Here is a 144179-nt window from a genome sequence, read left to right as displayed (position 1 = left end):
CTTGAGAAGGGCCGGGTGTTCCTTCAGATAAGTCCACTCGCAGGAACCCATAGGTTAGATCCTTCTCACCAGGTGCTCACGGGGCAATATCCTCAGCAATTTCCTGAAGAAGTCGAAGCCCAACAGGTTGCAAAGGCAGGAATAGCAAAATGACAACTCCACTAGTCTTAGGAATCGCCAGGCTACTGGGCACACTCCAGACTCTGTGCAAGTGAAGTGCATTGCACACTCCAGCACTTTCAATGTCAACCTCACCGTCATAGGAAAAATAAGAGATGAGGACCAAAGAGAGATGCCTTTGGCCTGGAATTCCCTCATTCAGTTTTCCTTGGCATTGTGTTGCAAATGACTGGATGTCAAATTGTAGGACTTGGGGAGGAACACGTGTTAGCGCCTGCTGATAGCATTCAGGAGCAACAAGGGGATTTTGCAACCTAGTCTCCCGGTATCACTGGAGGTCCAGTGCCAAGAGGAACCAACCCCTTTAGAGACCGTTGTTAATATTGATGGAGGTTCTCAGGAGATTCGGGGTAGAAATGGGTAAAGTCTATGGTTTTCTCATGTGTACCATGGTTCAGGGATTCAGTGGATTGTGATTTGCAGGATCAGGAAAGACACAAGAAGCCCGATTTCAAAAGAGACACACTGAAAGAAGGAAAGCAGAGACAGTAGGCACTTGGCATGTTGGTTCAGGATATTAGGCAGTTCAAGAACTAAAAGGATGGTAACATTCGAAAAAGCTTGAGGATACACTCTCCCTGCTCACTAAGGCCAATCACAGGTTTGGATGTTCTTTAAGGTATCCTCTTTGGATATTTGGGTTTTTCCCACATTGTTTCTCCACTTATGCTATTGAGCAGGAGGGTGTGTACTAATTTCTAATATCGAGCTGCATTCTTGATTTTGAGAGCCTTCCTTCATTACTGCATATCCCAATGTGAAGTGGTTTACACTGAAGGTCAATGGAGTAGAGGGTGTGTTGTAAGGAAAGCCTTTCCTCAGAGGTCTTGTGCTGAAAAAAATGAAAAATCAGCATATATATAACCTGCTGTCCCTTGCAAGCACTAGGAAAGAGTCAGGAATGGGCAAGGGTATTGAAGTCCTTGAAGGGGAATTCGGTTGTCGTGATGGGTGCTCACAGAATGATCTGGCACTGACTGCCTGCCATATCTGTACAGTATGCTGAAGCTGAAGAAGTCTCCTGGAATTTGGACATAAACCTTAAACAATGCCAATCATGTTAGTGTTGCTTCACTGATGTTGATTTTCAGCTCCGACCCCTTTTTGCTTTTCTGGCCACCCAAGTGTCCTTACTCATCCCTTTTGGAGGATTCAGCCTTGTAGCTTTGTGCCATTCCTCCTTCTGCACAAGGCATGTCACCTTTGGGATTCTCCCCTGTGAAAAGGTATTCATTGTGTTCAGAGCAGTCCCTTCTTTATCCACTGGCTTGTGCTGTGCATACTAGAGGGGCTGGAAATAGGATTCGTGGCCAACTCAGAGTACCCTGTGCCACAGAGGCATTAGTCTGGTCAAGGGAATGAACCCCTGGGTGAACAGATATTGGCTCGGTATTTCTGCACCTGAAGGTGTGTTGAAGGACCTCTGGAAAAATCACAGCAGGACAAATCGTGAGTGCAGCCCAGCTGTAAGGCAGCAGCCAAGGTGGTTGGCCCTGGCAGCTGGAGTGAGCACAGCACATCTCTCCTTGCCTGGCAGTTCCCTCCTGTCTTCCTTCCAAAGGCTGAGTGAATGACCTCCTGGTCTCCTCAGGAGCCATGACAGCAACCACCCAGGTCCACTTGGAAGAAAAACTAGCGAGGTTCTAGCTGTCTATCTCTTGTCAGGGCTATCTCAGAATGGAGGGGCAAGCGACCAGACTGTAGTGTTGTTTCCGAAATCACAGAGCACCTCAGCCAGGGAGCTGAGCTGCAAGCTCCCCTGCTGCAACCTGTCAGCAGCCCTCAAGCCGCGTGGCTGCTGGGAGCCTAGGGAGTTGCCGGACTCGGGCAAATCCTGGGTATGCACAGACCTGGTGGAATGGTTTCAGAGGGTAATGCCGGTGGGGCCGGTGCTAAGCTGGGTGACCCATCGTGCCGTCATGGAGCCCTCCGTCCTTTCCTGGTCCCCTAGACCTCATGGGGGCTCACTGCCCACGATGGGATCCAGGCAACAGGGCTGTCAGGAAGTCCCTTGCTGCGAAACCAGCACAGCGCCACCTAGCATGCCTGGAGTGTAGTGGAAACTGTCAGGCTTCAGTGGGGTCCCATGTCCTTCCTGGACCCAGAACTATCCACGGTCCGGTAGCCTGAGCCCCGCACACCCCATTGCTCCATTTCAACCGGACAAGAGGTTAGGATCCCATTTCTTGAAAGATCAGGTCCCTGGCCCTCGCTCCCTTCCACTTTCCTCTTACCGTCACCACTGAGAGGTCTCTTCAATCTCCCTCTGAAGCAGCCAGAGCAAGGTGCTTCTCTCGTTTCCATGGCAACCGTGATGCCACCATGCTCTCAGGCTGCCCCTCTCTGACATCAGGCGCTGTCTGAGGTGCAGGCAAGAGGTCACAGAGACCAGTCCTCAACATCCAGATGGCCCAAGGCCAGGTTAAATCCCCTGGGAGGAGAAAGAGCTTGCTTATACTGGAGCCTGGCACCACCGAGCTCTCATCTCCACCATGCCCGAAGTCTGACCCTTCCACGGAGAATAGAGTTGATATCCCATTTTTGGCTCTCTTGGCACTGAACCACTGGAAACCAGAAGTGAGGCCACTTTCAGAGTAGAAAGAATGGCAGTTGAAAGATTGGGACATCCCGGATATGACTTGCAGCCACTTATCTCACTCCCCTGAAACTCGAGAGAAAGATCTGCAAAGCTCTCTAGTGACAGGTGGACTTTGGATGACTCATTTTATTTTCCTGCCAGTAATTATCACACCTGGGACCCCAGAACGCCTCAGCTATACCACTTCACTTTGCCTCTTTAGATTTACCGACAGGGTCTGGCTGTGTTCCTGAGGCGTTCCCTCATTGAGGAAAAAAGGCTTTGCCCAGCAGAAACACCTTCCTCTATCCCACCCAGAAATTAGATGATAGTCCAGATCCAGCAACTCCACTGCGTTGTGCATTTGGCACAGATAAATCCTCATTAGAAATTGTGCAAAGAAAATGCCAGGAGGAAAAAGAGGGGACAGGAAGGAATCAGTGCATTGTGACTGGAAGGGTTTGGTATCCAGATGTGAATAATCCCAGAAGTCTCCCTTCATACTAACAACCTGAGAATATTCTGATAGTCTTGTTGGCCTGCCTCTCCTCCTGTCCCCCAGCCTCCATGCTCACTGATATCATTTTCTGCTCACTGATCAGCTACAAGCCTTGTCCACATTGAATAGACCGGGATAAACCTTTCCCCACACCACCGGCTACTAGATTGTGGGTCTTGGGAGCACAGAAGATCCTTGCTGGACTGCTGTGAAAAGGGAGACGAAGGGTTCCTTAGAAATTTCTTGGCTTTGTCTGGAACTGGGTTTTCTGCATAGAAATTGACAGACTCAGACATTAGAGGATCTAGAGAGTGCCTAACAGCAGTTGCTTCACAGCTGATGAGATAACTCCTGTTGGAATGTGCTTGTATAAGATGCACAAAGGCCCTGGTTCAAATCCCCAGGTCCCCAGTTGATGACGTGGGTCCAAAAAACTCTTTGAAAGATGCAAACCCTCCTTCGTTTCATGTTTTTTGCCTCTGCTCATCAACTCAATGGGCACAACGGAAAAACCAACAGTTGGACACACAAACCTTTTCCAATCAGACGTTCAGCATGGGGCTGCGGTGACAATCAGCACTGCTTCTGCCATCACCCACCTTTCTCGAGAAGGGCTGGGTGTTCCTTCAGATGAGTCCACTCCCAGGAACCCATACGTTAGATCCTTCTCACCAGTGTGCTCACGGGGCTATAACCTCAGCGAGTTCCTGAAGAAGTCGAGACCTAACAGGTTGCAAAGGCAGGAACATCAAAATGACAACAGCACTAGTCTTGGGAATCGCCAGGCTTCCTGGGCACACTCCAGACTCTGTGCAACTGAAGTGCATTGCACACCCCAGCACTTTCCATGTCAACCTCACCGTTATCAGGAAAAACAAGAGATGAGGACCAAACAGAGATGCCTTTGGCCTGGAATTCCCTCACTCAGTTTTCCTTGGCATTGGGTTGCAAATGACTGGATGTCAAATTGTACGACTTGGGGATGAACACGTGTTAGCTCCCGCTGATAGCATTCAGGAGCAACAAAGTGATTTCGCAACCTAGTGTCCCGGTATCATTGGAGGTCCAGTGCCAAGAGGAATGAAGCCGTTTTAGAGACCTGAGCACATTCTGATTTCACATTGGTCTGCCTCTCCTCCTACCCCCCCATCCTCCATGCTCACTGACATCACTTTCTGCTCACTGATCAGCTACAAACTTTTCCTCCTTCAATAGGCACGGATAATCCTTTCCCCCTCATGACCCATCCCTTGAATGTTGGTCTTGACCTGCACAAAATGTTCTTTCCTGGACTGTTGTGAAAAAGATGATGAATAGTTCTTTAGAAATTTGTTGGCTTTATCTGGGGCTGGGTATTCTGCAGAGAATTTGACAGAATCCGACCAGTAGAGGATTTGGAAGGCATATAAAATTGGCTCTTTGGGACATGAGTAGATAGCCCCTCTTGGAGAACATTTGCCTAGCATGCACAAAGTCCATGGTTTGAATCCTTGGACCCTCTGACAGTTGGGGGAAACTAACAATTCTTTTGAATATGCCAATCCTCTTTCAAGTTTTTCCTCCTCTTTTCATCAACTTATTTGGCACAATTGCAAAAGTACCAGTTGGACATGCAGCCTACTCCATTCAGACTTTCACCATGGAGCTGCAGTCCACAGGTTTAATGCATAAGAACAACTCAAAGAATTATCCATCCAGAAAAATTTTAAAGTTCCCAGAAATAAATTTTTTTAAATACTCATAAAATATCTAAATTCATAGCTTGCTATTCTCTTTAATAACTTTTCAATATGGTCTATTCATCTTTATTGTTTTCCTAATATCTGATACTTCTTAATCATTTGTCAGTGAATACCTTCATATCAAAAATGTTTTTTTTCACTATTCTGATGAATTGATTTTTTCTTTTAGAAGGCAAACTATTCAGTCTTTCTGGACTATGGCTATCATTCCTGATATAGTGATTTCCCCCTGTGGGGCTACCTTAGTAACCCAGCAACTATTCTACTTAGGACCTAACAAATTGACCTGCAAAAATTTTCTGTACAAATCTAACCCATTTGCTCCCAGATTGGAGATGTTTTTTATGTCACCTCAATGTCAACAATTCTAATTATTTGAACCAATAACTGAATAATTTTTTGTAAGAGGTCATTGCAAAAAATGGTGACTTTTCTGGCAGTTTGTATGAAGAGAGTTTTAAAGAGTGAGATTATTAGCCAGAGGTAAGAAATGGGAAGAACATGGAAGGCTGTAGCACCAAATGGACCCATATTTGTATAACTACACAGGGATGTGTGAGGAGTAATGACAGAGAACAGCAGAGGCAGGAAAAGTGATAGAGGTTGATAGCTGCATATGCAGTATAGCTAGACCAATATCAATGCTGTGGGTGGTAGACATGAAGGGCCTTTGTGTCAATACAGATGAATAATGAGAAGGCAACAGTGCAGTGTGACCTTCATGCAGGCCTGAATGGAGGGAGTGTTTCCAGAAATAGAGAGAATAGACAATTTTCACTGACCTGTATAGAATTAAGTTCAATTAAATGACCAAAGTTTAAGAAGCAGGGCCAGCTGAAATGCTTCCTCTGTTTCCTTTGCATTTCTTTCCAGAGTTACCTAGCTCATTTCCCCTTCCTGTTAACTATTCAAAAGCAATTTCTAGAGATTTGGTCTGGATTCATCTTATTTCATGTTCTTTGTTTGGATTATTCCTACTACAATTTCTTCCCTATTCAGTAGTTGTATTTTAAAATACATATATTTGGTACCAGATATATAACCCAGGAGACCTATATGACTGAGCCTCATCCACAGCATTATTTACTTACTAACTGACTGACTTATTTATTTTGAGATAACTTCTTGCTAAATTGCTTATGGCTTCACTCTTTGCTGAGGCTGGCCTAGAACCTGAGATCCTCCTATACCAGTCTCTGGGTTCACTGTGATTTCAGGTGTGTCATTTTACTTGGCTAGGAATATAATTTTTGTATCTCCCTTGTTTTTGTCCTTTTCCTTTCCACAGAGATATGCTCAAAAACAAATATATTTGTGCTTTCAGTGGATCAGGTTATGAGTGAATTAACATGCAATGGCTCTTCATTTAGACTTCCTCAAGGCAGTTCCCTCCCTTGCAAATCAAAATGTGGTCCACGGATCAGGAGCATTGGAAACATCTTTAAATGTTTTAGAAAATTGGATGCAAAAACCTGTTGAATACAATGTGCATTTTGAACATGGTCCCCAATACTTGATTCACAAAATTTGAGCATTTTTGGGTATAGCTACTCTTCCACCAGTTCCTCTAACATAACTTGCCAATTTGAAATTCTCATATTTAGTTCCCCAAATTGTAGGTGTATTAGTATTCATAATCTTTCAGTGAACATTTTATCAGGTTATACTTTGCTGATCCTTTCATAATAGTCCTACCTTTTTTAATTTTCAGATTATATTATTCTGTATCATATTTACTTTTCTAGGGAGTCAGAACTTTTCACATAGCAATAAATTATATACATCTATGGTGGATCGTATGTGTTTATATTTATTTATGGCAAACCTAATATAGCCCTGCATGATGTGGCATGCATTTCTTAATTACTTTCCAATGTTGATAAATAAAAGAACTCTTGGAAAATTATACTCTGTCTCTCAGAGTTCCAGTGTTGTTACTGGAAACTCAGTTTTTTCTAATGCTGTGCTCTTCCATTTTCTAATGTTTAACTTGAGTTTACCTCCCTAAAAAATGTGTGCCCACTTCTTTTGCTTTATTTTGTTGTCTGTGGTATTTAACTTCTTATTCTTTGTTCTCTCTTCTCCTCTCCCCTTTTATATTTACCAACTTTCCTCTGATATAAGCTATGGGAAGCCATCCTTATTTAGCAGAATCAAACTGGGGTGATCCATGGGATGCAGAGGCCTAATTTCCAGGAACTAACAGGCACAAAAATCTGTCCCAGATTACCAGGAAGCATGTGGTGCTGCATTCCAGTGGTTCCCTGTGTGCTGGAGTATCTCCCCAAAGAGAACGGCTTCCCTGACTCTATCCTGTCAATCACAGAAGAAGTTCCTCCAGGTCTTAAACCCTTTTACCTGTGTATTCAAAATGAGAGAGAGTTGGGTGTGTAGTAGATGCCAGAGATAATATGGTCAGAGCCATCATGCCCCCTCTCATTTAAAAAGAGTATTGGTTTTTGTGTGTTTCTTGAGTACTTACATTTTTGGAAAATAGACTGAAAAACAGCCAACATCTTCCTCCAGCAATTAACCCTTTCCTCATCCACGTGGGACATGGCAGAGAGGACCTCCACACTAGGCAGATCCTGAAATGGAATTCAACTCCTTTACTGACATTCTCAATTTAATCTGTTACTGAAAACTTAATAAGATATGTCACTTATTACCATTTCACTCTTTTTCCTTTCCATATATTTATTATGTTTAATTCTTCAACTATTAGAATCTACTAATACCGATGTCTTAAATAAACATTATAGCCAATGTTGTTTTATAATATATGGTTTTTACATTCTATAGGTCCTGTTATGCCATGTTTTTCTCTTTGATACGCACCACCAGATAAATAACCAATGCATTTCTGAGGAAGACTCAGAGAGATGCCCTGGAAAATTACTATCAATAATGAGGTGCATAAATAAAACCAAGAATCAGGAGTTGGGATGGCATCAAATTCAAAAAACCTTCTACATACCCATGGAAAGAATTAATAACATAGAAAGTAAGCCTACAGAATGGGGGAATATTTTTGCCACCTTATTCTCAAATATGGGATTAACATCCAGAATATGTAAAAATCTTACAACACTTATCTCCAAATAACAAATGACCCAAGAAATAAATGGACAAAAGAACTATGGAGATACTTCTTTAAAAAAGAAATGCAAATGAGAATAAGTATATGAAAAAAATGTTCAACATGTTTAGCAGTAAGGGAAATACAAATCAAAGTACATTGAAACTTTATTCCAGTTAGAATGTCAAGTGTTAATAAATGTTAACAGGGATGCAAGGAAAAGGTTCACTCATCTATTGTTGATGGAACTGCAAATTAGCACCATCACCCTGGAAAGCATTACAGAGAAACTTCAAAACAATAGTAATAGGACCACTGTAGGATCCAGCTATCTGAGTTACTGATACATATTCAAAAGATCTAAAATAAGCATATTATACACTGGTAGAAACATAATGTATATAGCAGCACAATTCAACATAGCTAGGCAATGTAATCGATCTAGGTACCAATCAGCAGATTAATAAACAAACAATATATATATATACACACACATATACATATATACATATATATTTATATATTTATATATATAAAGGAATATATATGTGGTTGTGTATACATGATGTTTTAAAAAATATTTTTATTTGTAGATGAACACAGTATCTTTATTTTGGTTTTATTTAATGTGGTGCTGAGGACCAAACCCAGTTCCTCACATGTGCCAGGCAAGCGCTCTATAACCAATCTACCATCCCAGCCCCTAAAATGAAGTTTTACTAAGTCATAAATGAGAATAAAATCATGGCATTTTCTGGTAAATGAATAAAACAGGAAAATATATCATGCTAAGTAAAATAGACAAGAGACTTAGAAAGTAAAAGGTTTCCATCATTTGAAGTATGTTTTCTGTCATTTGAAGAAGCTAGACAAAAATAAAGGGTAAAAATGGAAAATTTTACGAAAAATAAAAGAGAGAACAGATGAGTAGAGGAAATGAATTAAGGCTGGAGAGAGGAGGGAAAGCAAAGAGAGCAATGGTGGAATGAATCTGAACAAACTTTCCTGTGTACACCTGTGAGAATACCACTGTGACTTTGACCTTTATATATATACATAAAGCACAAATTAAGACAACTATAAACAAACAGAAGAATGATCCATGGAATAGAGGAAGGTAATATCAGGAGAGAGGATGGAAGGGAATGGGAAAGTATTGGGTACTTAATTGGAAAAAGTTTTATTCCTTGCTTTATAATTATGTCAAAATTAACCCTGATTTTATGTACAATAATGAACTAAGAAAAATAATTAAACCACAATAAAAATCTACAAAAAACTGTATGAACACTTGGAGAATGAACAATACATTTCCATGTTCAATGGATCACTGATGAAGTTGGGGTAAATTTTTAAAAACCTCAGAACGAAATGAGAATAGAGATACAGCATCCCAGAATCTATGGGATACAATAAAAACAGTTCTTTTTTCCCAGTGTTTTATTTTCTTTTATTGACTTTCCTAAATATATTTAATGAAGTTGGTATAACCCTGATACCAAAACACAAAGACATATCAAGGAAAGAAAATGACAGAGAAATAGCCCTGATAAATATAGATGCAAATATCCTTAAAACATTAGCAAACCATATTCAAAAGGATGATGCACCAAGAACAAGTGGGTTTCATCCCATGTATGCAAGGTCAGTTCAACATACCAAAATCAATAAATGCAAGTCAAAATCTGATGTAATCCCATGTATTCTATTAGAATGTGATTCATCCCTTAAACAGTATTAGGGGAAAAAGGCATGCAATCATCTCCATAAATGCAGAAAAGATCTCGGATATAATCTACCACCCATTCATTTTAAAAACACTGAAGAAGCTAGGGATCAAAGTTACTTACCTCAACATTTTGAAGGCCATGTATGACAAGCCCAAAGCCAATAAACTAAATGAAGAAAACCTAAAAGCATGTCCACTAAATTCAGGAACAAGACAAGGCTACACACTCACCATTCATACTTAATATAGTCCTCAAAACACTTACCAGAGAGACCAGGCAAGAAAAGAAAAAGAATACAAATAGGAGATGTCAAACTCTGTTTGTTGAAAGAATGATCCTATATCTATAAGATTAAAAAAAAAAAGCTTCACCTTAAGATTTTAGAGCTTATAAAGGAATTTAGCAAAGTAGTAGGATACAAAATCATCTCATTCATAATAACCTCAAAAAATTAAATACTTAGGGATTAATTTATCCAAGGAGGCAAAAGAGCTCTACAACATGAATAACAGAACACTGAAGAAAAAGAACATTTAAGAACTGAGAAGATGAAAAGACATCACATGTTCTTGAACAGGCTGAAACAATATGGTCAGAATGGCAAAACCACCAAAAGCAATATACAGATCCAATACAATATCAATTAAAATACAAATTATCTTCTGGACAGAGTTAGGAAAAATCAACTCTTAGATTTACTTGGAAGAATAAGAAATACAGAATAGCTACATAATAGTAAGCAAGATAATTGAAGCAGGAGATATGAAATTACCTTATCTAAAATTATACAACAGATCATAGCAGCAAAAACATTATGATATTGGCATCAAAATAGATACAAAGAGAAATCAAATAGAATAGAAGCCACAGAGCAAAATCCACAAATGTCTAACCATATGATATTTGACAAAGTTGCCAAAAATGTATCTTAGGGAAATGACACCCTTTATAATAAATGGTGCTGGGGCAAATGGAGAGGAGTTTTTTGAAAAACAAAATTAGGCCCTGGTCTTTCACTTTGCACAACCATCAAATTGAAATGGATCAAAGATTAAAAATTAGACCTGATAATTTCAGCTGCTAGAAGAAAACAGACTGTCAACACTCCAACATAAAAGTGCTGGCATCAGCTTTCTTATGAAGCCCTATAAAGTGCAAAAACTAAAACCAAGGACCAATATTTGGGAGGACACCAAACTGAAGTTTCTGCACAGCAAAGCAAATGATTAAAACTGTGAAAAGAGAGCATACAGAATTAGAGAAAATCTGGGCAATTTCTTTTATAACTTTTAATTATATTAATTACCTATTAATTCCTTCAATGGGGAACTTATATCCAGAATACACAAGAACTAAAACCAACCAAAAACAAATACCCAATCAATAGAAGGGCAATCAACTGTGCAGAAACAACTTCTCAAAAGAAGAAACACAATTGGACAACAAAAATAGGAAAAAATGTTCAACATCTCTACAAATCAAGAAAATTCTACCTAAGATTCTATCTCACTCTGGTCAGAATGATAATGTTTAAGAACAGGGAAATGAGTAAAACCCAGTAAGGTTGTGGGAAGAAAGAAGCACCTGTGCATGGCGGGTGAATTGCAAACATACCACTCTGGAGAGCAGTGTGGAGAGTCCTCAAAAATCTAGGGATGCCTGGGAGGTTTCAAGGTGGTGGAATAGAGCAGGTCACTTTCCTGGCTTCTCCATAGTGTGAAACCAAGAAAGAAGACAGGCAGCTTCTTCTCAGCGAGGTTGGAGAACAAAAAAAGAGTGGGGCTTTATGGAACTTAATACTGGACAATCAAAGCAGATAAAATGAGGAAGAAACCTCCAGGGCCATAGCTGCTGCTGCAGCTGGAGACACCAGTCAGAGTGCCCCCTCTCTGGGCACAGTAGAGGGATAAGAGAATCAAGGAAACCCACACTTTTAGGAGGAGTGAGGCATGTCTGTATACAGAGTTTGCAGATCAAAGCCACTGCCTAACTAAATGGAAAGGTTCATTTCACAGCAGTCTTGTGTGGAAAACCAACCACATTTCTTTGTGTGGCATATGGAGGACAGAGGAAGGAACTGTATTGAAGCCACACACTGGGAAACTAATATCTTTGGGAACCAAGTCCTAGCAAATCTGAGTCTGGCCCAAAATACAGGCCAGACAAAAGCAAAATGCATGAGAAAGAGTGAACCCAAGTTGCAAAGAGAAAATTAAACATGTGAGGTTTACGCAGAGGACAACTGGTCATGGAATCCCACCTGGCACTCCCCCTCCCCCTCTAACCCAGCTGCTTTCAAGGCTGACTGGGAGACACACGTCTGGCCAGGAATTAAAAGTGCAGGTGTGGGAGAGACGGAGTTTGGACACTGAACGTGACACCATGAAATATGCAGTCATCAGGTGACATAGTGGACTAAGAATTGGCTACTACACCACACAAGTGGACCCCAGGGGAGATCGTGGGCAGCAGACATCCAGAATGGACTGGCAATTGCTGAGCTCTGGAGGTGCACTTACTGAGAATCTCCAGGCCAATTGGCATTCAGTGAAAGAGCCTAGACCCTATCTATCTATGCCCAAACCCTGCAACCAGCAGTTCCACCTACAGGATTGTCTCTCACAATTGCAACTCCACCCTGAGGGTACAGCACACATCACAATCCAGACAACACCACCTAACTGCTGAGTAGGGAAGCTGAGAATATTTTGAATTCCAATGGAAACAATTCTTTAACTTTTCATCAAGGTCTTTTTTTCCCCTTATGTCTTTTCTCTGCTTAATTGCAACCTTAATATTTCACAGATATATATACATATTCATATTTGGATTTTTCTTTTCTCATTTCCAGTTTATTTGAAATTACTTATTTTTCATGGATCAGTTTTTTGGAGACTAGGAAGTTTGATAAATACATTTCAGTTTTGATTTTTATTCTTTAACTTTTGTATTTATTTTTAATTTTTAAACTTTTACTTTATATGTTTTCTGTCATCTGTTTATCTTGAGCCACTTTCTCCCTTTTCTTTTGCTAACAGCCAGTTTCTTTTGTTCTTTTAGTCTTCCTTTAAATTTTTGCTGCTATCTTTTCTCCTCCTCCCTCAAAATCATCACATCCTACATCACTTCTGTTCTCTCCCTGATCAACATTCAAAATTATAAGTCATTTTGCAAAGTCAGTGTTTTCCTTGTTCACAAGAACTCATTGTATCATTTCTATTTATTGTGACAACACTGTAAATGTCACAGAAGCAATTATTGGGTTTAATGCTGTGTGTAGTTTGCATTGGTTGTTGTTACCCTTAAATGATAAGTATTGGAAACATTCAGGGACACTATAGTCTACAGAGTAGAAAAACTACTGTTTTACATCCATAATTTTACATGAGTAAACACAAAAACAACATGATAAAGCAAGGGAACAAATCACCCCAAACAAACCAAGACACTTTAATAAGAGAATCCATCACCACCATAGGAGATGAAATGACAAAGAAGGAGTTTAGATGTATATAAATTAATCTGTGAGGATAATGATGTTGAAGGAGTGATATTAGAGAAAAAATGCAGGAATGAAAGATCACTTCAATAAAGAGATTCTAAACAAAAGTCAAGCAGAAATACTTGAAAAGAAGGTATCAATGAACCAAATTAAGTATGGAACTCAAAGGATGACCAACAGACTAGATCACTTAGAGGCCAGAATTTTAGATAATGAAGGCAAAATATATAATCTTGAAAATAAAGTTGACTATGTAAAAAAGATGTTAGGAGTCCATAAACTGAATTTCCAAAAAATCTGAGATAACCTGAAAAAATCAAATTGAAGATGTATTGAGATAGATGAAGGTTTGAAGAGAGAAACCAAAGGAATACACAGTATTTTCAATGAAATAATATCAGAGTGATAGAGTAAAACAGACATTATTACCTCATGTACATAAATGACTGAAATGACTGATGTGATCCTACAATATGTATAATCAGAAAAATGAGAGATTACACTCCATTTATGTATAATCTATCAAAATGTATAAAAGCATTCTACTGTTATGTACAACTAAATAGAACACATTTTTAAAAATTTAAAAAGAAATATCAGAAAATTTCCCAAGTCTAAAGAACAAAATGGAAAATCAGATTCAAGAGGCTTATAAAACTCCGAATATAAAAAAATTAGAACACACCCACACAGAGGTATATTATTATGAAAATGCCCAACATACGGAATAAGGAGAGAATTTTAAAGACTGCCATAGAAAATCAACAAGTCACATTTGGAGGAAAAGCAATCTGTATCTCAGCTGATTTCTCAGCCCAGACCCTCAGAGCTAGGAATTTTGGAACATTATATATCAAGTTCTGAAAGAATATGGATGCAAGTCAAAAAATCTATACCCAGGAAATTAAGCTTCATAATTGATGATAAAATAAAAATCTTCCATGATAATTACAAGTTAAAAGAATTCAAAGGAGAAAGCCTACTCTACAAAACATACTTAATAAAATATTTCATGAAGAAATAAGAAACTAAAAGTGAAGGCCAGCAAAGAAAGGAACCACACTAGAATAATTGTCAAAGGAGAAACTGATTCAAATTAAAAATCAAAAATAAATCAAAATGACAGTAAATAAAAATCATCTCAATAACAGCATTAATGTTAATGACCTAAACAAATCAATAAAAATACATAGATTGATATAGTGGATTTAAAAAGAAAACCCAAAAATACACTGTCATCAGGACACTTACCTCATCAGCAAAGATATACACAGACTGAAGGTAAAAGAATGGGAAAAAACATAACTCCGGTTGATCTCATAAAGAAGCAGAAGATTTTATCCTTATATCAGACAAAGTGGAGTTCAAACCAAAGTTAATCAGAAGGGACAAAGAAGGACATTTCATACTGCTTCAGGGAATTACATATCAACAAGTCATAACAATCATAAATATTTATGCCCCAAACAATGTAGTCTCTCCATGCATCAAACAAAGCCTTCTCAATTTCTAGAATCAAATAGACCACAACACAATAATACTGGGTAACTTTAAGACACCTTTCTCACCACTGGAGTGATTCTCCAAGTGAAAACTTAACAAAGAAACTGGAGAACTAAAAAATGTAATAAATAATTTAGACAACATACATAGGATATTTCATTCATCAAACACTGAATGTACCTTTTTCACAGCAGCACATGGATCCTTCTCTGAAATACACTAAATGTTATGGCTGCAAAGCATCTCTTAACAAACATGCAATATTGAGATAAAAGTTTTCATTCTGTGAGATCCTAATAGAATGAAATTAGAAATCAAAACTAAAATACAAAACAATCTTCTCTAAAACCTACAAACTAAACAATACTCTACTGAATGACCAAAGTAGCAGAAAAATCAAGGATGAAATTTAAAAAACTAACACAGGTAAATAAGAATAGAAATACAACATATCAAAATCTCTGGGACAATATGAAGGAAGTGCTATAAGAGGAGAGCCCATTGCATTCAGCTCATTCATTTAAAGAACAGAAAGTCCCTAACAAGTAACCTAACGTTTCATCACAAGGCACCAGAAAAAGAAAGAAGACAGGGAATAATTAAAATCAGAGCTGAAATAAACAGAATTGAAACAAAAAAAAATACTCAAACTAGCAACACGACAAAAAGTTGGTTCTTTCAAAAAGTAAATAAAATTGTTAAACTTTAAACAAATGAATCAAGAAAAAGAGAAAATGCAAATTCCTAAAATTCACAATGAAAAAGGCAATATCACCATAGACACTACTTACAGATGATATTCAGAAACTATTCTGAAAATTTATTCTAATAAAATATAAAATGTTGAAGACATCAGAAATTTCTACAGACATATGAATTACCCAAATTCAATCAGAAAGACATAAGAAATTTAAACAGATAAAATTCAAGCATTAATTTGAAGATGCCATCAAAAGTCTACCGAGAAAGAAAAGCAGAGGACCAAATGGATTTTTAACTCAGTTCTATCAGACCTTCAAAGAAAACAGCAATACTACTCAATTTATTCCATGAAGTAAGGAAGGGAGTAATCTTTCCAAAGTAAATGAAGCTAGTATCTTCCTGATAACAAAAGCAACAAAAAAAGGTACATCAGAGAAAGAAATTTTCAGATCAATATTCCTGATGAATATAGGTAAAAAATTTCTCAATATAATACTGGCAAGTTGCATATGAAGACATATTTAAAAGGTAGTGCACAGCGCTCAAGTGGGGTTCTTCCCAGGGAGCAAGTGTGTTTCAACATATGGAAATCAGTACATATAATTCACCACATCAACTGATTTAAAGGCACAAATCACATGATTCAGTCAATAGATGCCAAAAAGGCATTTGACAAAATAGAGCTTTCATTCATGTTCAAACACACAAAAAAACTAGGGATAGTAGGAATATACTCAACATTGTAAGGGCTGTATATGCTAAACCCAAGGCCAACATCATTCTAAATGGAGAATAATTGAAAGTGTTCCCTCTAAAAATCAGAACAAGACAGGAATGCCCTCTTTCACTTTTTGATTCAACATAGTTCTGGAAACTCTGGTCAGAGCAATTAGAGAGAAGAAAGAAATTAAAGGGACATGAAAGAAAAAAAAATCAAACTTCCCTATTTGCTGAGAATGTGATTCTATATTTAAAACACACAGAAATTCCACTAGAAATTTTCTAGAACTAATAAATGAATTCAACAATGTAGCAGGATATAAAATTAACACCCATAAATCAATTGCATTCCTGTATACTGGTGATGAATCAAAGAGAAAATAGGAAAACTCTCCCATTCAAAAGAGCCTTAAAAATAAAACAAAATATTTGTGAGTCAATCTAACAAAATAGGTGGACAACCTCTATAATGAAAACTACAGAACCCTAAAGAAAGAAGATGGAGAAGACCTGGGAAGATGGAAAGATCTTGCATATTTTTGAGTGGGTATTTTAAAAATGACCAGACTACCAAAAAGTGCAATAGTTGTGTTCTTCATAGAAATAGATACATCAGACATGACATTTCATTTGGAAAATGAAGAAGCTGGGAATAACCAAATCTTTCCTCCATGAGAAATGTGAACCAGGAGGCATTCCAATGCCAGAACTTAAATTATACTCTAGAGCTATAGTAACAAAAAAGACATGGTATTGGCACCAAAACAGATAGGAAGACAAATGGTACAGAAGAGAAGATATATAGACAAACCAACATAAATACAATTATCTCATACTAAACAAAGTCCCCAGAAATACACATTGAAGAAAAGATAGCATTTTCAACAAATGGTGCTAGAAAACAAGAAATTCATATGTAGAAGATTGAAATTTAACTCCTATATCTCACTCTGAACAAAATTCAATTCAAACTGGTATTAGACCAGAAACATTGCATCTACTAGAGGAAAACGTAGGACAAACTCTCCATCATGTCAGATTAGGAAACAATTTCCTCAACAAGACTCCTAAAGTACAGGAAATAAAATCGTGAGTCAATAAATGGGATGGTATCAAACTGAAAAGCTTCTTTACAGCAAAGGAAACAACCAAAAACATGAAGAGACAGCCCACAGAATGGGAGAAATTCTTCGACTCCTGCATCTCAGATAGAGCTAACATTAATCTCCAGGATATACAAAGAACACAAAACATTTAACACCAAACAACCCCAAATAACCCAATCAGTAAATGTGTCTCATAACTGAAGAGACACTTCACAGAAGAAATGTGATCAGTAAATATATGAAAAAATATCCAATATCACCAGCAATTAGAGAAATGAAAGTAATACTACACTGGGATTTTCTCTCACTGCAGTCAGAATGGAAATTACAAAGCCTACAGGAACAAGAGATGTTGGTAAGGATGTGGGGGAAAAGTTACACTCATACATTACTGGTGGGCCTGAAAATTGGTGTAGCCCATTAGCAGTATGGAGATTCCTCAGAAAACTAGGAATGGATCCACGATTTGACACAATTATCCCACTTTCAGCATATACCCAGAAGACTTAAAATTGGCCTACTACAGTGATATGGCCACATCAATTTTACAGCAGTTCAATTCTTAATACCTAGGCTATGAAATCTACCTAGACACCTTTCAACATATGCATGGATAAAGAAAATGTGGCACATATATACAATGGACTATTATTCAGTCAAAAAGTAGAAACAAATTATGGCATTTGCCAGTAAATGGCCAGAACTGGAGACTATCTTGCTAAGTGAATTAAGTCAGTCCCCAAAATCCTAAGGTTATATGTTCTGTCTAATATTGGATGCTGACTCACGATAGGCAGAGTAATGGAGGAAAGGAGGTTCACAGGATTGGACTGTGTGGAGTGAAGGAAAGGAGGGAAAATAGGGGTGGGAATGACTGTAGAGTGAATCAGACCTAATTTTCCTATGTTCACATACGAAAGCACAACCAGTCTAACACCACATCATGTACAACCACAAACAGAGATAGTCTATGAATGAATTATTGTGAAAATACATTCTACTGTCATGATACCTAAGAACAACCAAAAATAGGCATATGACCACAATATAATCCAACTCTTTAAGTCCTTCCTATTTTCCTAAAAAATCTAAAATTACCATACTAAGGAAACTCTACCACAATATTTATAGTAACAAATTCATAATAGCTATCTTATGTAATTGACTCAGGTATGTTTTATATATATATATATATATATGTATGTACACATGTATATGTATATATGATATGTAATCTGTATTGTAGTGCATATTTGTTATATAATATGTATTATATATAATATATAAATTAATATTACTACATATCATATAAATGATATATACATTCTACATATAAAATGAATAAAATTTTTTCATTTGTTCGTAAATGGGTGGAAATAGAGAATATCGTGCCATGTAAAATTATCCAAACTCAGAAACTCAAAGGTCAAACATTTTCTCTCAAAAATGGAAGTTAGAGTAAAATAAAGCAAGGGGGAAGGGAAAGTTAACATGAGTGACCAATCAAATGCAAACTTACAGATGAGTAAAAAGATGTCCAGCAAGGGAGAGGAAGAAGAATGAGGCAGGGGAGAGATCATGAGAGGCAAAGAGGGAGGTCAAGGGAGTCAGAACTGAAATTAATTTCCATCCACATCAGTTTGTCAGGAAGAAACCAAGTCCCATGTATAACTATAAAACTATCATAATAATTTAAAATAAAGTAAATGCCAATTTCTAAATTATAAACTTTAATCCATTTCAAAGAGTTTTATAATTTATTGTATAGACCAGATTCTTGTAAATTAATAGAAACTCTCAAGAGAACCATGAAATTTGTATAAGAATATACTCTAAAACAGGAATTGTAGACTTATTTATTGAGGAAAAGTAGGACATCTGAGTGAATGCTACATTTTGACAGAAGCAAATAGAACACTCCTCCATGCTATGCAGGAGGCACACTGCACACCCTCACCACACAGTAATGGGGCTCAGAGGGGTACACTGGTTCTTAAGAGAAGCTTGAATTTCAGATTTCTGAATGAATCTCCTTAATTTTAAATATGGACAACTATTAGAGGTAAACTAAATATATTCATGAGTTTAAAAAAATGAAAAAGAGGAAGAGACCTTTCAACAACTGTTTGTATGATAATTAAAAAAAAACAAACAACAAAAAACCTGAATAAAAATCCACATTTGTTGACCAATGTCACAAATACACATAGTTTAAGTATTTTTGAAATAACAGTGTCTGGTGTATACCTTGGTTTTGGCTTCTAAATTCACATTTAGTGAAATCAGTTTTTTCACTAAAGGTGGTGACTTCAAAGCAACAGCCAGGTGGAGTTGTTTCATTTCTGATGTTATGAGCATGTGGATTGGCACCATGTTCTAATAGGATATTTGCATACCGCTCTTCCATGTACTGTAGTGCCTATTTCTTTTATAACAAGAAATAAACTCTAAATTTCGAGAATCAAAGGAAAACATTTCATATTTTACTAATTAGTCACATTTAGATTGAATTAATCAATTTTTCTCCTAAGCATTTCAATCACATTTTTTCCTACAGAAACTCACGGCTACCTCTACCATCATCAATGGTGTGTTGCCATCAAGATCACTGAGGTCGATCTTACAATTCTTCTTTATTAGAAAATCCACCATTTCCGCTTTGACAAAGGAACAGGCATAATGTATAGCAGACTTATGAAAGTAAGAGGTTTTGTTAGGACCTCATAAAACACCCTCTCAAAAATCTACAATTATTAATGAAATTATAAACATTAAATAACAGACCATTCCTCTACTATCTTCCGAGGAAAGTACAATATTTACCAGCTATTATTACATACTGAATTAATGAATTAGCAGCCTATTTCTATTGACTTTTTCTTTTGCCTTTCTTTTTGTTTTGGTACTTCTAGGGTTCAAACCCAGGGGCACTCGATCCAAAAGTCATATCCTTAGAACTTTTTATTATTACTTTTAATTTTGAGGCAAGGTCTCACTAAATTTCCCAGGCTGGCACTGAACTTGTAATGCTTCTGCCTCTGTCCCCCAAATCACTAGAATTATAGGCATGAGCTACTGTGCCTGGTCCCACTGATCTTTTATTTTTGTTTATTCTGTTTTTGTGGTGATGGGATGGACCCCAGAGCCTGGAGTCTCCTAGGTTAGAGCTTTACCACTGAACCACATTAAAAACCCAGAGCATCCCACTTGCCTATAAAGAACATGGCCCTTGAATCTAGTTCCACATTGGCTGGAATTCTACTTTAACCTCTGTGACTCACTAGTTAGCCCTCCTATCCCTCAATTTAATCACCAATAAAATAAGGATTAAAGTCAGTAGTCACCTCCCAGGAAACTTACAGTGATGCAAAAATTTGAACAGTTTCTAGAACAAGCAACAGTTCAATAATTGTTACCTTGTTGGCTATTGTAACTATTACTATTACTATGAATCAACAAAGTATTGCAATTAATAAAATAGTACAAATATAGTGATTTTACTGATATCTTTTAAGGACTATGTATTTCAGTCAGTCTTAGATGCTCTTTTTTCTATCATTTTAACATCACTGACTTTGGGATGCCACTAAAATTTAGGCCGCATTACAAGTATAATTGGGAACATTCTATTTTTTTTATTCATACATTAAATAAAGAACCATCATATAATCCACAGTGCCTTACCTTGAGTGAAATGTAATGTGAACAAGAGGTTTATAGTGGTTCTAGTCATATGTGTGGCACTGAATTTAATATTAGTTCTTAAAATTATTATAGGTAAAGAGAGATGAATGATAACAACAATAAAAGACCAAATTTAAAACATAATAATCCTTGCTTTTTATTTTTTTTTCAAGTAACTTAGAGCGATAGGATATGTAGGATCCAAATGAATTAGCATGGTTCACTTTATTCAATATTTAGACTTATAGGATATATTTAAATCAGGTATTTCCAATGTTCAATATGTAATACTGCCCTAACTTTTAAAACAGGCAGTTTACAGTTTCCTACCTCCAGAAGTGCTTCTGTGTAAGGAAAGGGTTTACTTGAAATCAAGTCCTATCTCTTCAGTTTTAAATGTCTGATCAAGTAAATATATAGCTTATAGGGAAGAGTTTTAAGAGATATTATGTCAATTACATACTAGGTATTCAGTGTATGGGTATAAATAAATAGAATAAAAGAACAGGTAAGTAAGCTTGAGTTCAGTTTTTTAAGCAAAACTTATGAAGTAAAGCAATACTTTGGCAGTAGTAATAATCTTTTACACTTGCTCTTTTCTTTTTTGTCAGAATGCCACAAAAGAATTAACGTACAATGACATTTATGTAACTAGCCCTACATATAAAAATTCATGTGTAATGTCTATAAACACAGATGAAAATTTTCTTTCATTTCTACATAGAAATGTACAAGAAAACACAACTTCCTCTTTATGCATTTTGTGTTGGCAAGGACTGACCTAAGAAATAATGAAGTGAAAAGAAGACATCATTTCTTTCTACCTCTTTAAAAATTTTATTTATTTCATTTTGTTGCTAGTGATTGGATGCACGTCCTTCAGCTTGCTAAAGTTAAACTGACTTAAATCAGACAAAGTACTCTTTTGCAGATGCTCATATGATTTATGGATATAGGAAAAATATTTGTGCCCCTAGTAAGAGAAGAAATTTGATTCTAACATTAAATGAAGTACATTTCTCAGCTACAATGTTTTTAGGATGTAAGAGGAGTTGTACTTAGACTCTGTTGCTTTAAGGTTAAGCTGCATAACACTCCTCAAATAGATGATTTGATGGTAAGTTCTGTGCAACATTTAAAAATGTATACATCCCTACCCACCAATTTTAGTATACTAAATATTTTTCCATACATTTGCATACTTTGTATTTTATCCCATTATAGGCACTTATCTTTTGGGAGTTGGCAAACAAGTAATTTGTGAAAGTTTATAATGTTTTTTGATACCCACATTAGCAAGTCTTTGTTCATTACAAACATTTTCATAGTGTTATCATGAACTTAAAATACTGCATGCATGTGGGACTCCGAAATGTTATAACTGATATTTTATTATTTTAAAAATTTTTGCAATATTGATAACCATAGAAAGAGCTCACATTTTGGTTACAAGGAGTATTCCCTTCCATAAAACCACCACCAGGACCCAGGCACATATGAATATTCTTAGTCCCTTGGGAACAAGGCAGGGCAAGGGACATTAGGGGAGCAGCAGGCAGCCTGTGCAGACTGGGAACCTTATGTATGCTGCTCCCTTGGCCCTGGTGACTGGAAGCCTGCACTTTCTGGATGCTGTTTACCAATGCTCTGTTCTCCCTGCTTACATAAAGAGACATACAGTAAGGTACAACTACAGGAAACTGTATTGGAACAGAGGAATCAGCAATGTTGTGCAGAAAGCTTTTGGTAGATTATTTTTAAGTGTGTAGTCTGTCAAAGTGGTGACAAAATTGGGAACGCATCATGTTTGCTGCTTTGGAATGTGGGCAATCTGCCAGTGAACTTTATTGTCTGCTCTTTTGAAAAGTAACAATGAAGTCTTTGCAGAACACTCAGGGCTCTTCCACATGTCTTGCTCTGAAGATGGTTGGCTGGTGAAGAGGACACCAAGTTATCCTTCAGAATGTGATTAACTCGTGAGTCAAGACTGTGAGAAGTTTTTTCTTCTTCTTTCATAACTTTCACAGCAATTTTATAAACAAAAGAAGAAAAAATGGTGGAGCCAGGTCCTCCATTCAAACAGTTCTTGTAAGTTCTCTCAGTAGACAACACATAGTGCAATATAACTGAAGAACTCTTTTTCAACCCTCATGATGCTATATTATGAGCAATATTTTTCTCATTATGCAATTTTCTACAATGTATATAACGTACTTTTGAAAGTATGTACATTAACATTAAACTGCTGTGTACTTAACTTTTAAGAGTCTACAAGTAAACCAGCTGTAATTTTGCTTTTGTTTTACAGCTCATTAAGACGGCCTGGGTGCTAGACCTCCAAGGTTTGCAGGTCCCCAGTACAGAGGCCTCCATGGGGTCTGGAAGTCATCTCCTGGTGAAAGGAGAGTTGGTCTCCCTTCTGCTCTTCCCCACGAGCAGAGTCTGAGTGGTGCAGCCCCATCAGTCCCTCTTCCCCCAATTTGTCCCTTGCCCTTCAGCCCCTGACCTGACAGACTCCCCCATACCTGTGTCTTTTATCAGGTTCATCAACATCACCTCCCTGAGACAAAAAACATTGTACTGCAGCTAACTCACCAACCTTTACAGCCTCCTGGAAACTGAATCTTGCCCTCTAAGTGTAAGGCAGCCAATTTCTTCCAGGTTGACTTCATCAGGAAGCCTTGTATACCCCTTCCCCTGGGGGCTTCCTCAGTCTCTGACTTAATCCTCCCCAACAGAAGGAATCACTGCCAAGTACCCTAACTGGGCAGTTACTGTCAATGGTGGAATAGCAGTTGCCAGGCAACCCCATAAACACAACTGCCAGCAGTGGAATCTGATGGCCAGCGGTGATGGGCTCCAAAAGGATTTGCCACCACACATGTTATATCACTTTTATATTATCATATGGAGAATCTATTAATATTAAAATCCACAGAAGAGCTGAAATATCATATAGGTTTAAAATACAGATAATACATTAGTATTAATGCCAAAGTGCAGTTATTTTATCAGTGGATAAAATATGTTTTATGTGGATACTATATTATTAAAAGATACAGGGAGCAATCATATTAGTAATAAATGATATTTTTTAACTTTATCATGTTAGAATTAAGGGTCACAATTTATATATGATATTATTTTGTGATGCTGTGCTATGGATTTAACATTAATACTAAAGACCACAGTTCATGTGAAATGAATTTTCATTTTGGTACCACTTGCCACAAGGCAGGCACATTATCATGTTTTAAAACTACAATGTGGATACCATCTGAGCACTGAAAGTCACAAGGCAGCACTTTGCAGTTCCTGTGTTCTATTATGATAACTATCACTGCCAAAGACTTGGGGGCAGCTGCTCTATCACTTTCCATGCTCTAGTATGCTTGTCATATCATACTAAAGGCTACAAGGCACCTGTTACATGAATTCTTTTTGGGTCCATGGAATAGCCTACCAGTCCTAAAGGACACAGGGAAACTATTTGATCAAGTTTTGATACTACAACATGGACAATATAGCAATATGAAATGCCCAAATATATCAATTTTCTCACTTTTTCATGCTATAATTCGAAATTCTTTACAGTTGTAAAGTCCAAAAGGCAGCTATTTTATCAATTATAGATGCTATGAAATGGGTATCTGGTCAGTAATGAAGGCCACAATGCATCTCTGATATTAGTTTAAATGCCATTAGGAGGATAATTTACCAATTTGGAAAGCCCCAGGGAGTTGTAACATCAATTTCAGTTTTCAAATACAGATGTCCTAGTAGCATTAATGCCACAAGGCAGTTAGTATATGAGAATTGAAGCTCTACATGAAGATTAGATTATTACTAAAGGCCTACAGGGAATGATTAGTAACAAATGCCATCATATGGTTAGCATATTAACATTAATGGCCACACTATATATGATGCTATATGAATACAAGTGACATTAATAACTAATGACCATAGGGAATGCCACATGAATTTTCTTTTTCATGCAAATGGCCACAAGGTTGGCCCATTATCAGTTTTTAAAGCTATAATATGGATACCATGTTAGTATTGAGGGTGACACAGCAGTTTCCTTATCAGTTTTCAATGCTACAAGGTGGATTTCAAATGAGTACTTAAGTCCACAGGTCATCTATTTTATCATTTTTACATGCTACAATATGGAAACCATCTTAAAATGCAAGGCCACCAGACAGCAATTTTATCAAGTTTTGATACTATAATATGGACATCATGTTCCGAATAAGGCCAGAGGCATGTAAAATGCATTATCATTTTCTACAAATGCACAAGGCAGGCTTTACATTAGATTTGGATGCTATAGTATGGATAGCATAATTACATAAAAGACCACAGGGAAGCAATGATATTAATTTTACATGCAACACTGTGATATCAAAATAGTATTATTAGCAGAATAAGTTATATTAATTTTACTTGCCAAACTATGGATATTTTATTATGTTATTATTAAAGGGCATATGTCAGCTGTTATATTAGCATTAGGTGATTACTATGGGTATCTTATTAGCATTAAAAGCTACAGGGTCATATATTAGTTTCTTATAGTATGGATATGACATTAATAATTAAGCACAGTACACATGAAACATGGATTATCATTTTAGTGTGAAAGGCTTCTGGGTAGCTATTATGTTTTGGATGCTATGTCATGTATACTATATTAACATTAAAGGCTACAGGGAACCTAGCATATTAATTTTACATGCTATACTATGGCTGTCTTTATAATGGTAAAACCATAGGGCAGTTATTAGCTTTACATGCTATGGTGGGATATAACATCAATATTAACAGCCACAGGTTAGCTCTTATGTCTCTCTTAGATGCTACCATATGGACAGTTTATTAATAATAAAGTTCACAGGGCAGCTATGGTATTACTTTTAAGAGTTTATATGATGGATAATATATTAGTATTAAAGACAACAATGCAGTTACTATAGTACTTAAGAGTATATACATTACATAAGTATTAAGAGCCAGCAGATTTCTATTTTATTAGTTGTAGATGCTATAGTTTGCATATCATTTAAGTATTACAGGTCATGAGGGAGCAATTACATTATTTTAGATTGGCTATCATATTAATATGGTCATAGTCAATCTATTATATCAGCTCTAATTGCTACAGAATGGATGTACAATATAGTATAGTATTTAAAGATCATAGAGCAGCTACTATTTCATGTTCAGGGGGCAAGTTTTGATATGTTATTAATATTAAAGGCCACAGAACAACTATAATATTAGTTTTAGAGGTCACATTGTGCATATAATATTAGTATTAAATGCCGCAGGATAGCTATTATATTATAGGCCACCTTATGGATATTGCATTAGTCATAAAGGCCACAGGACAGCTATTTTATAAGTTTTAGATGCTACTGTATGGATATTATGTAGTATTAAAAGGCCACAAGGCAGCTATTTCTTCAGCTTTTAAGGTCACAATATGTACACAATATTAAATATCACAGGGCATCTCTTACAGCAATGTTATGAGTGTACTTTTTCCCCACATCCTCGCCAACACCTATTGTTGCTTGTGTTCTTGATAATCGCCATTCTAATTGGGATGAGATGGAATCTTAGGGTAGTTTTGTTTGCATTTCTCTTATTACTAGAGATGTTAAACATTTTTTCATATATCTGTTGATTGCTTCTACATCTTTTTCTGTGAAGTGTCTGTTCATTTCCTTAGCACATTTGTTGATGGATTATTTGTATTCTTGGTGTAGAGTTTTTTGAGTTCTTTATAGATTCTGGAAATTAGCGCTCTTATCTGAAGTATGAGGGGCAAAGATTTTCTCCCACTCTGTAGGCTCTCTCTTCACATTACTGATAGTTTTCTTTGCTGAGAGAAAGTTTTTTAGTTTGAATCTATCCCAGTTATTGATTCTTGTTTTATTTCTTGTGCTATGGGAGTCCTGTTAAGGAAGTCTGATCTTAAGCCGAAATGTTGAAGATTTGGACATACTTTTTCTTCTATAAGACGCAGGGTCTCTGGTCTGATTCCGAGGTCCTTGATCCATTTTGAGTTGAGTTTTGTGCAGGGTGAGAGATAGGGGTTTAATTTCATTCTGTTGCATATGGTTTTCCAGTTTTCCCAGCACCATTTGTTGAAGAGGCTATCTTTTCTCCATTGCATATTTTTGGTCCCTTTGTCTAATATGAGAAATTTGTATTTATTTGGGTTTGTGTCCATGTCCTCTATTCTGTACTATTGATCTACCTGTCTATTTTGGTACTAATACCATGCCGTTTTTGTTACTATTGCTTTGTAGTAGAGTTGAAGATCTGGTATTGTGAAACCCCCTGCTTTGCTCTTTCAGCTAAGGATTGCTTTAGCTATTCTGGGTTTCTTATTCTTCCAGATGAATTTCATAATTGCTTGCTCTATTCCATGATGTAATATGGATATCATGTCAAGAATAAGGATCAGAGGGCAGTTGCTATATTAGCTTTAGAGGCCAGAGAATGGATATTTGACTAACATTGAAGTCTAGCAGCAATTATATTAGTTTCAGATGCTATTCTATGAAGATTATATTAATATTAAAAGGCACAGAGAAGCTATTACATTAGTTTTGCTTGCTATAATATGAATATTACATTAGTATTATTAGTATACATGTTATATTAATATTAAAGTTCAAATGTCAGGTATTATGTTACCCTTGGATTCAATAATATGGATATCATATTAATATATGAGGTTACAGGACATATATTAGTTTAAACTGTTTAAGTAGAGATATTAAATAAAGACTACATATCACATTTTATGTTAGGTTTTGATTCTATAGCATGGATAGTACATTAATATCAAAGGCCCAAGTTATCCACTATATTAGTTTAAGATGCTGTAATACAGATAATACATTACTATTAATAGCCACAGGACAGCTATTCTATTTGCTTGAGATGTTAGAGTATGGATATTATTTTTCTACAAAAGGATACAAGTCAGTTATTACATTAGTTTTGGATTTTATAGCATGGATATTGTATGAATATTAATAGTCACAAGACAGCTATTTTATTAATTTCAGATGCTATATTATTGATATTACATAAATATCTGAGGCCAAAGGACACATATTGTATTAATTTTAAAGAATGCAATACGTTTCTCATATTAACATTAAAGGCCACAAGTCATCCCTTATACTAATTTTAGATCCTATAGCATGGATATAATATTAGTACTAAGGACACAGGATACAGATGGTATTAAGATGTCATATTATAGATATTATATTAATGTTTAAGTCCACAGGGCACCTAATATATTAGGTAGACATGCTATCATATGGATATTATGTTAATATTAAAGAACACATGGCATCTATTATGCTAATTTGAGAAGCTATAGGACACATAGCCTATTAGTTCAAAGGTCACAAGCAGGTAATATATTAGTATGAGATTCTGTCATCTGGCTATTACAGCACTATCAAGGGTCACTGGTCAGCTATTACATCAGTTTAGTTATAGAGGCTATGTAATGGATATCACATAAGTATTAAGGGCTGCAGGGGAGTTATGATATTCACATCAGACACTTCAGTATGGACATCATATTAGTATTAGAAGCATACATTGGATATCAGTGCTATAAATGGACATTACATTAGTAGTAAAGGACACAAGGCATCTATTAGATTAGGTGAGATGAGACAGTTTGTGTAGTACATTAGATTTAAGGTCCACAGGACCTTAGCCTCAAATAGGTATATTATGTACATAATACTACTGTAAAAGATAGCAAAGCAGCTATTATATTAGTATTGGATGCTATAGTATGGATATTTAGTTCATAAAAATGCCACAACACAGCTCTTACATTAATCTTTGATACTATGGAATGAGTATTATAATACCTTTAAAGCCACAGGACAACTATTACATTAGTTTTAAATGGCACAGGATGGACATCTGTAGTATTAAAGACCAAATAATATAATACATATTCTATTAACTTTATATTTTACAGAATGGATGTCACTAGTATTAAAGATCACAGAGTTTCCATTATAATATTTTGGTACCATAGTGCATCTCAATTAGTATTGAAGATCACACAGAAGCTATTATACTAGTTTTAGAGGCCACAATATGCATACTATATTAGTATGAAAGGCCACAGAGCAGCTATAACAGCAGTTTTTGATGCTGTAGTATGGGTATTATATTACCATTAAAGGCCACAGGACAACTATTATATGAGTTTCTGGGAACATGGTATTGATATTATATTAAAGTTAAAGGCCTCAGGGAAGTTATTATACTAGTTTTAGATGCTATGATATGGATACCATATGCTTATCATAGGCCATATGGAAGTTAGTTTATTAGTTTTAGATGCTACACTATGGATATTGTATTAGCACTAAACCAAAAGTCAGGTATTATATTGAATTTAGATGTTGTAGTATTATTAAAGTTCACAGACCAGCTGTTAGAATAGTTTAAGATGCTATTATATTAGTCTTGGATTTTATATTATAGATATTATATTACTCTGAAAGGCCATGGGGCAACTATTTTATCAAGTATAAATGCTCTACTATGGAGATTATATTAGTACTAAAGTCTACTGGACAAATATTACATTAGCATTAGCTGCTATAGTATGAATATATCAGTGTGAAATACAACAGGAAGCTATTATATTAGTTTTAGATGCCACATAACAGATATCATATTTGTATGAAAGGTCACAGGACAGCAAATAAAAATGTATGGTGATTACTTCAATATTATAGGCTATGGAACAGCTATTATATTAGTTTAACATGCAATAGCATTGATATTTCATTGATTTAAGGGCCACAGAGATGCTATAAATTAGCTTTAGATGCTAGATTATGGATATGACCTTAACCTTAAAGGTCACAGGGCAGCTATTCTATCAAACCCTTCATCCTTTTCACAGGGTGACACAATCCCCTCGACAGATGTCCTCCATTGGTCAGGTGACTACCAAACTCTCTTCTAAGTCCATTCCTATTTTCTTTTTCACTTCTGTGTTTTCCTTCTCTTGTTCTTTTCTACAAGTAACATTTTTGTTTACATTTTAAAAACATTTTAAGCCAGGTGTGGTGGTATACACCTCTAATATGAGCTACTCTGGGAGGTTAAGGCAGGAGGGTCACATGCTTGGGAAACCTGCCTGGGCAGCTTAATGACAAGTCTCAAAGTAAAAAGGGCTTGGGATGTTGCTCAGTGGTGGAGCACTGGCAGTGTGAGGGAGGCCCTGGGGTCAAACTCCATCACCACAAAATAAAGTAAAACACTATTTTAAAATAATTACAGTCTCCCAGGAAGTTGGTAAATTAATACATTTTGTATATTCTTCACCAAATTTCCTTAAGTGGAATTGTTTTACATAACTAAAACTAAACCAGGATATTGACAGTGCTGTGACTGGTTATGAAAGAAAAATGCTCTTGTAAAAGCTAACTGGTTTTACCATATGTGTACTGACAGTGATTGGATGTGGCTTGGAATGAAAATCAGGTCCTGATCTCAAAATCTACAGTTAACTAATCTTTTTGATGTTATTCTTCAGGTACCCCGAGAACAGAGATTTTTGGAAAGGAAGAAATTTAAATATGTAGTTGGTGCTTAAGCTAGGTTATGGCAATCACACCTCTTAAGCTAAAATATCAGAGGAATGAGACTACCTCCCTCATCTTGGTGGCCTCATGCTAGTTAATAAAACCAGGAGATGAAACAGAAAAAAAAAAAAGATGCAATGGGCAGGAGCTGGGGTTGTAGCTCAGTGGCAAAGAACCCACCTAGATCCTGTGACGCATTGAGTTGGATCCTTAGAACCACATGAAAATAAGGGTATCATGTCTGTCTGCAGCTAAAATTAGATAAATAAATAAATAAGACAGCTTATATATACATATATATGTATAAATATAAATATATATAAATATATATAATCATTCTAAAAAATGCAGTGGGCACATTTAATTGTCAGATGAAAGATTTTTAATAGAAATTTGTACATTATTAATTTATTCATTTACTTATTTATTTTGGTACCAGGGACTGATCCCAGGGGTACTTACCCACTAAGCCATACCCTGGCCCTTTTTGCTACTTTATTTAGAGATAGGGTCTAACTTGATTAGGGCCTCACTTTGAACTTGTAAGCCTTCTACCTCAGCCTCCCGAGCCACTGGGATTACAGGTGTGCGCCACCATACCCAGTCAGAAATAAGAATTTGATATCATTCTCTAATTCAAGGAGTCAGGGCTCTTTGAAGAAGTGGCAGATACTGGAACCAAGAAAGTAAGTATAAAGCCAGGGTAACATTTAAGTATCAGAACGAACTTTGGGACAAAGCAAGAAAATATACTAAAGGACAACAGGAGAAAATGGAAAAAAGATCCCAGTGGAAAGATCCCAAAGGTTAAACCAAGAATGAATTAAGTAATGAAGAACTAATAAATAAGAGCATAAGGTAACTACCCAATGTCCACAGTGATACAAATAAGTAACTGAATAGATAAATAAATGGGTTGACTGGAAACCATTTGTGCAGACGAATTTCAGATAATTGGGGCACACACTCAGCCTTCAAGGAGGTGGAGTTAACTCCCTGTTCCTTATGTGCAGGCCATGCAGGGTGAGTTCCTCCAGAAGATCATAGACAATGTGGACACACAGAGATAGAAACTTCCTAATGAGAAACTTGAAAGGTCCTGCCTCAGCCAGGTGAGCAGAGTCAGTACTAACAGGATATTCCCCTTTGGGGCCTGAGATTACAGAGCTGCTGTCCACCTCTGTGACCTGCCTCCCCCAGACCCACAGCCCCAGGATAAATATGAAGATAAATTGTAAACCCCAATAGAGAGCAATGTAAAAAGTACCTACAAGGTCCTTCTCAACCTTGTTAAGATCATTGGAACAAGGAAGGTCTGAAAAACTGTTCACCTGCAAAGAGCAGTCTATAGGGACAGGAACTGAATGTCATTTGGGGTCCTGGAACAGGAAGAGGCAGACCTGAGAAGACAAAGGAAATGCAACTGCACTTGGTGATAGCACACTAGTGTTGGTTCTTCTTGACAACTTTTCTAGGACGTTAACCCATTTGAGACAGTGCACATAAATCATATCAAAAGAAAAATGAAGATGAGGCTTCCTGGGAAATCTCTGCACTTTCTTTGCAATTTCTGTATAAAGATAAAAGTTACTCAAAAATAAACCCTTAATACATGGCTATATGTTTTCAAACACTTGGTTGTTTTTACAATTATAACTGCTGATAACTGACATTCTAACTAGTTATTTTACTATGAATTCAAAAAGTATTTTAACAGAACATTAAACTATTTCATTTAATATGATTCAAGATAGTGCCACTTTTACAGGTTTTATGTTCAAATAAGAACACACATAGGTCAACTTATATTTTCATGCAGTCACTAGGTACTAGGTGCGGCTTCTAAAAATTTGACCACTTTGCACTCAAATAACATTTTAGAGACTATTTCAACTCACGACTGAACTTCCTCTACAGAGGGACTTTTACAGTGACTAGATCACTTATCCCAAAGAATACTTGTCCTATTTTTATTTCTATTCATACTCTTTAGCAGTAATAGATTCAAATTGTTCATTTGAGTAATAGTCAAAGAGAAGAAAAAGATAAACAGGATTGGCAACCACAGTGGATGATGCCTTGTGAGCAGAAGAGGTTAGAAGGATACCAGAGTCGATCACCTCCACGATGCTCTGCAGGAAGTGAAGAAATTGGGGAAACATAGTCCATGGACAATCTCAGATGCTGCTATGTTTTGGAAAATTACTTTTCCTTTTCGAAATCACAAACCATTATTGGAGGCCCAAACTCTTGAATGGTTCCAAATTGAGTTGAACTTCTAAGTGATTTTATTATCACTCTATATGGTCATAAAATTTATGATAACTAAAAGATCTAGTTGCTGGGAATGCAGCTCAACAGAACAGCACTTTTCTAGCATGCAGGAGGCCTTGGGTTCAACCTCCAGCACCACAAAAGAAAAAAAAAAAAAGAACTATGTCTTATTTACATAATCAAATACAAAATGAATAATCACTTCTTCTAGAAAAACATGTTAGACCTGAAAGAGTGGACAACATCAAAATAAAAATATTTCCTCAGAGTGGAAATATTTTAGTTGCACACCTAGACTATCATGAACAGTAGTGCCTCATCACAAAACATGTTCATCTTAAGCGTACATCAAAATAAAAAAGCCTTTACTGACTGTTGATAGGGGAAAATGGACATGGTTTTGCTTAGGAAAGGACACATTAGAAGCATATGATAGTGACATCAAATCCTCCAGAACAAGTCAGGTACTCTGACACATCTGTTACCCCAGCACTTGGCAGGTTAAGAAAGGGGGATGACATATTTGGGACCCACAATTTTTTGCCTAATTGCCACATTTGCAATTAGGCAAAACGCTGTCTCAAAATTAAACAATTAAATGGCTGGAGAAGTATGTAGCTCAGTATTTGCCTAGCACATGCTACAATGGTCACTTGGTTCAATTCTCACTGCCAAAAACTGCTGCAGGCCAGACATTTATCACAGAACTGGGCAGAAGTCATTATGCCAACCTCCCAAAATGATCAAACTAAATTGCACTGTGTTCAGCTCATAATATAACATGTCAAACCCCTGCTTCTACTAATTCAAATTTGATGACTTTCAAATATAATAAAAATTGTATGTTCTTTGTTAATAAATTCAACAAATATGAGAGGTATACATGACTTTGATCCGAAAGTCATAGGGGCACTGGTATTATGATAAAACCCAGTCATGGCACTTCCTGTGACAACAGGCCCATCCCCTTGATGGCATGGAATAAGAGAAAAACTTTCTGATGAATGTACAACTTTAGGAAGACAAATGGATACACTTTCTGAGTTTGAAAATTAGAAAAGAAAATGATTTTCAAAAGATTGTTTTTATAAATATATCAAATTACAGAAAGCAACTGCTGTCTTGTCTCTTAAATACTATAATGATTTAAGTCCTGAGGAAATTTCATAGAGTGGTTTTAAATACCATGCCATATAATTGCTGACATTAAACATATCACCATTCTGCTTCTATCTTCTTAAAAGGATTTGAAAATTTTTCTTAGAATAAAGTCATCTGAATTAGGAAGATTTATTGGGGTATATGGGGTGTGTGTGTGTGTGTGTGTGTGCCCATGTGCTGCTGAGAACCAAGCCAGGGTTTCTCACATGCTAAGTAAGTGTTCTGCCACAGGAATGTGCACACAGCTGACCCACCCTGAGCAGCCTTCGGTAGTGCTCCAAGTCGCTCTACCCCTCCCTGCCATGCCCCAAACCTCCAACCCACTCTGCCCTGCCCCGATATTCCTTGCACTGCCTTGTCCCACCGTGCCCTGCCTTGGTAGGTAGCCTGACCTGAGGGCGGCGACCTGACTAAGAGAGGGTGCATCACTGATGGCTTTTGCTGCCACAGGATGGGTTGAGCACGTGGAGTCCCTGGCCTCCTGTCCATCTGTGCCCAGCGCCCGAGGCTTCCCTGTCCCAGATCCCAGACCTCCAGGCCCAGATCCCTGGTGTCAGTCTCGGATCACACTCCCTCCACCCCAGGACACACCAACCTGAGACCCCACTCAGAGGTCAAAGGCCTTCCTCAAGGTAGGCAGCCTTCCCCTAGGGCAGCTGCGTTACCCAGGTGGATTTACCTGAGGGCTTTGGTAGGCAGCGTTACCCGGGGGCAGCGGTGTTAGTAGAAGGTGGCTGCCTTTCCCTGAGTGCGGACTTTCCCGAGGGCAGGGCAGAGCGGCACGTGTCCAGGCAATGTCTCCGCCAGAGCAGATGCCAACACTTGACACATTGAGGAGGCCTCCAGAGCAATGGTGCACGCAGAGTGGGTGGGTCCCGACCTGTGCTGTGTACCTACCTGTCCAGTCATACCTCTCAGCTGCCTGAGAGCTGGGCATGCGCAAAAAGCACAGGCAGCCTGGGCATACCCCCATGTGGCTCCGTTCACTGTGGACTCACCACGTGTGTCTGAGTCCCAAACCACACAAGGTCTGCTTTAGGGGCCGTAGGCACCCAACGGGAAGAGATCCCTGGAGCTGCCTCCAGCCTCCTGCCCTTATCTGTGCACTGGTGAGTATGCGGTCTGGTGAGAGTCACTGCAGAGGTTCTGGGGATGCAGACACCTCCATGTCCCTGCACACCCCTGGGATGGGATCACACTGCTGGATCTGCAGCAGGACAAGAGGGGTCAATAACTGTGGAGGCAGGAGTGCCAGGCATAGGCCACCGCCCATGGGAAAGCCCAGCCTCCAGGTGACTCAGGTTGGAGCTGGGACTGGGTTCAGAATCCAGCTCTGCTGTGTCCTAGCTGTGTGACCTTGGACAAGATACTTAACTCCTCTGGGCCTGAGCACTCCCACCTGTCAACTGGGAATAACAGCAGGACCTTGCTCACAGCACTCCTGTTTGGATCAAATGGGCCCCCATGGGTTAAGAGATTGGCCCAGGGTCTGGGGCAGGGAAACCACAAAAAAAAGTTAGAAAAAGACGCTTAGAGAGCACATGTGGAGACTCTCAAGGTACAAATAAGGTTTGCAAGGGGGTCTGCAAGGGCAGCCTGGTCCTGATCCTGTGCTGGGTCCACAGGAGACATGGCCACTGGAGAAGCAGCTGAAGGATGTGTAGGAATGTTGCACTACTTTTGTATACTCGGACTACTTCAAAATAAAACGTTACTTAAAGCTTGTGGGCATATTTTGATGAGGAACTGGACACGGATGGAAAGCAGAGACTGCCTGAAATGAGCCCAGATCCCAGGGCTGCAGAGCGGCTGAATACCACGGGGAGACACCCCGAGATTCACCTCAGGGCCCGCAGGGACCCTTTCCAGCCCTCCCCCGAAAAGGGGCCCTTGTGAGGGTACAGATAGGTCGAGGCTTGGGGCTCCTAAAGCAGAGTCCTCAAAAGCAGAGTGGGGCCCAGGGCAGAACCAGGGGTCTGTCAGGGTTGATGGTCCCCTGGAGGAGGAGGGGCAGGGGGCCACTCACCGTGGTGCACCCTGGGGCATCTGATCCTTGACTCAGAGATTTTTGGCCAGAATCTCCACTCTGGGGCCCTGGAAGGAAAGAGCTGTCAGGCCTGGGGCCCCTGGAGGAGCTTGGGACATGCAGGGACATCTGGCAGGGGGAGCAGTGCTCCAGAAGCTGACACCCTCGACCCCCAGGCAAGCCAGGTCTGGGCTGAGGGCATCCAGTTCCAGGTGGCCTCACCCCACACAGGGCGCATGCAGCTGCCTTGAGCCCAGCCTGGTCTCACCTGCTTTTGCATGATGTCTGTGGCCTGCATCAAGCACTTGGGCAGCAGCCTGTGGCTCCATGCCAGGATAGCTGCCCACTCCAGGGGCATGCTCAGGGTGCTCCTGTGGAGGGGTAGAGAGGGCATGGGCAGCAGTCACCCCCGCCAGGCCTCACCTCCCCTTCTATGGCTCTGTGGGCCATCAGCCCTGCATCCTCTCCGGGCTGACTTTCCCCACCTGCCTGCTCCTCCCCAACAGCCCCTCCTGGCAGCCTCCACCCCTTGGCCTGTCCCTGCAGGGGTCTGCACCCAGGACAGCAGCACTGCCAGGCAGGGCCCTGGTTTCCATCAGCTGAGTGGGGTGACTCCCGAGGCCTGGCCCCTGCTCAGCAGCCCGGACACAGTCCTGTGGCTCAGGCTGTTAGAACCCAACTCTGCACCAGGCCTTGGACTTCAAGCCACCCTGTACCCTTCTACCTGCAGCCCTGACAGATGAGTTGACTGGGCACTCCAGTCTCCCTGACTAGAGTCAGGATTGGAGCAGCATTGACAGGGGACCAGAAAGAGGCTGTCCCATGCACCGTGGGATGCCAAGCACCAGCCCCCACCCACTAGATGTCACAGTCCCTGGCTCTAATGACCACAAATGTCTCTAGACATGGCCAACGTCCCCTGGGGAGCAAAACTGCCCCTGACTGACGACCTCTGGAACAGACCCTTCTGCACCAGCCCACAGCAGGGGACAAAGGCTGGGGACACAGACAACACAGAGTGCCTGGCACACAGGAGCCTGCCCACCACTCAAGGAGACATGACTGGATGCCTGTTCATCAGACCCATTGGTGCCAGGCACCAGTCCACTGGGCACAGCAGAGAACAGAGTCCCCGCCCTCACAGATGGCCTGAACCAGGGTAGCAGAGCCTGTCGGAGCAAGTGGCATAAGTGGCAGGCATGAAGACACATGACCAGGAAGGGCTCCCAGGAAAGGAGCTGTCTTTCCCTGGGGCCAGCAGCCAGGCAGAGGACAGAGGAGGAGTGTCCAGGGTGGCCGGAGGCAGTTCTGCCCTGTGGGTGAGCCATCCCACTCACAGCAGGGATGGAGGCTCAGAGCTTAGTCTCCCTCATGCCCTCCAGCCCAGGACCCAGGAAGCCCACAGCCCTCCCACCCACTGACTGCCACAGACAACCCAGTTTAAAGATGACCTGTGGTCCAGAGCTGGGAGGCCCTGCCTGGGTCCAGCAAGCCAGGAGGTTCAGGACATGGATGCAGGCTTCCTGCCTCCTGTCCCTGCCCCCCAGAACCCCAGGCCCTGGTGCGGCCTACCTCTGCATGCCCATGCTGCACATGGTAATCTGGCAGGCCTGCAGGCTGTAGCAGAGCTCAGAGGAGATCGGGACGAGGCCAGCGTCTTAGCTCCCGCTGGTGCCAGGCTTGGGGTGCTCGAAGGACTTCATGAGGCAGCACAGCTCGTCCAGGGCATTGATAGGGTGGATCAGCTGAAGTGGGACAGACACACGAGATGCTTGGATGCAGCTGAGGGCAAGAGTCGTTCCATAACACCTGCTCAAGATCAATCTGTGGCTCCCTACTACCCTACAGTTGGTACATGATGTTCGCCATATATTTTAGGTCTCACCTTCCAGCCTGCTCTCTTCAACTGCCCAGTGTGTCCCTGACTAATCACAAACAGGCCATGCCCTCCAAACCCTTAGGAGGAGGAGCCCTCCCTGTTCCTGCTTCCCCAACCACGTGTGGAAGTAAATGTGGTGGCTCCTCCTTCCTATGCCCTCTGAGATCTTTAGAGTCCTAAAGCACATGCCCATCACCTCTCTCACAGCAGCCAAAGCCCCAAGGCCAGCACACCAGCCCAGGGTGAGGTCTGCCTCCAACCTGGAAGGCCGGGCATTATACACTGAGCAGCAGGAGCCAAGGCCAGCGGGGCCCAAGGGGCAGTCACGCACAGTGCAAGCCAAGTAAAGCAAGTGGGAAGAAGCCCCAAATCAGATCTCATGTCTCTCCACTTCTCGAAAAAGCTGGAAGCCTCTGTTTCTATGAGATCTTTCAATTTCTAAGGGCTAGTAAAAAATGTGAAGGAAGAAACAAGAGCAGGGCCCAGCCACGCCTGGCATGGGGTCTACGGCTGCCTGCAGGGGCCCCAGCCCCAGAGAAACCCACGATGACCACGGTGCATGAGAGAGAAAGAGGCCGTGGTGAGCGTGAACCACCTTGGAGACTCCCAGGACCAGAAGGCACAGCCAGCAGGGTGTCTGGAGGAAATCCCACCAGCGGAGTCCTGACCCTGGGGGCCTGCCAAGCCAAGCCTCAGGCTGGGGACACACCTGGTTGGTCTTCACAGCAGTGGTGCTTGCATCCGTGGGCAGATTCAACCGCTCCAGGTAAAATGTCCTCAGGGAGAAAGACGAGCTGAAGGGGGCCCCACCCCCAGCCCCAGCTGGACAGCCTGGCCTCCCCACTCCAGGTGGAATCAGAGGCAGCCTGACAGCCCCACCTGCCTCTCCTCCTCGAAGCCCTGTCCCCAACTGGCGCTGGACGCTGCTCTGTGCTCACTGGTTCCAACTTTGTCCCCCTCTACCACAAGGGTTGGTTGACCATAAAGCCCCAAGCTCTGGGAACCAGGCGCTCTCAGGGACACTGCTCAGCTGGGCTGTGTAATGCAGTACAGGCTGCAGACAGGAGGACAGCAGCGAGCCGCCCTCATGCTGATAGGTCTTTATTCACAGCACGGGTTGGCTACTCTTGGCGGTTCCTGCCCCAGAAGAGGACAGACTCCCACACACGGGGACAGTGTGTGTCCCGCATAAGGTCCTGATGAACCCATGCTGGGCAGAAAAGTGAATGACCAGAGCCCATATTTATAACACTCCACAAAGAGCAAAGAAGAGATTCATGGCCTGGTCCATCCAAAAGGGCACCAAGATGTTCTTGTCCAGAAAATGGACGGAAGCGTCAGTCTCCCATTTCCAAATGGCAAAACCAGGCCCAGAGAAGATAAAAGTCCCTCTCAACCACCCCTTGTCACCTAGGCAGGACTTGGGAGGGGCCATGGGCAAGCTGCTGGGGATGTGGGAGCTACTCCCCTAGACCTGTACTTCCTCCTGACAAAATCTGTTCCCTCCACTTCTCCCTGCATGGGTTGTGAATGGGATGAGGCCCAGGGCACTACACCCCTCTCTCAAGGCCCAAGAAGCCCAGGGCCCCATCTCAGCTCCTGCCCCCATGCAGAGTGGACCAGCAGCTTGGCTCAGCAGAGAGGACCTGCTTTGAAGCCAGACTATTGGTCATGTGACCTTGGGCATGCTGTGTATCCTCCTGAGTCTCAGCTTCCCCACCTGTAGAATGGGTTAGCATGACCTACAATGCACACTGCCATCAGACTCTCATGCAAGCAAGGAGCTCCAGAAAGAGCATCTGGCCCACTCCTCATGCTGAGGGTCTGCCAGCCACCTGCTGTGGTGGCTTTCTGAATCCTGCCCCGACATAGGCCCAAATACATATCTGAGCTTATGGTAATACTGCTGGACGTTCTCCAGGGACTGGGCATTGATCTCCTGCTGAAAATCCTCTGCTGCCTGTCTGCCTGGAGGAGGAGACCCTTCCACATTCTCCAGAGCTATGGAGGAGAGGAGGGAGGGCAGGGCTGGGTCCCAAGGGCTCAGTGGCCTTGGCTTGGACCCCGTGATCCCCCACAGCCTGCAGCTCACCTTTCATGAAAAGCATGACATGCATTTGGAGGCTGGCCCTGCTCTCCAGGCAGCAGGGCTGCTTGTACAAGTGGTAGCTGTCGAGGTAGAAGACCACCTTCAGCGCCTGCCAGCTGCCCTCTATGTAGTAGAAAACATTGGTGTCTGCAGGGGCCACATAGCCCCAGCTCCTCTGCCACAGCAGTTTTAGATCTCCCTTTCCCTGGTGCTAGAGTGGCACCCTAGCACCTCCCTGCCCTCCCCACTCTAGAGGGATAGCCTCAGACTTCCCTGCCCTCTGACCCCGCTCCAGAGGGATAGCCTCAGAACCCCTCTTCAAAGCCTCAGGATGGCACCGTGGGACTTCCATGTCCACTGATGCCAGAGTAGCATCCTGTGACCACATGTTCCCTCCAGCGTAGAGGGGCAGCCTCAGACTTCCCATCCCACAGGTGTAGCCTCAGACAGCCCCACACTCTGCAGCAGCCTGTCACCTCCCTCTTGAATGACTTCGACAGATGTTCTATGCCCTGACTGCCCAGCAGACAAGACAGCCGTGTGTCATCAGATCCCCCCATGGTGCTCTAGTCACCCCTTGCCTGGTAGCTCAGGCCCACCTGGAAAAAGCTGCCTTCAAACAGCACCTGCATCTTATTCACCATATGAGGAAGAGCTTAAGGCAGGGAGGGCAAAATGAAGCTATCGGAGCCCCTGCTGCACCTTGCAGGCATCACTAGCTGATCGGGGTTCTCCTGAGCCAGCTTAGCCCCAGACAGGCAGGCATTGCAGTTAGCTCAAACTGGCCCCTAGAAGTCGAACCCCGTGCAGCAGTCTGCATTTCTGGCAGGGACACACTGCCCCAAGGAGGCACAAGTTGGTCCTTGAGGGAGGGCAGACCTCACGAACCAGATGCACAGCACATGGACACACAGGCCACGGCAGCGCTGCAATTTCAAGGGGGTATGGCAGCGAGGAAAAGGGGTCTCAGGGGCTTTTCATGGAGTGAAATGAAAGGAAGGGAAGTGCTGACCTAGAGTGTGGCCCTCAGCCTCACAAGTGCTACCAGTCCTGGGGACTGCTTGTGACATGGACACGCCAGTTCCACTCCAGTTTCTGAGGTAGGAGGTCTGGGGTAGGTTCTGAGAATCAGCCTTTCTGGCAAGTTCCCAGGACCCATGCACAGCAGCAGAGCTCTGGAAGCAAGCACAGGGTTCTCAGTCTTTGCTGGAGGTCACCTGGACAGCTCCCCAGGGACCCTAGGACATAGGGACCCTCTGCCCAGGCCCCACGCCACAGCAGCCAGCAACAGGGATCTGCATCTGGGATGCCCCCAGCTGACTCCAGGTGAGACCCATGAGGAGGGCAGGACCATGGCTATGCTGCCTCTACTGTGGCCCAGATCCTGTCCCCGAGTACTGAGTGCTCACTGCTACAGATGTATGCGTGGTGGGTGTTGGGTAGTGGGTGGTCAGATGGATGGGGGGGCAGGACAAAGGGAGAAAGGACTAAGAAACATCAGTCAATTATGCCATTAGTCCTTAATCTGAATTATTTACTCCAAAGGATGACTCCAGGGTGGAATTTTAATGAGAAGTGCTGTGGACCTCTTTTAAGACCCAATGAAGACAGCTGGGTTGATGTGAGAGAACTCCTGTTTTTCCACTCATTTGGGGCATGAGGCTTGACATGCTGGGTTCAGGTTCACCTTGGGAAGCTGACTTGCACACAGGAGAACAGGGCCCTAAGCACCCCCTTCAGCTTCAGTGTCCCAACTCCTACAGTGGGGATGGGAGGAATCACTCACTGGCCACACAGTTCTCATCCATCTTCTTAAAGGAGAAGGTGACACTGTCCAGCTATGACAGGGTCACCCAGAAGTCCTCCAGCATGGTCCGTTCCTCCTTCTGCAAGAAGACACAGTGAAGGGACCTCATGTGCCACCCACACCAGGCTTTCACCTCACGGTGCTAGGATCCGAATCTAGGCATTGGGCTACACCGGGGCCTCCTGAGCACCAGGTCTAGGTGTGCTCTGTGGGCAAAATCATGGCTTACCCTGCAGCTTGTCCTGTGGCCCCCATGGGTCAGAACTCGCCTCTGCTCTGATTTGCTGAGTGACCTGGTAAAGTCACTTCCTCTCTACCCAGACAATGGTTACTGACTTAACCATTCCTGCCCGCCTCCTGTGCTCCTCCAGGAAATCACAACACCCGATTTCTCTTGCCCCTCCCCCATACACAACCATGGCCAAGCCCTGACAGGTGGACCATGCTCCACATACCCCCCAACTTCCCAGCCAACACCCACAGGGGCAATATCCACGTCCCAGAAGGACACCACACATCCCCTTCATCCTCCCGCAAACAACCCACCTCTCTCTGGGCTGTTACCTTTTTAAATCGAGCCCAAATCCCATTTCTCACCTGCCCCCAAGCCTGTAAGCCTCCTCTGCCCCATAATAAAGCCCCAGTCCTACAGACAGGGCCTGCGAACCTCTCCTCCCAACTGCCTTGCTGCTCCCAGGGCACGCTGCCTCCGCTGGGGACCTGAGCACATGCCACCCTCTGCACAGCAGGTGCCAGTAACACTACTTCTGGATCCCTCAGTTGCCCTAAAAATGTCTCCAGATGCAGCCAGTGTACCCTGCCTAGCTTGAGCACCACTGGTCTATGGCTTGTGGTCTGTTTCTCTCCCACCAGGAGATAAGATCCCCAAGTACAGGGATGCTTTGATCACTGGTAGACCCTAGTTCCCTAACAGCGGTACACAGTAGGTGCTCAATAAATGTTGTGTGAACAGACTAGGTCATGGGCACCAGCTGGGAGGGACACTGGCAGAGGGGCCTCCTACCTGCCTGGCCCACTCATCACCCCAGCCGTTGCGAGCAGGGACTGGCAGTGCAGTAGGACCCCAGTGGCGTCCACCTACTCCAGCCACTTGTGGTTGGTGTCGCAGCTGCTCTCCTCATACTCACCATTGTTGTTGTAGCGGTAACTGAGGGCCACCAGGGCCTGGCAGAAGACGGTGTCCCTGTGCAGCTGCAGCTTTGTGTCTGAGGTGGGGATAGGCCACTGGGTGGTGCTAGCAGCAGGCTGACAGAGTCCAACCCTGGACCCCTGCAGAACCCATAGGGCGAAGAGACCAAAGTTCACTTGTGGTCAAAGCCAGGTCCACAAAACTCTCCTCAGCCAGCAAGCCAGGTGGCACCAAGTCCAGACCCAAGCATCTGCCCAAAGGGCGGGCCAGCACAGAGTCCCTGCAGTGCCCCCGGACCCTCGCGCTCTCTGGGGCGCAGTACTTCTCGGCCTGGTGGGCTGTATGCCCCTGGTGCTTCTCTGCCACCTAGCGCCACCCATGAAGAACTTCCTGCCTGCCCTCAGAACTGTGCCCTCCCCTTGCCACCCTGCCCTCACTGGCCCCACCCAGCCCTGCCTTCTGCACAGGCCCTGCCCCACCTCCCCCCCACCCCCGCCCACTTGAGGCATCCAGGTAACAGGGGCTCATCTGCTGGAAGGAATTACTCTCAACTTCCGGCTCAACTCAGTGGAGTTAAGGGGTCTATTTTGACCTGGACCTTAATTGACTGAAAATTTCTGGGAGAAGGGAGGGACATCAGTCATTTCCCCGGGTCTCCCTCCCCACCTGCAGCCCTGGCTCCACTATCAGCTGGGGCTGGATTCCTACTGACAAAGAGCCTCCCCACCCTTCATCCTCTATCCTGCATCCTTGTCAAGTTACCCAGGTAGCAGGTGGCCCAAGACAGGGCTCCCCAGTTCCAGGGTCCCAAGACTTGTCCCTTGGACATGAGGTTCAAGTTGTTCCTGGAGGAGCAGGAGGACAAAATATTGCTTTCCCCAGTCCAGGTCCTGATGGGCCAAGGACAAGTCACCTTGGCCACAGAAGACGCCTCTGGGGCTGGCCCCATGGACGCCACAGCCAGGAGGGCCTCGCTGGTACACCTGGGCACGTGCACTCACTTATGCATTTCAGCAAGGCCAGGAGCAGCTGGTTCTTCCTATCTGGAAGGAGGGGGACAAGAGGGAGGGCACTAAGTGAGGCTGGCAGGGGACAGTGGAGCTGGCCCAGTCCACGTGACTGACCCTCACAGAAAAACAGTGCTAAGGCTGCACTCTGGCAGTTTGTATGGAAGGCTGGTGCAGGTTCCCATCCAGCAGAGAGTATAACCAGCGCTTCCATCTCTGGAGCCAGAGCCCCTATGGACACTCACACACACATTTGTGATACACCCACTCACACCAGCCAACTTCGAGTGCACACGAGTGCATGTCCTGGATTGCACAGCTGCCCTGGGGAGAGGGCCATCACTCCTCCGGCCACCATTCAGCCAGGCAACTCTCCTTCAAAGGTGCCCTGGGGCCAGAAAAGCCTTCAAAGGAAAGTCTGAATGGCCTCTATGTCACTTGAGGTACTGTCTTCCCTAGGCCAGAGGGAGGCCTGGTCAGCTGTGGCGACAGCCAGAGCAGATGCTGTACTGAGGGTGTGCCCCCATTAGGCAGGGTACTAAGTGCTGATGGGTACAGACTGGTTTATCCTCATGACTGCACGGGGCCAGGAGCCCTGGGACTGCACATGCACAGACATGGATGCTGGAGAAGTCAAGGGTGTGCCAAGGTCACACGGACAAAGGTGCGTGGCCTGGGATTCAAGCCCTGGCCCTCTGGTCACAGAGCCCACACGCTTTACCAATCACAATTTTGTAAACAGGACAGCTCAGGGTCAACAGAGATTCCAGCTCAGAGGCAGCTACTCCCTGGGGGTTACCTCCAGCTCTCCTGGTCCAATGTCCCCTGGCCTGGGTACTTCCAACCCAGGAGACCTAGACTCAAATGCCAACGAGGAACAAGGCGGTGACATCAGAGGTGTGGAACAGACACCAGGCTGTGGGAACTGGAAAGCTCCCAAGAGGGTAGCTGCCACTCATCTCCTGCCCCACGTGAGTGCAGGACAGCTGGTCTCTGCCACCTCGAGCAGCCAGGAGAAATCCAATTCCCGGGGAAACCTGAGTGGGCACCAGTGCTCCCTGTTCTGATGCTGTAGCATCAGATCTGTTGGTGGCCCCACCTGCCAGCTGTGACCTCAAGGATAAACAAAAGGACAGAACCAAGCCCTGTTCGGAAGCTGTGAAGAACAGTTCAGCCTCAGTAGCCTCAACTCACAAGAAAGGCTCAGCATGACCAGTGACCAGCATCAGCAATACTCTGGCAAAGGACACACAGCCCAGACCTGCCTGAGCAGGTCACTCAGCTGAGAAAGTGTACATACTCTTCTTGCCCTTCCCTGAGCATGTAGAGGAAGGGGCAAAGAGATGGAACCTGGCAAGACCTCGCTGCATTCAAGTCCCAGGCAAAGGCCACAACCCCCACCATGACCCTCCCTGCCTGCTGACCTTCCACATCTCTCTGGATGTTATCCACCAGGGTCTTGATGGAGCTGGGGAGGTTCCAGGGGTCCTCCTGGATGCTGATCTGGATCAAGCTCCAGTCACGGACCATCCACTCTTCTTTCTGTTTGAACTCTAGGGAAGGAAAGTAACGAGGGCCAGGGAAGGGACAGAGGTGGCTTTGGAAAACAGTGACACAAAGGCCCATGCCCCATCATCAGATTGCAAAATTCATAACCTTAGACCCAGTGAGTCAGCAGGACTCTGGATATAATCCAGGCCTCGGAGGATAAGTATATGTTAAGTGTGCTACGATATCAATGTTCCATTCCCATCACAGACATCACTAATCAATCTCAGCACCCTTCCTGCTAGTCTGAGGCCATGATCCACACCTACAGCCAATCCAGTGCAGAAGCACAAATCAATTTCAGCAGTCTTTGTTCCCAGATCTGGACGTTGTAGCCACAGAAGACTTTTCAGGTACTAGGTCATCAAGCCACAATCAACTGAGGTGGCACATGATTTGTGACCTAGACCTTCCCTATAGAGAAGGAAGTCCAGCACAGTGACTTCCCTAAAGTCACACAGGGTAGTGGGAGAACTGGAATTGAATATGGACTTACCAGGGCCAAAGGCCAGGCAGACACAGTCCCCTGTTCTCTTGGCCTCTTCCCGGGTTTCTGAAGTATGTGTGGTTTGGGACCCTCCCTGCTTTTCTTCCTGAGGTTCACCCCTGAGTGGGGGTCCTGACACAGCAGAGGGCCAGCTGAGCAGGGACCGACTCCTGCCTGGAGGCAGCTGCTGTCTGCATCCCCATCTCCTGCACCAGTGGGAGCCCCTGAGGCCAGCAGCGTCCATCCTTCTCAGGGTCACCAGCATCCAGCACCTGGCCTGGCATGAGCTGGCTCTGGGGAACTATTTATTGGCTGCAGAGCTGCATGAATAAACTGGCAGCTGGGGGATGGAAGGGTGGACAGATGGTGGGCAGAAGGGTGAGCGAGTGGGAGGAAAAGCAGGAGGACATAGAAATTCCAGTTCTCATCTTAATCATTGCAAGAAGAAAGTCGCAGCTTGGTGCTAGTACAGCCCTAGCTGTCCGCTCACAGAGCCCTCTTCTGAGGAGGCCCCAGACAGGTAATGGTACAAAACCGCAGTGCAATGATGGTGTTTCTGTCTCCTTTAAGTTCTTCATTATGGTTGTCATTAATTTATGGCCTACTACACTGGTTCTTCATATATGGGGAGGATAAGATAAAATCATTTAGAAATTAAGTTTCCAAAAGGAAGATACCTTTCTAAAATTTATTTATTTATTCTTTTAGGTACTGGAGAATTGGACCAGGGACACTACACCTTTGAGCTTCATGCAGCCCAGTACTTTTTTATTTGTTTACTTTTTAATTTCTTTGAGACAGGGTTTTGCTAAATTACCAAGGCTGACCTCAGAATTGCGACAGTCCTGCCTCAGCCTCCTGAGTCACTAGGATTACAGGCATACACCACCGCACCCAGCAGGAGATATGATAAAAAAAAAAAAGTCGCATCAATAATAAACCAGGTGGCAAATGCACATGGACTGCAAGCGTGAAGATGAACCAGACCCTGTGGTGTGACTGAATGGGGGAGCGTGCTCCAGGCCTGTCCCTGTGTCCCCGATGGGGAAGCCCAGAGGGTTCAGGGACCACCTCTGGGCCACCAAATGTGCTTTGCAGCACCTGCACCTTCTACTACACATTGTTTCATTTTTACAATGCTTTAAAAATGTTTTAAAAAATGAAAGACATCATCCGATTCTAAGCAAATGAAGCTGTGGCTGGATCTGGCCCACAGGCAGGAATCCGCTGGCCTGGACTAGTCAGGGCCACCCAACAGGAGTGCGTGCCCCCAGCAAGTAGCCTGCTGCCCCCCCAGTGCCCCTGACCTTGGAGGCTGTGCTCCATGGGGAAATGCTTGGTCTCCTCGAATGCCCTGCCCATCACCAGTCCCTTGAGCAGCACCTTGATGGTGTCTACCTGGAGACAGGAGCCCCATGAGTGCAGCCCTGTGCCGAGCCCACCCAGCCCACTGCCAGGGGACTGCAAGGACCCAGGAACTCCACCCTGGGACAAGACGACCTGGTTGAAGATGTGCTCCAGGCAGCCATGGAGTTTGTCCTTCTTGTCCCACAGGATGCACATGTCACAGGGCAGCTCATCCCCTGGCTGAAAGAAGAGCAGCCACCGTTGGTTGTTGCTGCACACACTGCTCCTCCAAACCCACAGGGGACGTGCAGCCTGCCAGGCCCAGGTCCCTGCTGAGTCACTGGGCAAATCCCTGGACCTCTTTGAGCCTCTGTTTCTTCATCAGAAAACTGGGCAGGAGGCACCAACACCCTAAGATGGTGAGGTGTCGATATTCCCACTCCACAAATGAGGCCGCTGAGAACAAAAAGCTGGATTGCAAACCCACTGGGTCACTGTCCCCTGTTCCAGTAAAACCAGCTGCCAGTGAACCTCCCTGGGGATGGACTTCAGTGGCCTGATCTGTCACGAGACATTAACGTCCAGCGACATATTCCGTCTTCCTGAACTTCCTTTTCTTCTGCTAAAGTGACGTATGATAAAGTTAAATTTTACGCAGACTTCCTCTGGCGGGACCCAGCAGTGACAGTGGGAGGGACTTGCCGCCTGGCCCACCCTGGGCCTTTCAATCATGGACCGTGAGGATGTCTGACCTATTTACTCACAAAGTGCATTTTTAAACCTGAGTGAACAAGACTAAAATCAAAAATCACATCATGCTTTCAGTAAATGCTGCAAGCACAGCATGCCCTCCTTGGTATCATCTGTGTGTCTGCCCAGCTGCTGGTCTGCCTCCATACATATGCCCATGTCCTCCAGGTACCATCGGTGGGCACACCTGGGGGCATGAGGGTTCAGGGCCAAGGGGATCGCCTGTACTGCCTGGATTTCTGGTTGGCATGTGCGTCATTTCTTCGGGTCCCCTCGATTCCAGAGGTCTGAGGGAATTCACGGCACCCACCACACCCACACCCCACATGACCCTGCACCATCATGCATGATTGCCTGAGGGTCTCTATCTGCTCTGTGTCTAGGATCTTGATTTCACTAAGTGTCCCAGCACGCAGAGCATGACAGGTGCTTGATTAAGTACATGCTGAACGAGCAGACAGAAGGAGACTCCATGCGACTCAAAGCAACACACTGCAAACATGGAAGGAGGCTCGGAAATACCCACTAAGATAATGGCTGGGCAGTCACTCACCAGACCCCATCTCATCACTGCCCAGGTAGGAGCTTTCACTTCTCACTCTGGTGTAGGAAAGGACTGAGTCCCAGTTGCTGTTGCACTCGCTGCATGGGGTGAGAGACAGTCGAGTTACCCTCTGCTCCCACCCCGGTCCCAGACACAGACCCCCCTTCTGGGGCGTGGTCGAAACTCCAGCCCATGGAAACGACCACCCAGGGGTACTTCCTGTCTGAGGGAGGGGCAGCACTTTGCAGCCAGCATGGAAATGCAGAAAGATGAGGGGTGAGTTGCTTCCATTCACTTGTCACCACTGCCCAGGGTCCCACACTTGCCTGTCACCACTGCCAAGGTCCCATACTCACCTCTCGTCACTTCCCAGGGTCCCACACTCACTGCCCAGGTACCACACTCACCTGTCACCACTGCCCAGGGTCCTATACTCACCTGTCACCACCGCCCAGGGTCCCACACTCGCCTGTCACCACTGCCCAGGGTCACACAGGGACCCAAACTCATCTGTCACCACTTCCCAGGGTCCCACACTCACCTGTCACCACTGCCCAGGGTCCCACACTCACCTGTCACCACCGCCAAGGGCCCCACACTTGCCTGTGACCACTGCCCAGGGTCGCACAGGGACCCACACTCATCTGTCACCACTGCCCAGGGCCCCACACTCACTTGTCACCACTGCCCAGGTCCCCACAATCGCCTGTCACCACTGCCCAGGGCCCCACAATCGCCTGTCACCACAGCCCAGGGCCCCACAATTGCCTGTCACCACTGCCCAGCATCCCACAATTGCCTGACAACACTGCCCAGGGTCCTACACTCGCCCGTCACCACTGCCCAGGTCATACACTCACCTGTTACCGCTGCCCAGGGTCCCACACTCACCTGTGACCACTGCCCAGGGTCCCACAGGGACCCACACTCATCTGTCACCACTGCCCAGAGCCCCACAATCGCCTGTCACCACCGCCCAGAGCCCCACAATCGCCTATCACCACCACCCAGGGTCCCACACTGGCCTGTCACTACCGCCCAGGGTCCCACACTCGCCTGTCACCACCACCCAGGGAACCACACTCACCTGTCACCACCGCCCAGGGTCCAAACTAGCCTGTCACCACCGCCCATGTCCCACATTCACCAGTGACCACCGCCCAGGGCTCCTGTCACCACTTCCCAGAGTCCCACACTCGCCTGTCACCACCACTCAGGTCCCTACTCGCCTCTCACCACGGCCCAGGGTCCCACACTTGCCTCTTAACACTGCCCAGGGTCCCTAGTGCTCCCTGAGTGTCTGGTTCTTCTCAGGGGACAACCCTGCCCTGGGTATGACCTTCCCACCCACCTGACCAAGGAGCTCCATAATCAAAAGTCACTGGTCCACATTTGCATCCCACCACTGGTTGACAATTAAAGGAAAAGCCCAAGGACACAGAGACATAAGAAGGAAGGCCCAAAGACCCATAAAAAACCCTGACCCTCGAAGCTTCTAGTACCTGGGCACAGAGGCAGCCAGGAGGCCCAGTCTACAGACCCCAGGGAGCTGGGCAGCAGGACTGGGCAGGGCCCTCGGGACAGCAAGAATGTTCGCTGACTGCATCTGCCTGCAGCTCTGGGAGTGCCCATGGCCTGAGCTGCCTAATACACCCTCTAGTACCAGGCGGAGGGGGCTCAGCTCTCCCTGGGCTGAGATGAGGAGGTATCCACACCCATGGTATCCATGGTCAGTATGGGAACCAGCTCTAGTTCACTTAACCCACTAAACAAGGCCCCACTGATCTTGTTACAATTATTCTTATCAGCAGCAATACAGCTCACAGCCCCTCAGGAGAAAAAGAAAACCATCTTATTTCTTGGATCAAGTAAAAATAAACAGCATTTGCTGCAAAAACCATGGTATGTTTTGCAGTGCTAGGCATTGAACCCAGGTGTGCTCAACCACTGAGCTACATCCCAGCCCTTCCTGTCCATCTTTCTATTTGTCCATCTATCTGTCTACTGATTTTGAGACAGGGCCTCACTAAATTGGCCAGGCTAGTCTTGAACTTGGGATTCCCCTGCCTTGGCCTCCCCAGCTCTGGGATCACAGGCGTGTGTCCCTGTACCTAGAGAAAACCACAGTCTCACGGGAGTCTGAAAGCACACCATGCAGTCCATCAGACCCCTTCTCCGACACTCCGTCAGCATGTATAGCTGCACAGGCAGCATCTGTCAGCCAGGCCGGAAGCACCAGTCTGGACAGGAAGCTGGGGGCCCTCTGGGGTGCATGTTGGCTTCCCCAGGGGTCAGAGGCTCAACTGTTCTGATGACTGTCCCATCCAGCCTCAGGCCACAGTGGCCACACCAACCTGTAGGAGCCCTGGTAGCTCATGGTATCATGGGCCTAGTCTTCCTGGTCGTTCTCGGACACTTTGAAGCACACTTTCTTGATGTCCCTGTGGTTAGTCCTGTCCATCTCACTGTCCTCACTGACCAGCAGGGAGGAAGAGGCCTCCTCAGCCAGGGGCATGTTGCAGGCCCCGTCAGGAATGGGCTCCGTGATGGTGGACAGCAGCCTGCAGGGCAAGGGCTCAAGGTGAAGACCCAGGCTGTGGCTTCACCAGTCTCTGACCTTCAACCCTGCACAGGCGGAGCCATCCAGGGCTTTGTGTCCCTCCCCTGAAAGGCCCACTGCAACTCTGCAGATGCCCAGCTGGGCACCCACTGGGGCCAAGACACACATGCCCGTGGCTCCTGGCCAAGCTTGGGCTCTGGCTTTTGTGTGCAGACCAGGGTGCTGGACGAGGCCCAGAGAGCAAGACTTTCAGTCAGCAGGCTGCAGGGCCTCGGGAGCACCCCTGGGCTCTGCTATTATGGATGAAATCCCCCGGAGACAGGTGGCAGGTAAACACATGGCATGGCTGGGTCACAAGGAAGTGTCATTCAAAAGGCAGTTTTAGCCTTAAGGCCACCACTTCTTGATTGAGAGGCCTAAAGCAAATCGTTCACAGTCTCTGAACCTCCACTTGTAAAATGCGATAATTCACGTATGCATCCAGGGTTGGAGGAGATTGGAGGAATAGAACATGCTGTGCATTAGACAGAACAGTGTCCCATGCCTCGCGGGATCCGCAAACCTAGGTTAGATGCCATCCCACCTCTCATTAGGTCAGTGTCACAACTGACTCCACTCTGCAGATGGGAGACCGAGGGTCAGAGAGGTTGCCTGAGATTGCACAGCCAACAGGTCATGGGCCAGGAGTAAAGCCCATGCCTCTGGCTCTAGAGCCTGCAGCCCAGCCTCCTGCAGGGGGAAACCATCCCGCAAAGCAGAGAGAAGTTGTGCAGGGCTTGCAGGCTCTGCAGCTTCCCACCCAGTGAGCAAGGCCCATACACTTCCAACAGGCAGCCTGTTCAGAAATGCTTCTCTCCCACAGAAAATGTGCTGCAAGGGGACACTGTCAAGACAGCCCAGTTGTCACCACAGGGAGTGCACTTGCTGGGCCCCTAGTGGTTGAGGCCAGGGATGCTGCCCAAGGCGGCCCTGCCACACAGAACCACTCACCCAAAATGCCAACAGGCTCAAGGTAGACACCCTGCCCTAAAGGTGACCATGTGCCTCTTACTGTGCAGAAGAGAATCAGCTCCTTAGCACCCCTGGGACGCCGTCCCTGTTCAAGTGTCCCTGACTGTCCCAAACTGTCTCCTTCAGGTGGTGTGTCAGAGGCAGGTCCCTAGCCCCATCCAGAGGCTGCTTCTGGTGGCTTCAACTCCAGGGTCCTAATGGTTAAGGGACCTGTCTCCTCCCACAGTGGTCACTGTCCTGCATGATGGCCCAACTCTGGCCTGTCCACACACATCTGAGGGGGCACCATTCAACCCTGCTGGGCCCCACCCTGCTGCCAGCAGACCCCAGGCACTCCTTAGACATGGTTGGGGTTCTGTGTGTGTCCTGCAGTATCACAGCAAGGTGGCCTCAGGTCCAGTAGTCTACCTTACTGTGATGTTTAATTCCCGAGTCTTTCGCCAGGCGGCCTCAGTTCCCCTGAGGATGCAGCAGCCTTCACTGCTCGTTGGAGGATGACCTGACCCTGGGGCATCTGGCCAAGTCTGCAGACAGTTTGGGTGTCTTGGTGGGATCAGGGCCTGGGCACCTGAGAATGCCACTGCAGGCAGCCGGTGTGATAGGACAGCTCCCCTCCAAGGTACCAGCACAGAGGCATGCAGACCAGGCCAGGCTCACCTGTTAATCAGGGTGATGTACTGCTTCATCTCCTTGAGGGTTACATCCAGCTTGGTGAAGAGCTGCAGGTAGGCATCCTGCACCTTATGGTCCTCCTGCTTCAGCAGGGAGTTCAGGCCCCTGTCCTCCTGGCTGAGATGCCCCCTGGCTGGCCCAGAAATGTTGCTGAGAGTCTGCCCTTGAGGGACCCGTCCACCACAGGTAGGCACTTCCAGGATGGGGTGGCCACAGTGGTGATGCAGTTCTGGGTGTAGGACATGGGGTTTGGGTGACCTGTGGTCGAAGGGCAGTCCCATGAGGCGGGGGCAGGCTCTCCCAGGACCCAGGAAAGAGAACTTCCCAAACAGGACTTGGGTTTTTTCACGGTACCAGAGATTGAACCGAGAGCCTCACGCATGCCAGACAAGTGCTCCACCACTAGTTCTACCTCAGCCTTTTATTTTCTAATGTTGGGACAGAGTCTCACTAAGTTGCAAAGGCTGTCCTCAAACTTGGTGATCCTTCTATCTAAGTTTCTCCATTAGCTGGAGTCATAGGCATGTGTCACAGGGCCCGACCTCCCCTTTTGGAACTCAATCCACTAAGGGTCCCACACTCACCTGTCACCTGGGACATTCTTAGTCTGTGTGACTCAGAAGGGGCCCTTCCTGCCTCTTCCCCCTGAAGTTCAGTCACACAGGTGGGCAGAACTCTGGTGAATCTGGGATTCTGCTGGACCTACAAATGGACCTACAAAGGTCTGAGAAGAGATCTGAAGGAGGACAGGGACATAAGTGAAGTGGAACTGTGGAGTGTTCCAGGCAGTGAGAATGGAAAGCACAAAGACCCTGGGGCAGGGACATATTCAGGTAGAGTGGATGGAGCAGAGCAAACAGGAGAGTGCTGGGAGGGGAGGTTGGAGAGCCAGGCTGGAGCCAGCCAAGGTGGGGACTTTGATCTCTGTCCTGAGCAGAAGGTGTCATCCGGAGATCTGCTCTCCTGTTTGGGGGACCCCTAGGAGGAGGTGTGAGCAGGCTACTGCAACCATTTTGGTGAAAAGCCATGGCAGTGTAGGGAAGTGGTCAGATGCTGGGGGCAGAAGGAAGTGGGTGGACAAGGGTGTTGCTGGGATTGAAGTGGGAGGAGGGTAGGAGAAAGGAAGGCATCCAAGAGGACTCTGGGTGAGGCCGAGAATCTGAAAGGATGGAGGGGCAGGTCCTAAAGGGAGGCTCCTGTAAGCATCCTGCGGGGAGGCCGAGTGGACAGGTGGGCAACTGGGGCTCAGGCTGAGATGGCTGCAGAGGCAATGAAGTCTCCCTTGGATCCAGTGAGCACAGTGCAGAGCAAGCGGCCCCCAGAGGAGCAAAGGAGCCTGCACCAGGCGTACCTGACCTCCCACAGGTCCCCAGGGGGCCACGGGGACCTCAGGCCATGACACAGGGCCTTCATGGCAGTGGAGCCGCAATGCAGACAAGTCCAAGCAGGCGAGGACATAGAACCCCAAGCCCAGAAAGCACGTGGCCCTCAGTCACCTGGGCTGAGCCTGGAGACTCCCATCCAGAGCATACAATGGTGTCACTCTGAGCCTCGGGCTCTGTGGGTCTGGGGATGCCCAGGGAACGGGTACAGAAATGCAGCTGTTGAGGCCCAGAGGCCAAGCACAGAGGACACACCCCAGTCATTCCCTGTCACCCCCACCTCCCTGCTACCCAAGTCAGGCTGGTCTTCCTCTGGGGCCCCCTCACAATGGGGGTCCTAGCCAGGGGTCTCCTGGCTGGCTTGTGCCTCCTGGGCATCCTTGTGGGTGTGGTCGATTCAGTTGGAAAGGCCCTTGGATGTCCAGGAAGTGGGGATGGGGACCAGCTGCCTGGGGACCACCTGGGGCTCAGGCCTGCCAGGGACGCCACCTTGAAGGGTCTCCCAGATGCCACTGAGTCTCCCAGGGCCTCCAGCATGGATGGTGACTGCCCCATGCATCAGCCAGGGGAGGGGAGCCTTTGGGAAAATACCAGACCTCCAGTGTCTCTAGGGCCAAGTGACAGCCTTGAACACAAAAGGTGCCCAAGGAACACCTTGATATCCAGGGGATGGTCAATGAAGAATTTGCCCTCCCACAGCCCAGCCCCAACAAGGACACACAGGCTGTCACCACCACTCTGCCACCACACCCAGGGGTGAGAAGGGAGGTCCGGTCTCGCCCCCCAGGTTCTGGATACCAGGTTGTGGGGTTGGGGCCAGGCTTCTCCTGTGTCCAGTGGATAGGGCCATCAAGGCTGCCCTTGCATCTGGGGGGCAGCCATCGCCCTGCTGCTCCCAGCAGGGCTCCCCTCGCCTGGCCAAAGGCCACTCACCAGCACCTCTTGGCCGCAACTCCGGAATGCCTGGAAGTGCTCCAGGACCCTCAGGGCACCCTTGCTGGCCATGCTGCTGCAGTTGACCTTCAGGATGCACTGGGTGGCACTCAGTCCTGCAGTCACAGCCACAAAGCCTGGGGACAGGAGTGAACAGGGTGTGGCGGGCAAGGCAGGCCGCCAGGTGAACTACACCCACCCCAACTCCCCAGACACCCAGGGTACCTCCCTCCCTGGAACTGCCAGGCCCCGCATGGGCAGCAAAGGAGCTGGCACCCCATTCTGCAGAAGAAGCATCTCGGAGAAGGGGCAGCTAGCTGTAGGGGACGTACCCTAAAGGCAGTTGCACCCTCATGACAACCTCTTCCTCATACGTGGCACTGCCTGATCAACCAATAGTTTATCTGGACTTCTTTGTACTGCCACTTTCCCCTGGAAACTGAAAAATGTGTTCTTACCCAGCAACCAGTTATGTGTAACTCCCTGATTAGCCTGCTTATCTCCACTCCCTACTGTCAGGGATTGGTTAGCAACAGTTCCATGAACGTGATCAGCTCGTGCTTGCCATATCATCCTATGGGGCTCTCTCCCTCATGAATCCCCCGTGCCTTGCTGAACTTTAAGCTGACTGGTTCCCACTTCGCCTCCACCCTACATAAAAGCTGTGTAACTTCCTCAATAAACGAGTTCCTGCTGTGCTTCGTGAGCTGACAGACCTCCCAGTTCTGGTGTGTTTCCATTGCCGATGACACTCATCATCCTGCTCGCTGGTATTCTCTTCAGGCGGGCCCTGAGGAGATACATCGGACCTTGTTGCTCAACAGGGAGCAACAGCTAGCCAAGGTCACATGGCAGGGGCATCCGGCTCTGCACCCAGGCTCAAGTCACTAGAGCTTTGTCTCCTTCAAGGTCCTGCACGACCTTGTGGTCCTGGACCAGGGTCAGCCCATGTGGCAAAGGAAGCAAGGACTCAGGGAGGCACAGTAGCACCCAAGGTCTCAGAGTCAGAAGCTGGGACTCGAGCCAGTGCTGCCAGTCGCCAGGAGCACATCCTCCCTCCCACAGTTCATGAGCACCAGCCCCTGCCCCCGGGGCCTCGGGGTTGACATGACATGCAGTCTCTGCCTGGGCGGGCGAGGAAACAAGGGCAGCCTGGCTTTGGGACTGGGTCACACCCTGCTCTCCACCGTCCTTCATTCAGCACTACTCAACATCCTGGGCTCCAGGTCCTCGTCTCTGAGATGGGACATTGACACAACCACTCATAGGGTTCCTGAGGGATCCGGGGAGTTGGCACGGGAAAAGGTTCAGCAGCAAGCGGCTCTCAGCAAGGGCTCGGGAAACACCAGCGGCCTTGCTATGCTTGGCTGGTCCATCCACTGCAAGGCCAGGACTCAGACTGTCCCCCAAAGGCGTGAACCCAGCTGGGTGCTTTCTCAGAGGGGGTGGAAACACAAAGAGGTGTTTCCTTTCTTTTGTGGCAAGCCTGGGCAGAGTTTCCCAGAAGCCTCAGAGGTGGGGCCCCCAGGTTGCCCTGGGTTGTGGGATGCATGCTGCTTTCCTTATGTGGAAACCTGTCAGCCCTTTCTATTGTGAGACAGGGTCTCACCAAGCTGCCAAGCTGGCCTTACATCTGTGATCCTCCCGTCTCAGCCTCCTAAGGGGCTGGGATCACAGGTGTGTGCCATGCCCAGCCAACCTTTCCTTCTATAAGTCGATGGCTCTGAGTGTTTTGTCACAGCAGGTGCAAAGCTGACTGACACCCACTCGCACTATCGCAGATCACAAAAGTGGCTGCTGCTCCAGGGCAGACCTCCCCCCTGCACTAGCGCCATCAGGGTTGGAGGGTCACCCTGGGCACTATGGGATGCCAGCAGCATTCTGGTCTGCCCCAGATCTAATGGCAATCCTCCCCAGTCCTGCCAGATGTCATGAGGAGGAGGCAAATCACCCCCAGTCAAGAACCAATGCTTTAAAGGTAAATGACCCCTTCAAAATGTCATTGACTTTTCAGGAGCCGTCTGTCACTATTTGTACTTTCTTAGCAAACAGATTCTAGAAGCATAAGTATGACCTCAAAAGTGACAATTAATGTTGAAACTTTAGAAGAGGCCTGTGTGTACAATGCTAGCCCAGCACCGCGGACCTGCTCAGTTTCCTCTCCAAGGCAGAGGGTCCCTGAGACCACAGGGGCTGAGCCAGGCTGTAAGGGTCCGGGCCACTCAGAGCTCATATGATTCAGACAGCCTGTCCCCAGGGTCACTGCCAGTCAGCAGGGTTCTCACTCACCTCTCCCCATGGCATAGACACAGGGTGGGGCGGCTCCCCAGATCTGGAAGCACAGGGCCTCGGGGTGGTTGGGGACTTTGATGGTCCTGCAGCAGGCACCAGGGACAGGTAAGGCATAAGGAAAGCAGCACACTTCCCACAACCCAGGGCTACCTGGGGGCCCCGCCTCTGAGGCTTCTGGGAAACTCGGCCCAGGCTTGCCACTACCACAGGAGGAGAAATGCAGTTGATCAGAGTCCACACCACCAATCCTGGGGCCAAGAGCCCCAAAATTCTACCAGGCTGCCTGCACCACTCCCCATCCCAGGAGCCCCCAGTGGCCAGCACAGCACCCCACCAGCAGGTGCTGACTCACTGTGGAAGAGGCAGAGTGAGAAGCGGTCCAGTTTAGCTTGGTGCTGTCCTCAGAGAAACACCCAGCAGTGCCCCTAGCAAGGGACTGGATCTCTCAGTCACAGCCACACTGAGGCCTGCTCCTCAACATGGCAGGAAGGGCTGTACCTGCCAGGATGGGTGGCAGGTGTCCTCTGTCTGGGATGCCCCTGCCCAGGCTGTGTCCCAGTTCTGCCTTCATTCCTCCTGTTCCTGCCTGCTTGATGAAGCCACCCGGTAAGCCTGTGCCCCAGCCCCAGTGCTTCAGAACTTTGAAGAGAAGGTTGCGCCTGGTGTCCTCTGCCACTGGAACAGCCAAAAACACAGGGACCTGACTTCCTGAACCAGCTCACCGTCAACTGAAATAACCACATTCAAAATGCCTACGTTCCCACCGGGGGAACACTGCCTGGAATAAAAGGGAAACTTGGACACCAGGTGTGCGATTAGAAAGTAGAGAACTCGCTCTGAACCCCGACCTGCACCACCTGCAGCCACTGGACCCCAGAATCTCCAGCTGCTCTCCAGAGGGCTCAGAGCCACAGGTGGGCCCCACTGCATGGCTGGTTTCCTCACCCCATCACTTGGTTGCACCCCTCAGCTTCCTTGCTGGTCCTCAAACATGCTAGGGACGGCCCCACTGCAGGCCTAGGCACCTCTGCCTGGAACCTCCTCCCCCAGAATCCCCAAAAGAAGCCCCAGTTCCTGTCCGCCTCTCTGTGTCCACCCTATCTACACAGCCCAGTCCACTCCCAGCTCGGTCTGTCCACAGTGCACTAGTCACCCCAGCATGGGATCTCATGCCCCTACCTGTGTACTTTTGCCCCAGCCCTGTCCCCCAACTTGACTGGAGGCCCACAAAGGGTAGGAACTGTGTCCACACCAACAGGGCCACATGCCCAGGGCCTGAAGGCCCCTCGGTACAGTCAGTTTACGTCCCATGGTGGCTGCAGGGACAGGCCACCCACAGGGCCACCAGCTCCTGCCCCACCAGCACCCCAGCACAGCACCTCCTCAGAATGCCAGCAGGGGCAGGGGATACTCACTCTTTGGCCTTGGTGGCCACCAGGATGCGCAGGGGTGGTGGGAGCAAAAGCACTGGTTCAGGAGGGACTCCACCATAGAGAAGGGCCACAGCAACACCAGGTCCTTGTTGTTGGAGTACATCTTCCTGCCTTCCAGCAGGCCAGCCATCTTGGGAACAACAGGGCAGACGGGCATGTGGTTATTAACCACGCTTTCCACAGTAAAGGACCCTTCCTGTGTTCCTTAGGACAGGGGCAGCCCTGCAGGCCATGGCAGCTCCCCTGTGGGAAGCACTGAAGGCCCAGGTTCTGGACATCAGCTGCAGTGGGTGGCCTGCCCAGCAGAGCCAAGCTTGGCATCCAATGGGGTGGTCACCTGGTGACTGCCCCTCTCACGGGAGCTCCTGGCATGGCAGGTGCAGCCCCACCTCCAGCCCAGGAGAAGCTGTGAGCCTGGGCTGAGTCCTGCCTCCCACCCAGCGCTCCTCCAGCCCTGCCCAGGGCACAACAAGGAACTCCTCCTGCTCGAGCCGCCCGCTATTTGGGTTTTTTATCATCGAAGCTCTTTGGAAATCTGACTCAGAATGTAAGCGTTCCCGGTGCCTCTGCGCAGAGCCAGCAGAGGGTGCCGGTGTGCCACACAGGAGTGCACTGAATGGGGGGGGGCATGCCCCCACTCCCCAGTACCTGCAGGGGTCCTGGGTCCAGTTTCCTCAAGTGGACGCAAGAGAAGCAGGACCAGTGTCCCCAGACCTGCCAAGCTGCCCCCTCCCACCTGCACATAGCCCCTGCCAAGAGCTGGGAGGCCTCACCTCAGCCAGCGAGCACCTCTGGACTGATTTCACCACCATGGTCTTGTTCTCCTCAATGTCAAAGTCATAGTCTTCCTCCTGGGGCAGGATCTGAAGGCCCAGAGCAGACCTGGTGAGGCACCCCACCCTGACCCCCATGGCACTGTGCTCCTGCCATCTCCTCATGTCCCAGGGCTACCGGGGGGTGCAGATGGGGGGTCTGCAGGACAGCAGCCAGACCAGGCCAACTGAGCACAGTAGGTGCTCAGTAGATACCTGAAGTGAGGACATCACCCCACTCCCATCAGAGCCTGGTGTATTTGTCCAATCTGTCTGTCACCCCTTCCTCCTGCAAGCCTAGGGGACAATCTCCTTCCTTCCATGTTACTGTCTTAAAGTTGTGACTTCTTGCATTAAATTATGTGAAGAACAAATTAACCCACACACCATTATCCATTGGTATGTTAAATGAAGGTTATTCAGATGGGTTTTCATGGAGGTTCACAGATTAAATGATATGGTTGCTAGGAAAGAATGTGTATTCTCTTAGTACTTTTTCTATTGACACTTCTTATGATACAAATTCCACAACTAATTTTATGGGGCAGAAGCACTGGCAACATTTGCAGCAAAAAATGTAGCTCAAAACCCTACAAGCAAAACCCATCAGGAACTGCAGAGTTTAAGGCTGTATACCTAAAAATTATGCATGTATAGGGCCCATAGTTCCAGTACAGAAAAATGTATCCTTTCAATACTTGCTTTCACAAAGCAATGTATACTTAGATACCTAACTGCATTTTTATTTTTTGACACAAAGGTTTGTCCTATACTTGAACAAGTAGAAAGTGTTCTTCAGACAAACAGAAGAAACTCAATAGAGAGTGAAGTCTTTTATGGGCTGGCATTTTGCATATTCAGGGAGAGCGAGATAAGCCAAGGAGAGGGAGGAGATGTTCTCAGGGTGAACAGGAAGGCGATTTAGTCATCAAGACTGAATTCTATTTTATGTTTCCGTTGTGAGTAGCTAGGCATTACTGAGAGACAGAATGGCACAGATTTCTCATCACTGTTGGGTTTTTCTAACTATCACTTAAGGCTATGGGAGAAAAACCCAAGATTTAATGAGAGGTGATATAAAAGTGTCTTACCTATTTATTTTTCATTAAGTATTTCTTTTTTTAAATTTATTTATTTTGATTCATTGTTTCTTAATTTAAATATTCAATTATTTTTCATAAGAAAAAATTAAAATATTACCAAATGTTATTTCTGATTACAAGAAAGTGAAAATTTCTTTGAATGCTTTGTCATTTTTAAAACCAATATCCATATTATGTGAGTATATAGAATGTTCTTATTAAATGACTCTGTGAATTAAACGTGTTTGTATATACATCATGCGCATAAATAAGAAAATTATGTATCTATAAAATTGTATAGACAGATATGAAACATGGTGGACAACATTTTCTTCCCTGACTCTAACAAGTTGTCATTGGTTATTTAATTTGACTTGGACGTATTTCTTTTGGCAAGAATAGGTTAAATACTTTTGGTAAAGTCCTTCAAGTCTGTTTATCTACTGCTAGTTTAAACCTAATTATGGTACTGGGGTCAGACAAAGGGCTTTGAACATGCTAGGCAAGTGCTCTGCCTCTGAACTAACTTCCAGGTTTCAAGCAACCTGTTCTATAAAAGTGTGGACCAACCTGACATGGTGAAGCAGACACTCAGCACTAAGTCTTGGTGTGAGAACTGAGGGATTTCATGGGTATGTATCATGGTAAAAAATTCATGGTCTCTGAAGGACTCCAGGGTAATTATTTAGTTTCTTCCTTAATGGAAGTTAAGCTATATAATGCAGAAAACATTTTCTGTGTTTGCTCTCAATATTTATTTTCTGACCTTTTTATTAGAATATTCAGGAACTCTAAACAACCTGAAGAAATAGGTAACTAGTAACACCAAGTTCTACATGTTATGTCTTCCAGATGGACATGACAGAACTAAGGAGTACTAAAATTCATTTAAATTGCTTTTATATTAATTCTTATATTTATGTCAGATAGCAACATGTACTTTTTTCCTCTAAATAAATCTTGATTCCTGAATTGAATCTCTTACACTTTTCACCCACCCCACCCCCATCTTCAACCTGAATGCTTTTGCTGACCTAAGTAATATTTTGAATGACATTTCAATATTTTATCTGTTAGATTTCCATCATTTCAACATGAATAAAAAAATGTATTAAAATAACCATTGCATTTTACAATATACTAAACATAATCCTAGATAAATGTGAATTAAATGTTGATTTAGAATGACTATATTTGGATGAAACAATGGCTGAGTAACTGTGGAATAATTCATTCATTAACTATGCACCACACAGTGTAACTGCAGTATAAAATCTGTAACACTGATAAATTTATTTTATTTTGCTGCACAATATATATATTTTCCTGTCATGTTTAAGTAGTATAGTATATATTTGAGCAGCCCCCTCAACACACAACACACACACACACACACACACACACACACACACACACACGATGCATTTGGGGGAATAGTGTTAGAATTTAAATTTGAAACTTACATTCAGGAAATGGTGGAGCTTTCTTTCCTTGGTCTGTTTGTTCAAGGGGATGTTTACTGAAGATATGAAGATCAAAACTAGCATAATAAAATGGCACTTTTCCAATCTTCTGTTTTTTCAATACTGTGACTCTGGGAGAAGTGACGTATAGTGATTGGAACTTGAAATTAACTTGCTCCACCCAAGCTTGTCCTGGAGAGAGGAGGGGAAGTAATTCAAAATCCAATGAAATCATCGTGAGTGTGAGTGTCAGAATTTCCAAAACACAGGGTCATTGCCTGAAGGTACCCACAGAGACAGTGCACATTAACAAGAAGGGTCACAGTCCAAGGCGGCAGAGTATTCTGAACATGGAGTGAGACATGGAAGGATATTTGAACTCTGCCTGGTTATGATTTCTACTGCATATTCCATGTCCCAGTGTTCCATTCACAAAGTTAAGAATATGCAATCTTCATTTACCCCATGAAGATGTCATGAGCAGCATATCTGTCAGCACTTTAAGTTCTACACAGGAGAGTGACATGTCACTGTGTACCTAACGTGTGAGTTAAGGTGCTGAGAAACTATGCATATTTTGCTTATAAAATTGTTAATTATAAGCAGTGAAATGCCATGATCATGCCCCATGTCTCCTGGGACACTGAAGACAGCAGACAACTTGGTTCTCAAATTGTGAGTTCCACATTGTGAGGCTTTTCTTACCTTTGGTCTGAATGATTTTGCTGATTTATGTAATACTTTAAAATAGTATCTCAATATTTCATCTATTAAACTGATATCATTTCAGTATTAATAAAAATTACTCTAATACCTATACCATTTTTCAATACAATTATTCTATTCCAACCTAAATGTGAGTTAATTATTCCTATAAAATTACTGGATGTATCATATTTGTGAGGTGCAGTTCTAGTCAAAGAAAATATAAATGAAAGGACACAGGGAAGCTATTTGTTCAAGGTTTGATAGTACAACATGGACAACATAGCAATGTTAAATGCCCAAATGTATTGATTTTATCACTTTTTCATGCTATAATTTGGGTTTCTTTGCAGCTGTAAAGTCCAAAAGGCAGTTATTTTATCAGGTATAGATGCTATGAAATGGGTATCTGGTCGGTACTGAAGGACACAGTGCATCTGTGATATTTGTTTAAATACCATTAGGAGGAGAATTTACTAATTTGGAAAGTCCCAGGGAGTTGTAACATCAATTTCAGTTTTCAAATACAGATGTCCTAGTAGCATTAATGCCACAGAGCAGTTAGTATATGAGAATTGAAGCTCTATGTGAATATTAGATTATTACTAAAGCCTGCAGGGAATGATCAGTAGTAACAAAAGCACCACATGGTTAACATATTAACATTAAAGGCCACACTATATATGATATATATATAATCTGCACAAATACAAGTGACATTAATAACTAATGACCACAGGGAATGCCACATGGATTTTCTTTTTCATGTAAAAGGCCACAAGGTTGCCCCAATTTCAGTTTTTAAAGCTACGATATGGATACCATGTCAGTATTGAGGGTGACACAGCAGTTTCCTTATTAGTTTTCAATGCTACAAGGTGGATTTCAAATGAGTACTGAAGTCCACAGGTCATCTATTTTATCATTTTTACATGTTACAATATGGACAACATCTTAATATGCAAGACCACCAGGTAGCAATTTTATCAAGTTTTGATACTATAATATGAACAACCTGCTCCCAATAAGGCCACAGGCATGTAAAATGGATTATCATTAAAAGCAAAACATGGTGTAAATGTTTTAATCTATGGGAGGCTGGATATGTGGCCCTCTGTGCTTCTCCCCTGAACTCACTGTCCATGTTCTTACCTATTTATCCTACTGTGGTTCTAGCTTTCTTATTATTTTTTAAAGAGCTGTGCCTATAGAGGTAGGAAGTTAATAATTTATATCTTAATTCCCTTTTAATTTTTTGTCTTTTAATTTGCCTCATGATATATTTTTTTACCCTAAGGAAGTTTGAAATACTTTTCAAATCTCTTATATTGCTTTTTATGCCTAGAAAAAGTTGTTTACCTCTTTGACCAAATACATTTTCTTCTAGCTTTTTAATTGTTTGCCTTTGAAAAATACTCAGTAATCCATTTGCACATATGATACAAGGTCAGTATCCTCCACTTCCCAACAGCTGACTGTGTTACTGAGGACTGTTAGAAGAATCTCTTGATTTGATATGCTTCTCAACAACCTTAAATTTTTTATGCAGTCTGAGTTTATTCTCCTGTTTTGTTTATGATTTACTCATTGTTTTGTAACATTTTATTAACCCTGGCATCAACAATTTGTTTTCCATTAAATCTTTTAGCTACCTACTCTCATCTTTTATTTTTCCAGGTAATATTCAGAACACATTATCCAAATCTCAGAAAACATCACATTGTAGCTTAATTTGCTTTAAACTACAAATTAAGGTAGGAAAGAAAATACTCTAAAATGTTTTCACAATATTAAGCCTTCCCCTTAAGGAACATATACTGCCTGTTTATTTAAATTTTCATTCTCTCTCAGTAAAGCTTTACTGTCTTTATATACTTCTCAGTACAGTTTAGATTATTTTCAAGAAATTTATTTTTTTCTGTTGCTAGCAGGACTGGGACTTTCTCCTCCCTTATACTTTTTAAAGAGATATTGCCAGATTAAGGGAATCTAACAATTCAAAAAACAGATTCTCCATGGGCTTCTAGGTAAACAGTTTCCTGTGAACAGACACAGTGCTCATCTATGATATGGGCACAGGTGATGGAGAAGGATAGTGTGCTTTTGGCAGGACTGTGAATTAATACAGGCTTTCTGGAAATCATTTGACAAAACATATCAAGAGCTTTTTGCCTAACAATTTCATTTCAAGAGTGTACCTCATGAATGTTATCTAAATCAATCATATCATCTGCAAGTCATGAAAATCTTGGCTGACTTCTAGCTTCTGAAATTCTGAGCACATTACTCAGGGCTTCTGGAACTTTAAGTAATGGCATTCCCAGAATTCTTATTTTCTTCCAAATTTTCTAAGAGGAAATTGTACTATGGCTTTTTACTACTTTGATGGAATAGTCACCTTAGAATTTAATGAAAAGTAAGTCCTTCCATCCCAAATGCAGAATGTGTTTAAAAATAATCACAAGGTTTAAAGACCATACAAAGTTAACTATGTATGTTATAAACCTAACTTCAAACATTTCATCATTAAAAGTGTTTAGGGATTTTTTTCCCCATTTTAATCATTTTAAGGAAATATGTATCAGTTCCTATTTAAGGATTTCTGGGTTCCCCCTGCCTCTAGAATGTTAAAGCTTTGTCTCAAAAGCCTTTTAAATATCCATTAAATAATCTATCTGGTTCACTGTTTTAAATTTCACAGATCATTCATTTAAACCTTTAGCTCTAAAAACAATTTCAAATTTATAGAGAAGTCTGAAAAATATCAAAGAAAAAAATAAAACAACTGTATAACCATCACCCGGACTAATCCATCATTAAACTCTGCTCCCTTTCCTTTATCGTCAGCACCTCCCTCCCCACCACACACTGACACAGGATTCCTTCACCTACAAGCAGATGGAGAGACAGCAGGTATCCTCATATGTGTATATTGTCTTTCTGAAATATTGTGTCATGGTCCTTTACCCTTAAGTACTTAAATATGTATTTCCCAAGCAAGATAGCTTCATATAATTGTTAGCAATGCCAATGAATTAGACAATGATATGATACTTTCACCTGCCTTTCTTATTTCAGTTTTGTCTGCTATTTTCAATACTGTCATTTAAAATAAATTCCCCCTGTCCAGTACAGGATCATGTCTACTAACAGGTATTATATACAGCTGTCATGTCTTTTAAGTACTTTTAATCTGGAACATTTCTATAATTTCCTTGTTTTTTTTCCCACAAATATTTTGGGAGCATAAAACTTTACTCTCCTTACTCTTTTAAATATAGAGTGCTCATCACTGGGGGTTTCCCTGATGTTCCTGCAGAAGGGCCTAGGTTTGCATTATCAGCTGGCCTTGCCTAATGCTATGGCCTTGTCAGGGAATCACATCTAGAGTTATGTGGTATCTCTTGTCTTCACTGCTGATGACAATTTTCATCTCCCAGCAAAGATGGGGGATCAATTACAAATTACTCAATTAATTACTCAATTAATTTGTATTACAAATACAAATTACTCAATTTTTCCACTGTGCAATCACTGCCTTCTAGTGTCTTTGAGAAGTTTGTGGGGAGACACTTGGAAGACCATGCAAATATCCTAATTCTCATAAAATTTCCCTTTATATTTAGGCTTCATTGAGGATTCTTGCTTGACTCGCACTAGAATGCTTGCCAACTGCTATTTCTCCAACTCTAGCTCTTACTCTACACCAACCAGACTTCTAAGTCATTAGCTCATCTATTTATTATTGGCAAGGACACATGTCAGTATTGTTTTTGAGTGGTTTAAAATTCACTAGTGTATCTCAGCACATTGGCCCTAGGTATCTGTAGGTTCTGAATTCACAGATAGACCTTTAAAAAAAACTGCCTATACTGAACATGTACAGACTTTCCTTTCTTGTCATGATTTCTTGAGCAGTCCAGCATACTATCTACTTTCATAGCATTAAGCTGCATTTGATTTAAAGTATACAGGAGGACTGTGCAAGTTATAAACAAACACAACAACAAGAGAACTGAGCACCCATGGGTTTCAGTACCCTCAAGGATCCTGAACAAGAAATGACAAGGGATGACTGTGTTTTGTGCTCGCACCAAGAGTTGTGTGGTAGAAGAAGCCTTTTCAAGTTGGCTCCTGTGATTTGCCCCACAAGCGTTCTTTAGTTTCTGCTATAATCAGATGCTTCAGGCTGGGAGCTGGCCATTTCTCCAAGGAGCCCCAGTTCTTTGTGAAACAGCACTGGAGGTTACAGTCAGGGTCAGAGATGCACTGTTGCTACTTTTATGTCTGTTTCTTGGCCCTTCCAGCCACATACATCAGAAACCATATGTGTTTAGACACATATCCACAGATTTCCATATGAATGAGAACAAAAACACATGTGTGCATTTCTAAGTATGTATTATTAAGGTTATGATACATATGGATGCCACCACCTAGTTCATGGGTCATCTCTTGCCCTCCTTCCTTTCTGTGTGTGTCCCTCATTCCACAGTAAAAACCAGGCCCCCCAATAGCTGCACACTCAGTCATTCACTTAATCTTACCCTGGCCCACCCGCACCCCACACAGAATCTGCACCCATCTACCAATGCATTCAGAAGCTGCTACAGCCATCTTGAATTATCCCCAAAGCATAAGCCACCATCTTTAGGTGGGGAAGCTCCCATCCTGAGATACCTGCTGGAGACTGCAAGCTTACTGTCAGGTGAGATATTGGAAACTTGCAGGGTCACTATAAGCCTATAGCGGGGAAACTGCAATACCTAAGATCTGAACTACTAGAGGGAAGGGACATGAACAACATGAAGAAACAAGGGAAGAAAGTGCCCCAAACAAACCTAGATGCTATATTAATAGAATTCAATGAGAGCATAGTAGAAGAAATGTCAGAGAAAGGCATTCAGAATGTACATAATTAAAGTCATCTGTAAAGCAAAGTTTGAGATAAAAGAGCAAATGCAAGCTCCAATAAACAGTTAAAACAGCAAATGCAGGAAGCAAAAGATCATTTCAACAAAGAGATAGAGATTCTGAAAAAAAAAAAAAACCTTGAAAGAAGGAAACAATGAACCAAATTAAAAACCCAATAGAAAGCATCACCAACAGACTAGATCACTTGGAAGAAAGAACCTCAGACAATGAAGAAAAAATATTTAATCTTGAAAATAAAGTTGACCAAACAGAGACAATGGTAAGAAATTATGAACAGAACCTCCATGAATTATGGAATATCATGAAAAGTTCAAATTTAAAAATTTTTGGAATTGAGGAAGGCATAGAGATATGAACCAAAGAAATAAATAACCTATTCAATGAAATAATATCAGAAAATTTACCAAACCTGAAGAATGAAATGAAAAATACACAAGAGGCTTACAGAACACCAAATGTACAAAATTACAACAGATCCACACCAAGATGCAGTATAATGAAAATGCCTAACATCCAAAATAAAGATAGAATTTTAAAGGCTGCAAGAGAAATGCACCAGTTTACATATAGGAGGAAACAAATACAGATATCAGCAGATTGTTCAGCCCAGACCCTAAAAGCTAGAAGAGCCTGGAAAAAAACATATTTCAAGCTCTGAAAGAACATGAATGTCAACCATGAATCTTTTACCCAGAAAAACTAAACTTCAGATTTAATGACAAAATAAAATACTTCCATGAAAAACAAAAAAGTTAAAAAAATTTATAAATAGAAAGCCTGCACTCAGAACATTCTCAGCAACATATTCCATGGGGTGGAAATGAAGAACAACAATGAAAGTCAGCAAAGGGAGAACTACCCTAAAGGAAATGCTAATCAAAGAAGAAACCAAGTTAAGTTCAAAACCAAAAATAAGCCAAATTAATGAAGAATATAAATCATATCTCAATAATAACCCTGAATATTAATGGCCTAAACTCAATAATCAAAAGACACAGAATGGCAGATTGGATTAATAAAAAGACCTGGCAATATGCCACCCTCAAGAGACTCACCACATAGAAAAAGACAACTGAAGGCAAAAGGTGAAAAAGGATGGGGAAAAATATACCATGCACATGGAATCAGTAAAAAAGTAGAGGTGTCTATCCTTGAATCACATAAGGTAGACTTCAAGCCAAAGTCAGTCAGAGGGATAAAGAAGGACATTTCTTACTGCTTAAGGGAACTGTAAACAGCAAGACATAACAATCATATTATGCTCCAAACAACAGAGTATCAATGTAAGTCAATCAAATCCTTCTCAATTCCAGGAACCAAATAGACCACAACACAATAATCCTAGGTGACTTTAACACATCACTCTCACCACTGGATATATCTTCCAAACAAAGACTAGACAAAGAAACCATAGAACACAATAACACAATTAATAATTTAGACTTAGCAGACATAAAAGAATGTTCCATCCAACAATGAGCGAAAACACTTTCTTCTCAGTAGCACATGGATCCTTCTCTAAAATAGACCATATATTATGCTACTAAGCAGCCCTTAGTAAATGCAAAAAAACAGAGATACTACCTTGTATTCTATCAGATCATAATGGAAAGAAATTAGATATCAATGACATAATGAAAAAAAGAAACTACTCCAATAACTAGAGACAAAATACGCTACTGAATGAAGCATGGATAACAGAAGACATCAGGGAGGAGATAAAAAATTCTTAGAGGTAAACAAGAACAACAAAACAACATATCAAAATCTCTGGGACACTACGAAACCAGTACTAAGCGGAAAATTCTTTGCATGGAGCACATTCAATAAAAGAATAAAAAGTCAACAAATAAATGATATAACATTACATCTCAAAACCCTAGAAAAAGAAAACAAAAACACCAAAAGTAGTACAAGACAAGAAATAATTAAAATCAGAGCTAAAATCAATGAAACTGAAACAAAGAAACAATTCAAAAACTTGACAAAACCAAAAGTAGGTTTTGAAAAAGTGAACAAAATTGGTATAAATCCTTAGCCACACTAATGAGGAGCAAAAACTCAAAATTACTAAAATTCAAGATGAAAAAGGAAATATCATGATAGACAGCACTGAAATGCATCACAGAATTAGAAGCTATTTTGAAAATCTGTACTCCAACAAAATGGAAAATCTCAAAGACATCAACAAATTTCTAGAGACACATGATCCTCCCAAACTCAGTCAGGAGGACATACACAATTTTAGTGGATCAATTTCAAGCAATGCAATAGAAGAAGTCACCAAAAGCCTATGAACCAAGAAAAGTATGGGGCCAGATGGATTCTCAGCTGAATTTTACAAGAACTTCAAAGAAGAAATAATATCAATATTCTTCAAAATATTCCATGGAATAGAAAAGCAGGGAACCCTTCCAAATTCTTTCTATGAAGCTAGTATAACCCTGACACCAAAACCAGACAAAGACCCACCAAGGAAAGAAAATTTCAGAACAATATCTCTGATGAACATAGATGCAAAAACCCTTATCAAAATTTTGGCAAATTGCATTCATAAACATATTAAGAAGATAGTGTATGATGACCAAGTAGGGTTCATCTGGGGATGCAAGGTTGGATCAACACTCAGAAATTAATAAATGTAAATTCATTACATCAACAGACTTAAAATTAAGAATCATATGATTATTTCATTATGTACAGAAAAAGTCTCTGTAGTAAAATACACACCTCTTATCCTCAAAAAACTAGAAAAAGTAAGGACAGTAGGAACATACCTCAACATTGTAAAGGCTATCTATCCTTAGCCCACAGCCAACATCATTCTAAATGGAGAAAAACTGAAAGCATTCCCTCTAAAAACTGGAACAAAGCAGAGATGCCCTCTTTCACCATTTCTAATCAACACTGCCTTTGAAACACTAGCGAGTCAGACAGACCAAAGAAATTAAAAGGATATGAATAGGAAAAGAAGAACTCAAGCTATCACTATTTGCTGATGACAAGATTCTATATCTAGAGGATCCAAAACACCCCACCAGAAAACTTCTAGAACTAATGAATTCAGCAATGTAGCAGGATATAAAATCAACATGCATAAATCTAATGCATGCATAAATCTATTCAAAAGTTGAGGAATCCTCTGAAAGAGAAATTAAGAAAACCACTCCAATCGCAATAGCCTTAAATAAAATGAAATAATTTGGAATCAATCTAACAAAAGAGGTGAGAGACCTCTATAATAAAAATTACAGAACTCTAAAGAAAGAAATTAAATAAAACCTTGAAAGATGGAAAGATCGATCATGTTCTTGGATAGGCAGAATTAACATTGTCAAAATGGCCATACTACCAAACATGCTATACAGATTAAATTTAATTCCAATTAAAATGCCAATGATGTACATCATAGAAATAGAGAAAGCAATCATGAAATTCATCTGGAAAATAAGAGACCCAGAATATCCAAAGCAATCCTCAGCAGGAAGAGTGATGCAGGAGGTATCACAATACACAAATTGCAATACAGAGCAATATTAACAAAAACAGCATGGTAATGGCACTGAAACAGACAAGCAGACCAGTGGTACAAAATAGAAGACACAGAGACAAACCCACATAAATACAATTATCTCATACTAGACAAAGGTGCCAAAAACTTACAATGAAGGAAAGATAGACTCTTCAACAAATGGTGTAAAAATTCCTATGCAGTAAAATGAAATTAAACCCCTCTCTCTCTCACCCTGCGCAAAACTCAACTCAAAATGGATCAAGGACCTAGGTATTAGACTGGAGACCTTTCACCAAATAGAACAAACAGTAGACCTGAATCTTCTTCATGTTGGCTTAGGAACAAGACCCCCAGAGCATAAGAAATGAAAGCAAGAATTGCTAAATGGGATTGATTCAAAGTAAAGGCTTTTTCTCAGCAAAGGAAACAATTAATAATGTGAATAGAGGACATCTTTTTCCACACACACTTCAAACAGAACACTAATCTCCAAAATTTATAAAGAACTTAAAAAGCATTATACCAAAAAAACAACAACCCAATCAGTTAATGGGCTAAGGAACTGGGCAGAAACTTCACAGACGAAGATATATAAGTGATCAACAAATATATGAAAAAGTGTCCAACCTCTCTAGCAATTAGATAAATGCAAATCAAAAACACCCTAATAGTTCATCTCATTTCAATTAGAATGACTATTACCATGAACATAAGCAATGATAGGTATTGGCGTGGATGTGGGGAAAAAGGCACACTCATCCATGCTGATGGAGTTGCAAATTGGGGCAGATACTCTAGAAAGCAGTATGGAGATTCCTCAGAAAACCTGCAAAGGACCCAGCATTTGACCCAGTTATCCCACCCCTAGGTTAATACCCAAAGTACTTAAAATCAGCATACTACAGTAATTCAGCCACATCAATGTTTATAGTAGCTCAATTCACAATAGCTAGATTATGGAACCAATCTAGATACCCTTCAATGGATGTATGCATAAAGAAACTATGTATATATACACAATGGAATATTACTCAGGCATAAAGAAGAATAAAATTATGGCATTTGCAGGTAAATGGATGGAGTTGGAGAATATCATGCAAAGTGAAATAAGCCAATCCCAAAAATCCAAAGGTCAAATATTTTCTCTGATAAGTGGATGATGATATATAATGGGGATTGGGGTAGGATGTGGGGTAAGAGAAGAATAGAGACACTTTGGATTGTGAAGAGGGAAATGAGAGTAGGGGAGGGGGTAGGAGAAGGAAAGATAGTAGAATGAAACTGGCAGTATTACCCTATGTATATGTATGATTACCTGAATGGTGTGCATATACATTGTGTACAACCAGAGAAATTAAAAATAGTACCCCATTTGTGTACAATTATTCAAAATACAGTCTGTAAAATTTTTTAAAACATTAAAAAATAAAATAAAACAATAAAGATAGTCATGTGTCCATGGGAAACTGGTGCCAGGACTCTTCTTAGAATCTATAATCTGTGGATGCTCAAGTCCCTCATAAAAAATGGTGTAGGATTTGCATATAACTTACATAGATCCTCCTCCACACTGTAAATCATCTCTGAATCTCTTATAAGTCCTAATACAATGCAAATGCTATGCAGATAGTTGTAATACTCTACTGTTTAGAGAACAATGGGAAGAAAATTAACTATACGTGTTCAGGAGAGATGTATTTATTTCTGAATATTTTTAATCCCTAGTTGGTTCAATATATGAATGTAGAATCCTCAGGTATGGAAGGTCAGTTGGATATTCTTTACCTCCAAAAAGGAACACATGTGAAAAAGCTAGGAATATCTTATAATAGTAACAAATGATGTCACAGCCTAATTCCTTCATATCCTCCACTAGAGATGATGATAACTGCTGTTCTTGTAGACAAACTGGTAAGTCCCAACTGCCACCATGATGTACTTCCCTCATGTATGTTGATGGCAAACAACAGCATATTATTTCCTAATTTTCTCCTCTTGTGATATATTTCATAGCTACATCTGTCTACAGAAATATATAGAACACAGTGAAACAAAAAATAAATCCAGAAATGCAACATTTACTAAAAATTAGTGGTACTGGTACTACAATGACAATTTTCACAGCCTGTTTCCAACAGAGCTGATTAAAGAGTTCTAAGCTGTTAAAACATATGGAACAGTCATGGGCTGCTACGGTTTGGATTTGAAATGCACCCCAAAGGCCAGGTGTTAAAAGGTTATTCCCCAGAGTGGCATTATTGGCAGGTGGTGGGGCCTTTAAAAGGTGGGCCTACTGAAGGTCTTCCAGTCTTTGAGGGCATACCCTTGAGGGGCAGAGTGGAACCCCAGCTTCCATACTGGAGAGGAGCTTTGATCTGCCACACATGCCACAACATGATGCACTGCCTTGCCACAGGTCCAAAATCAAGAAATCCAACTGATCATGAACTGAAACTCCTTAAACTGTGGCCCAAATAAACCTTCTCTCCTTATGAGTTGATTATCTCAGGTGTTTGTTTCAGTGAGAGAGCTAGCGGACTAACACAGGGGCTCACATTGTCTTTCTCTCACACAAACACATGCACACAAGTTGCCTCAATACTTTGGAATTACAACCAAGGAGAAAAATTCTGTTGTTTCAAAGACTATGAATCTGCTGCTTGGCACATAAAGCAATCAACACAGAAAGACACACTCACCAGGGCTTTCTATGCACTTATAGTTGTAGGGATCGATGCAGACTTCCTTCTGTGTGAAGCAAAAGGAAACTTGCAACACTCCAGGTGCTTCAGCTCATGGTGGCTCTGAAGATCTGGCCAGCACCACACATGGCAGTATATGACGTGAGGCAGTGCCTTCTGTTTGGAGACTTGCAGCCTGCAATCCAGCGGGTGGGGGATGGTGACACAGTCACTGGGCTGCCCGGGGCAGCTCAGGGCCTTACCCAGCTACTCCATGGCTCCCTTCTTCTTCAGTTTTTTCACCAATGCAGCAACAGACTTCTCTGACCATTTTTCTTCTTCGTCACACTGTTTCCACCCAAGAAGTCTCTTCATGGCTGGACTTGTGATGGAAAACAAACTCATCACACTCATAATGATGGTGCTGGATATACACTCCTGGATGTGGTGAAATACAGGGGTTTCCCCATGTAAAGGGGCAGCAAAGGAGATCACACTTTATTTACATAGGATTCTCTATAGCTTCTTACTTAGCAGTCCTGATGGGTAGAAATAACTATTCCTGCTGTTCTAAAACAATCCAAAGTCAGCACCTAGAAAAGAAAAAAAGGGGGAAATATTTAGAATCACACAACCATAATTAATTTAATTACTATGTGACTATTTTAAGTACTTTTATGTACAGAAGGTTCCTGGCTTACAACTTTACAGATTTTCTACTATGCAATGGTTTTACTGGGAAGGAGCCTGTTCTAAGTCAGGAAGCATCTGTCCCAGTTTGCCAAGGACTGAATGGCATTCCCCTGAAATTCACATACTAAAGTCCCAGCCCCTAGTGGGACTCTGGATGTGGGCCTCTAAGGAAGTATTTAGGGGCAAATAAAGTCAGGAGGCTGGCACTGTACTCCAACAGAATTGATGATCTTATAAGAGGAAGAAGGAGATCCCCAACACCTGTGCCCAAGACTGTGGAAGGGCTTTGTTAACAAAGAGCAAGAAGGCAGCCATCTGCGAGCCAGGTAGACAGCCCTCACCAAAAGATTGTTCACACCCTCCATCCTGGACTTTCCAGGCTCCAGGAGTGAGAGATAATAAATTTCTGTTTAAACCACCCAGTGTACAGTATAGGGACCAATGCAGAACTATACACAATATTTAATCCTTTTAACAATCCTTTGAGATAGGTGATGGAGCTGCTCCCATTTTACACATGAGTAAACTAAGGGAATTTAAAAGTAGTGTGTCAATTTATTTATGTAAGCACTGGAATAGAAACAAAAACACCTTAGAATAATAAGTCCAAATTCTCAGCGGATACTGTGATGTCTCTATTGCGATTCATTTGTAATCCCTAAAAATATACATACCTTAATCAGTAAAAACTGAACTTGATAGAAAGCAGTAAAAATACATCAACCTTAACACCTCTGATTTATTTCTTAACCTAAAAAAGAAGGTAATTACATTTCTGCTATATAAATTTAGCCCACTCGGCTGTTTTCAGTAAATAAGTCTCTGTCTATAGGCAATAGGGCAAGTGACGTAGGAAATTAATCCTTGCTTTCACACTGACATGAAACAACACTGCCACAAAAAAGAATGAAGCACACACTGACATGCTATGCCAAAGTCTTCAGTCAAATTGTCTCACTGAACTTTCCATCTAAGCTGCTCCAGATGAAGACAGAAAAGTTGAGGTAGGTTAAGAGACTCACTGGCTAAGATGGGGTAGCAGCTAGTACCAGACACACCACTTTCCAAAACACCTCCAATCAGAAAACAAAATGTCCAGCTTTTTAAAGGCACCACAGAGCAATTAAGAAAAATTTTAAAAGTTAAGAATTTTTTTAAAAAATTTAAAGAGCTAAGATCCTAGAAAGAAGGAATAAGCAAAGAAGTGAGCTGAATACCTTCTCTACTTTTCCTCTTCGGGCATTTGCCAAAGCTTGTTAGAGAGCTACCATGGAAGCAGAAAGCATCTACAAAGAAGCTAAGAAACTAAGCAGGGCCCCCAACAGTCCAGTAATGCTGAGAAGATTAAAAAACCTGTGGGTGGTGATCCAAGATGGCGGCCTAGAGGGAGACTGCACCCCCAGTCGCTCCAGAACCCTGGAGTTAAGAAAGGGAGGCATTGAGAGACTCGGACTGAAATAGAGCCACGGGTGAGTCTGCCCACTGGGTAAAGCTTGGCCCGGGTGGCAGGCCCAGATAGAGGTGGCTTATCGGAGCCGGGCAGGGCAGATAAAGTCATTCACAGGCAGTCCTGCGCACTCCGGCGGTGGGCCCCGCCCACACAGCCAGCTTCTCCAGGTTCTCGGAACGGAACTGGCCCGCTAGTGAGAGCCTTTCTGACCAGAACAAGCTCCGAGTCCCGGAGCCCCTGCAGCACAGCGTACTCCAGCAACGAACCAGCGGAGAGCCGCGATCCGCAAACAGCCTCTGGGATTAGGGCAGGGCAGCCAGAGACCTCTTCAGGCGGCTCTGCCCACTCCAGCTGCAGGCTCTCTTCACGGGGCGATCCAAGATGGCGGCCTAGAGGGAGACGGCACCCCCAGTCGCTCCAGAACCCTGGAGTTAAGAAGGGGAGGCATTGAGAGACTCGGACTGAAATAGAGCCACGGGTGAGTATGCCCACTGGGTAAAGCTCGGTCCGGGTGGCAGGCCCAGATAGAGGTGGCTTATTGGAGCCAGGCAGGGCAGCTGGAGTCTTCCCAAGGTAGCCTTCCACACTCCGGCAGTGGGCTCCTCCCACACGGCCAGATGCACGGCGCAGGCCCACAGTGAGAGCATTTCCGCACAGAGCCAGTTCCAAACCGTGGAACCAGTAGGGGGCTAGGGGCAGTTTTCTTCGGATGAGCTGCTTTATCAGATTCCTCCAAGACATCAGGCTACTGAAGGCTGGGAGGTGATACACTGGAAATCTACCGGAACACTATAAGCCAGTAGCGGAAAACTGCAATATCTCAGGGTCCCACTGACAACTGACCAATATGAGAAAACAAGGGAAGAAAATGTCCCAAACAAACCTAGATACTACATCAATAAAACCCAATGACAGCACAGCAGAAGAAATGTCAGAAAGGGAGTTCAGAATGTACGTAATTAAAACGATCAGGGAAGCTAATGAGGAGATGAAAGAGCAAATGCAGGCATTGAAGGAGGAGATGAAAGAGCAAATGCAGGCATTAAATGATCGCACCAATCAACAGTTAAAAGACCAAATACGGGAAGCAAGAGATCATTTCAATAAAGAGTTAGAGATACTGAAAAAAAAAACAAACTGAAATACTTGAAATGAAGGAAACAATAAACCAAGTTAAAAACTCCATAGAAAGCATAACTAATAGGATAGAACACCTGGAAGACAGAACCTCAGACATTGAAGACAAATTATTTAATCTTGAAAGCAAAGTTGGCCAAACAGAAAAGATGGTAAGAAATCATGAACAGAATCTACAAGAATTATGGGATATCATGAAAAGGCCAAATTTAAGAATTATTGGGATTGAGGAAGGCTTAGAGAAACAAACCAAAGGAATGAACAATCTATTCAATGAAATAATAACAGAAAATTTCCCAAATCTGAAGAATGAAATGGAAAACCAAGTACAAGAGGCTTATAGAACTCCAAACATACAAAATTACAACAGACCCACACCAAGGCACATTATTATGAAAATACCTAACATACAAAATAAAGACAGAATTTTAAAGGCCGCGAGAGAAAAGAATCAAATTACATTCAGAGGGAAGCCAATAAGAATATCAGCAGATTTTTCAATCCAGACCCTAAAAGCTAGAAGGGCCTGGAACAACATATACCAAGTCCTGAAAGAAAACGGATGCCAACCAAGAATCTTATACCCAGCAAAACTTACCTTCAAATTTGACAATGAAATAAGATCCTTCCATGATAAACAAAAGCTAAAGGAATTTACAAAAAGAAAGCCAGCATTACAGAACATTCTCAGCAAAATATTCCATGAGGAAGAGATGAAAAACAACGATGCAAATCAGCAACAGGAGGCGCTAGCCTAAAGGAATAGCCAAATAAAGGAGAAACCAAATCATGTCAAAAACAAATATGAGTCAATTGACTGGGAATACAAATCATATCACAATAATAACCCTGAATGTTAATGGCCTGAATTCATCAATCAAAAGACACAGACGGGCAGATTGGATTAAAAAGAAAAATCCAACAATATGCTGCCTGCAAGAGACTCACCTCATAGAAAGAGACACCCATAGACTAAAGGTGAAAGGATGGGGAAAAACATACCATGCACACGGACACAGCAAAAAAGCTGGAGTATCCATCCTCTTCTCAGATAATGTGGACTTCAAACCAAAACTAGTCAGAAGGGATAAAGAAGGACATTACATGCTGCTTAAGGGAAGCATAAATCAGCAAGACATAACAATCATAAATATCTATGCCCTGAACATTGGCTCATCCACGTACGTCAAACAAATCCTTCTCAATTACAGAATTCAAATAGACCACAACACAATAATACTAGGCGATTTTAACACATCTCTCTCACCACTGGATAGATCATCCAAACAAAAATTGAATAAAGAAACTATAGATCTCAACAACACAATCAGCAATTTAGACTTAACGGACATATATAGAATATACCATCCAACAAAGAACGAATACACTTTCTTCTCTGCAGCACATGGATCCTTCTCTAAAATAGACCATATTTTATGCCACAAAGCTACTGTTAGCAAATACAAGAAGATAGAGATACTACCTTGTACTCTATCAGATCATAATGGATTGAAATTAGAAATAAATGACAGAATAAAAAACAGAAACTTCTCCAATACCTGGAGACTAAATAATACACTATTATATGATGAATGGATAACAGAAGACATCAGGAGGGAAATAAAAAAATTCTTAGAAGTAAACGAGAACAAAGACACATCATATCAAAATCTCTGGGACACTATGAAAGCAGTACTTAGAGGAAGATTTATTTCATGGGGTGCATTCAAAAAAAGAAGTAGAAATCAACAAATAAACGACTTAACACTACAGCTCAAAGCACTAGAAAAAGAAGAACAGACCAATACCAAAAGTAGTAGAAGACAGGAAATAGTTAAAATCAGAGCCGAAATCAACGAAATCGAAACAAAAGAAACAATTGGAAAAATTAACAAAATAAATAGTTGGTTCTTTGAAAAAATAAATAAAATTGATAAACCCTTAGCCACACTAACAAAGAGAAAGAGGGAGAAAACTCAAATTACTAAAATTCGGAATGAACAAGGAAACATCACAACAGACACGAGTGAAATACAAAACATAATTAGAAGCTATTTCGAAAATCTATACTCCAACAAAACAGAAAACCTTGAAGACATCAACAAATTTCTAGAGACATATGAATTACCTAAGCTGAACGAGGAGGACATACACAACCTAAATAAACCAATTTCAAGCAATGAAATAGAAGAGGTCATCAAAAGCCTACCAACAAAGAAAAGTCCAGGACCAGATGGGTTCTCAGCCAAGTTCTACAAAACCTTTAAAGAAGAGCTCATTCCAATACTCCTCAAACTATTCCATGAAATAGAAGAGGAGGGAACCCTCCCAAACTCATTCTATGAAGCCAATATCACCCTGATACCTAAACCAGACAGAGACACATCGAGGAAAGAAAATTTAATGAACATCGACGCAAAAATTCTCAACAAAATTTTAGCAAATCGCATACAAATATATATTAAAAAGATAGTGCACCACGATCAAGTGGGTTTTATCCCAGGGATGCAAGGTTGGTTCAACATTCGGAAATCAATAAATGTCATTCACCATATCAGCAGACTTAAAGTTAAGAATCACATGATTATTTCAATAGATGCAGAAAAAGCATTTGATAAAATACAGCATCCCTTCATGCTCAAAACACTAGAAAAAATTGGGGTAGTGGGAACATTCCTAAACATTATAAAGGCAATCTACACTAAGCCCATGGCTAATATCATTCTAAATGGTGAAAAACTGAAAGTGTTCCCCCTAAAAACTGAACAAGGCAGGGATGCCCTCTTTCACCACTTCTATTCAACATCGTCCTTGAGACTCTAGCCAGAGCAATCAGACAAACCAAAGAAATTAAAGGGATACGAATAGGAAAAGAAGAACTCAAACTATCCCTGTTCGCTGATGACATGATTATATATTTAGAGGAACCTGGAAATTCCACCAGAAAACTTTTAGAACTCATAAGTGAATTCAGTAAAGTAGCAGGTTACAAGATCAATGCTCATAAATCCAATGCATTTTTATACATAAGTGATGAATCTTCAGAAAGAGAAATTAGGAAAACTACCCCATTCACAATAGCATCGAAAAAAATAAAATACTTGGGAATCAATCTCACAAAAGAGGTGAAAGACCTCTACAATGAGAACTACAGAACACTAAAGAAAGAAATTAAAGAGCACCTTAGAAGATGGAAAGATCTCCCATGTTCCTGGATAGGCAGAATTAATATTGTCAAAATGGCTATACTACCTAAAGTGCTATACAGATTCAATGCAATTCCAATTAAAATCCCAATGATGTACCTTGCAGAAATAGAGCAAGCAATTATGCAATTCATCTGGAAAAATAAAAAACCTAGAATAGCTAAAGCAATCCTCAGTAGCAAGAGCGAAGCAGGGAGTATTGCAATACCAGATCTTCAACTCTACTACAAAGCAATAGTAACAAAAACGGCATGGTATTGGTACCAAAATAGACAGGTAGATCAATGGTACAGAATAGAGGACATGGACACAAACCCAAATAAATACAATTTTCTCATACTAGACAAAGGTTCCAAAAATATGCAATGGAGAAAAGATAGCCTCTTCAACAAATGGTGCTAGGAAAACTGGAAAACCATATGCAATAGAATGAAATTAAACCCCTATCTCTCACCCTACACAAAACTCAACTCAAAATGGATCAAGGACCTTGGAATCAGACCAGAGACCCTGCATCTTATAGAAGAAAAAGTAGGTACAAATCTTCAACTTGTTGGCTTAGGATCAGAGTTCCTTAACAGGACTCCCATAGCACAAGAAATAAAAGCAAGAATCAACAACTGGGATAGATTCAAACTAAAAAGCTTTCTCTCAGCAAAGGAAACTATCAGAAATGTGAAGAGAGAGCCTACAGAGTGGGAGAATATTTTTGCCAACCATACCTCAGATAGAGCACTAATTTCCAGAATCTATAAAGAACTCAAAAAACTCTACACGAAGAATACAAATAATCCAATCAACAAATGGGCTAAGGAAATGAACAGACACTTCACAGAAGAAGATGTACAAGTAATCAACAGATATATGAAAAAATGTTCAACATCCCTAATAATAAGGGAAATGCAAATCAAAACTACCCTAAGATTTCATCTCACCCCAATTAGAATGGCGATTATCAAGAATACAAGCAACAATAGGTGTTGGCGAGGATGTGGTGAAAAAGGAACACTCATACATTGCTGGTGGGGTTGCAAATTAGTGCAGCCACTCTGGAAAGCAGTGTGGAGATTCCTCAGAAAGCTTGGAATGGAAACACCATTTGACCCAGCTATCCCACTCCTTGGCCTATACCCAAAGGACTTAAAATCAGCATACTACAGAGATCCAGCCACATCAATGTTCATTGCTGCTCAATTCACCATAGCCAGATTGTGGAACCAACCTAGATGCCCTTCAGTTGATGAATGGATAAAGAAACTGTGGCATATTTATACAATGGAATATTACTCCGCAATGAAGAATGATAAAATTATGGCATTTGTAGGCAAATGGTCGAAATTGGAGAATATCATGCTAAGTGAGATAAGCCAATCTCAAAAAACTAAAGGACGAATGATCTCGCTGATAAGCGGATGAGAATATATAATGGGGGGTTGGAGGGGTTAGCATTAGGTTTAGGGTTAGGTTTAGAGTTAGGCTAAGGAGAGCGGTAAGAATGAAGGAAAGAAGGACTGTATAAAGGGAAAAGGGTGGGAGGGGTGGGGGGGAAGGGAAAAAAATAAACATCATTACCCTATGTAAACGTAAAAAAAAAAAAAAAAAAAAAAAAAAAAAAAAAAAAAAAACCTGTGGGTGAGTGTCCACCAGAGAAGAGGAGTCCTGGTGAATACTCTGGCTTCCAATGGAGTCTCCTGCAGGTGAAGGCTCAGTGCAAAGCCAAAACTGAACAGGAACAGTCTGCACAGCACCAGAAGCCCAGAATGATCCTCATCCCTGACTGGGTCAAGGTGATGAACATCACCCTCTAACAGCTGGACAAAGAAATGCAATACACCCTCTTGAGGGAGAGGACATCATCTTCAGCCTCTACAACATTTTATTCACAGTGTACAGCATCAACCAAAAGCTACAACGGTTTCAAGGAGGCAGAAAGAAATGATCAAAACAAAACAGAAAAGAAACTGACCTGTGAGGCCAACAAATAAATTTCACACAGTGGAAGTGCCAAATACAGACTCTAAAATATCAACCATTATTGCCAAGGAAATAGAAGACAAGAGTAAGGATTTTAGCAGAGAAATCCAATTCATAAAAAACGAAGCAATTAAAAATTCTAGAACTGAAAATAATCAGTGAGGACTTTAAACAGGAAGACTTAAGGTTAGTTACCAAAAAAAAAAAAAAGGGGGGGGGTTAGTGAGCTGAGAGATCAATAAAAAACATCTTGATTTTAAGAGGGAAAATAAGAAAATAAAGACACATAATGGATGAATTAAAAAGGTCTAGCACTCCAAGGGTTTTCCAAAATTGATAGTAGACTCTAGTCATAGATGCATGAAACAAAAATACAAGTCCATATTTTTCAATGTGTCATCTCACAGTAAAATACCTAAAAATCTAAGATAAAACTCTTTAAAAAGACATTGTATTTCAAATAAGGTTGACAGCTATCATTTCAACAGAAACAATGGAAACAAGAAGACGATGAAATGACATTGTTAGCATGGCAAATGTAAATATACAGTAGGTGACTTACAGTGGCTTCCAGCAGACTAGATCTAAAAGAAACACAGAAGTTCTTGGGGCAGAAGGAAAAAGAATTCAGAAAGAAGTAAAGAACTACTGGAAAGAATGAGAAGCTCCAGAAGGGTAAATAAAGTTGAAATCTAAATGAATACTAATTTCACACAACAATAATATAAATATTTTGTTATTTAAAATATATGTAGAATTAAAATGCAAAAAAGCAAAACAAACAAGAAAGCAAAATGATTTAAGTAAATTCAGTGCTCTAAGCTTCTTGTATTATGTAGACCATGGTAAAGCATTATTTATTACTGCTACTAAAAGTTATAAATTCATGTCATAATACAGCAACAACTAAAAGAATAAGCTAAAACACAAGGTAACCGTAGAAACAAAAACAAAGAATTTTAGAAAATGCTGTGATTGCTGGATATGCTGGCACAAACCTATAATTCCAGCAATTCATGAGTCTGAGGGAGAACCAGATTAGAGGCCAGTCTCAGCAACTTAACAAGGCCCTAAGCAACTTAGACCCTGCCTCAAAATAAAAAATAAGAAGGGGCAGGACACTACAGTGATGCAGCCATATCCATTTGTATGGAAGCTCAATTCACAATAGGTAAGCTATGGAGACAACCCAGGTGCCCTCCCATAGATAAATGGATAAAGAAAATGTGATAAATATATCTGTTATACACACACACACACACACACACAATGGAGTATTACTCGGCCATTAAGAAGAATGACTTTATGATATTTGTCAGATAATGGATTTGGAAGCTACTATGGGCCCCTTCTAGAAGTAGGTCTATGTGGCATTCTGTCAGGAGAAAGACATTCCAAATAGGCAACTTGGGGACTAGGGTTCCGCCCTGCCCCTGGAAGGAGGCCAACATGGCATGCACCTTTCAGGCCACTCAGGGACTTGGTTCCCATCACCCTTTTCCTGTGTTCTGTGGGCTGTAAGACAGCTCTTCTGTGGTTTGAGAAACTGTCACCTATGTTTACATGGCTATGTTTTACCTTCTGTTACAAATATATAATCTGCCAAAAAATAGACTAGTAACTGCTTACACAAGGCTTAGTCTTTAAGGTGTGTGGCTCACTTAACTGCAAGCTTATAAAAGACAGTGTTATATGCAGTAAAGACAGAAGCAGCTTCCTAAGTGACAAGTGTTCCATCTCTCCCAAATAATGTTCTTCTCAGATCTTGGCATGTGAGTCATTGAGTCCCCCATAGTTGCTAGCATCAGTTGTGGGTTCCCTCCTTAGTCACAGACCCTGTGCAACAGACTGCCATGCAAAGTCAAATAAGCCAGTCCCAAAGGTCCGATGTTTTTGCTGATTTTCAGAAGCTAATGTAAAACAAGGAGGGGAGAGAATAGAACAGTTTAAGCAGAGGAGAATGAAGGAAAGGGAGTGAGGATAGGGAAGGAAGGAAAGTGGACTGCATCTGACCAACTTTACTATGTACATGTATGACTACACCACAGTGGATCTCACCACTGTGTACATCCAAAAGAATGGGGTCCTAATTAGAATAAGACATATTCCATGCTTATATAATTACATCAAAATGAATTCTACTGTAATGTGTAACTAAAAAAGACAATTAAAAGAAGGGAGGGCTGGAGTTGTGGATCAGTGGTTGAGCACTTGCCTATGTGGAAGGCACTAGGTTCAATTCTCAGTGCTGCATATAAATAAATGAATAAAATAAAGGTCCATCAACAACTAAGAAAAAAATTTTTAAAAATACAAAAATATAAAAATGAGGGAGCTAGGGATGCCGTTCAGTGGCAAAGTGTCTCCAGGTTCAATCCCCAGTACCAAAATAATAATAATAATAATAATAATAATCCAAGCATATAAGAGAAAAAGGGAACAAATAATAGATGACAAATAGAAAATAGTATGTTTTAGGTCCAAACCCAAAATATCAATAATTACTTAAATACAAACAGACTAAACAAGAGCAACTAAAAGGTGGAGCTGTGTGGGGAACACCACTTCACGGTGCTGTGCTTACAAGAGACACAGATTAAACATAAGGACACAGGAAGATTAAAAGCCAAAGAATAAAAAAAGTTATACAATGTATATTCTAACCAAAAAGCTGGCACAGTCAGTTATACGTTCAGAGAAAATAAAACGTTAAGGCATCTCACCCAAGATTGAAAGGAGGAAGGTACAACATTTCATATGTTAAGGGTTGACCCACCACAGTCATCTCAACCTCCAGTTTATATGCAAGTGATAATGGCCTCCATAAACATAAAGCAAAACCTGAAAGATTCAAAATGACAAACAAGTCCAACATCCAGAAAGGAGATTAAAATATTAACTGATAAAACAAGCAAACAAAAATTGATACATAGAGAAGAGAGACATGATTGAAAACTTGATCAACTTCATGTACATAGATCACTGTTAGGGTTTAGATATCAGATGTCCCCCACAAAAACTGATGTGTGAGACAATGCAAGAAAGTTTAGAGGTGAAATGACTGGGTAATGAGAGCTTTGACCCAATTAGTGCATTAATCTGCTGATAGGGATTAATTTCACCAAATTAATTAACTCTTGGCAGGCAGGTTGTGGCTGGAGGAGATGGGTCCCTGGGAGTATGCCTCCGGGGTATATTCTGTCCTGGTGAGCAAGTTTAATCCCTCTCTGCCTCCTAGTTGTCATGTTCTGAGCTGCTTTTCTTCTCTACACCTTTCCACCGTGATGCTCTGCATCACCTTGGGTCAAAAGCAATAGAATTAGCCATCTATGAACTGAGGTTTCTGAAATCCTGAACCCCAAATAAGCTTTTCCTCTTCTAAAATTGTTTTTGTCAGGTCTTTTGGTCACAGTGATAATAAAGTTGACTAAAACAATCACTGTACCCCACAATGGTAGAATACAAAATATTTTCAAATACACACAGAATTATTACCCAAGTTGACCACATATCAAGCAAATCTCAAAATGCATCAAAGAAGTACAATCATTTAATTATTCAGATTCTTTAATTTTTTCATTTTTTTGGTATCAGGAATTGAACCCAGGGACACTTAACCACTGAGGCACATCCCCATCCTTTTTTATATTTTATTTAGAGACAGAGTCTTACCAAGTTGCTTAGGGGCTCCCTAAGTTGCTGAGGCTTGTTTTGAACTCACAATCCTCCTGCCTCAGGTTCCCAAGTTACTGGGATTATAAGTGTGCACCACTGCAACAGGCTCCTTTAATCTTAATTTAAGAAATCAACAAAAATATTATCACTGAAAACAACCGCACTTTTTAACCAATGAATCAAGAAATTAAAAGTGGAGACAAAATATTTTTAACTGAATGAGTATAAAAATGACACATCAAAAATTGTAGAATGTAAATTGAGCTGTTATTAGAGGGAAATTACAGCTTAAGTGCATACATTAGGAGTGAAAAAACTTTTCAGTATTCTATGTATCTACCACAAGGGGGGAAAATGGAATACTAAATCAAACCTAAAGAAAGTATAAATAAATGAGAACAGAAACTTTTCTTTTAAAGTAGACTACAAAAAAGCCCTGTTAATATCAAAGTTGATTTTTTGAAAACACTAATAAAATTGGAAAAATCCTTCGTAAGACTAATCACTAAAAGAGAAGGCACAGATTACCAATAACAGGAATAAAATGGCAGAAATCAATACTGAGTCCCAAATTTAACAAGATGTTATGAACAACTGTAAACTGCATAATTGTGTAGGCTTGCAACCCTGTGTCTGTTACAGGGTGATAATCTACACATCCCTTCCTCACTGAAGAAGGTGACTCAGGGACTTTTCCAATTCCCCTTTCTTTGGAGTCTGGAAGTGTACCTGGAACAAAGTAGATTCTCAATAAATGTCTGATGAACTATTTTAGCTCTCTAAAGAACTAAGAAAGCAAAATGTGAAGGCTCAACTTTATTCAGTAGGATACAGGAGACAAGTTTTCTATTTTAAAGAAAAGAGCTTTACCAAATTTTTGAATTATTCTGAAGCTAGTACTGTTGCTTTTAACAGGAAAGAGAAAAAAATCAGACTACTTTCAAAAGTCACACTTGGTCATAGGGTACTTACTGGTATGGTAATTTACTTTTCACTATAGATTGGTTTTGCATAAGAACAAGAAAGACAAATTCTCTTCAGTCACCAGTAATAATTCATAGAGGAACTACATTTCTTCCTGTACTGTACTTCGTGTTTTACTCCCCAAACAGCTTTTTAACCAATGATAGAGGTTAAATAGAGGGGATAAATTATCAAGATCACTTAGGGCAATGTCCAATTCTGATGGGAGTTTGTTATTATATGAGGGGAGTCTATTGGGGGTGATGTATTAAGAACCAATATTTCAGTCCCTGTTTCAAGTATTCTAATTGAGAATCACAAAGCTGTGTTAAGTGCCTGCACAAGAGACAAAGAGTTCCAAAATCCTAAAGGAGTTAACTAATGATTCAGTGGAAGAGCCAGTGTGTGAACAGTGGACTCCCACAAAGCAAACTGCTAACTTGCCTGCTGACTCCAAGGCACTGTACTGAGATGTTTTATCAGACCATTTCCAGGACCTTGGCCAGAAGACCTTGTTAGTACCAAGGTCAACCGGGCACACGGAAACAGAAAAAAAGGTCCATGTACTGTGGATTTGTACACTGCTTACTGTGATACAGTGTGATAAACCTTGTAAAACAAGTATAAACAATGATGAGGTCTGCATGTTTGTGTTTCCATCCCCACCATGTCTATGTTGAAATTCTAACTCCAGAGGTGATAGTCTTAGAGGTGAGATCTCTGGGAGGGCTTAGGTTATGAAAGAAGAGTCCTCTTAGAGGGGATGACTGCCCTTACAAAAGACCCCAGAGAGATGTCTCCGCTCTTCCACTTGGTGAGATTGCAACAGAAAGAGGCCATCTGCCTAGAATGAAGGAACGGTGCCTCACCAGACACCCACTCTGCCAGAGCCTTGATCTTGGACTTCCACCTCAAGAACTGCAAGAAGTAAACTTCTGTTGTTTGTGAGCCACCCAGTCTGCAGTATTTCATTACAGCAGCCTGCATGGAGTAAGGCAAATCTAATACAGCACAGAAAAGCAAAGAACAATTAATTCTAGAAAGTTTTTCCAAAGGGGAAGTATCAGGTAGGCCTTCAGGGATGAGCAGAATTTTGCAAAAACAACAGAACTCACAGTGTGAGCACCCATTCCACGACGGACACGGTTTTATACCTCACACCTACTGACTACTTTGGCCTCACCAATAAACTCTGAAGCAAAGACTGCTGTTGTCCCCATTTTACAGATAAAGAAAGTAAACATTTAAAAGTTTAATATCTGGTTCAAAGTTACATACAGAGTTGTAAGTGGCAGAGCCAATTTCTGAATCCATTTTGCCTGACTCTAGAACCTGGGGTTTTAAACTACCTTTCTAATGCACTACCTTCCAGCAAACAGGTGATAACAGTGACAGGCTTAATCTGGGTGGCAATGATACAAAGTTAATATGAAGGACAGGGGCATGACCAGAAAGGGTCTGTGATGCAACTCTCCTGTGGACAAATTGAGGTCTTAAATGTGATTCAATCTATGTTTCAGGAAGACAGGTAAGGTAATTCTTCAATACAAGGAGACTTCTCCACACAAGGAGTAAAATAAAAAAAATTAAAATTTTCATCTCACAAAACTGGAGGAGTCAGGTGGACTTTAAATAGCTAAATGCCATTTGCAAAATTTAATGTAAAAAGAACATAAACCTGCATACAAACCTGTATATAAACATGCACAGACAAAACAAAATATAGACTGATTACTGATTTTTACCTACTTGATTTAAGCATGCTTTATTAACAAATGAAACACATAACCTACCTTGCATAAGGGACTCAAATGAGTCCATTATACTATGGCGTTGGCAAGATAGTCAATACTTTCTGTCCCTTTTTATACTTCCTGCCTTAGTTTATGTCAAGAGTGAAGTGACCTTATCAGTCTAAAGTACCAAATAAATACATGATTCAGCAAACAGAGATTTTCTTCCCTCTTGTCCAAATACAAACACTTCACATGGATGGAAAAGAAAGCACCCATCCAACAAAGAACCACCACCTCCCCAATCCCACAGCCTTAAAAAATATAAGGAACTTTGTTTCAGAAGAAATTTAATCTGAGGAAATATTATAAAGTGAAAAGGGAAAAAAGTTTCACACAATGATTTTCATGAGAGAATGACTTATAACAGAAGAAAAGAGAAATTCTAACAATCAGAAAATAGCTGTCAACTATGTGAATCCACTCAATGGAATACTATGGAGCCCTTAAAATTATGTTCACAAAAACTACATAATAATTTTGAAAAGGGCTTGGGGTGTAGCTCAGTGATGAAGTGCTTGCCTGGCATGTAAGAGACCCTGGCTTCCATCCCCACCACCATACACAAGCAAACAAAAAACATCCTTTGTAGCCAAGCTTGGGAGTGCACACCTGTAATCTCCACAACACAGGAGGCTGAGGCAGAAGAATCACAAGTTTGAAGCCAGTCTCAGCAATCAAGTAAGACCTTCTCTTCCCTCTCAAAATAAACAAAAATAAAAGGACTAGGGGTATAGCTCAGTGGTAAAGCACCCATGGATTTAAATCCCCAGTACCAAAAAAATAAAATAAATAACTTGGAAAAAACTATAAGCAAAATATAAAATGACATATATGACATGAACAACTATGTAAATATACTAAAATAACAGTGGCTGAGTCTGGAAGATCAATTCTATTTTTCTAAACTTTTCCAAGTTTTTTTTTTTAGTGAAAAATTATAATTCTTTTTTTTAAGTCCTTCTATGCCAACATTTGCTAATTATAAAACACACACACAAGGGAATTCATGAGATAAAGCCACATATACAATATACTCAGAAATTAGGTTGATTTCCTCTGTGCTTCAGTTCTGGAAGTAATAATGATGCAGCTTAAGGCTGGGTTCTAGTTCAGAGGCCTTTCCCATGAAGTCTCACCCAAGAGGAGAATTTCTATTAGGTCTGCTAGAAGATGTCCTTATAATATTCCTCCTTAGATATGCTATTTCTTATTGTTAAAAAGAAAAAAAATAATTTTTTCTTTTTTTTAATTCCTTATTGTTTAAAAGAAAATAAATCAAGGAATTTTTAAATACTTCTAAGAGCTGCGTAACCAGCTTCATATTTTAAAGAACACCTAATTAGCCATGGCATTCTCTCCACCATGGCCTCATCAAATAAAGAAGCATTTAATTATCCAACTGTGTGAGTGATGATACACTCTCCATCAGTCCACACCTTACAGATCCCAGCTTCCCACAGGAAGTTCTAAAGGACAATTATTCAAGCTTGTGTCTGAAGGTACAGTTGGCCCTCAATGCCCATGGGTTCTGTACTTGTGGATTCAACCAATGATAGATAGAAAAGAAAGAAAAAACTGTACATGCATTCAACATATATATATATGCTCCCTCAACAATACAACTATTTCACAGCATTTACATTGAATGAGGTATTACAGAGAAGATTTAAAGCATAGGGAATGAGGTGCATGGGTTACATGCAAATTCCAGGCTGTTTTATATAAGGAACTCAGGCATGCATATTTTGGTATCCTTGGGGATTCTGAACCCAACCACCTACAGATGCCAGGGGACAACTGAAGCTTTAAGATAAAGATGAAGGGAGAGGAAGGCAAAAAATGGCCAACCCTCTATAAGCTTCAGCGAGAGGCTGTTTTATGATTCTTGCACTGGCATGGAAACCAGGCAACAAGACAGTATAAAGGATTCAATTAAATACTGAAGACACAATTATTCAGTAAGATAAAATATGGATCCAAAATATGACTAGGGAACAAAAACCAGACTCTCACCTTATAAAAAAGGCAACTGACTAAAAATAAGTGGCCTACAGTCACTGAGGAAAAGGGCTCACTTTTCCCCTCACTTGTTCTTTGGTTAACTACTCTGACTTAAGTAATGGTAAAATATCATGGCATAAAAATCAAAAGAATTAAGAAACAAAAATCATCAAATAATCAATAACAAATGTTATCAATTAACTTTGCTTTGAAACTGTTTAACAGCTGGATAAGTTTTTCAAGAAAAAAAGACAAGTTCATACTAACTCAATAAACCAATTGCACACATATGCCCAGGCTTATGCCAGGGAGCTACCTTCTTCAACAGACTGAAAAAGCAAGACCTGAGCTCCTACAGCAGATGAACAAGGGTGTTTCACAGTGCAAATGAGCCAACTATTGAATTTTGTAGTTCAGTGTTTTTATGACATAAAACCATTCTGCTGTATGCTCACTAGATGTAAAACACCTCAGGGTAGGAGGTAGGTTTCACAAAGTGATCAGTGCTGATATTAATTAGCACTGTGGAAAGGTATATGTGCTCTAGCCTAGCATCGAATTTTAGACAGGGTTCAAGGACTGATGAAGTTAATGCCTCCTAAGATACTTGAATTGAAACATCAAAAAGGGTCAAAGGGAAACATACCAAGGGACCTGTGATGCAACTTCCATTACTGCTTGATTTCACTTATGTACTGAAGTCAGCTGTGAAATTCTAACAAAAGCAGAATTGTCAAAACAGATGATTCCCAAGGAGGTTTTTTCCAGAGACATCCTAAAATTCCTGACACTCATAGAAACCACACACTAACAGAATACAAGATTAGAATGGGGATTCACACAGAACTGCATCCTGTACCCAGTAGAGGAACATGTGACCCAATTCTGGGTGCATGGGATAATGGATAGGAGTGTACTCTTTCATTAAGCAGATCAGCTACATGATCAAAAACTTCATTTAATGAAAGAGAAAAAAGAAAGTTTTCTTCCCATTCATATCCCCTTTCTGCTAAAAATTCAAATGTCCATTGAAATCCTTAATGCATAAATTTCTAAGAAAAAAACATTCTGTATTATTCAAATATCTCCAAGAGTAATTTGATCATGATTCTTTTTTAGTATACAAATCGGCACTTGGAAAAATAAAATGTATAGAAATCAACACTTACATAACCACTGGGTGGAGGGGACATTAAGATCAGTCAGATATCACTATGTGACAATAAATGACACCCAGTTTTCAACCTGCCAAAAATTGGAGTGGACTAACAATTGTTCACTTGACCACCTCCAAAGCACCCTCTTCCTGAGTAGTAAGAGTTCTCTTAAGCTAAGAGCTAAAAGAAGAAACTTCTTCCCTTCTTTTAGAGAACTAACCCTTCAGATCTAGGTAAGTACTGTCCACACAACCAGGTGGACCTGTACCATAAATCTAGGCCTTTGGTGCCTTCAACGGCAAGTTCAGCCCACTCCTATCCCATAACTTCCCAATAGTGACAGACTTACCAATCAGAACTGAAAAACCAATGCACTACTCTGCAAAGGCCTGAGAACCCAAGTTCTCCTCTTGTAAGGGTTCAACTATAACTGAAAATGTAAGAGCTTATTACCAACAAAAACATGTACAGAATGAAGAGGAGAATGATACTGTTGCTACCACCACCATGCTCACAGAAATAATGTGTGCATGAGAGGCATGGGGAAACATCTAATAGTAAGATCACAGCAGTATGATTGCGCTGCTCATCTATGGAGGAACACATGTTCAGGCACAATGGCCAATAGCCTGTGCCGTTTCCTTTGCTACCACTGCATCTCCCATGCATTCCCAGCTTCATGTTGCTCACCTTGCAATGGAAATCTAAATGAGTTCAATTAACTATCAACCAGTCACACCATGGGATATAAAAAATGGAATGGATATTCCCAAGCAATCTCGCAAAAATCAACTTGTGCTTTGGCATGCATTGTGATTTAACCAAGAAATCTTTTAACTACTTCTAATTGTCTTAGAATGATAAAGCTATTATGTGGACTGAGAAGATAGTAAATTTGACAGAACTGCCTATTGGAGATTCAAAACTTGTGGAAAATAAGTGGATGACAGTTAACCCTCACAGTTTTCTCATATTATGACAACCTTTAACACATGATTCACTTTATCCTTCTCTTGGAATTTACAGTATCAGTAAGAAACAGGCCTTTTAAAGAGTATCTGAAACATCTGGGCTTGAGAAAACACTTTTGTCACTCTTGTCACTAATTTCTAAGGGAAAGAGTGTTGTGCAGATGGATCTACAGGAAACATCACCAGGGCCAGTGCCAGTCCCCATCAATCTTGAACACAGATCAAGTATTCAAAAAGAATGAAAATCTCCACATCCTCCCCACCATCGCCACCATGCAGGTACTTGACCTGTGCCACCTCTTCCTACCCTGATGAGGTTCCTGTGAGAACTACTTTAGAGATGACAAAATAAGGGTCAGATATGCTAAGGACCATGCCTAGGCCCGCCCTCCACCCCTTCCTCCTAGCAACCTCCTCCTTTCCTGATGATAAAGCTGAAGGATCCACAAGCAAAGATTCGCTTCAAGTTTTGTTTTCATCCCTCTAATGCTTCCCTTCCCAAATCATTTTTGTCTTTTTGTTTTTGTTTTGTAATTTTCCTTCATGATACCTTCTCACTTTCCTAGAACATGTAAAAACCAAGAATGTTACAAGGGCAGCAAAATTAAATTCATCCTCATCTGAACAGCTTAGAATAAACTTGTTATAATTCGACTTGTTATAAACTGGACCTTGGCTTCACATCAACAACTCATGCCTGTGCTGAACTCTTAATATCCTTATTAAGAACTCATAATTTCCTTATGATGAGTCTGTGGAATGTTGAAATTAAACTCTTTTTAAGGAATTCAATTTCTTTACATTCTCATGGATTATTTATAAGGTCCTCTATGGAAAACAAACAAAATAATACAAAAAATTAGTAGCTCATTTTTCCCTTCGAGTAATACTTACCAAATACCCCATTTCAATAAAGTAAAACACTGCAGTATCCACTGCGATGCCTAGTGTAGAGATGTAAGTCATAGTGTTCCTGGGACTCTGGAGGACTGGGGTTGAGGGGTAAGGAGCGCAGGGAGAGAAAGTGAACACGTAAGGTATGGCAACCACACAGTCAGCTATCCGCCTGTCTCCTGACCCCTTCTCCACCTTCCACTGCAGCTCTGTCAGTTTCAGCATCATGAGGAGACCAGCTAGCCTCACAGGCTCCTACCTACCAGATGCCAGCAGTGAGGGCCCTCCTCCTACCCACTCACCCCCAGTATGACAGAACCTTTCCTCGGTTCTGCTGGACAAACATGGCTCTATTCCACACTCTCCCTCTCTTCTCTCTGTAACCTCAGCAGCTTTGTGTAGCTGCACTTCTAGACTCAGAATCAAAGAAGTGCTGGCTGCTTCAAGGGAAAAGGGGAACATGTCAAAGACACAGAGCTGTTCTCTCTTCTCAAAGGAAAAGAGGGAGCAAAAGTCAGCCTGGCTCTTAAATAGCATGCCTGAGCACCTAGGACAGGCTCCTCTGTTTCTCAAGTGCTCCTGTGAGAAGAAGACCTGAATGGCTCATACTCATAGCACTCACAGGCACCAGAGCACATTTCTGGGCATGTTTTCAAAAACATCAAAATGGAAACATGCAAGCCGTGAGCAACTAGTGTAGTGTAGTCCCAGGGGGACTTTTTAAAAGCTTCCCAATATAACCCTGGAAGAGGGTCCCCTCAGGGTGGGGGACTGTTCATGATGCTCTGGCATGCAGATGTGGGCAGCACTGTGCTCCACATGGTACCAACACCAGGATCAGAAGACTCTGCCCATACCCTCAGGGGACTCGGTCCAGAGTTAGTGCAATAGCTGAAATCAAGGTGTCCCAACAGAAGCCAGACTAGACAAGCAGGTTTGTACTGTTCCTCAGTCACAAGCTCCTACATTTACACTCTGTATCTCAACTTTATCAAGCTGTATACGCGATACGCTATGAATACAAGTGTAAACACATAGACATTCAAAAACTTGCTGAGAATGAACTAAGTAAGAAAAGCAGGCAGGAAGAGAAATTTCTACCAATTAAATCAAACTTCTTTCCCAATCCCTTGATCGGGAGGCCTATCCCACCTAGAAGTGAAATACCTTCAATCTAAGACCAAGTAACATCACAACAAAGGCTTGTCATTTAACTTTTTTATATTGCTGTCATCTCTTCTAACCAGTTAAATTGCTTCTTTAAAGAAGAGATTAGTATTGCACTGTCTTCTCCTCTACAACCACGGCCCCATGATGGATGCATGGTACTAACACGTGAAGTACTTGCTGAATTGTTTATTGCTAGCTTCAAAAGCAAAACCCCACATTCAAGATGTGCTCTTTTTAAATACTTTCCTAGAACACAGCAATATCTGGGCCATACCATTTGACTACTTTCCACTATTTAAATGCAAACAAATGCTAGACCATTTTTTGTGCCAATCATTTAAATGATAATTGATTCTGTTCAGTTAACAGAAAAAAATTAAAATCAATCAAATGTTCTTTCATGCTTGAACTAACTAATGTTCTGAGTACATAAACTTGAATACAGTGGAAATAAAGAGATTGTTATTAATTATGTCAGACTGCAAAGTCAGTAATGGGCAAAAAAGCAAAACAGTAAGTTATAACCGAGGACATGGTGAGCTATATACCATCGGCTGTCCTGAGTTTCAAAAGGGCTAAATGTACAATTCCTACAGCAACATTCACTGCACTGTTACTCCCTTTCACACAAAGCTATTGTCTATAATAAAATTAAGATCCTGGCATTTACCCTCCCTCTCCAACTTAGCTTAGAGAGTTTGAGTGACAGGTTGGACCAGTGCCCACCAGTTCAGGGCCTACACTCCCAGTCACTCATCATTCAGAACACACTTATGGTTGGGTGGCCAGCCAATGATGAACCTGTAGGTGAGATTTTTCAAGCTCCCCATCCACCCCCCCCCACAACTTTGAAATATTTGTAGGTAATTAAAAGAAAGGTGATGTGGGGAGGCTGAAGATGCAGAAAAATTCAGATTCTGTCTAGTAGTGAGCTAAGAGCCCACTTAATGCTGAAGTAAGAAAATATGACTCAGTAAATAAGGACCCCACTAGTCACCAGCAGACTTCTTCCTTATGGGCAGCATGTGAAAGAACTTTTAGACCCATGACCACTAACTGTTACCCATAGGGGAAAAATCTGGAAAATCAAATGCTGATGCCTAACTTACTTTATAAGAGATTTTACTACATGGGGGAATTTTTCTCTTTACCTTAATACCTCATAAACCAGTCCATCTCAATAATCAAAACCATATTCCAAGACATCACTGTGCCTCACGTGAATCAGTAAATACCACTATAAAATCTCATAATGCAATATAGGTAGATGGGAAAGAGGCCTGTTTCAAAATGCTCTAGGGAGGACTACTGTCTAAGGCTCATCAATCATGCCAGTTGATTGAGAAATATGCATATAACTGACAGCCCAGAAAGGACTATTCTAGTAAGGACATTCCAAGCCCAAAATCATGTCATGAGGGAAGCAGGGTAATATCACAGAAATGGGATGGAAAAGGCCTGCTTTACGGAAGTTATGTAAGTCCCAATATGTATACATGCACTCAACTACATACACAATGTGTGTGTGTGTATGTGTGTGTGTGTGTGTGTGTGTGTGTGTGTGTGTACGCATACATATGGATACATACCCATGGTTAGATATGCATAGATATAGATACATCCTGTCCTCCTTGTAACTCTAGAGTCTCTTAGGATTCGCCTTTTCTTCAGTGAGGGAAGTCCAGTGTTCCCAGATTGACATTGTCTGGTTCATACAGAAAAACAAAATAAGAGAAGATATCACTCCCATGCCAGTGAGTAGTCTTATGCAGAACCCAGCAGAACATTTTATGTTTATTAGTTTGTATTTTATTTATTATTGAATTACTTGTTCATATCCCTTTCCTATATTTTTCTATTAGAGTAGTGTTTCCTAGTATTTTTTAAAGTTTCTTATAAAGAAAAATAACTGGTTTCTGTCTGCTATCTTTCAGGTCATGTTTGTGTGATTGGTCATATCAAAGATGTCAAATCAAGAAAAATTTTTCTTTATGGTTTCTGCCTTTGGAGCACAGGGACAAGTACTCTGTAGGTGGCTACTAATAATGCCCCCAAACTGATGTAAATCAGCCTTTCCCTTTCCATCTCCCACTAGGGTAAGAATTTATGCCAGAATTTTCCTTCACTAAGCATGTATTGCTATAATGAAGAAAAAATTAACACTAATGGATGCAGTAAGAAAATCAGTAAAAAATTAAAATAATTATTTTAGTTATTCAAAAAGTCATTATTTTTAAATAACTTCTTTAAATCATTAAAGGGATTGTTCCTTTGGCTTAATTTCTATACTTTTCTTTAAGACCTTTATTTAGAACTATCAGGAAAACGCTCTATCTACAAATTCCCAAACTTGATATCTCACAATTTCATTACCAGGACACCCACTTCATAACTCCTTGCAATTCATTTAATGCATTAGGCTACCTTATCTAGATGGACTCATTATTGCCCTCATTAACATTTTAATTCTAGACTCTAAAACACAGTGATTTTTATAAATAGTTAACATATATGAATGTTTATTATGTGCCAATACCTATGCTAAGTCTTTCACATATTCTGCATTTCACTGACTGTGAGATGCACCTCTAACATTTTAATACCACTGAAGTCATGAAAATTTACAATTTGGGGTACATTTGTGTTTACTGACAGTTTTTCCTCTCAGTGTTCTCACAATTAGCACCACCTCAAATTAGATGAAATATGGAAGAATAACTAATTTCATCTCTGTAGCAATTCTGAGACTGATATTATTATCTCTCTTCTTTCTGATAAGAGAGAAGCAAAAGCTAATTGTAGCTTTGAAAATGCAAGTACTGGGCCTGAATTTAAGCCCTGGCAACCTGACTGTAGGGTCCCACCTCTGAGCCTGTTTGCTATCCCCAGATCCACTATGCCAGAGTGACACTAGAAGGCAATTATTACCTCTGCTCACCCCAGGCTTTTCATCCACCTTTTAGAACTTGAATACTCTCTCAACTCTCTGAAATACTATCTACAACAGTTCTTCCAAAACTTCTCCAGATTCTTAAACTCCACTGCCATTTGTGATTTCCTCACCTCTCCACCCTGACACAGGAACTTACTTGCCTCCTGGGACAGTGGTAGCTGGCATGAGCCCTGCAGTGTGCATTTCTCTAACCTGGACCCCATTCTGCTGCTTTTGCAGACTTGTCAATGCATTCATTAGGTCATGTGACCTTCACTCCTTCACCGTGAATCTCAAACTTCCCTCTCCAGACCAACTCTGGAGTTTCTTCCCACAGCTTCCTATTTCCCCTCTCCTTGGACTCTCTACCTTTCTTCGAGTTCCTTCTTTTTTGTCTATTTCACACATGCCTCTTCCTTCTCCTAACTCTTGTGGGCTCCAATGCAGTCAAAGCACTGGTTGTTTCTTTATTCATGGGTCCCTCAGTATAAGAAGCAGGCAGCTACCAAGGGAGCCCACACAAAGCTCAGAACTCTTACCTAAACTTCAGGTATGCCCCTGCAATATACCTGAAGAACACTCAGTCACCCCACCTTAAATTCAACATGTCTAGTCAACCCCAACTTATCATTCATGCAAGCCTTTCTCCTTCCACAACCATTTCTCCCCTGCTAAGGTTGGAAATTTAAGATCCACCTCTTGTTACTCTACAGTCAATCACCAATCTCTGGCATTTGGCCTGCAAAACTCCTCATTTTTCCACTTCTACTTTCACCATAAATTTAATACCACACAGATAATTCAATAGCTTTCTCATAAATCTCCTGGTATCCAATTCTCCTTGCTCCAATCCCAACTACAAGCCCAACACTTTCAGTGACTTCCCAGTGCTTCCTCTTCTAACACATCAAGGCCTTCAGACTGTCATCCCAACCCATCCATTCTGAACATTTCCTCTGCCTCACCCTGCTGGGTTCCACTGGGAACACCAGAGAGGTCAGGTGGAGACGCTCACCAGTCACCATACCTGGGCTGCTCCATGACAGTCAACATGGCTACTGAAACAGAATTAAGTTAGGACAAAAAAAATGCAGCTCCCAGTTGTCCTGGCCACTTTCTAAGTGCTTGGTAGCCTCCTGTAGCCATAGCTATTTTATTAGCACAGACACAGAACATCTGCTTCTACCGGAGAGTGCTGCTCCAGCCTATTCAGCACCCGTGCTGATCTCCCAAGCACTCTGTGCCCAGTAGTGTCTCCATCCTACCTGTACAAAACCATATGTCCCTCCATACCACAGCAATCTTCTCATGAGCTGCAGCACAGCTCGCTCCTACATTACCTTGTTATAATTCTTACAATGTTGTTGCAGTTAAATGTTCATAATTGTGTCTTAAATTATTGTGCCTCTTAGAACTAATGAATATGCACTGAATAAATTAAGAACATGTACTTATTATAATACCACACCAAAATTACCAAATATGGGTGTACTTAATATTCCTCCTTCATTAAAAATGATGTTTTCCTTTGCTCTAAACAAATGATCTTGCATTTAGCTAAATGAATGATTTAATGCCCAATTATAATAGTTCAAAGATAGTTCTTTTTTTGTGGTGTTTGAAATTGAAAGGAAAAAGCTATACAAGGTCTAAAATACTTCCACTTTACATAAGTGTACCACAAAGAAACCACAAAAGATAGACCAGGACAGGAAAATGAATGAATAGTATGAGTAACTAGACCTTAACAATCTGAGATCATAGGAAAAAAATATCAAGAGTAGACTAGCCCTAAAATTAGGAGAAACTATAAATATAGCTTTAAAAATTTTGTATAAAATATACTTTAAAAATATATAATAAATAATTTATATTTATAAATATGTAAATATATATAAACATACATAAATAAAATACATTTTCAAATCAATAGGCAGACTCGTATATCCCACTTCTCAAATATGACTGAATATTTACATCTTGAGCTCAAAAAACACACATATGCATAATTTATACTTGTATGTATATGTGCTCTTTCTTTAAATTCAGATCTCTTGTCCAAAAAAAAGTTAAGAAACCAATCCACTATACCACAGACCTGGGTTCTTATAGAAGGATAAAGCTCCTTTTCCAAACACCAAGAACCAAGCAGAAAAGATTTGGGAGAATCACACCAGGTAGACTCCTCAGACCTTAAGAGAGTAGGAAGCTTTATTTTCAAGGGAGTCTTCCCTAAAGTTGTTAGTTGATGACAAAACTGGCAGAGATGCACAATTATTCCAATATTGCACTTCCAGTGACTTCTGAGGTACCATTTACGAAAGCTTTTGCTCTTTCTATCCAAAAGATATAAGTCCCTTATGCAATCGAATATTCTAGAGCCTGCTGATTTCTGCAAGTCAGTCAGTAACAGAAGTAAAAGTTACTTTTTTGCCTATAAAACTAACTGCTATAAAACTGAAATTACCTTAATGCCTACATCAATGAAGAATTTAACTTAGATGGTAAGTAGCACATGCTGTTTAGCACTATCTTTCTTTTCTTTTTAAAGGATGCGATAAGTTTTAAGTGTTAAAAATACTTCAGGTATTTTTCCCTCAAATCAAATAAGAGATCACCTCATCAGACTGAGTATTTGTCTACCAGATAAAAGCAGAAAAGGCAGATACAGAGTCAAGAGCTTTCAGTTTGAGGCCCATAGACAATGCCCCTGTTTCCAAAGAACACCTGCCATCATCATACCAATAATTAAAGTCACATAAAGAGAAGTACCAGAGCACTTCTACCTCACAGTTGCTTTATGACTTCATACCAATTTTCTCTACCATTTTACAATTAAATTATCCTTTTTCTTCTCACACCTTTCCAACTCTCTCCCTAGTGTCCCTTGCCCTTCTCTAAAGACGCAAAACTTCAGCTTTTGGTGGAGAATGTGATCTGCTTTGGGGAGTCTGCAGAAGTTTCATGTATCCCTATGTCAGAACTGTCTGGTTTAATCTGAAGTTTGTACAACCTTGGAACTCTCATTTTCTAATAAGGTTCCATTGATTAAATGAGACATAGGGTTTTTCTTTTCCATTTCTAGAATGAAAGAAAAATATCAATTTCAACATGGAGAAACAAATATCTCTCTGTCAGACTTGATTTCTATTTAGCTCAAACAGTAGGTATAAACTGTCAGTATCATGCCAAATAAAAACTCATTTCCCCTCCCTTCGCCCAAGCTCTACTGGACTTGCTCAGTCCTAAGCCTCAGAAATGTAGGGAGTGTGGAAGGAAAAAACAAACAAGAGGAACACCCTGTCCTCATATATAAATACACCACCAAGGTAACCACACAATGCCTGTCTGTGTGCTTTAGATGCAAACCAAAATCATGCACAACTGCTATCATGGAATCCTAATTGGAACAAGTTATTCTATGTATGTATAATATTTCAAAAGATACTCTACTATCATATAAATAATAATAATTACAATAATAATAAAGAATGCTCAACAACACTAGGAGGATTCAGGTTTGGCTTTCCTGCTTGCAAACACGTGGGTAACTTTAGACAAGCAGGTCATCTTCTCTCAGTCTCACACTGCTCATCTCGACATGAGCCATCTGGATTAGAAAGTCTTTAAAGCAACTTTAAACATCAAACATTTCTAAATAGCCAGTCATAAGTCAGTGTTTATGAAAGCACCTGGCAAGACAGTCCCATGGATGTACTTCACCTGAAGGATCATGCACTGGGGCTAGTTAAGTATATACACAAACTCACCAGAACATGGACATTTTTGGATGGGAGGATGGAAGAGAAGATACAGGACTCTTGGTTTTACCAGATTCTTAAACGGTCCACCACTTCATTCAAAAAGCTGAGAACAAGTGAAAGGTAAGACATTAAACAAAAGAAGGGTTAGTGTTGGGGTTGGAGTTGGGTTTAGGGAGGGGGGCAGGAATGGAGGAAGGAAGGACTGTATAGATGGAGGGGAGGGGTGGGAGGGGAGGGGGGAAGGGAAAAAATGGCAGAATGAATCAAACAACATTACCCTATGTAAATTTATGATTACACAAATGGTATGCCTTTACGCCATGTACAAACAGAGAAACACCATGTATCCCATTTGTTTACAATAAAAAAAAAAAGAATACTCAAACATTTACCAAAAATATCCCCAAAGAATTTGCAATGAACTAGTCTTACCTCATGATGTATGTTTAACCACTCTGTAAAAACAGGGTAATGTCAATGAGATAAGTTGAATTACTAGAACTTTCTTCATCAGTACCCATTACCTTGTGATTATACAATAAAACTCAAGAAAAGTGGGAGGAATTATAGAGAAAAGGTGAAAGAAAAAACTAAATGGGCTTTGAAATACATTACTTCTATGTCATATTTTCTTCAAATTATGTGTTCCTTAGATAAATATTAAAATTACTTTCCCATTTTAAATATTTACAAGGGGACAATAGAAGACAGCCCCAAAAAAAGAACAAGAGGGAAAATATGTCTAGAGGCCTAAAAAGTAAGACAAGTCATGTCTACACTGGCATAGTAAAGCACCACCACACAATGCCTAACTGGGTGCTCTAGATGCAAACCAAAAGCTCAGCTAAGGATGTAGGTCTGGAGTCAGGCTGCCTTGTCTGGATCCCAGCTAAGATGATAAATCATAATCACTTACTAGTTATGAGCCTGAGGGAAAACAACCAACTCCTCTGGCCTCAGTTTATCTGTATAATGTGACAATAGTTCTTAGGGGAAGTTTTGAGGCTTAAAACTATTAAAAATAAAGCCTGCCATGGCACTTGGTAAAAATTCTGTGAAAAAAGTACAATTATTTCTCTTATCCCATGCTGTAAATCAAATTATAATCCATGACATTAATGACAAATAAGATCTGCAGAAAAGTCAATCTCATGTTATCCACTAGCTTCAACTGTCACTTCCAAACTGTGTTTTAACTAGAGCACTTAAACCAATACATGTCTGTCTTCTTCAACCTCCCAAATTCACTAGTAGCTACAGGAGACAAGTGAGAAGAGAGGGAAAGGTCCTTGGGAAGCATTATCTAGATCTTCCTATGATGATGGAACTATACACACTGCTCAATATGGAAGCCACACATCACGTGTGGCTATTGAGCCCTTAAAATATGGGCATTGCTGAGAAAAAAAAATTAAATTTAATTTTAATTCATTTAAATAGATAACCACATGTGACTAAGGGGCTACTTTACGAGACTACATAGCCACAGATGATCCATAAACTAAAAAAGGAACCTAAGAAATTTTAGCAAAAGCGAGGATCTTCTTTTCCTAAGTTACTCATATGTTCAATGCAAATATCTTTGTGATTAATGGAAATCTGGTCACTGATCAGTTAGAGAAATAACATGTCAACTTATGCATCAATACAGTGCAAACTCAGTGCTACGGAAAGGGTCATAGATAAAGAAGTATCTGGTCCTTTGATATTGTAGAAGGTCCCTAAGGCCAAGTTAAATTCAAGCTCATGGAAAGCATGATTCAATACACAGACCAGATCTGCAAAGGACCAGCACCAAAGCACTTGTTTTTATACCACCAAGTGGGAAGCTACTTGATCAATGCACACTGAACATCTCTGCATTTATCTTCAATTTTTCCCTCAGAAATTCATAGTTCTGTAAGGCTTTCAATCCTTCAGAAACACTAGTGTTCTTGGCTATCTTGGCCTTTCCGTTATGAACAAAATAAATGTACCACCCATGTCTGAAGTATAATATCAGACTCCTGCTTAGCTGCCCCTGTAATATGGTTTAATTATGATGACTGAACTAATAGGCTGACATCATACAGCTTCACAGGCTGACCTTCACATGTCATCCTGATGTGTCACTTTTTACCACTTCAGTGCTGTAAATCAGTTAAGATCTCAAGCAAACTGAAAAGACTGGTAATGATGCTTTCTCTGCCATCTCTGTAGACTTCTACATTATACACAACTTACATTATTTATAAAGCTTCAGTGTGGCCTCCATTAGCCTTGTAAGACTACACAAATGAGTCCATTTATACACATACAATTTGGCCTTAATTATGTAGGCTACTGCAGTTTAAATAAGCTCTTCTAATTACACTCATTTACTTTTTCCAATCTACCAAGTTATTAAATTTTATCTTGAACCCAGACTTGCTAAAAATAAAACTTACAAACTGAATTTTTATTTTTAACTAAAAATGTAGTAAATGTTGCTTGAAAAATGAGACTTACTTCCTGTAATTCTTTAATGAACTTAGCAGAAAAAAAATTACTTAACGTCTCAAGAGGTCTAAGAGGTTAACATTGTTAATTGCCTAAATACTGTCATTTCTCTAAAACACTAAGATCATCAGCTCTGCAAGGAAAAGAAAATGCAAAATGAAAAATGTATTTGGTTACATACCTATGGTAATAGGGGTCAAAACTAAATCAAGGACAAATCCGTACCCTCAGAAGAAATCTGATCTTGTCTAGGCCCTCTAGATACTTTGGCATCACCATCTCCAGAAAATAACCTGCCATGATCCTGGTTACAGTTTCCTAAGAATTGCACTATTATATTGAATGGTACACCACCTGCCCAGAAATACGAAATAACTGTAAATGGTAATGAGGGAGGGAGAGTGGAGGACAAACTCTTTGATCAGTACATCATATTTAGGCCTGGCACCTACATCGGAGCAACGCTGATGCAAAAACATTTATACCCACTGAAAATGCTGGGCAGTGAACACAGGAATTGCCTTGATTCTTTTTAAAAAACACTCGTTCCAATACAGCTCACCTGCCACCATTACAATGTTATAAACAACAAGTAAAATCCAACTGGGCCAGAAAGTTTTCTCCTGGTGTTTCTGAGGAGTGGGTACGTTATCCAACACAGGCAATTTGAGCGAAAGATGTTATTTCAGAAAAAAGGGCATTCTGTGATTCAGCCACTGAGAGCTTCCACAACAGGAAGACAGAACAGGAATCATGCATCTTTTCTATCATTCCATACTTTGGGGGGAACCATGGAAAGAGAAAGGGCAGGCTGTCAGTACTCACGAAAAGGGCGCTTTCTCCAGAGATGGCGTCTCACTGGTTATCTTCAGGGAGTATCTTACGAAATCGCATGTGCCTCAAAAGAAAGGCCTTCATTGCAGTAGTTCTGAGATCTGACCGGCATCTATCTATTCCCGCTTCCTCCCTGAAGAACATCAAGGAAACGTGCTCCCTTTAAGCCTGCACAGGCATCCAGCAACCAGAAAAGCAGGAACCCATAGGTCTCTCATACTCACCGCCCCACCTTCCTCCATAATCAACCTGAGAAACACTAAGACGGGTACAGAGTAAAGGAATTTGTGGACACAGGTGCAGTGAGGCCAAGGAATCCAGTAATGGGTAGGAATGAGAGGACTAGGAGATGCTGGGGGTTGTCGGCGGAAGAGGGGGGAATTACACGCCGCTGCCAACCCTTTGGAAAAATCGAAAATTTCGGTGCGAGCTTTCCTGGACATGGACCCCGAAGAGGCGGGTGGGCACGGAAGGGAAACCGCGCAGGACGCCCGGGACCTGGACACCAGGCGTCCCCCTCCTGGGCACACCGGTTGTCGGGGGCGGAAAGGGCAGTGTCGGCGGAGGTCCTCCCACCCCCGCAAGGGTCAGTGTACCAGCGCGGTACACCATGGGCCGCAGACAGCGCACGGGCCTAGGTCGGGCTGTGGAAACGGAAAGAGAGACCTGGAACCGGAGGACTGCAACCCGACAAGTGGCGGGGAGGCGGTGGCGGGGAACCAGGGGAGGCAAGCTGGCAGACCCCTACCCGGAGTAGCCTGGAGGCATCTTCATAGGGAAGCGCCCCTCCTGCACAGCCCGCCCGCCCAAGGGGAGACGGCTGCACTGGGAGGCCCCGGCCGCGGAACAGAGGGCAGGAACGCACACAGGGGAAAGCAGGGTTCGGGTCCTTTTGCTTTTAAAGACTTGGAGGCGACCCGGTGGGGCACACGCAGGTGTGGTCGGGGAAGCAGGGTCCCTCCCCTCGCCTAGGCTCCAGATTAGCCTCTGAGTCTCCCTTTACTCCGCCAGGGTCCAGAGCCTGGATTGATCTGGTTGCGCTGGCGTCTAGGGGTGGGAGCCGCCCACTGCTCCTTCACCTGCGCACTCGCGCATGCGTGCAGGTCGCGCGACCAGGGATCCTCTCCAAATTCCCAGCCCAGTGGGCAGACAGCGCAGGGTAGAGGCGGGAACCGCCGCCCCCAATCCCCAGGCCCATGATCACTCCCAGCTCCTTCCAAGGGGTAGCAAAAGCACACAGGCTTTCTGGCTTTCTTAGCCGCGACTCTGGTTCGGGTGGAGCAGGTTTGGTGCAGTATGTGCAAATTAGGCTCGCTGTGCTGTGTGTTTATTTCTGACATAGTCCTTAACACATCACATCCACCTTGAGCACTGATCTTCCTTAGAATACATATCACATTTTCTCACTCCCCTTTTAAGTCTATTTTTCATTTCCCCTCATTCTCTCCACAAAGATTTGCAGCCCCAAAAGTTGCTTGTGTCCAGAATTGGATAGCGTATTAACTATTTCAAACTCCGAGTGGATAGATGCATTTCCAACACGGAATTCAATGGTTTGAGTAGGGTCCTGTTGCTTCAAATAATGACAGAAGTCACAAGGACTTAGCGGTTCATACTCTAGTTATTTGGTACAATTTTTACGACCTTTTAGATGTCACAAACGCCTTCAGAACATAAATAAACTTCTGTCTACATGATTTGCATTCATTGAAAAGATGTTTAAGAATCAACATTTTTCATGGCCAGGTTCTGAAAACTGGAATGGAATCTTGAATAATTACCATAATGTTGAGTTGTGTTTAGAGAAGGATTATTCTGAGGAGTAAATTTTATATGAACCAAAAAATCATTTCCAGGAACATTAACATCAAAAACCATGGTAAATGAATGTTCCTGTAATTATCCCTGTACCTGTATGCATCAAGCATCCCATTTAAAATTATTGCTTATTAACCAATTATTATATATTTCATATTTAATTATTTAAAGTAGAAAGTAGATGTGACAAATCATATAAAACCCATAAAATATCATTTATAAGTTATGTATCAGAATATGTCTGCTAAGTAAATTTGAAATCCCTTATTTGTTAAACTATTTGAGTTCTTACAGGTAAATTCTTTGATCTCATCTTATTTTTCCCAAAAGCAGCATTTATCGAAGTTGCTCATTTTCTCCTTCTTGGAGTAAGAACTGGAGTTAGCCTTGTAGAATGCCACTGAGAGCAGGTCATTCTCCTGTTTAGAACCCTCCTTCGGTAAATAAAATGAGATATATCTAGTCAAGGTAACATTATTTAGTCATAAAAAGTAACAGAGTACTGACATATGTTACTTGGATGACCCTTTAAATTATTGCAAGTGAAAGAAAGTAGACATAAAAGACCACATTTTGTTTGCTTCATTTATTTGAAATATCTAGAGGAGACAAATCTACAGAAATAGAAAGTAATTGGGAACTGAGCGACCTGGGGATGATAGCCAAAGTTTTTAGGATGATGAATTTATTCTAAAATCAGTTTCCAGTAGTAGTTGCACAACTTTGTGTGTATACTCATTGCATTTTATGCCTTAAATGAGTGGATTATATGGCATGTGAATTTTATCTCAACAAATCTGTTAAAGGAAAAAAGGAAGATATAACTAAATGCAGTATATGATCCTTGATTGGATCCTGATGAGAGAAAAGGTATAAATTGGCATTATAAACTTGTAACAATGCTAAACACTTGAGAGGCATCTTCTGCTTATAGTCTCAGAACCTTCCAATAAGGTATACACCATCATCCTCATCGTTAGACTATAGCAGTGCTTATTAAATCAGGGCTTCTATGGGATGATGATGGTAGTAGAGGTGGTGATGTTATCTAATACTTGGGTTTGCAATTTGCGAGTAATTGTTTTGAGCCTTATGCATATGTTATTAACCTCTTTATCCTTCAAATAATCCAATGAGGGATTAGAAAATTTGGAGGGCCTAGGGAAGTGGAGGGGAGACTAAGGGAGGGAATTAATATAATCAAAGTATGTTATATATGAGTACAGATATGCCACAATGAAACCCACTATTCTGTGTAATTAATATACGCTGATAAAAAACACCATGGGATAGACACTATTTTCTCTACAGATGCAGAAATGGAAGCACCAACATCTTAAGCGACTTCACCAAGGTCACACAGCAGGTATGCTGGCGCCTAGAAAGTACTGGATGTGACACCTGGCATCTTGTATGTGTCACAAAGGTTACTGATATTCTTCTCTTTGAATGTTTGTAGTGCTGTGCTGAGAATAAAATTTCTGTTTCCAAGCCAAATATCTTAGGTAAACTCATATCAACAGAATAATTAATGGAGTAGTCAGTTTTTGAAAGTGACGACATGATTTCCAGAAAAACAAATCTTCAATTGTTTTACTTCTCAAATTCTCCCAACTAGACATACATCCATTGTCAAATTTCCCACACTGAAGGACTGATTTTGGCTGCAATTCACACAGAACCTAAATAACAATGATTAAGAAAAATAGGAACTTGTTTAATGTCTTATAAAAAGAAGGTCAGAAATAAGAATTCCAGAGGTGGTGAGATAATGTGAAAGTGTTAGGGCCAAGGTCCCTGCAATTCTCTTATCTTCTACCTCATTGTTGATTATAAAATGCCTGCTGCAACTTCAGTCATCCTATCTGCATTCCAGAGAGAAGAAAGGAAAGGACAAGGCCAAAAGAAGTGAATGGCCTGAAGCTCCTGGGAGGAAGATGCCACTCACCATCACCACCTGTGGCAATCATTGACCACTGCTGCAACATCTCCCACACCTCTTGGGTGAAAACACTCCTGTGGTCTTTACTGTTTGCAAGGATGGCTGGGAAATATCATTTTAAATTGTTTAATCTGGACAAATTGTCACTCCAACAAATGTTACTCTGACAAAATGAGAAAGTGAAGAAGAAGGTAAAGGCTAAGTGCAGTATGTGCTTCAGCCAGCTAGCCACGGCTTGGGAAAACTCATGGCTCAATCCTCAAGTTTTTGCAAGCTTGTTGTTTAACACATTGGTCACCTGAAATTAGCCATGATGGTTTTATCTGCAACACAAAAACTGAAGAACACCATCAATAAGGTCCTGCCTCCTATTTTGGAGGACCAGTTTAACATTACCAGCTTACCACTGAATACCTCAAGATGTAAAGATTATATTTTTAAATATTAGGAAAAACATCAGTCCTAGTAGGAATCAGATATGTTCTAACAGCTTCTCAGTTTGTGTTTGAAGCAATTGTTACATCAAACTGTTGCTGCAACAATCAACTTTTCTATGATGTAATTTTAATAAAAATATAAAACACCTTTTTGGACAACTTCTTCTAACATTTATTCAGGGAAAAGAAGTAAAATAGAATATCATCTTTCCTGGTTATAAGGAAGAACATATTTTTTTCAGGGCTTGGAATGGAACCTAGGGTCTCTTCCATACAGCCAGGTGTTCTACCACTGGGCCACACCTGCCTGAACAATTTTCATTCTTACCAAGGAGAGTCTTCCGCCCCACTTCCTTTTGGGATACAAACAGGTGCTTCAGACACAACACTGACATGGACAAAGAAAGTCTTCCCTTTGACTTGAGAAGAGTCAAAAAGAGTGATTTCAGGAGCTGAGCCAGAAACAGAGAAGTAGGCCTCCAGGTTCTGTGAACATGGTCCCACTCCACCTGGGAGGTTCCACCTCCAAGCTAAAAGTGTATTTAGGGTATTTAGAAATGAGTACCTGAAATCAAGCTGCATATCAGTGTTGCAAAATGTACTTAGATATTTATTTTAAAACTCTTGCTGCTTGATTGACTTAATGTTGTCGGACTGTAGCCATAATGATGAAGAATCATATTTGAAACTAAAGCAATCAATAGTGACCTATCTAAAAGGTCTGTGTATCCAACTGACTCATTACATCTGTTGGGGATTTTTGATGGATGTTCAAAAAATAACACCTACTTCTCCTAAGTACAAGGTCATATGAGAACCAATAAGAAGTCAGAGAGATGGAAGTCTAAATAAGATGTTTATTTCCTATAAAGTGTATTTGAAGGTTTGATCTCGGATCTGTGGTCAAATTGATTTGCCAATATTGTACTTGCAAATGCAATAAAATTATCAATGTTCTGAAACTCACTGGCACTAGTATAAAGAAAGTGTCACAGGCTGCAATTTACTGTACAAGTGTGCATCAAACAAGACATCTCCCAGGATGTAGTAGTGTGCACCTGTAACTCTAGTGACTTGGGAAGCAGAGGCTGGAGGATGATGAATTCAAAGCCAGACTCAACAACTTAGCAAAGCACTAAGCAATTCAGTGAGATGCTGTCTCTAAATAAAATGTAAAAAGTGGCTGGGGATGTGGCTCAGTGGTAAAGCATCCTGGGTTCAATTCCTCATACAAAAAAAAAAAAAAACCATAAAGGACATCTCACTCTCAAGGGAATGTTTTTCTGGTTTCCTGAAGGATTCTTCCACTCTGCATCAGTGTGTCCCTTAAGTTATCTCATCTTTCAAAAGCAAAGCTAATGTTGCACTTATCCATTTGAGACAAGGTGATCTGGTTTGCTCGATCAGTTAACAAAGGGGTGCTCCACAACAGGTCTGGTATTGAGACAATGGACCAAAGAGGAAAGGCTGCTTCTTTGACCGTGAGCTTCAAGAGGACAGGCCAAGGGAAGGGTGGTCCCCTTCCTATAGTATTGAAGTCCCATGTACTTCAGGAAATATGTATTTTAAAACATGCTTGTCTCATATTTATATTTCTCAACACTGTTCTCAACAACTGCAGGTATCTTCAAAAAAAAAAAGAATTGCAGAATTTCCCCACCAGCAGTAACTTTTGGTTTCCTGTGGTCCTAACTAGAGTTGGTCTTGTCACCCAAATAATGAATATGCTCCAATATCTTCAATCATCAAAATACAAATGCATGAATATTCATAAGCAATATTGATACACAAAAATAGAGCCACTCCTGGCCCTAAATATTTCTCTAGTTACACCAATTTTCTCAGTGTCTTTATCATCTTCATTTCCCCTAAAATTAGTTTACACCCCTGGCTATCTCATTTGCCTAAATCTCATTGACAACATCACCCACTCAACTCCATGCCTAGCTCTCCAAGGCATATTGGAAGGATTCCAGGTCTGTTACCTTGGCTAGCTTCCTTACATATTCAGCGTGTGGCTGGAGGCAACATAATGCCAGAGATCATCTAAATTTTGCACAGGCAAAATCAACAGAAATTTTTAACTGCTGGCCTGGATGGGTTCCAGGAGCCCCATAGATATCAAAACCCAGGGATGCTTAAGTCATTCATAGCAAATGGCATAGCATTTATATACAATGCATGCACATTCTCCTGCATGTTCTAAACCATCAGGACATTCCATAGAATACCCAGTAGAACATAAACACTATGTAAAATTTAGGCAGCAATAACAAGGAAAATGTACCTATTTATATAGTACACATGGAATTGTTTCTAATTGTTCTGCAGCTAAGATTGTTTGAATACGAGGATGCAGAGTCAGCATATATGGAGGACCAGCTGCAACCTAAGCCCCTGAGAGACATAAATATCTAAACGTTTAAGCTCAGCAAAAGCAGGAGGGTGACCCATAATAAAGAAAGTGGTTCTGACTTCCCTTGCATCCCAGTGCTGGAGCTGAGTCCCATGGTTGCAGACTCTGAGACATCTGTACAATCTGGCTGCAGCTGAGGTGTGTGATGAAGTCAGGTGGACCCAGCCCATCCTTTCCTAGAGGCTGTTCTTCTGCATACCCACAAAGATTTTGCAACTGGACAAGACTGGCAGTTTGTTGGGGGGTAGGTAAACATTAGCCATGAACATCTGGTTTCTGTCACTATGTGCTGCCTAATCCTGTGCCCCTAATTTTGTTCTCTTGTGTTCCTCGATTGTGAATCATTCTTTTTTAAAACTTGTACAATAAACTGCTTTGTTTGATTTGTGGAAGGCTCTTCATTTAACAATGACTTTGGGATCTAAACTAAAATTTTATTAATTTAAATATAATTACTGGTCAATTATATATTTGTGATGTTTATAAACTATTTATATGCTTAAGAAATGATTAATGTTTAAAATAAACCTTGCTTATCTGAGTGTTTGTAAAACATACTATGATTCTGAAGATTTTTGCTTTTTAAAAATGAGCAATATTTTATTTGAACAAATAATTCAAAAATAAAACATCATCCAAATCTTATGAAAATAATCCAAATCTTACAAAGATTAAAAATTTCACTATTCATTTTTACAAATTCTGAGGGGAAAATAAATTTGAAACAGGAAATTACAGAAAATAATGTTGAAACTAGTCTTTGCCTTTTGAGACCCTGTTACTGACTTTGGCAAGTTTCATGTCAAATGCCATGCTAGTAGCATTTTCATTGCATGATTCATCATTTTACATGTTTTGTGATAGGGATTGGATCCAGGTCTGCATGCATGCTAAGTGATCTAACACTGAGGTCTACCTCAGTTCCTAATGTTATCTTTTAAATCAGATTCTGTGCATTTCACCTAATATCATTTTACAAATCTTAGGTACTTTCCAGATTCCTATGTTTAAGAGCTTAAGTTATAGCACTTAAGCACCAACAGTGCAATAGAAACAACTTATAAGTTCATGAAACAAAAAAGGAAGGAATGGAGATTACAAAGGCAGTCTTGAAGCAGAATCCACGATTAAATCAGCTTTAGTATTAATTACATATATTAAGATCACCTGCGTGATGCTCTAATTATTAAATGTTGGACAAAGGAGGTTTGGTAGACATCTGGATTAACAATGTACACAAAAGCATCTTTACTTTTCCCCTCATCCTGTTTCTTGTTGTTTCACTTCAGTTAGTTTAATTTTGAATCACTTTGTAATTGGCATCTCTCTTCAAATTGTATTTGTAACACTTCCTTTTTTCTAGGTTAACTTTGCATGGTTCCAAAGAAATTATAAATACTAAATTTTAAATTGCGTTTTATTAAGAAACCTATTTTGCTGGTTATGTAATTTCATTTAAATAATTATAACTAATAAACCCATGTAAAGTTATTTTTGATGTTCTAGCTAATCATAAATTGTTCTATTTAAAGATATTTTATTGAGTAATGTCAGAAGAATTGAAATCTTGTTTAAATCATGATAATGTGCACAACACCCTGGAGTCTACAGGTGAGGCCTGCAAAGGAAGGATGGTCTGCCCTACCCAGAAATTTCAGGGTGCTTTATGAGCATGTGTTCTGCAGCTCCCAGGAGCCTCTACATGAGGCCCCCACAGGAGGAATGGGCTGCACTACACAGAATCCTTGGGGGTTTATGGTTAGCATATTCCCTGTAGATTCCAGAATCCATGGATTATGGTTGCAAAGGAAGAATTAACTGCACTACCCAAAATCCTAAATCTGCCAGGTAAGAATATGAATTGCAGTTCCTAGGAAACTCTTTTTGAGGGCTGCCAAGAAGATTTGATTTCACAATGTAGAATCTTCAGGGGTGTGTGGTGATCATGTGGCCTTCAGCTCTCAGTAGCACCTGGGTGAGGTTTGCAATAACAAGAATTCTTTGGGTTTCTGGTGAGCATCTGTCCTAAAGTTCCCAGCATCCTCTGGGTGAGGCTGAAAATTAAGAATGGGTTATTGCCCAGAATCCTCAGGGGTGTGTGGTGAGCATCTGGCCTAAAGATCCCTAGAACTGCTAGGTGAAGGCCTCAGGAAAAATGGGAAACTACCCAGAATCCTCATTGTGCCTGGTAAGACTGTGTCCTGCAGCTCCCTGGAGAAGAAAAAATAGGTTACACTATAAACATCAGGGTTTACTGGGGTGTATGGGGCCTGCAGCTCCATGGATTTTCTGGGTGATATTTGCTCAGGATGGATGGTTTACACTGGCCACAATCCTCAGGGGTGCCTTATGAGCATGTGGTCTGAGTTTGCAGGAACCTCTGCGTGAGAGCAGCAGAGGAGAGATGGACCACACTACTCAGAATCCTGAGGGCAGTGTAGTGAGCATGTGGCTTGCAGCAGAGATGGGTATAGTTTATCTTATCATGAAATATGGTTATATTTTATTTTTTTCACATCTTTCATAAGATTTTCATTGGCTTCCTCTGTTCTGAAATATTCCTCATGGTGGAAGAGCCAGGATGCATTTAACTTTTCTCTCCATTGCACATTTAGGGCGTATGTAGTTTTTCAGTATCTTGGATCATATTGATGCCAACAGCTGGCTACCAGGCAATTTCCTGTCCCTCCTGCCTTCTTGATTTACCTGCTCTATTCCTCCTTGCCTTCCTGCTTCCTTCCTACTACCACCTGCGTCTACTCATCATCCACCATCAACAGGCTCTACCATAGGCACTGGGCAAATGTCTGTATAAGGCCCAGCACAGCCTTAATAAAGTTTATTTTCTGGAGAAAATGAGACAGTTTTTAAGTCTTTATGTTTAAACCCAGCCAGTATGTTAGAGATGTTTGGTGAAATACAGGGTGTGGCAGGGCTGTGCTCCCAAATTGGGCTGTGGGGGACATACTCAGGGGAGAGGGTTTTTGGGTGCCAGGACTGCCCATGGGCATGACAGAACCCCAAATGTGGGGTGTGCCTGTTTTCACTTCAGATCAGCTTCTGGGCCACCATACCCTGTGTCAGAATAGAACCTCCCTTGGAAGGCAGGTCATGGTGCCCCCTTCATCCCAGAAGAGCCTCCAGGTACACTCCAACTGGGGTTTTAATCCTGTGGTTGTGCAGAGCTCCAAGGTTATCTGCACCCCCTTCTTATTATGTAGGACCTACTTCTGGTTCTATATTATTTTCTCATGGTTAAGTCATGGTACCTCATTGCTCATGACTCTTGAAGGAGAATGTAAATCACAACTGAAGCCCAGTTCCAAGGCTCTACTCAGTCAGACCTTTCAGAACCTAGGAACAGGGCAACCTGATGTTCACGTCGGACCCAGTGATCCAGGTGGACCTTCCTACACTCCTTGTGATGGGCAAGCAACCCAGCAAATGCCTGAAATTACCTTGACTCACCCTCAGGATTTATACTCAGAGTGTGACCCAGTCTTCTCAGACCCTTGCCTTTTCCCTGTCCCACCCTCCAACACCCACCCTCCATTCTTACAGCTGAGTCCCTGTAATTACTCCATCATGCAGCAGGCCCCTGGGCTTCTCCCATGGTGTCCTTTGGAATACTCCTCTCCCCATTTTCCCCACTTTGCTTTGCCATCTTCTTAAAGTTCTTCAGAATGCAGCCCAGCTGATCAAGTGCAGGGAACACTGCCCTGAGTCTACACAGCATCCTGTCCTCTCTCTGCTTAGCATGCTGGATTACATTTGCCTGTTAGTCCTCCTTCTCCCCTGATATCTTTTGGCTCCTGAGGACTCACACTTCTTGGTGGTCTAGGTTCCTAATTATGGTAGAAGTTCAATAACTATTTGAGAAAGAAAACTTCAGCAGGAATGGAAGAAAGAGATGTGTCTCCAATTCCATGTTCAAACTTGAAGAGATATCTTGTGAGAACAATCTTCTGGGGATAATCCCTGGACAGAGGAATGGCGCAAGAGCAGTGAAAACCTTCTCCTATCAGAGGACAGAAGGTGAAAGACTCACTCCCTGTGGGCTCCTCTCCAGGGATCATGGACCCAATCTGCTGGAGGCATTGACCCCAGACCTGCAGGGCTCCCAGATGTTGTTCACTGAATGAAAGAAACTTTTACAGGTAAAGAATGTTTACTGACAGCACAGTACAGGTGACCAGTCACACACAGGTGTTGCAGGTAGCTGTAGGATGTGTCATGTTCTCAGGTTGGCTGAACCTGTGATTGCTACACAGAAGGACTCTGCCCCTGTGGGACACAGGCACAGAGTGGAGGGAAGAAATGGGTTGAGGACATTGGCCTGAGGTCAGTTTGCTTCCAACCTCAGAATATATCTCAAAGGTTCAGTATGTAACTCACAAATCATCCTGTCTCTGGAGAAGTGTCTAACCTGTGCTTGGGTGTAGGAAGCCTCCTAGGTCATGGGACTTCTGCCTATGACTAAGGTACTATGAGAAGGTCACTGTGCCCATTCTGACAGTGTACTGTGTCCTGAAATTCCACAGTATGGATGCACCCTCTGTCTCTGTCTGTTTTCCCTGCTGGAACACAGTGGTCTGGCAGACTTTTCCTGAAATCCATCAGTCATCTGTACTGATGCATTGAAAAGATTCACTCTTAACCTCAGATTAGTCCCTGAGCTCAGGGAGTAAGGAGACTGTAAAGAGGATTTCAAGTCCTAAATCAAAGTCATCACCTTCCCCATCTAAGTGTTCTGCTGCACCAAGTCTAGATCCATGGCAACTCAGAAGTTCAGTGATCCTCTTCATATGATTCTTCTTTACTTTTTCTTTCTCCAAATATTGTACTTTCATTGCTCCATTTTTTTCTCTTTTTTTTCATGTAGTTTCTTGTTTCTTTTTCTACTCCACTGCTGCTGAGCTTGCAGGAGAATGTCAATGTTCATGGGCTTCTTTAACATAAAGCAGTGTGGCACCTGATAGACAGGACAAAGACAAACACAATAAATACCTTACTTTGAATCTCCCTCTGTTTAGTAGCTGCACAACTCTGAGGAGGTCACAGCCCTGTCATCCCTATTTAGAAAAATGGAATCTGCCATCCAATAAGGGAGCAGTGGAAAACAAAATCGTATCACCAGTATGTCTGGACCTGGAGGTCTTCCCTCCAGTCCCTCTTCAGGGGTCTGTGGGGAGCAGATAGCAGTTCACACAGATGCTTCACTGTACAGATTACACTCTAAATTTTTCACTCCAGCCAGTCTTAGCATTTTCCTTTTCCCTGGCTTTAATTTTGCCACTAGAACAGTGATCTCAATTGAATTGAAAGGAGTCTGCCACTTAGCAGGCTGATCTTGAAAATACAAGTGCTCTTTCTGATCAATTTGTGAAAGTTCAATGGAAATCCTACAACTTTAGAGCAAGTCTTCTCCAAAACTTGGAGTCTGGTTCCAATGCACCATTATCTCCAGGACCATATGCAGAAGTACAGTTTCTTGGTTCCTGTTGCAGAGCTCCTCAAGAGATATGGGGATATGGCCTGGAATCCAAGTGTTCTCCCAGTACTCCATGTGACAAGACAGGAAAGCACTCATCAGCTCCATTTGCAACAGTAGGATCACATTTCTCTCTGGCCATTGAGATCCTATGAAGTTACTTTCCTGAATGCCCATCACTGGTCACTGGTAGAGACAGAATGAAACCCAAGTTGGATGTGCCAAGGCCCAGTCCTCTCTCTGGTGTACTCGGTCTCTCCATTCAAATAGTTTCCACAACCTAACAATTGTCCCCAACAGTCCCAGAACCTACAGGCAACAGAATAAAATAAGTGTGTGTGTGTGTGTGTGTGTGTGTGTGTGTGTGTGTGTGTGAAAGAGAGAGAAAGACAAAGACAAAGACACAGAAACAGATAGTGACACAGAGGCAGTGATGTCCCCCTCTTCTCTTCTCCATCCTGTGCTCATTATATACTCTCCTATTTTAAAATTCACCATAGTGCTGAAATGCCTGATATGTTCTCCCTAAGTTCCTAACAATGCTGCTCAGGTGAATGTAATCATAATTAAATTCCATCATAGGGAAGGAATTCAGATGGCTAGCAGCATTATTTCTTAATACTGAGACAAACTTGTCTTGAGCCAGGTGCTCGTTCACCATGGAAGATGTGGATGGCTGTAGGATTATACACTCCTGTGCAGGCTGCTCACTTCTCTCCCCAAGAAGCCCCTCCCCTGCAGTCTTCCCAGATGACTTCTCTGCAGCCCACTCCATGACATCTCTCTTTGGGACCTCTCTTTTCTGAATGCTTCAGGGACCCTTCACTGTGTGCTCTGTCAGACCTCTGCAGTCCTTTCACCTCTGCAGCTCCTCCCTCAGATTGACAACTTCCAAATCTCATAACCAGGGCTACGTTATGAAAATGAAATTGCTTTTGATTACTCAGTTACCCAATGACTATTTGGGAATAGAATTAATTATTCCTGACTCAGGAATGTCCAGGAAATTCTGAGACATGGAAAACTATACCTCATGATGCCTTTGTACAGATGAAAATATATGGACCCCAGGAGAGGAATCCAGGGTCAGATTCCTGCCTCTCTGCACCCCTCCATCACATCAGGCCTCCTCTGCACCCTGTGCATGTTTTATTGCTCTGTGTCCACCCTCTGTTATCCACAACAATATCTCAACTTTCCAAGTCTTGCCCTTGACTCTTGCTTTGTGCTCTTGGCCACACTACTATCAGTCCTGATTTTTCTGCATTTGGAGACCACAATCCAACCCACCACCCTTCCATGAACTGGGAATTTCACTGTCTGTGCTCAGCCTGCATTCCTGCACATCCAGGACATGAAACATACAAACCCTCCCCAGCTAACTTTTTTTTACATCCTTCCACTTTGATGTCAGTAGGATATTTGAAAAAAAGAATTGAATGTGACCTGTTACCTTGTAATACCAAGAAAATTATTACCATGGTGGTGGAGCATGGAGAGTGGATGGGGGACCTGGACTGACTGGTCAATAGTGGGTTTGTTTTCTGAAATCCTGATCCTCTGAGGGTTGACCCAGGTCATTCTGAAAGCTTCAAGAAGCTTCCAACTTACTGAACTCAGTTTCTCATGACCCATTTCTTAAATGGAGTGGTGCATCCCTCCAGCCCCTGAAGCTCTTGGCAGTGCTCCAGGGAACCCAGACACTTCCGAGACAAAAGGAGTGCACAAGGCCACCTTCCACTCTATGCATGGTGGTGGTGTGGGTGGGTGGAAGTTAGGAAGTTGGCCAGACTGCTGCAGGGTGATGCTGCAGGAAATCATGGGGTTCCCAGCTGTTGGGCCTGCAACACCAACCTCTCCCCAGCATGGCTCTCACAGCTGGCCCTCTTGCAGGGGACCAGCGTTGTGGGTGCTGAAGGCCAAGATGGGCCTCGAGGGCTATGTTCTGTTGTCCCCACTGTGGACCTGACCTGACCCTGCACCCTCCTTCTTCGTGTTCAGATGCTGGATGCTGTTCCCTCTCACTCACTTGGTGGTCCATAAGCTAAGTCACTCAGCAGGAGGGTGAGGCAGGGCAGGAGCTTAGACAGCAACCTCATGTGAGTTGATACCCTGCCTCCTTGCCACACTGAACTTAACACCCTGAGATAATGCCAGTCGACCTACAGAGACTCGAAAGGCACGTCACCCCCACGACATGGGCATGCTGGCACCATGCACACACCCCTGAGTGCATCTGTGTCAGCTTACTCACTCCTTCTCTCCATGCCTGTCTTCATGAACTCCTCTGGAAAGTCTTTCTTGTCCCTCTATTAAAGAGGAGTGCCCTCCCCATGCAAAGGCACCACTTCTCCCCGTACCTTGTGTGATTTTCCTCATCATATGCTCCACCTAAAGTAGGATTTCTTCTCTGTGTGTCTCTCTGTTTTCCTATTCTTTCCCAAGAATATCAACTTCAGGAGAGCAGGAATTCTGCCACTCATTGCCTGACCCCAAGCCCACAAAAAACCTGGCTTGTAGCAGGAGCTGAGTACAGTATGCTTGTATAAGCAGTCACTAAGGAACTTCAAGCTCTGATGTAGATTCATAAGGAAGAACCTTGTATGGACCAGAGAGCTTTCATTACTGTATCTCTCCCCTCCCATGGTGCCCTCTGATTTTATTGCAGTGGGTCAGAGTTTCAGTAGACCTTCTGTCCCAGCAGCTACTGCAGACCTGAGATTCCCCATATCCAGGTCCCTGTGAGCATGCTAGAGAGCCTCTGCAGAGCTTGGATGAAAGAGGGGCTCACTGTGGGTGACCACAGGAACCAGGATGTGAACCCACAACCGAAGTCAAAGGCAATGCTGAGGAATGAGATGCCTTCCATGTGCCATACCTGAAATCCCACTGCTTATGTAAGTACTACTGCTGACATGTGTAAGCCACTTAGCAATATGGCAGGAGCTATAAACCCAAGAGAAGGAACTGTCCTCTGGCAGGAAGACTTGACAGCAGTGCATTTGCTCAGATGTCTTTCTTGCCCACTGGAAATCTCCATTTTCAGTGACCATCCAGTGAGAGGTGAAGGACTCAGAAGGCATGGTCATTCTGTAGAAAACTGCCCCTTTGGTGGCTGCATGGTGTGACCAAGGAGAACCTTGCTGCTAGACAGTCCTGTGTGGCAGTGTATCTCTGCCACCCAGATGATGCTAAGTCCTTACATCATGTGCATGTTGGTCATGATCACCGAGGCCTCTCATTCTCATCTTCTGAAAACTTGCCCTCAAAGTTGAATGTGCCCTTTGACTTGCTCTAGCTGATACATGTGAATGGCATGATGTATTACTTCTGGGGAGAACACTGCAGAACTGGTGTGTGGTTCTCCAACATTCTCTTACCTGTCACAGTGAACCTGAAACCTGATGCTCCATTGGTGATGGAGACTCTGCAGCTTGATTCTCAGGGCCAACTATCAACCAATCCCACTTAAAGTCCCTACTCCAACATCTAATGTGTGGGAGAAATGAAGCCTTAGTTTGTGGAGAGCTGGGGAGTGTTTGTTACAGCAGCCTTGGGCCTTGGTGAATCACCTTCCTGGCCCACTTCCCAGAAGAGGAATAAGTCTTCTGAGCTCCAGTGCTACTGTATATCAGCATCACCTGGGGAATTTTACAAAGACAAATATCCACTTACCTTCAGAAATCCTGATTCAGTGGCTTGGGGCAGCACAAAGCTTTTGGAAGGAGGTGAAAAGGTGACTCACAGGCCACAGTGTGGTTAATTCTGGAACACTGTTCTCTTTATCAGTGTTGTGTCATACCCCATGGATGCTCCTGCTTTTCTCAAGGGGATGTAGCCATTCCCAGCCCATGTATCTCTCTGGAGAAACATGTCTGAGGTCTCTGCAAGGACTGTGTAACCACTCAAGACTGTGGAGCCACACAAGCTCCAGGGCACTGGGACCCCAAGACCATCATGCCTACCTCCCTAGCAATGACCCTGTGAATGGGCCACCTCTCTGGTGTGAGGAGCTGAAGGCACTGGAAGGCTGTGAGAAAAATAAATCCCAGTTGCAGCACAGGAGGCTGTGTGACCAGGACACAGGAGTGCCATGGAGAAAGGTGTAGGTCATGTCCCACATGCATACTTGGCATCAGTCACTGAGTCAGTGGTGTGACCAAAGGCTCACCACTCAGGCTGGAATGGAATGCCATCCAAGACTTGTGATACTTGCCTGTATCCAAGACTTGTGATACTTGCCTGTATCCTTGGGAACATCTGCAATAGGCAGAGTCAATGACCTTTTCATTGGTTGATGCAGAAGGAGCCTCCACTCACGTAAGCAGCTGCATAATCTATGTAAACAAAAGCTTTGTGCACAATAAATGGATTTTCCTTCACCACCACATCAAACGAGTCCCTGGTGCCTATGTGTAGGTGATACCATCACCCTCACCCCTCCAAGGTAGAAACCCCGTTCAATAGAAGGGTCCTCCTGATCCTATCTTGGATCTCACACTCTTCCCGAGTGCCACCCTCACTTCCTGGAAAACATACAATGTCCAGCATGTTCCAAGTGTTCATATCTGGCTCTCTCCAAGCCTTTACCCAGGACCTCCCGAGCTAGGCTATCACCAGCACATCAGCTGTGATTAGGATTGAGGAGAAACTCCAGCAATGCCACAGAATCCACAGAGAGGATTTCTGACAGCCTCTTGTCAGAACTCAAGGTGGCCCTTTGACTGGTGTGTGGTTGCTGTCCCACCTGGCCCTCAGGCCAGATGCCTCAAAGGGCCTAGCTATGGCTGCTTCAGATGGAGAGCACATTCCAGCTCCCAAAGTCCAATGGAATTATGTAGCAAATTAGTCACCAATTAAAGCAGTCAAAGCTAAGGCTGTTCCTCATTGTCACTGGACTGCTTCACAGTGTAGGGTCTGACAGCCTAATCTTGGTCATGCTCCTCTGTGGGTTTCCTGAACTACCCAGGGAACAGTCAGGGTTGCAGGAGGGGTGTCATTCTCTGCAGGGCCTGGAAGCCTTAGCAGGTTCCTGACTGCCTTCACCCTTCTTGGTGGTGGGTAGCCTCATGGAGCCCCCATCTGCTCCATACTATGCACTGCCAGGGATTTTCAGGTTTTGCCTGGAATCCTTGCCCCACAAGCCTCACCTGCATCTTCACCATGGTCTCTGGGTTGGGATTTGATAAGCACTGAAGAAGAATGGGTTCCCAAAATGGTTGTATGTTCTGCCCATAATGAAACAAAAGCATGTCCTCATGTCTCACTTAGGTTTCTACATCTTTCTACTTTCAAATATTATTTGATGAAATTTACCATTAATGAAGCCATTGCCCACAATCAAGATGAGGAAGGAGGCCAAGGAGCAGCTATGGACGAAGTTGGGTGAACATAAGGAACAGGAAGGAGCTGTACCAGGGTATCAATGATTCCTGCACACTACTGAAGAACTGGGTCCAAGCCCCTGACATTACAGCTGTTGCTAACACAGGAACCAGGGTACCTAAAAAGCCCTGCCTGTAAGAGGAAAATGTCAGATGAAAAAGCAATCACCTCCTAGCCCTGAAAGACAGATCATTTTAACAATTTTTCTATAAAGGTTTCTGAACAATAAATTATTAACTCCAGAAGTTGTTTTACCCAGATGGCCCTGCCCAGAAAGAAGAATGAAAAAATGACAAGTTATCATTTAGGGTGATATTTCTATGGAAGCTGGAGTGACACCTTTGAATTGCAGTGTGCAGTGATGGGCCACATAATTTTTAGTATGGACACTTAGTTACAACTTGCATAGGGTTGATATGGCTTTGAGGGGTCAGACCAAGAATGGTAGCAAAGGTTCAAACTGCACAGAGTCCAGGATCTGGGGCCTGAGATTGTGGGTCATGGGAGGTGGGAGCAAGGACAGCCTAGGGCAGGTCCATTGACCTGAACCAATTTCAATTCCATCACCAATGGGTCCACCCAGTTGCATCAAGATAACCAGGACACAGATGGACAGTTTGAGGGGGCTGATTCCAATCTGGGGACTCATGACTCACCTCCATAGTAGAGTACTAGAAGCACCATCTCCATTCTTCTTCCATAGAAAGCAATAGAAACAAAAACGGCATGGTATTGGTACCAAAATAGAAAGGTGGATCAATGGTACAGAAAAGAGGACACGGACACAAACCCAAATAAATACAATTTTCTCATACTAGACAAAGGGGCCAAAAATATGCAATGGAGAAAAGATAGCCTCTTCAACAAATGGTGCTGGGAGAATTGGAAATCCTTATGCAACAGAATGAAACTAAACCCATATCTCTCACCATGCATGAAACTAAACTCAAAATGGATTAAGGATCTCGGAATCAGACCAGAGACCTTGCATCTAGTAGAAGAAAAAGTAGGTCCAGAGCTTCAACATGTCAGCTTAGGACCAGACTTCCTCAACAGGACTCCCATAGCACAAGAAATAAAAGCAAGAATTAATAACTGGGATAGATTCAAACTAAAAAGCTTTCTCTCAGCAAAGGAAACTATCAGCAATGTGAAGAAAGAGCCTACAGAGTGGGAGAAAATCTTTGCCAATCATACTTCAGATAGAGCACTAATCTCCAGAATCTATAAAGAACTCAAAAAACTCTACACCAAGAATGCAAATAATCCAATCGACAAATGGGCTAAGGAAATGAATAGACACTTCACAGAAGAAGATCTACAAACAATCAACGAACATATGGAAAAATGTTCAACATCTCTAGTAATAAGAGAAATGCAAATCAAAACCACCCTAAGATTCCATCTCACCCCAATTAGAATGGTGATTATCAAGAATACAAGCAACAACAGGTGTTGGCGAGGATGTGGGGAGAAAGGTACACTCATACATTGCTGGTGGGGCTGCAAATTAGTGCAGCCACTCTGGAAAGCAGTGTGGAGACTCCTTAGAAAACTTGGAATGGAACCACCATTTGACCCAGCTATCCCACTCCTTGGCCTATACCCAAAGGACTTAAAATCAGCATATTACAGAGATACAGCCACATCAATGTTCATAGCTGCTCAGTTCACAATAGCCAGATTGTGGAACCAACCTAGATGTCCTTCAATTGATGAATGGATAAAGAAAATGTGGTATACATATACAATGGAACATTACTCAGCCATAAAGAATGATAAAATTATGGCATTTGCAGGCAAATGGATGAAACTGGAGAATATCATGCTAAGTGAGATAAGCCAATCTCAAAAAACCAAAGGAAGAATGATATCGCTAATAAGTGGATGATGACACATAATGGGGGGTGGGAGTGGTTAGTGTTAGGGTTAGAGTTAGGGTTAGGGAGGGGGGCAAGAATGGAGGAAGGAAGGACTGTATAGAGGGAAAAGAGGGGTGGGAGGGGTGGGGGGAAGGGAAAAAATAACAGAATGAATCAAACAACATTACCCTATGTAAATTTATGATTACACAAATGGTATGCCTTTACACCATGTACAAACAGAGAAACAACATGTATCCCATTTGTTTACAATAATAAAAAAAAGTTAAAAAAAAAAGAAAGAAATAGATGTATATATCTGGGCCTGTCTCCACAGCCTACCTCAGACCATGGTCATGGGGAAGCTCTGCCAGAGCTTTCTTCACCAGAAGAAAGGTGAAGTTCTCTCCTTAGGTTGACTGTTGCTTGCAGAGTGGATTATCCCAGTATAGAACTCACTTTAGGAAACCAGTCTGAGATTTATTTGATACAACCTCAAAAGCACATCAACCAAAACTGACAAATGCATTCATATCTAATTAAAATCCTCTGAAAATTCAAGAAAATAATCAGTTGAGTCAAGAGACAATCTCCGAAAGGAGGAAAGATATTTGTAAGCTTTTCACTATGCCCAGAATCTCTAAGGAATTCAAACATTTCCACAGGAAAAACAACAAACAAAGAAAAGCACACTAAACAATGGACCAATGTTCTATGTAGACATTTTTCAAAAACAGACCCATGTGTTATGCCACCTCAGGGTCCTGGTGGGAGGTCACCCAGATGCCAAACTATGGGATATCTGGTCAGGATGACCTGCAAACTACCCTGGCCCCTGCCACTGGCACATACAAGTTGTGAATATTCAAGGTCCACAGGGGTCTGGGCCCCAAAAAAGCAAGGGAAAAAAATTCTGAGAACAGGAACAGAAGACTTGGGCTGGGGTTTTGACTCAGTGGTATAGCACTCTCCTAGCATGCATGAGGTCATGGGTTTGAGCCTCAGAACCACATTAAAAAATAAAATAAAGGAACAGAAGGCTGGGAGCAAGGCCAACCCCCTTGGGGACAAGTCTCCAATGATTTCTGGGGCCAAGAAGCCAGCAGCAACCTAAGAGGAAGAGACCTACGTTGGGATGGCAGAGCCAGACTCTCTTTTCCATGGACGCTCTGCAACAGTTCTACAGGAAAAGACCCAGCAGACCAGGGACCAGGGAAGCCCTAAGAAGCTGTCCACTGCTCTCCTGGATAAAAGGCAGTGGAGAAAGCAGGAGCTGGACCAGAGGGAACCTGGTGGGACAGAGAAGGCAACAAAGATAGAGGAGGCAATAAGCCTTCCCTGGAGGTGGCCTGCATCGAGCTGCGGAGTTGGTGCTCATCTTCATGAAGGTGGGAGGTGTGTGAGGTGGCACCAGTCAGCAAGGCCCAGTGCAGGAAAGAGAAGCAGCAGAAGATGATGGGAACGTCACAACGGTGACACTCCAGAACTGTCTGCAGGTGCTGGAGTGCCAGCAGTCACAGCAAGGCCCACTGGAAGAGCTGCACAGGGAGAAGGATACAGGGCAGGTCCAGTATCTGGAGACCAAGATGAAATGGACCACCTGGCTGAGCAAGATGTACTGTGTGATGATCTGCAGCAATGCGTGCCTGCAGCTGGAGACCTTGAAACACAAGGGGAAGCCTTGGATGCGGCCACACCAGTGGGAGAAGTGCTCAGCCACATGGTGGAGAAAGCAGCAGACTCAGTACAAGCAGCACCAGAACCTGCACAAGATCAAGGTGGCAGAGGTGGAGTAGTGCCTGCACAAGGTCTGGAGGAAGGGCTGTATGGCTGCAGGTTCTGGAGTGGCCAGTCTTGCCTGAGAAGCTACACACTGCACCTAAGTCCCTCACCAGTTCCCCTGCAGGACACCTCCTCACCCTGACTGGTGTCTCTGAGAGGCTCGAGGTTCCCCCAATGATGTGTGATGCTGGGCACATCTCCAAGGAAGCCAGACACAGTCCTAGCCTCCCCAGAACTCTCCATGAGTGCATACAATGTACCCAGGAGAATGTTGTTTCAGTGTGGTCACTGAATAGGCCACAACCTCAGACTCTGGGGAGGGGTAAAGCAGATGGGCATCTGGGTATCAGAAGAGCTTCCCTGGTCTGCAGGGTCATTGTAAGTAGACTGGAGTGGAAGGGGTAGGGATTGTGGCATGAGGCAATCTCATAGACACTCCTGCTTCCCCTGGGTTCCCAGGGGCCACAGGCAGAAAGAAAAGGGCCCTAGCCAACTGCCTCATCAGTTCAAAAGTCAGCAGGAAGGGATTCAGTCCAAAGGAACTTATTGACTCCCACAACTGGGGAGAAGCCAAGAAAGGCAGGAATGGCTCTTCTGGGGTACAACAGCAGGCCTCCTGGTGTTCCCTGTTTCCATTCTTTTTAAGTCTTTTTCTCCTGTTCCCCATAATTCCCTGAACAATGTCCTCAAAGCTCAAACCCCAAAGAGAGAAAGGGAGCTGCACCTCCCCAATGGGATGACTCAGTTTGCAGAGTTAACAAGGCAGTTGTGAGGTGGAGGCTGTGGTGCAGTTATAAGTGTGTCTTGGTACCCTCCTGGATGCTCCTAGCCAGGCCCATGGGAGTGACTCTGTGTGCAAGGCCATCTCTAGGCAGTTGCTGGCTCAAGGGTGGACGTGAGGGAGATTTAGAACTGCATGTGCAGCCAGGGCAGGTTGGTGAAGGAGAAAGTCAGGGGCAGGTTCAGGTCCAGACAGAAGAGTAAAGATGGTTCACCAAGAAGGTCAACTGCCTAGCTGACCAAAGTGCTTGTGGACATAAAGGGGGAATCCAACAGAAAGACCAAGATGCATGGTATTATGGTTTGGATGTGAGGTGTCCCCAAAAAGCTCACATTTGAGACAATGCAGGAAGGTTCAGAGGAAAAATGATTGGGTTGTGAGAGTTTTCACCCAATCAATGAATTCATCCCTGATGGGATTAATTGATGTGGTAAGGTGTGGTTGGATCAGATGGGAATTGGGGCATGGCTATGAGGTATATATTTTGTATCTAGAGAGTAGAGTCTCTCTCTGCTTCCTGATGATGCAAGCTGCTTCCCTCTGCCACACTCTTCCATCTTGATGTTCAGTCACACCTTGGACCCTGAGGAATGTAGCTGGCCTTCTGTGGAGACATGAGTTCTCAAATAAGCCTTTCTTCCTCTACAAATGTGCTGGTCAGATTATTTAGTCACAGCTGAGAACAATCTGACTAAAACACAGATGGGTTTGGTGGTATCAGTGAGGAATATGGGGAGTGTAGAGGGGGAGGCGATAGAAAGAGGAAGAAGCCTCTGAAGAGAACAAGTAAGTAATTTTTCTGTTGACTACCCTGCTCTTGGCAGGAGTCTGTTACTTTGTAATCTTTGCTTTGCTATAACATGCTGCTCGTTTGTTACATTTGTGCCCTGTTTTTCAATTCTCTGCTGACTGTACCCTCAGTACCAAAGGCAGGAAGATCCCCTGAGCCCTGGAGTTTGGGGCCAGAATAAATAACACAATACCCCCACCCCCACCACCTAAAAACGGGAATTGAATGCAGGCTTTGGAGGCCACAGTCAAGGGAAGTCAAAGGTGCAGGGCCTCTGGGAAGTGTTTTCACATGGGCTCAGAGACAGGATGGGTGGGTCAAGCAAAATGTTTATAATCAGTAACTTCTGGCCTAGGGATATCTTATATGTTTAATAAATGGCAAACAAAAAAGTAACTGATTTTATATCAATGAATTAGAATAATAAAATGTGTTGAACTCATTTCAATTTAATAATGTGGCTACTTGGATGGTTTATCTTCTAAATTCATTGATGGTTAATGCAACCAAGTGTCCGGGCTTCCCAGGAAAGTTTTCCTTCTTTTTTTTTAATATTTATCTTTATTGTAAACAAATGGGATACATGTTGATTCTCTGTACATGGAGTAAAGGCATACCATTTGTGTAATCATACATTTACATAGGGTAATGTTGTTTGATTCATTCTGTTATTTTCCCCCTACCCACCCACCCCTCCCACCCCTCTATTTAGTCCCTCCTTCCTCCATTCTTGCTCCCCCCATTATGTGTCATCATCCACTTATCAGCAAGATCATTCTTCCTTTGTTTTTTTGGGATTGGCTTATCTCACTTAGCATGATATTCTCCAGATAAGTTTTCCTTCTGAGTGAGAAATTTACAGATACTGATTCCCCACCTGTTCTTCACTAAGTCAGGGTGACTCCAGCAATAGGCTGGGTCAGTGATTGACCTGACCTGCCTCACCCCAACTCTGTCTGTTTTTCTTTCCATTCCTTTAAAAGAAGCCTAAAAGTAGAAGACCTGAAAAAAGTTCTCTTATAAAAAGAAATGAAGAGAAGCAAAAAGAAAACAAACATCCATTCATGAAATTATATTTCCCAGGGTTATTCGTGGTGTAACTATGTTACCTAAGTAACTTATCTGCATATCCAACTTATTTTGGGTAGAGATTTTCTCATAGTAAAGAAGATGGTAAGATGGCAATATCAGTATCAATGTGATCCTTCCACATCTCAGTTGGGACATTGCTGCTAGTCTTAGTATACAAATAGAATGCTCAACAAGGCATGTCAATTACCTCATACAGGAGACAGAGAACTAGTGCATAAAAGGAAACTAACAAAATTACACAAGGCTATGCTCCCTGTGCCAAAGTCTCAGCCTTTGGATAAGAATACACTGAGCCAGGGCTGACACATATAAACACTGCTTCCTGCTGCCATCCCTGGTGTCTTGTGTCTCTGTCCAAACATCCTACAACAATTTCAGTTTGGCCACTACCCCTCACTGTCTTGAAACACACCATTTGTTTGAATTCCGAATCATAGCAACTCAAACCTTAACCTAATTATAACAAGCTTCCAGGAGCCAGTCCTTGACACCATGGTGTATATTAATGATTTCTTCAGCAGGTACAGGGCCTGCATTCAGATCCTTCCTGAGTGCACAGTGCTGGTCTGTCTCTGCCCAAGGGTTTTGCATGAGCCTTGCACACATTTCTTGCCCAACAGACTTGGACTCCCTTTTAGGGTCAGCTCCAGGTGCCCAAGCCTCACAACTTCCAAGACACTGCATCATACATTTTTGGACAGTGAGGGTTAACTGATGCACCCCTCACAGGACAGTCCTCAGTTCTGGGCAGAGGCATCCCCTTGCCAGGGCCTGCAGGAAGAGAACAGGCTATTGAAGCATGGTAATGGGAGAGAGGTTGACCACATCAAGCTTCTTCCTTCCTGAGGCCCCATTCAGGCCCCACATCTCCGGCCCCATGTGGACTGGCCACAGCTTGGATTCTTTGCAGTGTTCACAACATGCTCTTCATGCTCTGCATGTCTGGCACCTCTTCCCAGGTCTGGCTGGTGTCCACATGTGGAAAGGATGGGCACCATGGGAGATCCAGGCAGGAACCTTTGGTGTGTGTAGGGAGCAGGCCTGGCAGGAACCTTGGAAGTGCACCTGTGGTGCAGAAAGTAGAACCTTCCTGAGTAGAGATGTTGGGCTGAAGCTTGGAGAACTGCACCAAGAAAGGTAGGAGCACTGGACAGTGTCTTCTGCAGTCAGGGAGTCCAGCAACCCACTGGTCTCTGGTCTCCCTTCACCCAACACCTGCTCAGTGGATGGTCCAAGAAATCTTTTCTTTCCAAATTTAAGGGTCTCATCCAACCTGCACCCAGCCCTGTCCTCCCACATAGCTGCTGGTACTGTGCAGGAGGAAACTGGAAACCTGAGAGGTCTCTGTCCACCCTCTTGAAGCTCTGGAGTCCTTTTAGTTGAGGGGCACACAAGTCATGCTGTGAATCAAAGGACACTTGAGTTCCAGTAGGGGAGAAACTGAGAAAGTCAGATCCACAGCCAAGGAGCACAGGCAGGCTGAGGTCCCTGCCTCTGGAACGGCATGTCCACAACCTCACTTTCAGGAAAGTGTTCTGTGGAATTGAGTTAGGTGGCAGTGAGTAAGATGTTCTATCTGAAAATCCAACATCAGCAAGCTGCCCCAGTCCCCAGGTAGGGAGCTCCTTCTTTAGTAAGTGTGCTCTGCAGTAAGAGCATTGGTCCAGAAAACGTCTACCATTCTAGGGGGGCTGGTATTGGCAGAAGCTGTGTGTCTGCTATGAAAAGGAAGCCCAGGACTTCTGGTGTACCAGAGGTCACACCAGGAGTGAGAGGAAAGTTCTCGGCACCTTGAGGAGAAGGGATGAGGGGAAACATTATGACTGGTGTGGGCCTGTGAATGAGTGCAGGGGAGAGGGGTGGCTCAGGCCCAGGTAGATGGTCACAGACAGCACTGAGCTCAGTGCTTTGCACACAGCCCCTGTAGCTAAGGATGCAACCAATGGGGTGTTCAGAAGGAAAATCTATGTGGTTGTGATGTAGGTCTCCTCTCTCAGGTAAGCTCTTACTGTCCTACTGTGCAGGTGAATGGCACTCTGCGCTCTATACTCTGGGCTCTGGGCTTTGTGAAACGAGCTCTAGTCTGGTCAGTGTGCTCTGTGCTCTGTGCTCTGTCTCTGTTCTGGTTCTGTCTCTGAGCTCTGGGCTCTGGGCTCTTTGTTCTGTCTCTGTATTCTGGGTCTGATTTCTGAGTTCTATGCTATGTGCTTTCATCTCTGCGCTCTGTGCTCTCTGCTCAGTGCTCTGTGCTCTGGTCTCTGTGCTCTGGCTCTGTGTTCTGGCTCTGTTTTCTGTGCTCTGTGCTCTGTGCTCTGCTGGGCTGTGGGCTCTGAGGTCTGTTCCTGTACTCAGAATCTGTGCTCTGTGCTCTGTGCTCTGTGCTCTGGTCTCTGTGCACTGTACAATGCACAGTGTGCTCTATGGTCTGTTCTCTGTGCTCTGTGCTCTGCAATCAGTTCTCTGGGATTTCTGTTCTGGGCTCTGGCAATGGACTCTGTCTCCATACTCCAGATCTGTGCTCTTTGCTCTGTCTCTGTACTCTGGGTCCTGGTTCAGTGCTCTGTGCTCTGTGTTCTGCTCTCTGTGCTCTGTGCTCTGTGCTCTGGGCTCTGGGATCTGGCTCTGTTTCTGCACTCTGTTCTCTGTGCTCTGTTCTCCTTGCTCTGCACTATGGAGACTTTGCTCTCGCTCTCTGCTCTGTCTGTGTACCCAGCTCTGGGCTCTGGGCTCTGTGTTCTCTCTCTGTACTCTGGCTTTGTGCTCTGTGCTCTTTGCTCTGTGCTCTGTGCTCTGCCCTCTGTGCTCTGTGCTCTTTGCTCTGTGATCTGGACTCTGGCTCTGTGCTCTGTGCTCTGTACTTGGCTCTCTGTGCTCTCAGCTCTGTGCTCTAGGTTCTGGGCTCAGTGGTCTGTGCTCCGCACTCTGCTTTCTGGGCTATGGATCAATGCTCTGGCTGGGTTCTGTGCTCTGTGCTCAGCACTCTGTGCTCTGTGCTGTGTGCTGTGTGCTCTGTGCTCTGTGGGTTAGGGTTATGTGCTCTGGGCTCTGGCTCTGGGCTCTGTGCACTGGATTCTGTCTATGTTCTGTGTGCTCTGTACTCTGCACTTTTGATTGTGGCTCTGTGCTTTGGCTCTGTGCTCTGTGCTCTGGGCTCTCGGTTCTTAGCTCTGTGATCTGGGCTCTGGGTTCTGTCTATGTTCTCTGTGTTCTTGCACTCTGCGATCTGGATTCTGACTCTTCTCTCTGGCTCTGTGTTCTGTGCTCTGTGCTGTGTGATCTGTGCTCTGTGTGCAGGTGATGTGCCCAAAGGCTCGAGACCCCACAAGGACCACCAGAGACCACGATCAATGCAAGCAGCAAAGAGTCATTTATTAGCAAGTTCGAACCTGGTCCTCTGCGTCCTTAACCAGTGACGCTAAGAGAGGCCCCGAGTCCTCGTTAGCAGGGTTTTTATAATGAAAGGCAAGCAGTTTTACAGTGTTCTTTTAATTGGTTAACATTTGAACAGCTAAACAGTAGTCCTCCTCTGGTTGGGTCTGGTCAATCTATTTGATTCTCATTGGGTCCTGCCAGAACTGAACGGTCCTAGTGGAAGAAGGGAGGAGGGAAGGGGTGAACTATGCAGGAGATGAGTCGGGGCTAAGCCCCGCTCCCGTCCTTGATGGATAAGGTCTCCAGGCAACCGCACATTCCTCGGACAAATATCTCTTAACAACCTTGGTAAGCACAGGGGCCCAGCAGTCCTGTTTGTTCTTGAGACAGTTAGCAGCACAGATACCACCCTGCTCTCAACACAGGCTCTGTGCTCTGCACTCTGGACTCTGACTCTGGGCTCTGGCTCTGTGCTGGGTGCTCTGTGTTCTGGACTCTGAGTTCTGGCTATGGGCTCTGTCTCAATACTCTGGGTCTGGGCTTTGAATTCTGGGTCTTGGTTCTGTCCTCTGTGCTCTATTCTCTGCTCTGTGCATTCTGGTCCCTGCCTCTGGGCTCCTGCTCTGTTCTCTGTGCTCTGTGCTCTGGCTATGTGATCTTGCTTTGTGCTCGGCAGTGTGTACTCTGGGTTCTGGTTCTGTGCTCTGGCTCTGTGCTCTGTGATCTGCGCTCTGCACTCTGCACTGTGGTCTCTGGCTCTGTGCTCTGGCAATTTGTTCTTGCTCTGGGTCCTACAACCTGCACTATGGTCTCTGACTCTGGGCTCTGGCTCTGCTCTGCGCTCTGTGCTCTGGGCTTTGCCTCTGGGTTCTGCGGTCTGTCTCTGTACTCTGGCTCTGTGCTTTGTCCTCTGTGCTCTGTGCTCTGAGCTCTGGGTTCTGGCTCTGTGCCCTGTGCTTTGTGCACTGCACTCTGCACTCTGGGCTCTGGCCTGGGCTTTGTGTTCTGTGCTCTGGGGTCTGACTCTGTGCTCTCTCTCTGTACTTTGGGACTTGTCTTTGTGCTTTGTGCTAGTTCTTCTATCTCAGTCTCTTTGCTCTGCTCTGCATTCTGTGTCCTGGTTGCTGTCTCTGGTCTCTGTGCTCTGTGCTCTGGCTATGTGATCTGGCTCTGTGCTCTGCAGTCTGTGCTCTGGGCTCTGGATCAGTGCTCTGTGCTCTATACTCTGCCCTATCTGCTCTGACACTGGGCACTGCACTCTGCAATCTGGGCTGTGGCTCTGTGCTCTCTGGCCCTGGATCTGAGCTCTGGGCACTTGCTCTGTATTCAAGTCTCTGTACTCTGTGCTCTGTGCTCTGTGTCTGTGTGCTCTGTGCTCTGCACTCTGCACTTTGGGCTCTGGATCAGTACTTTGGCTCTGTGCTTCTCTGTGCTCTGTTCTCTGTGCACTGGCTCTGTGCTCTGTACTCTGTGCTCTGTGTTCTGTGCTCTGTGCTCTGGGCTCATGCACTGGGCCCTGTCTCTGTACTCAGGGTCTTGTTCTGTGCTTTGTGCTGTCTCTTCTATCTCAGTCTCTGTGCTCTGTGCTCTGCACTCTGTATTCTGGGCTCTAGCTCTGGGTTCCTGCTCTATGCTCTGTGCTCGGTGCTCTGGATCTGTCCTCTGGGCACTAGCTCTGGGTTCTGTCTCTGTACTCTGTGTCCTGGCTCTATGCTCTGTTCTGCACTCTGTGGTCTGGCATCTGGCTATGTGCTCCTGTCCTGTACCCTGTGCTCTGTGCTCTGCAATCTGGCTCTGTGCTCTCTGCTATGTCCTCTGGCTCTGAGCTTTGTGTCCTGTGCTCTGTGCTCTGGGCTCTGGTACTGGGCTCTGTCTCTGTGTACTGTACTCTGTCCTCTGCACTTTGCACTCTGGGCTCTGTGCTCTGTGCTCTGGACTCAGGCTTTGGGCTCTGGCTTTGTGCTGGGTGCCCTGTGCTCTGGCTCTGGGCTCTCTCAATACTCTGGGTCTGTGCTCTGAACTCTGTTTGTACTTTGGGTCCTGGTTCTGTCCTCTGTTCTCTGCCCTGTGCATTCTGGTCTCTGCCTCTGGGCTCCTGTTCTGTTCTCTGTGCTCTGTGCTCTTTGCTCTGTGCTCTGGTCATGTGATCTTACTTTGTGCTCTGCAGTGTGCACTCTGGGTTCTGGTTCTGTGCTCTGGCTCTGTGCTCTATGATCTGTGCTCTGCACTCTGCACTCTGGTCTCTGGCTCTGTGCTCTGGCAATTTGTTCTTGCTCTGGGTCCTGCAATCTGCACTATGGTCTCTGGCTCTGGGTTCTGGCTTTGCTCTGTGCTCTGTGGCTCTGGTCACTGTGCTCTTCTCTCTCTGATCTCTCTCTGGAGTCTGGATCTTATCTCTGTGATTTGTGCTCTCTCCTCTGGTTCTTTCTCAGTGCTCTGTGCTCTGCACTCTGTGTTCTGGGTTCTGGGTTCTGTTTTTTGGGCTATGTGCTCTGCTCTCTGTGCTCTGTGCTCTGCACTCTGTCTATGTACTCTGTGTCCTGGCTCTCTACTCTGTGCTCTGCACTCTGCACTCTGGGCTCTATGCTCTGTGCTCTCTGATCTGAACTCTGCACTCTGGGTCCTGGCTCTGGGCTCCTGCTCTGTACTCTGTGCTCTGTGTTCTGTGCTGTGGCCCTGTGCCTCTGGTCTGGCCTCTGTACTCTAGGTCTTGTCTCTGTGCTTTGTGCTATCTCTTCTATCTCAGTCTCTGTGCTCTGTGCTCTGCACTCTGTGTCCTGGGCTCTGGCTTGGGGCTCCTGCTCTGTGATCTGTGCTCTGTGCTCTGTGCTCTATGCTCTGACTCTGTGCTCTTTGCTCTGGCATTGTGCTCTGTGCTCTGGCTCTGTGCTCTGTCTATGTACACTGTGTCCTGGCTCTATGCTCTGTGCTTTGCACTATGCGCTCTGGGTTCTGTGCTCTGTACTCTCTGCTCTGAACTTGGCACTCTGGGTTGTGGCTCTGGGCTCCTGCTCTGCATTCTGTGCTCTGTGTTCTAGTCAGGGCTTTGTGCTCTGTGCTCTCTGCTCTCTGCTCTGACTCTGGGTTCTGTGTCTGTACTTTGGGCCTTGTCTCTGTGCTTTGTGCTAGTTCTTCTATCTCAGTCTCTGTCCTCTCTGCTCTGCATTCTGTGTCCTGGGCTCTGTCTCTGTGCTCTGTGCTCTATGCTCTGCCCTCTCTGCTTTGACACTGGGCTCTGTGCTCTGCATTCAGGGCTGTGGCTCTGTGCTCTCTCTCTGTATTCTGGCCCTGGATCTGAGCTCTGGGCACTGAGTTCTGTATTCTAGTCTCTGTACTCTGTGCTCTGTGCTCTGTTCTCTGTGCTCCTGTCTGTGTGCTCTGTGCTCTGCATTCTGCACTTTGAGCCCTGGATCTGTGCTTTGGCTCTGTGTTCTGTGCTCTGTTCTATGTGTTCTGGCTCTATCCTCTGCACTCTGCACAATGCGCTCTGTGCTCTGTGCTCTGGGCTCTGTCTCTGTACTCAGGGTCTTGTTCTGTGCTTTGTGCTGTATCTTCTGTCTCAGTATCTGTGCTCTGTGCTCTGCACTCTGTGTTCTGGGTTCTGCCTCTGGGCTCCTGCTCTGTGCTCTGTGCTCATTGCTCTGGACACTAGCTCTGGGCTCTATCTCTGTACTCTGTGTCCTGACTCTATGCTCTGTGCTCTGCACTCTGTGGTCTGGGATCTGGCTATGTGTTCATACCCTTTGCCCTGTGCCCTGTGCTCTGTGCTTTGTGTCCTGTGCTCTGTTCCCTGGGCTCTGTCTCTGTACTCTTGCTATGACTCTGAGCTCTGGCATCTGGGCTCTTTGTTCTGTCTCTGTACTCTGGGTGTGGGTTCTGTGCTCTGTGCTCTGTGCTCTAGTGCTGTGCTCTGTGCTCTGTGCTCTGTGTTCTAGTTTCTGTGCTCTGGTCTCTGTACTCTGGTGTCTCTGCTCTTTGCTCTTGTCTGTGGTCTCTGATCTTTGGTTTCTGTACTCTGTTCTCTTTGCTGTGTCTGTGCCCTGGCCTCTGTCTCTGTGCTCTGTGCTCTGTGCTCTGTGCTCTGGGTTCTGGCCCTGTTCTCTGTGCTCTCTGCTCTGTGCTTTTTGCTCTGGTGCCCTGCTCTGCACTGTGCTCTCTGGGCTCTGGACCTGTGCTCTGGCTCTGTGCTCTGGTCTCTGGTCACTGTGCTCTGTGCTCTGTGCTATGTCTCTTTACTCTGGCTCTAGCTATGAGCACTGGGCTCTGGAATCTGTGTTCTGTCTCTGTACTCTGGGATCTCTGCTCTGTGCTCTGGTCTCTTTGCTTTGTGCTCTGAACCCTGCGCTCTGAGCTCTGGAGCTGGACTCCTACTCTGTGCTCTGTGTTCTCTGTTCTGGTCTCTGGCTCCGTGTTTTCTGCTCTGTACTCTTGCTCTGTACTCTATGCTCTGTGCTCTGGGTTCTACACTCTGGGCTCTGGCTCTGTTCTGTGTGCTCTGGCTCTGTGTTCTTTGCTCTGTGCTCTGTACTTTGCACTATGGGCTCTGGCTCAGGGCTCTTGATCTGTGCTCTGCACTCTGTGCTCTGTGCTCTGGCTCTTTACTTTGTCCTCTGTGCTCTAAGCTCTGTGCCCTGCTCTGTGCTCTGCACTCTGTGCTCTACTTTCTGTGCTCTAGGCTCTGGCTCTGGGCTCTCTCTCTGTACTCTGGGTCTTGGTTCTGTGCTTTGTACTCTGTGTTCTCTTATCTCTGTTCTGTGCTTTGTGCTCTGTGCTCTGGCTATGTGATCTGGCTCTGTGTTCTCCAATGTGCACTCTTGGCTCTGTGCTTTGTGCTCTGTGCTCTGCATTCTGTGTATTAGTCTCTGGATCAGTGCTCTCCCTCTGTGCTCTCCGGTCTGCACTCTGTGAGCTGTGCTCTGTGATCTCTACTCTGTGCCCTGGCTCTGGGCTCTGGGCTCTGACTCTGGGCTCTGGTTCTATGCCCTGTGCTCTGTGCTCTGAACTCTTGGTCTTGTGTCTGTGTTTTGTGCTGTCTCTTCTATCTCAGTCTCTGTGCTCTATGCTCTGCACTCTGTGTCCTGGGCTCTGGCTCTGGACTCCTACTCTGTGCTCTGTGATCTGTGATCTGGGGTCTGTCCTCTGGGCCCTGGCTCTGAGCTCTCTCTCTCTGTACTCTGTGTCCTGGCTCTATGCTCTGTGCTCTTCAGTCTGTGGTCTGGGATCTGGCTATGTTGTCCTGCTCTGTGCTCTGTGCCCTATGCTCTGTGCTCTGTGCTCTGTGCTCTGGCTCTTTGCTCTGTGCAGGCTCTTTGTCAGTGCTCTATGCTGTGTACTCTGCACTTTGGGTTCTGTGCTCTCTACTGTAGGCTCTGTCTCAGTTCTCTGTACTCTGCATTCTGCACCAAGGGTTCTGTGCTCTGTGCTCTGTGCTCTGTGCTCTGTGCTCTGTACTCTGGCTCTGGTCTCCTGCTCTGAGCCCAGAGCACAGAGTCCAGAGCACAGATCACAGTGTCCAGAACCAAGAGCACAGAGGGCAGAGCACATAACCAGAGCCCAGAACCCAGAGTGCAAAGCACACAGGTCAGTGCACAGAGCCCACAGCACAGAACCCTGAACACAGAACAGAGAGCCCAGAGACCAGAGCACATAACTAATAGACCAGAGCTCAGAGACAGAGAGCACAGAGCACAGAACTCAGAGACCAGGACCATAGCACAGAGCCTAGACACCATAGCACAGTGCCCAGCGCAGAGAGCCCAGAACATAGATCCATAGTACACAGACAGAACACAAAGCCCGCATCCCAGGCTCACAGCATGAAGCACAGAAAACAGAGACAGAGCCCAGAGCCAGAGCCCATAGCACAGAGTGTAGAACACAGAGCAGAGAGCACAGAGACAGGACCCAGAGAACAAAGACAGAGTTCAGAGTCCAGGACCAGAGAAAAGTTTAAGAGCACAGAGATCAGAGAACATAGCATGGAGCCAGAGCACACAGCCAGAGCCCAGAGCAGAGACCCAGAGTAGAGAGACAAAACCCAGGAAACAGAGCCTAGAGTACAGTGTCCAGAGCACAGAGCACAGAGACCAGAGTACAGAGCACAGAGTCCAATGCCCAAACCAAGTATAGAGAGACAGAACACAGAGACCAAAGCCCAGAACCCAGAGCACAGAGCAAAGAGACCAGAGACCAGAGCTCAGAGACAGAACACAGAGCACAGAGCTCAGAGACAACAGACCATAGTACAGAGCCCATTGCCAGAGTCCATGACACAGAACACAGAGCACAGAGACAAGAGCAGAGAGCACATAGCTCAGAGCATAGATCCAGAGTACAGAGACAGAACACAGATTCCACATCTCAGAGCTCACAGCACAGAGCACATAGAACAGAGAGTGAGCCCAGACCAGAGCCCAAAGTGCAGAGAACAGAGCACAGAGCACAGAGCCAGAGCACAGAGCCAGAGCCCAGAGCACACAGTGCAGAGTACAAAGCAAGATCACATAGCCAGAGCAGAGAGTACAGAGCCAGGACCCAGAGAACAGAGACAGAGTTCAGAGCACAGACCCAGAGTATTGAGACAGAGCTTAGAGCCATAGCCAGAGCACACAACCCAGAGCAGAGAGCAGAGAGCATGGACCAGAGCACAGAGACAGAGGCCAGAGCCCAGAGGCCAGAGCCCAGAGCCCAGAGTCAAAGGCCAGAGCACAGAGCCACACAGAGTCCAGAGTCCTGGGCTGTGACTCTGTGCTCTGGTTCTAGTCACTGTGCTCTGTGGTATGTGCTCTGGGCTCTGTGCTCTGTGCCTTGAGCTCTGCACTCTGTGCTCTTAGCTCTGGCTCTGTGCTGTGATCTGGGTTCTGTGCTCCATCTTTGTGCTCTGGTGCTCTCTGCTCTGTGCTCTGGTCTCTGGGCTCTGTGCTCTGTACTATGGTCTATGGTCTCTGAGCTCTGTGCTCTGTGCTCTGAGCTCTGGGCGCTGGTCTCTGTTTTCTGTCTTCCTACAATTGGTCTGGGCACTGGGCTCTGTGGTCTGTGCTCTGGTCTCTGTGCTCTGGGCTCTGGGTTCTATCTCTGTACTCTGGGTCCCTGCTCTGGGCTCTGGCTGTGTGCTCTGGCTCTGTGATCTGTGCTCTGGTCTCTGGGCTCTGGCTCTGTGCTCTTGGTTCTGATTCTGGGCCCTGTGCTCTGGGCTTCTGCTCTGGGCTCTGCATTCTGGCCTCTGGTTCTGTGCTCTGTGCTCTGTGCTCTGGGCTCTGGGCTCTGTTCTCTGTGTTCTGCACTCTGCACCCTGGGATCTTACTCTGGACTCCTGATTTGGGCTCCTGCTTCATGCTTTGTGCTCAGTGTTTTGTTCCCTCTGCTCTGTGCTCTGTGCTCTGGGCTCTATGCTGTGGTCTCTGTGCTCTGTTTTCTGTGCTCAGGGCTCTGTGCTCTGGTATCTGTGCACTGTGCTGTGGTCTCTGTGCTATGTGTTCTGTGCTCTAGACTCAGAGCAGGGGCCCAGAGGCAGAGCCCAGAGCACAGAGTATAGACCACAGAGCATAGAGCACAGAGCCACAGCACAGAGCACAGAGCACAGAGCTCAGAACACACAGCCAAGAGCACAGGGCACTGAGCTAGAGCACAGAGCACAGAGCCAGTGACCAGAACCCAGAGTACAGAGCACAGAGCACAGAGACCAGAGCACAGAACACAGGGCACAGAGACCACAGCACAGAGCCAGAGCACAGAGACCAGAACACAGAGTTCAGAGCTGAGGGCCTAGATCCAGAGTACAGAGACAAAGTAAAGAGACAGAGCACAGAGCACATAGCACAGTGCCCGGAGCCCAGAGCACAGAGCCCAGAGCCCAGAACCAGAGCCCAGAGCACAGAGTGCAGAGCAAAAGGCACAGAGCACAGAGTCCAGAGCCCAGAGCCCAGAGCACAGAGCACAGAGCACAGAGCCAGAGCACACAACCCAGAGAAAGATCCAAGATCCAGAGACCAGAGACAGAGCACAGAGCCAGAGCACAGGGCACAGATGCCACAGCCAGAACACAGAGCACAGAGACAGAACCAGAGCTCAGAGCACAGAGCCCAGAGCCCAGAACCAAAGCACAGAGCACAGAGAGTGCACCAGAGCCCAGAGCAGAGAGCACAGAGCTCAGAGCACAGATCACAAAGCCAGGGCACAGAATCAGAGCACAGAGGACAGTGTACAGAGCATGTAATACATAGTCAGAGCACATACCACAGAGCACAGAACCAGAGGACAAAGTCAGAGCCCACAGCATGGATCACAGAGCACAGAGCCAGAGCACATAGCCCAGAGACAGAGTCCAGAGCCAGAGCACATAGCCAAGAGCACAGAGCACAAAGCCAGAGTATAGAACACAGAACCCAGAGTCAGAGAACAGAGAAAAGAGACAGAGACCAGAGTACAGAGCACAGAGCCCAGTGCAGAGATCCAGAACCCAGAAGCAGACCAAAGAGCACAGAGTGCAGAGCACAGTGCACAAAGATCAGACCACATAATCAGAGCACAGAACCAGAGCACAGAGCACAGAACCCAGAGCACATAGCCAGAGCATATAGCCCAGAGACAGAACCAAAAGTCAGAGCCCAGAGCCAGAGCACAAAGCAAGAGCCAGAGAACAGAGAACAGAGCCAGAGTACAGAGCACAGAGCCCAGATACCAGAGCCAGAGCACAGAGCACAGAGACTGAACCAGAGCCCAGAGTCAGAGCCCAAAGCACAGAATGTAGTGCACAGAGCACAGAAACCAGAGTACAGAGACCAGAGCACAAAGCACAGAACACAGAGCCAGAGTCCAGAGCCCAGACAACAAAGCCAGAGTACAGAGCCAGAGCACAGGGACAGAGGCCAGACCACATAGCCAGTGCACAGAGCACAGAACACAGAGCAGAGAGTCCAGAATACAGAGCACAGAGCAGAAAGCACAGCATATAGGGCCAGAGCACAGAGCACAGAGTCAGAGCTCAGAGTACAGAGCCAAGAGCACAGAGCACAGTGCACAGGACCCAGACCCAGAGTACAGAGACAGAACGTAGAGCCCAGATCCAGATACAGAGACAGAGCACAAAGCAGAGACCCAGAGCAAAGAGCCTAGAGCCCAGAAAACAGAACAAGAGCCCAGAGCCAGAACCCAGAGCACAGAATTTAGAGCACAGAAAACAGTGACCAGAGTACAGAACCCACAACACAATTCACAGAGCACAGAGCCAGAGTCCAGAACACAGAGCCAGAACACAGAGCCAGAACACAGAGCCTAGAGAAAGAGCCAAGAGCCTGAGCCCAGAGACAGAGACCAGAGCCAGAGCCCAGAGTCAGAACACAGAATCAGAGCACAGAGTCAAAGCCCACAACAAAGAGCCCAGATCAGAGATCCAGAACACATAGCCCAGACACACACCCCAGAGCACAGAATTCAGTGCCCAGAGCACAGAGACCAGAGCCCAGAACCCGAGCAAAGAGCCAGAGCACAGAGCACAGATTACAGAGCACAGAGCCAGAGCACAGAGTACAGAATGCAAGGCTCAGAGCACAGAGCACAGAGCACAGAGCACAGAGCCAGAGCACAGAGCCAGAGCACATTGCAGAGATCATAGAGCCAGAACATAGAGTCAGGGCACAGAGCACAGAGACAATGCACAGAGCACAGGTCCAAAGCACATATCCCAGTGCCCAGAGTCAGAGCACAGAGCACAGAGCACAGAGTCAGAGCCCTGAGCACAGAGAACAGAGCACAGAAACTAGAGCACAGAGCACAAAACCAGAGCACAGAGCAGAGACAACCGAGACCAGAGCACAGAACCCAGAGCCCAGAGCACAGAGACCAGAGCTCAGACCCAGAGTACAGAAACAAAACGCAGAGCCCAGTGCCCATATCTCAGAGCGAGAGTCAGAGTACAGAGACAGAGCACAGAGCATAGAGACCAGAGCACAGAGTGCAGATCCACAGCCAGAGTAGGGAGGGCAGAGCCCAGAGCCAGAACCCATATCCTGAGGACAAAGGACAGAGCTCAGAGCACAGAGCACAGAGACTAAAGCAGAGGACAGAGCACAGAGCACAGACATGAGAGCACAGAGTGCAGATCAGAGTGCACAGAGCACAGTGCACAGAGCCCAGATTCCTAAGTGCAGAGCATAAAGCACAGAGCCCAGAACACAGCACAGAGCACAGAGCCAAGAGCCCTGAGACCAGAGCCCAGAGCCCAGAGAACAGAGCCCAGATCCCAAAGTGCAGAGCACCGAGCACAGAGACCAGGGCACAGAGCACAGAGCCCAGAGCCAAGACCCAGAGTGAGAGACAGATCACAGAGCACAGACTGCAGACCAGAGACCAGAGCACAGAACACAGAGCACAGAGACCAGAGCACAGAGCACAGAGACAGAGCACAAATCCCAGACCCAGAGTACAGAGACAGAGCCCTGAACACAGAGCATAGAGACCAGAGAACAGAGCACAGAGCATAGAGCCCAGAGCCCAGACCCAGAGTACAGAGACAGAACACAAAGCACAGAGTGCCGACCAGAGACCAGAGCACAGAGGACAGAACAGAGAGACCAGAGCACAAAGTTCAGAGCACAGAGCACAGATCCCAGAGTCCCGAGCTAGAGCACAGAGCTCATAGCACAGAGCACAGAACCAGTACCCAGTACACAGAGCACAGAGCCCATTCACAGAGTACAGAAACGGAGCACAGAGCTCAAAAACAGAGTCCAGAGACAGAGCACAGAGCACAGAGACCAGAGACCAGAGACCATAGCACAGAACCAGAGTACAGAGACAGAGCACAGAGCAGAGTGCAGACCAGAGCACAGAGCACAGATCATAGAGCCCAGACCCAGAGTAGAGAGACAGAACACAGTGCCCACAACCAAGAGTACAGAGCAGAGAGCACAGAGCATAGAGCACAGAACCCACAGCAGAGAGCTCAGAGCACAGAGCACAGAGCACAGAGCAAAGAGCCCAGAGCACAGAGGACAAAGCAAAGATCACAGAGCACAGAGACCAGAGCCCACAGTAGTGAACCCAGAGCACAGAGCACAGAGTACAGAGACCAGTGCATACAGCATACAGCTCAGAGCCCAGACCCAGAGTACACACTCAAAACACAGAACCCAGAGCCCAGAGATCAGAGCACAGTGCATGGAGCACAGAAACCATAACACAGAGCTCAGCCAAGAACCCAGATCCAGACTACAGAGATAAAACTCAGAGCCCAGAACCAGAACCCAGAGCACAGAATACAGAGCACAGAGCATAGATCCACAGCCCAGAGCCTGAGACCAGAGCACGGAGCACAGAATCAGAACAAGAGCCCAGATCGCAGAGCACAGAGCCCAGATCACAGAGTCCAGAGCACAGAGTGTAGAGCACAGAGCCGAGAGCCCAGACCCAGAGTATAGAGCCAGAGTTCAAAGAGCACAGAGCACATGTAATGGGCTGACCGATCTGGCTCCATGATAATATTATAGGCAAGACTATAAGGGATATGATTAAACAGATTCCATTTTGTTTTGAGACTCCATGTTATGTAGGAAATAAGTTTTCCCCATGGGAACACCCCGCCTCTGTACCCATCCTCAGTTACTTAGTGTGACATGTTTAGCAATACAAAATGACAATTCTTATATAATGATAAATTGCTATCTTTTGATCGCTATTGCTCTTAACTAA

General features: G+C 43.5%; 1 pseudogene; it reads right to left on the bottom strand.

The window, feature by feature from the left end:
• Positions 1-36141: 36141 nt before the first annotated feature.
• Positions 36142-122592, bottom strand: LOC124973075 (phosphatidylinositol 3,4,5-trisphosphate-dependent Rac exchanger 1 protein-like; annotated as a pseudogene).
• Between the last annotated feature and the right edge of the window lie 21587 nt (positions 122593-144179).

The sequence above is a fragment of the Sciurus carolinensis genome (genome assembly GCF_902686445.1).
Source record: "Sciurus carolinensis chromosome 14 unlocalized genomic scaffold, mSciCar1.2 SUPER_4_x, whole genome shotgun sequence".
Classification (NCBI taxonomy): domain Eukaryota; kingdom Metazoa; phylum Chordata; class Mammalia; order Rodentia; family Sciuridae; genus Sciurus; species Sciurus carolinensis.
This window is presented reverse-complemented; position numbering and strand designations above follow the sequence as displayed.